The sequence below is a fragment of the Ochotona princeps genome, chromosome 2, assembly GCF_030435755.1.
Source record: "Ochotona princeps isolate mOchPri1 chromosome 2, mOchPri1.hap1, whole genome shotgun sequence".
NCBI classification, from domain to species: domain Eukaryota; kingdom Metazoa; phylum Chordata; class Mammalia; order Lagomorpha; family Ochotonidae; genus Ochotona; species Ochotona princeps.
Window position 1 is genome coordinate 126,143,237 of NC_080833.1, and position 142,304 is coordinate 126,285,540.

General features: G+C 51.0%; 2 protein-coding genes, 1 non-coding gene and 2 pseudogenes across 3 annotated transcripts; 2 read left to right on the plus strand and 3 right to left on the minus strand.

Moving 5' to 3' along the window:
• Positions 1–51,398: 51,398 nt before the first annotated feature.
• On the plus strand, positions 51,399–95,787 carry LOC131478224 (transformation/transcription domain-associated protein-like; annotated as a pseudogene).
• Positions 95,788–97,728: 1,941 nt separating this feature from the next.
• LOC131478225 (E3 ubiquitin-protein ligase SMURF1-like) lies at positions 97,729–109,523 on the minus strand. Its single transcript, XM_058656501.1, is given in 13 exon segments — positions 97,729–97,816; positions 100,213–100,316; positions 101,565–101,763; positions 102,999–103,145; positions 104,261–104,345; positions 104,936–105,015; positions 105,017–105,175; positions 106,378–106,398; positions 106,400–106,433; positions 107,621–107,686; positions 107,832–107,965; positions 108,914–109,022; positions 109,463–109,523. Coding segments are annotated over 13 exon segments (1,287 nt in total).
• A 403-nt stretch (positions 109,524–109,926) lies between these two features.
• LOC131478226 (angio-associated migratory cell protein-like) lies at positions 109,927–112,340 on the plus strand. Its single transcript, XM_058656508.1, is given in 4 exon segments — positions 109,927–109,937; positions 110,657–111,457; positions 111,459–111,890; positions 111,932–112,340. Coding segments are annotated over 4 exon segments (1,320 nt in total). The 3' UTR covers positions 112,008–112,340.
• Positions 112,341–113,617: 1,277 nt separating this feature from the next.
• On the minus strand, positions 113,618–114,084 carry LOC131479531 (U6 snRNA-associated Sm-like protein LSm4; annotated as a pseudogene).
• A 5,230-nt stretch (positions 114,085–119,314) lies between these two features.
• LOC131479735 (small nucleolar RNA ZL1) lies at positions 119,315–119,504 on the minus strand. Its single transcript, XR_009245084.1, has one exon. It is a non-coding gene; the product is annotated as a small nucleolar RNA ZL1 (small nucleolar RNA).
• Between the last annotated feature and the right edge of the window lie 22,800 nt (positions 119,505–142,304).

A 142,304-nucleotide genomic window follows, 5' to 3' on the forward strand; every position in this document is an offset into this window, starting at 1 on the left:
CTGCCTGGTCATAGCAGCCCGGAATCCTGTAGCCTCAGCATTCTAGAAAAGCCATGGTGACAGGCAGCCTCCTCTGTGGGGTGGAGAAAGATGGTGAGTGGTTCAAGCTCTGCTTTCTTTGTTCCTTCTCGCCACAGGCCCTAGCAGAGAAGACATGCAGACTCCATGGAAGCCAGCAGAGCGTGAGTGTGTGGGGTTGGGTTTCCCTTGAGTGTGAGTTTGCTAATCCACTGAAAATGTAGTGAAGCCTAGGGCCTTTTCAACACTGGTACTATGAAAGCACTTGCATTATTCTTCAATGAGAATCCTTGTGTCTGTTCAAGGAGCCAATCGAATCCTAGTTCTCCATTAGAGTAGTGTGTGGACAAACCTATGTAATGTGGAAGAGCCAAATCATCTGAATTCCATAGGCAGATTTTATATCCCATTTCCTGTCATGGCTCTCAGTGAATTTTCCCTAGTGCAGTCGAGTGTCATGTAGCTGGGTCACCATAGTGTAAAAGAGATCACTTCAGGGAGATGGTTGGGATCAATACCATGGTTGGATACAGGGTTGGAATCAGCGTTATAATGCTATCTAGACTTATGGTTGTAGTGATGTCAAAGCCTAGATTTCAGGTTAGTGCGAGTTTGAGTGTGAAGTGTAAGGGTGTAACCGTTACGTGTTACTAGTAGGAATAGAACTGGGATTATGCTGAGGTGGAATTAAGGTGAGGGCTAGGTCTAATGCTAAAGGCCAAGTCTAGTAGTGAGGTTACTGTTAGGTTTTGAGATTTGAGTTCTGGTTATCCCAATGGTTAGGGTTAGAGTTAGGGTTAGGGTTAGGGTTCTGGTTCAACTTACAAATAAGATTAGCTCCAGACTTAGGTTTTGTATGAGGCGTGCAGTAGGATTTGTGTGAGGATTAGTATTAGGTAAAGAATAGTGTTTGGATTACTGCCAGATAGAGAATTTGGGTTCCATTTGTGGTTCAGGCTTGGTTGGAGTTAGTGCTAGATTGAAGGTTATTGTTAGGACAGTGTGGAATCAGAATACAGTTAGGGTTACACTTGAGGTTAGGATGAAAGCTGTGGCTACATTGAGGATGAAGAGGTTGTTTTGTTTGAATTTGAGTATCTTGGTGAGGTTCTAGTCAATGTCCAAATGATTATGCTTAGAGCTAGAGTTCATGGTAGGTTGTGGACTGATGGTACTGCTCAAGTTCTTGTAGGATTAAGGTGAGGTCCAAATCTAGTGTTAGGTCCAAATCTTGTGGTGAAGGTTTTGGCTACAGTTGAAATGGGGTTAGTGTTCTAATGAGGGTGATGATTCAAATTAGCATTGCGGTTTAGGCTTAGAAATGTCACTGGGATTGGGTTCAGTGTTCGGGCTAGGCTTAGTATGACAGTGATGTCTCCATGTGTGTCAGTGTTGGAGTCAGTATTGGGACCATAGATTTGGTTGGGTTTAGGGCTAGGATCACTTTTAGGATTGGGGCTAGAGCTAGAGCTAGAGCTAGTATCAGCATGCGGATTAGGATGATGGCCAGGGTTGGAGATCATCCTGTCTGGCTTTGGGTTTCCTCTAACTTGTAATTAGTATTCGTGCTAGGCTTTGAAATATGGCTTGGGTAAGTGCTGTATATCTTACTTTCCAATGAAACGTCATCATTCTGAATAACAAAAGAGTTATGGCTACTCTAGCTTGAATTTATGACTAGGGCCAACGTCAGGTTTAGAATGAGACCTATAGCCTGTCTGCTGATTATAGCTATCAAAAGTCAAGAGACTGAGTCAGCGTTACAGGCAGGGTTAGTGTGAACTCTTCCTGTAGAAGTAGCCCTAGTTTTAATCTTTCACCTAGCGCTACTCTCATCAACCTCTGCTTTGACTTAACCCTGTCTCAAATATTAACCTTAATCCTTGTCCATCTCTACTACCGCCCAAACCATAGTCCTACACCAATCGTAATCCCAAGATTTTTAAAACAATCTAACTGAAATATGAGCGTTCAAACTCAACATAATGCCAAGCAGAGTCATAGCCCCAAGTGAAACACCAGACCTAAACACAACGCTAAAGATTCCCTTCATCCTGAACCAGCCGGGTTCCTGAAACAAATCTTCCCTGAGGTCAGCCCTTTCTGTAACTCTAAGCCCAGCCCTAGACTTGCCCTGATCATACCCCTAGACCAAATGATGACGCGATTTCTACTACTACTACTAAGTGTATCCCTAGCTCAAACACAAATCAAACTCCTAAAGCTAACCCTAACTCCTTTTGTTTTTGTTTCATTGTATTTTTGACAATCTTGACATAGTTCATTAGGGTAAAAAGGCTCAAGGGCTACAGGACAGTGGGTAAGGCTATTATTCCCACATTCTCTTCTTTTACTGTATCTGGGGTAAATGGGGAGGGAGGTAAAAGGAGAAGCCCCAGCCAGTCTCCACCCAACCCCAGGTCCCTGATGTCGGGCATGCTCCGAGGGTCCTGCTCAAGTGGGTTTTTTGTTTGTTTCTTTTTTCTCAAGTGGTTTTGAGAGTTCAACAGTCATGAATTGCTGCCAATCTTGCAACTGCAAGCACCATGAGGTCTCTGAAGCATACACTGATTGACACAGTCCATCTTCGAGTCTGCGTTTGCCCAGGTTTTCACTGCCAGTCCATGGCTGAGGTGGGTGATTGACTTGTTCTGTCCTCTGTCTTGTCATGGTTAGGGTTCTGAGTGCAGCAGTTTGAATAGGGAGATCCCCAAAGGTGATCTCTGTGTCTGTGGTGTTCCCAGTCCAGATTCTGGTATATACTAGCAAGTGCAGGGCCCGGCACAGCCCATCAGCCCGATCAGCTGGTTGTTGCAGTTGCTGGGTTGGTTGTGTTTCCAGGCCTGTCTTCCACGGGAACCAATGGGTGTTGCAGTGCAGCCTGATTCTGCCCAGCACACACTCGGGCATCACTCTTGCTTCACTCACGTCACTCCCTGTGGCAGTCCTGATGACAGGGAGCATTCTGATTGGCTACAATCTCTAAGACCTCACAGGGCTGTGTGGCCCTACAAGCTGTCCAATCAGCAGCTGCCTGGTCATAGCAGCCCGGAATCCTGTAGTCTCAGCATTCTAGAAAAGCCATGGTGACAGGCAGCCTCCTCTGTGGGGTGGAGAAAGATGGTGAGTGGTTCAAGCTCTGCTTTCTTTGTTCCTTCTCGCCACAGGCCCTAGCAGAGAAGACATGCAGACTCCATGGAAGCCAGCAGAGCGTGAGTGTGTGGGGTTGGGTTTCCCTTGAGTGTGAGTTTGCTAATCCACTGAAAATGTAGTGAAGCCTAGGGCCTTTTCAACACTGGTACTATGAAAGCACTTGCATTATTCTTCAATGAGAATCCTTGTGTCTGTTCAAGGAGCCAATCGAATCCTAGTTCTCCATTAGAGTAGTGTGTGGACAAACCTATGTAATGTGGAAGAGCCAAGTCAGCTGAATTCCATAGGCAGATTTTATATCCCATTTCCTGTCATGGCTCTCAGTGAATTTTCCCTAGTGCAGTCGAGTGTCATGTAGCTGGGTCACCATAGTGTAAAAGAGATCACTTCAGGGAGATGGTTGGGATCAATACCATGGTTGGATACAGGGTTGGGATCAGCGTTATAATGCTATCTAGACTTATGGTTGTAGTGATGTCAAAGCCTAGATTTCAGGTTAGTGCGAGTTTGAGTGTGAAGTGTAAGGGTGTAACCGTTACGTGTTACTAGTAGGAATAGAACTGGGATTATGCTGAGGTGGAATTAAGGTGAGGGCTAGGTCTAATGCTAAAGGCCAAGTCTAGTAGTGAGGTTACTGTTAGGTTTTGAGATTTGAGTTCTGGTTATCCCAATGGTTAGGGTTAGAGTTAGGGTTAGGGTTAGGGTTAGGGTTCTGGTTCAACTTACAAATAAGATTAGCTCCAGACTTAGGTTTTGTATGAGGCGTGCAGTAGGATTTGTGTGAGGATTAGTATTAGGTAAAGAATAGTGTTTGGATTACTGCCAGATAGAGAATTTGGGTTCCATTTGTGGTTCAGGCTTGGTTGGAGTTAGTGCTAGATTGAAGGTTATTGTTAGGACAGTGTGGAATCAGAATACAGTTAGGGTTACACTTGAGGTTAGGATGAAAGCTGTGGCTACATTGAGGATGAAGAGGTTGTTTTGTTTGAATTTGAGTATCTTGGTGAGGTTCTAGTCAATGTCCAAATGATTATGCTTAGAGCTAGAGTTCATGGTAGGTTGTGGACTGATGGTACTGCTCAAGTTCTTGTAGGATTAAGGTGAGGTCCAAATCTAGTGTTAGGTCCAAATCTTGTGGTGAAGGTTTTGGCTACAGTTGAAATGGGGTTAGTGTTCTAATGAGGGTGATGATTCAAATTAGCATTGCGGTTTAGGCTTAGAAATGTCACTGGGATTGGGTTCAGTGTTCGGGCTAGGCTTAGTATGACAGTGATGTCTCCATGTGTGTCAGTGTTGGAGTCAGTATTGGGACCATAGATTTGGTTGGGTTTAGGGCTAGGATCACTTTTAGGATTGGGGCTAGAGCTAGAGCTAGAGCTAGTATCAGCATGCGGATTAGGATGATGGCCAGGGTTGGAGATCATCCTGTCTGGCTTTGGGTTTCCTCTAACTTGTAATTAGTATTCGTGCTAGGCTTTGAAATATGGCTTGGGTAAGTGCTGTATATCTTACTTTCCAATGAAACGTCATCATTCTGAATAACAAAAGAGTTATGGCTACTCTAGCTTGAATTTATGACTAGGGCCAACGTCAGGTTTAGAATGAGACCTATAGCCTGTCTGCTGATTATAGCTATCAAAAGTCAAGAGACTGAGTCAGCGTTACAGGCAGGGTTAGTGTGAACTCTTCCTGTAGAAGTAGCCCTAGTTTTAATCTTTCACCTAGCGCTACTCTCATCAACCTCTGCTTTGACTTAACCCTGTCTCAAATATTAACCTTAATCCTTGTCCATCTCTACTACCGCCCAAACCATAGTCCTACACCAATCGTAATCCCAAGATTTTTAAAACAATCTAACTGAAATATGAGCGTTCAAACTCAACATAATGCCAAGCAGAGTCATAGCCCCAAGTGAAACACCAGACCTAAACACAACGCTAAAGATTCCCTTCATCCTGAACCAGCCGGGTTCCTGAAACAAATCTTCCCTGAGGTCAGCCCTTTCTGTAACTCTAAGCCCAGCCCTTTACTTGCCCTGATCATACCCCTAGACCAAATGATGACGCGATTTCTACTACTACTACTAAGTGTATCCCTAGCTCAAACACAAATCAAACTCCTAAAGCTAACCCTAACTCCTTTTGTTTTTGTTTCATTGTATTTTTGACAATCTTGACATAGTTCATTAGGGTAAAAAGGCTCAAGGGCTACAGGACAGTGGGTAAGGCTATTATTCCCACATTCTCTTCTTTTACTGTATCTGGGGTAAATGGGGAGGGAGGTAAAAGGAGAAGCCCCAGCCAGTCTCCACCCAACCCCAGGTCCCTGATGTCGGGCATGCTCCGAGGGTCCTGCTCAAGTGGGTTTTTTGTTTGTTTCTTTTTTCTCAAGTGGTTTTGAGAGTTCAACAGTCATGAATTGCTGCCAATCTTGCAACTGCAAGCACCATGAGGTCTCTGAAGCATACACTGATTGACACAGTCCATCTTCGAGTCTGCGTTTGCCCAGGTTTTCACTGCCAGTCCATGGCTGAGGTGGGTGATTGACTTGTTCTGTCCTCTGTCTTGTCATGGTTAGGGTTCTGAGTGCAGCAGTTTGAATGGGGAGATCCCCAAAGGTGATCTCTGTGTCTGTGGTGTTCCCAGTCCAGATTCTGGTATATACTAGCAAGTGCAGGGCCCGGCACAGCCCATCAGCCCGATCAGCTGGTTGTTGCAGTTGCTGGGTTGGTTGTGTTTCCAGGCCTGTCTTCCACGGGAACCAATGGGTGTTGCAGTGCAGCCTGATTCTGCCCAGCACACACTCGGGCATCACCTTGCTTCACTCACGTCACTCCCTGTGGCAGTCCTGATGACAGGGAGCATTCTGATTGGCTACAATCTCTAAGACCTCACAGGGCTGTGTGGCCCTACAAGCTGTCCAATCAGCAGCTGCCTGGTCATAGCAGCCCGGAATCCTGTAGCCTCAGCATTCTAGAAAAGCCATGGTGACAGGCAGCCTCCTCTGTGGGGTGGAGAAAGATGGTGAGTGGTTCAAGCTCTGCTTTCTTTGTTCCTTCTCGCCACAGGCCCTAGCAGAGAAGACATGCAGACTCCATGGAAGCCAGCAGAGCGTGAGTGTGTGGGGTTGGGTTTCCCTTGAGTGTGAGTTTGCTAATCCACTGAAAATGTAGTGAAGCCTAGGGCCTTTTCAACACTGGTACTATGAAAGCACTTGCATTATTCTTCAATGAGAATCCTTGTGTCTGTTCAAGGAGCCAATCGAATCCTAGTTCTCCATTAGAGTAGTGTGTGGACAAACCTATGTAATGTGGAAGAGCCAAGTCAGCTGAATTCCATAGGCAGATTTTATATCCCATTTCCTGTCATGGCTCTCAGTGAATTTTCCCTAGTGCAGTCGAGTGTCATGTAGCTGGGTCACCATAGTGTAAAAGAGATCACTTCAGGGAGATGGTTGGGATCAATACCATGGTTGGATACAGGGTTGGGATCAGCGTTATAATGCTATCTAGACTTATGGTTGTAGTGATGTCAAAGCCTAGATTTCAGGTTAGTGCGAGTTTGAGTGTGAAGTGTAAGGGTGTAACCGTTACGTGTTACTAGTAGGAATAGAACTGGGATTATGCTGAGGTGGAATTAAGGTGAGGGCTAGGTCTAATGCTAAAGGCCAAGTCTAGTAGTGAGGTTACTGTTAGGTTTTGAGATTTGAGTTCTGGTTATCCCAATGGTTAGGGTTAGAGTTAGGGTTAGGGTTAGGGTTAGGGTTCTGGTTCAACTTACAAATAAGATTAGCTCCAGACTTAGGTTTTGTATGAGGCGTGCAGTAGGATTTGTGTGAGGATTAGTATTAGGTAAAGAATAGTGTTTGGATTACTGCCAGATAGAGAATTTGGGTTCCATTTGTGGTTCAGGCTTGGTTGGAGTTAGTGCTAGATTGAAGGTTATTGTTAGGACAGTGTGGAATCAGAATACAGTTAGGGTTACACTTGAGGTTAGGATGAAAGCTGTGGCTACATTGAGGATGAAGAGGTTGTTTTGTTTGAATTTGAGTATCTTGGTGAGGTTCTAGTCAATGTCCAAATGATTATGCTTAGAGCTAGAGTTCATGGTAGGTTGTGGACTGATGGTACTGCTCAAGTTCTTGTAGGATTAAGGTGAGGTCCAAATCTAGTGTTAGGTCCAAATCTTGTGGTGAAGGTTTTGGCTACAGTTGAAATGGGGTTAGTGTTCTAATGAGGGTGATGATTCAAATTAGCATTGCGGTTTAGGCTTAGAAATGTCACTGGGATTGGGTTCAGTGTTCGGGCTAGGCTTAGTATGACAGTGATGTCTCCATGTGTGTCAGTGTTGGAGTCAGTATTGGGACCATAGATTTGGTTGGGTTTAGGGCTAGGATCACTTTTAGGATTGGGGCTAGAGCTAGAGCTAGAGCTAGTATCAGCATGCGGATTAGGATGATGGCCAGGGTTGGAGATCATCCTGTCTGGCTTTGGGTTTCCTCTAACTTGTAATTAGTATTCGTGCTAGGCTTTGAAATATGGCTTGGGTAAGTGCTGTATATCTTACTTTCCAATGAAACGTCATCATTCTGAATAACAAAAGAGTTATGGCTACTCTAGCTTGAATTTATGACTAGGGCCAACGTCAGGTTTAGAATGAGACCTATAGCCTGTCTGCTGATTATAGCTATCAAAAGTCAAGAGACTGAGTCAGCGTTACAGGCAGGGTTAGTGTGAACTCTTCCTGTAGAAGTAGCCCTAGTTTTAATCTTTCACCTAGCGCTACTCTCATCAACCTCTGCTTTGACTTAACCCTGTCTCAAATATTAACCTTAATCCTTGTCCATCTCTACTACCGCCCAAACCATAGTCCTACACCAATCGTAATCCCAAGATTTTTAAAACAATCTAACTGAAATATGAGCGTTCAAACTCAACATAATGCCAAGCAGAGTCATAGCCCCAAGTGAAACACCAGACCTAAACACAACGCTAAAGATTCCCTTCATCCTGAACCAGCCGGGTTCCTGAAACAAATCTTCCCTGAGGTCAGCCCTTTCTGTAACTCTAAGCCCAGCCCTAGACTTGCCCTGATCATACCCCTAGACCAAATGATGACCCGATTTCTACTACTACTACTAAGTGTATCCCTAGCTCAAACACAAATCAAACTCCTAAAGCTAACCCTAACTCCTTTTGTTTTTGTTTCATTGTATTTTTGACAATCTTGACATAGTTCATTAGGGTAAAAAGGCTCGAGGGCTACAGGACAGTGGGTAAGGCTATTATTCCCACATTCTCTTCTTTTACTGTATCTGGGGTAAATGGGGAGGGAGGTAAAAGGAGAAGCCCCAGCCAGTCTCCACCCAACCCCAGGTCCCTGATGTCGGGCATGCTCCGAGGGTCCTGCTCAAGTGGGTTTTTTGTTTGTTTCTTTTTTCTCAAGTGGTTTTGAGAGTTCAACAGTCATGAATTGCTGCCAATCTTGCAACTGCAAGCACCATGAGGTCTCTGAAGCATACACTGATTGACACAGTCCATCTTCGAGTCTGCGTTTGCCCAGGTTTTCACTGCCAGTCCATGGCTGAGGTGGGTGATTGACTTGTTCTGTCCTCTGTCTTGTCATGGTTAGGGTTCTGAGTGCAGCAGTTTGAATGGGGAGATCCCCAAAGATGATCTCTGTGTCTGTGGTGTTCCCAGTCCAGATTCTGGTATATACTAGCAAGTGCAGGGCCCGGCACAGCCCATCAGCCCGATCAGCTGGTTGTTGCAGTTGCTGGGTTGGTTGTGTTTCCAGGCCTGTCTTCCACGGGAACCAATGGGTGTTGCAGTGCAGCCTGATTCTGCCCAGCACACACTCGGGCATCACCTTGCTTCACTCACGTCACTCCCTGTGGCAGTCCTGATGACAGGGAGCATTCTGATTGGCTACAATCTCTAAGACCTCACAGGGCTGTGTGGCCCTACAAGCTGTCCAATCAGCAGCTGCCTGGTCATAGCAGCCCGGAATCCTGTAGCCTCAGCATTCTAGAAAAGCCATGGTGACAGGCAGCCTCCTCTGTGGGGTGGAGAAAGATGGTGAGTGGTTCAAGCTCTGCTTTCTTTGTTCCTTCTCGCCACAGGCCCTAGCAGAGAAGACATGCAGACTCCATGGAAGCCAGCAGAGCGTGAGTGTGTGGGGTTGGGTTTCCCTTGAGTGTGAGTTTGCTAATCCACTGAAAATGTAGTGAAGCCTAGGGCCTTTTCAACACTGGTACTATGAAAGCACTTGCATTATTCTTCAATGAGAATCCTTGTGTCTGTTCAAGGAGCCAATCGAATCCTAGTTCTCCATTAGAGTAGTGTGTGGACAAACCTATGTAATGTGGAAGAGCCAAGTCAGCTGAATTCCATAGGCAGATTTTATATCCCATTTCCTGTCATGGCTCTCAGTGAATTTTCCCTAGTGCAGTCGAGTGTCATGTAGCTGGGTCACCATAGTGTAAAAGAGATCACTTCAGGGAGATGGTTGGGATCAATACCATGGTTGGATACAGGGTTGGGATCAGCGTTATAATGCTATCTAGACTTATGGTTGTAGTGATGTCAAAGCCTAGATTTCAGGTTAGTGCGAGTTTGAGTGTGAAGTGTAAGGGTGTAACCGTTACGTGTTACTAGTAGGAATAGAACTGGGATTATGCTGAGGTGGAATTAAGGTGAGGGCTAGGTCTAATGCTAAAGGCCAAGTCTAGTAGTGAGGTTACTGTTAGGTTTTGAGATTTGAGTTCTGGTTATCCCAATGGTTAGGGTTAGAGTTAGGGTTAGGGTTAGGGTTAGGGTTCTGGTTCAACTTACAAATAAGATTAGCTCCAGACTTAGGTTTTGTATGAGGCGTGCAGTAGGATTTGTGTGAGGATTAGTATTAGGTAAAGAATAGTGTTTGGATTACTGCCAGATAGAGAATTTGGGTTCCATTTGTGGTTCAGGCTTGGTTGGAGTTAGTGCTAGATTGAAGGTTATTGTTAGGACAGTGTGGAATCAGAATACAGTTAGGGTTACACTTGAGGTTAGGATGAAAGCTGTGGCTACATTGAGGATGAAGAGGTTGTTTTGTTTGAATTTGAGTATCTTGGTGAGGTTCTAGTCAATGTCCAAATGATTATGCTTAGAGCTAGAGTTCATGGTAGGTTGTGGACTGATGGTACTGCTCAAGTTCTTGTAGGATTAAGGTGAGGTCCAAATCTAGTGTTAGGTCCAAATCTTGTGGTGAAGGTTTTGGCTACAGTTGAAATGGGGTTAGTGTTCTAATGAGGGTGATGATTCAAATTAGCATTGCGGTTTAGGCTTAGAAATGTCACTGGGATTGGGTTCAGTGTTCGGGCTAGGCTTAGTATGACAGTGATGTCTCCATGTGTGTCAGTGTTGGAGTCAGTATTGGGACCATAGATTTGGTTGGGTTTAGGGCTAGGATCACTTTTAGGATTGGGGCTAGAGCTAGAGCTAGAGCTAGTATCAGCATGCGGATTAGGATGATGGCCAGGGTTGGAGATCATCCTGTCTGGCTTTGGGTTTCCTCTAACTTGTAATTAGTATTCGTGCTAGGCTTTGAAATATGGCTTGGGTAAGTGCTGTATATCTTACTTTCCAATGAAACGTCATCATTCTGAATAACAAAAGAGTTATGGCTACTCTAGCTTGAATTTATGACTAGGGCCAACGTCAGGTTTAGAATGAGACCTATAGCCTGTCTGCTGATTATAGCTATCAAAAGTCAAGAGACTGAGTCAGCGTTACAGGCAGGGTTAGTGTGAACTCTTCCTGTAGAAGTAGCCCTAGTTTTAATCTTTCACCTAGCACTACTCTCATCAACCTCTGCTTTGACTTAACCCTGTCTCAAATATTAACCTTAATCCTTGTCCATCTCTACTACCGCCCAAACCATAGTCCTACACCAATCGTAATCCCAAGATTTTTAAAACAATCTAACTGAAATATGAGCGTTCAAACTCAACATAATGCCAAGCAGAGTCATAGCCCCAAGTGAAACACCAGACCTAAACACAACGCTAAAGATTCCCTTCATCCTGAACCAGCCGGGTTCCTGAAACAAATCTTCCCTGAGGTCAGCCCTTTCTGTAACTCTAAGCCCAGCCCTTTACTTGCCCTGATCATACCCCTAGACCAAATGATGACGCGATTTCTACTACTACTACTAAGTGTATCCCTAGCTCAAACACAAATCAAACTCCTAAAGCTAACCCTAACTCCTTTTGTTTTTGTTTCATTGTATTTTTGACAATCTTGACATAGTTCATTAGGGTAAAAAGGCTCAAGGGCTACAGGACAGTGGGTAAGGCTATTATTCCCACATTCTCTTCTTTTACTGTATCTGGGGTAAATGGGGAGGGAGGTAAAAGGAGAAGCCCCAGCCAGTCTCCACCCAACCCCAGGTCCCTGATGTCGGGCATGCTCCGAGGGTCCTGCTCAAGTGGGTTTTTTGTTTGTTTCTTTTTTCTCAAGTGGTTTTGAGAGTTCAACAGTCATGAATTGCTGCCAGTCTTGCAACTGCAAGCACCATGAGGTCTCTGAAGCATACACTGATTGACACAGTCCATCTTCGAGTCTGCGTTTGCCCAGGTTTTCACTGCCAGTCCATGGCTGAGGTGGGTGATTGACTTGTTCTGTCCTCTGTCTTGTCATGGTTAGGGTTCTGAGTGCAGCAGTTTGAATGGGGAGATCCCCAAAGGTGATCTCTGTGTCTGTGGTGTTCCCAGTCCAGATTCTGGTATATACTAGCAAGTGCAGGGCCCGGCACAGCCCATCAGCCCGATCAGCTGGTTGTTGCAGTTGCTGGGTTGGTTGTGTTTCCAGGCCTGTCTTCCACGGGAACCAATGGGTGTTGCAGTGCAGCCTGATTCTGCCCAGCACACACTCGGGCATCACCTTGCTTCACTCACGTCACTCCCTGTGGCAGTCCTGATGACAGGGAGCATTCTGATTGGCTACAATCTCTAAGACCTCACAGGGCTGTGTGGCCCTACAAGCTGTCCAATCAGCAGCTGCCTGGTCATAGCAGCCCGGAATCCTGTAGCCTCAGCATTCTAGAAAAGCCATGGTGACAGGCAGCCTCCTCTGTGGGGTGGAGAAAGATGGTGAGTGGTTCAAGCTCTGCTTTCTTTGTTCCTTCTCGCCACAGGCCCTAGCAGAGAAGACATGCAGACTCCATGGAAGCCAGCAGAGCGTGAGTGTGTGGGGTTGGGTTTCCCTTGAGTGTGAGTTTGCTAATCCACTGAAAATGTAGTGAAGCCTAGGGCCTTTTCAACACTGGTACTATGAAAGCACTTGCATTATTCTTCAATGAGAATCCTTGTGTCTGTTCAAGGAGCCAATCGAATCCTAGTTCTCCATTAGAGTAGTGTGTGGACAAACCTATGTAATGTGGAAGAGCCAAGTCAGCTGAATTCCATAGGCAGATTTTATATCCCATTTCCTGTCATGGCTGTCAGTGAATTTTCCCTAGTGCAGTCGAGTGTCATGTAGCTGGGTCACCATAGTGTAAAAGAGATCACTTCAGGGAGATGGTTGGGATCAATACCATGGTTGGATACAGGGTTGGAATCAGCGTTATAATGCTATCTAGACTTATGGTTGTAGTGATGTCAAAGCCTAGATTTCAGGTTAGTGCGAGTTTGAGTGTGAAGTGTAAGGGTGTAACTGTTACGTGTTACTAGTAGGAATAGAACTGGGATTATGCTGAGGTGGAATTAAGGTGAGGGCTAGGTCTAATGCTAAAGGCCAAGTCTAGTAGTGAGGTTACTGTTAGGTTTTGAGATTTGAGTTCTGGTTATCCCAATGGTTAGGGTTAGAGTTAGGGTTAGGGTTAGGGTTCTGGTTCAACTTACAAATAAGATTAGCTCCAGACTTAGGTTTTGTATGAGGCGTGCAGTAGGATTTGTGTGAGGATTAGTATTAGGTAAAGAATAGTGTTTGGATTACTGCCAGATAGAGAATTTGGGTTCCATTTGTGGTTCAGGCTTGGTTGGAGTTAGTGCTAGATTGAAGGTTATTGTTAGGACAGTGTGGAATCAGAATACAGTTAGGGTTACACTTGAGGTTAGGATGAAAGCTGTGGCTACATTGAGGATGAAGAGGTTGTTTTGTTTGAATTTGAGTATCATGGTGAGGTTCTAGTCAATGTCCAAATGATTATGCTTAGAGCTAGAGTTCATGGTAGGTTGTGGACTGATGGTACTGCTCAAGTTCTTGTAGGATTAAGGTGAGGTCCAAATCTAGTGTTAGGTCCAAATCTTGTGGTGAAGGTTTTGGCTACAGTTGAAATGGGGTTAGTGTTCTAATGAGGGTGATGATTCAAATTAGCATTGCGGTTTAGGCTTAGAAATGTCACTGGGATTGGGTTCAGTGTTCGGGCTAGGCTTAGTATGACAGTGATGTCTCCATGTGTGTCAGTGTTGGAGTCAGTATTGGGACCATAGATTTGGTTGGGTTTAGGGCTAGGATCACTTTTAGGATTGGGGCTAGAGCTAGAGCTAGAGCTAGTATCAGCATGCGGATTAGGATGATGGCCAGGGTTGGAGATCATCCTGTCTGGCTTTGGGTTTCCTCTAACTTGTAATTAGTATTCGTGCTAGGCTTTGAAATATGGCTTGGGTAAGTGCTGTATATCTTACTTTCCAATGAAACGTCATCATTCTGAATAACAAAAGAGTTATGGCTACTCTAGCTTGAATTTATGACTAGGGCCAACGTCAGGTTTAGAATGAGACCTATAGCCTGTCTGCTGATTATAGCTATCAAAAGTCAAGAGACTGAGTCAGCGTTACAGGCAGGGTTAGTGTGAACTCTTCCTGTAGAAGTAGCCCTAGTTTTAATCTTTCACCTAGCGCTACTCTCATCAACCTCTGCTTTGACTTAACCCTGTCTCAAATATTAACCTTAATCCTTGTCCATCTCTACTACCGCCCAAACCATAGTCCTACACCAATCGTAATCCCAAGATTTTTAAAACAATCTAACTGAAATATGAGCGTTCAAACTCAACATAATGCCAAGCAGAGTCATAGCCCCAAGTGAAACACCAGACCTAAACACAACGCTAAAGATTCCCTTCATCCTGAACCAGCCGGGTTCCTGAAACAAATCTTCCCTGAGGTCAGCCCTTTCTGTAACTCTAAGCCCAGCCCTAGACTTGCCCTGATCATACCCCTAGACCAAATGATGACCCGATTTCTACTACTACTACTAAGTGTATCCCTAGCTCAAACACAAATCAAACTCCTAAAGCTAACCCTAACTCCTTTTGTTTTTGTTTCATTGTATTTTTGACAATCTTGACATAGTTCATTAGGGTAAAAAGGCTCGAGGGCTACAGGACAGTGGGTAAGGCTATTATTCCCACATTCTCTTCTTTTACTGTATCTGGGGTAAATGGGGAGGGAGGTAAAAGGAGAAGCCCCAGCCAGTCTCCACCCAACCCCAGGTCCCTGATGTCGGGCATGCTCCGAGGGTCCTGCTCAAGTGGGTTTTTTGTTTGTTTCTTTTTTCTCAAGTGGTTTTGAGAGTTCAACAGTCATGAATTGCTGCCAATCTTGCAACTGCAAGCACCATGAGGTCTCTGAAGCATACACTGATTGACACAGTCCATCTTCGAGTCTGCGTTTGCCCAGGTTTTCACTGCCAGTCCATGGCTGAGGTGGGTGATTGACTTGTTCTGTCCTCTGTCTTGTCATGGTTAGGGTTCTGAGTGCAGCAGTTTGAATGGGGAGATCCCCAAAGATGATCTCTGTGTCTGTGGTGTTCCCAGTCCAGATTCTGGTATATACTAGCAAGTGCAGGGCCCGGCACAGCCCATCAGCCCGATCAGCTGGTTGTTGCAGTTGCTGGGTTGGTTGTGTTTCCAGGCCTGTCTTCCACGGGAACCAATGGGTGTTGCAGTGCAGCCTGATTCTGCCCAGCACACACTCGGGCATCACTCTTGCTTCACTCACGTCACTCCCTGTGGCAGTCCTGATGACAGGGAGCATTCTGATTGGCTACAATCTCTAAGACCTCACAGGGCTGTGTGGCCCTACAAGCTGTCCAATCAGCAGCTGCCTGGTCATAGCAGCCCGGAATCCTGTAGCCTCAGCATTCTAGAAAAGCCATGGTGACAGGCAGCCTCCTCTGTGGGGTGGAGAAAGATGGTGAGTGGTTCAAGCTCTGCTTTCTTTGTTCCTTCTCGCCACAGGCCCTAGCAGAGAAGACATGCAGACTCCATGGAAGCCAGCAGAGTGTGAGTGTGTGGGGTTGGGTTTCCCTTGAGTGTGAGTTTGCTAATCCACTGAAAATGTAGTGAAGCCTAGGGCCTTTTCAACACTGGTACTATGAAAGCACTTGCATTATTCTTCAATGAGAATCCTTGTGTCTGTTCAAGGAGCCAATCGAATCCTAGTTCTCCATTAGAGTAGTGTGTGGACAAACCTATGTAATGTGGAAGAGCCAAGTCAGCTGAATTCCATAGGCAGATTTTATATCCCATTTCCTGTCATGGCTCTCAGTGAATTTTCCCTAGTGCAGTCGAGTGTCATGTAGCTGGGTCACCATAGTGTAAAAGAGATCACTTCAGGGAGATGGTTGGGATCAATACCATGGTTGGATACAGGGTTGGAATCAGCGTTATAATGCTATCTAGACTTATGGTTGTAGTGATGTCAAAGCCTAGATTTCAGGTTAGTGCGAGTTTGAGTGTGAAGTGTAAGGGTGTAACCGTTACGTGTTACTAGTAGGAATAGAACTGGGATTATGCTGAGGTGGAATTAAGGTGAGGGCTAGGTCTAATGCTAAAGGCCAAGTCTAGTAGTGAGGTTACTGTTAGGTTTTGAGATTTGAGTTCTGGTTATCCCAATGGTTAGGGTTAGAGTTAGGGTTAGGGTTAGGGTTAGGGTTCTGGTTCAACTTACAAATAAGATTAGCTCCAGACTTAGGTTTTGTATGAGGCGTGCAGTAGGATTTGTGTGAGGATTAGTATTAGGTAAAGAATAGTGTTTGGATTACTGCCAGATAGAGAATTTGGGTTCCATTTGTGGTTCAGGCTTGGTTGGAGTTAGTGCTAGATTGAAGGTTATTGTTAGGACAGTGTGGAATCAGAATACAGTTAGGGTTACACTTGAGGTTAGGATGAAAGCTGTGGCTACATTGAGGATGAAGAGGTTGTTTTGTTTGAATTTGAGTATCATGGTGAGGTTCTAGTCAATGTCCAAATGATTATGCTTAGAGCTAGAGTTCATGGTAGGTTGTGGACTGATGGTACTGCTCAAGTTCTTGTAGGATTAAGGTGAGGTCCAAATCTAGTGTTAGGTCCAAATCTTGTGGTGAAGGTTTTGGCTACAGTTGAAATGGGGTTAGTGTTCTAATGAGGGTGATGATTCAAATTAGCATTGCGGTTTAGGCTTAGAAATGTCACTGGGATTGGGTTCAGTGTTCGGGCTAGGCTTAGTATGACAGTGATGTCTCCATGTGTGTCAGTGTTGGAGTCAGTATTGGGACCATAGATTTGGTTGGGTTTAGGGCTAGGATCACTTTTAGGATTGGGGCTAGAGCTAGAGCTAGAGCTAGTATCAGCATGCGGATTAGGATGATGGCCAGGGTTGGAGATCATCCTGTCTGGCTTTGGGTTTCCTCTAACTTGTAATTAGTATTCGTGCTAGGCTTTGAAATATGGCTTGGGTAAGTGCTGTATATCTTACTTTCCAATGAAACGTCATCATTCTGAATAACAAAAGAGTTATGGCTACTCTAGCTTGAATTTATGACTAGGGCCAACGTCAGGTTTAGAATGAGACCTATAGCCTGTCTGCTGATTATAGCTATCAAAAGTCAAGAGACTGAGTCAGCGTTACAGGCAGGGTTAGTGTGAACTCTTCCTGTAGAAGTAGCCCTAGTTTTAATCTTTCACCTAGCGCTACTCTCATCAACCTCTGCTTTGACTTAACCCTGTCTCAAATATTAACCTTAATCCTTGTCCATCTCTACTACCGCCCAAACCATAGTCCTACACCAATCGTAATCCCAAGATTTTTAAAACAATCTAACTGAAATATGAGCGTTCAAACTCAACATAATGCCAAGCAGAGTCATAGCCCCAAGTGAAACACCAGACCTAAACACAACGCTAAAGATTCCCTTCATCCTGAACCAGCCGGGTTCCTGAAACAAATCTTCCCTGAGGTCAGCCCTTTCTGTAACTCTAAGCCCAGCCCTTTACTTGCCCTGATCATACCCCTAGACCAAATGATGACCCGATTTCTACTACTACTACTAAGTGTATCCCTAGCTCAAACACAAATCAAACTCCTAAAGCTAACCCTAACTCCTTTTGTTTTTGTTTCATTGTATTTTTGACAATCTTGACATAGTTCATTAGGGTAAAAAGGCTCGAGGGCTACAGGACAGTGGGTAAGGCTATTATTCCCACATTCTCTTCTTTTACTGTATCTGGGGTAAATGGGGAGGGAGGTAAAAGGAGAAGCCCCAGCCAGTCTCCACCCAACCCCAGGTCCCTGATGTCGGGCATGCTCCGAGGGTCCTGCTCAAGTGGGTTTTTTGTTTGTTTCTTTTTTCTCAAGTGGTTTTGAGAGTTCAACAGTCATGAATTGCTGCCAATCTTGCAACTGCAAGCACCATGAGGTCTCTGAAGCATACACTGATTGACACAGTCCATCTTCGAGTCTGCGTTTGCCCAGGTTTTCACTGCCAGTCCATGGCTGAGGTGGGTGATTGACTTGTTCTGTCCTCTGTCTTGTCATGGTTAGGGTTCTGAGTGCAGCAGTTTGAATGGGGAGATCCCCAAAGATGATCTCTGTGTCTGTGGTGTTCCCAGTCCAGATTCTGGTATATACTAGCAAGTGCAGGGCCCGGCACAGCCCATCAGCCCGATCAGCTGGTTGTTGCAGTTGCTGGGTTGGTTGTGTTTCCAGGCCTGTCTTCCACGGGAACCAATGGGTGTTGCAGTGCAGCCTGATTCTGCCCAGCACACACTCGGGCATCACTCTTGCTTCACTCACGTCACTCCCTGTGGCAGTCCTGATGACAGGGAGCATTCTGATTGGCTACAATCTCTAAGACCTCACAGGGCTGTGTGGCCCTACAAGCTGTCCAATCAGCAGCTGCCTGGTCATAGCAGCCCGGAATCCTGTAGCCTCAGCATTCTAGAAAAGCCATGGTGACAGGCAGCCTCCTCTGTGGGGTGGAGAAAGATGGTGAGTGGTTCAAGCTCTGCTTTCTTTGTTCCTTCTCGCCACAGGCCCTAGCAGAGAAGACATGCAGACTCCATGGAAGCCAGCAGAGTGTGAGTGTGTGGGGTTGGGTTTCCCTTGAGTGTGAGTTTGCTAATCCACTGAAAATGTAGTGAAGCCTAGGGCCTTTTCAACACTGGTACTATGAAAGCACTTGCATTATTCTTCAATGAGAATCCTTGTGTCTGTTCAAGGAGCCAATCGAATCCTAGTTCTCCATTAGAGTAGTGTGTGGACAAACCTATGTAATGTGGAAGAGCCAAGTCAGCTGAATTCCATAGGCAGATTTTATATCCCATTTCCTGTCATGGCTCTCAGTGAATTTTCCCTAGTGCAGTCGAGTGTCATGTAGCTGGGTCACCATAGTGTAAAAGAGATCACTTCAGGGAGATGGTTGGGATCAATACCATGGTTGGATACAGGGTTGGAATCAGCGTTATAATGCTATCTAGACTTATGGTTGTAGTGATGTCAAAGCCTAGATTTCAGGTTAGTGCGAGTTTGAGTGTGAAGTGTAAGGGTGTAACCGTTACGTGTTACTAGTAGGAATAGAACTGGGATTATGCTGAGGTGGAATTAAGGTGAGGGCTAGGTCTAATGCTAAAGGCCAAGTCTAGTAGTGAGGTTACTGTTAGGTTTTGAGATTTGAGTTCTGGTTATCCCAATGGTTAGGGTTAGAGTTAGGGTTAGGGTTAGGGTTAGGGTTCTGGTTCAACTTACAAATAAGATTAGCTCCAGACTTAGGTTTTGTATGAGGCGTGCAGTAGGATTTGTGTGAGGATTAGTATTAGGTAAAGAATAGTGTTTGGATTACTGCCAGATAGAGAATTTGGGTTCCATTTGTGGTTCAGGCTTGGTTGGAGTTAGTGCTAGATTGAAGGTTATTGTTAGGACAGTGTGGAATCAGAATACAGTTAGGGTTACACTTGAGGTTAGGATGAAAGCTGTGGCTACATTGAGGATGAAGAGGTTGTTTTGTTTGAATTTGAGTATCATGGTGAGGTTCTAGTCAATGTCCAAATGATTATGCTTAGAGCTAGAGTTCATGGTAGGTTGTGGACTGATGGTACTGCTCAAGTTCTTGTAGGATTAAGGTGAGGTCCAAATCTAGTGTTAGGTCCAAATCTTGTGGTGAAGGTTTTGGCTACAGTTGAAATGGGGTTAGTGTTCTAATGAGGGTGATGATTCAAATTAGCATTGCGGTTTAGGCTTAGAAATGTCACTGGGATTGGGTTCAGTGTTCGGGCTAGGCTTAGTATGACAGTGATGTCTCCATGTGTGTCAGTGTTGGAGTCAGTATTGGGACCATAGATTTGGTTGGGTTTAGGGCTAGGATCACTTTTAGGATTGGGGCTAGAGCTAGAGCTAGAGCTAGTATCAGCATGCGGATTAGGATGATGGCCAGGGTTGGAGATCATCCTGTCTGGCTTTGGGTTTCCTCTAACTTGTAATTAGTATTCGTGCTAGGCTTTGAAATATGGCTTGGGTAAGTGCTGTATATCTTACTTTCCAATGAAACGTCATCATTCTGAATAACAAAAGAGTTATGGCTACTCTAGCTTGAATTTATGACTAGGGCCAACGTCAGGTTTAGAATGAGACCTATAGCCTGTCTGCTGATTATAGCTATCAAAAGTCAAGAGACTGAGTCAGCGTTACAGGCAGGGTTAGTGTGAACTCTTCCTGTAGAAGTAGCCCTAGTTTTAATCTTTCACCTAGCGCTACTCTCATCAACCTCTGCTTTGACTTAACCCTGTCTCAAATATTAACCTTAATCCTTGTCCATCTCTACTACCGCCCAAACCATAGTCCTACACCAATCGTAATCCCAAGATTTTTAAAACAATCTAACTGAAATATGAGCGTTCAAACTCAACATAATGCCAAGCAGAGTCATAGCCCCAAGTGAAACACCAGACCTAAACACAACGCTAAAGATTCCCTTCATCCTGAACCAGCCGGGTTCCTGAAACAAATCTTCCCTGAGGTCAGCCCTTTCTGTAACTCTAAGCCCAGCCCTAGACTTGCCCTGATCATACCCCTAGACCAAATGATGACCCGATTTCTACTACTACTACTAAGTGTATCCCAAGCTCAAACACAAATCAAACTCCTAAAGCTAACCCTAACTCCTTTTGTTTTTGTTTCATTGTATTTTTGACAATCTTGACATAGTTCATTAGGGTAAAAAGGCTCGAGGGCTACAGGACAGTGGGTAAGGCTATTATTCCCACATTCTCTTCTTTTACTGTATCTGGGGTAAATGGGGAGGGAGGTAAAAGGAGAAGCCCCAGCCAGTCTCCACCCAACCCCAGGTCCCTGATGTCGGGCATGCTCCGAGGGTCCTGCTCAAGTGGGTTTTTTGTTTGTTTCTTTTTTCTCAAGTGGTTTTGAGAGTTCAACAGTCATGAATTGCTGCCAATCTTGCAACTGCAAGCACCATGAGGTCTCTGAAGCATACACTGATTGACACAGTCCATCTTCGAGTCTGCGTTTGCCCAGGTTTTCACTGCCAGTCCATGGCTGAGGTGGGTGATTGACTTGTTCTGTCCTCTGTCTTGTCATGGTTAGGGTTCTGAGTGCAGCAGTTTGAATGGGGAGATCCCCAAAGATGATCTCTGTGTCTGTGGTGTTCCCAGTCCAGATTCTGGTATATACTAGCAAGTGCAGGGCCCGGCACAGCCCATCAGCCCGATCAGCTGGTTGTTGCAGTTGCTGGGTTGGTTGTGTTTCCAGGCCTGTCTTCCACGGGAACCAATGGGTGTTGCAGTGCAGCCTGATTCTGCCCAGCACACACTCGGGCATCACTCTTGCTTCACTCACGTCACTCCCTGTGGCAGTCCTGATGACAGGGAGCATTCTGATTGGCTACAATCTCTAAGACCTCACAGGGCTGTGTGGCCCTACAAGCTGTCCAATCAGCAGCTGCCTGGTCATAGCAGCCCGGAATCCTGTAGCCTCAGCATTCTAGAAAAGCCATGGTGACAGGCAGCCTCCTCTGTGGGGTGGAGAAAGATGGTGAGTGGTTCAAGCTCTGCTTTCTTTGTTCCTTCTCGCCACAGGCCCTAGCAGAGAAGACATGCAGACTCCATGGAAGCCAGCAGAGTGTGAGTGTGTGGGGTTGGGTTTCCCTTGAGTGTGAGTTTGCTAATCCACTGAAAATGTAGTGAAGCCTAGGGCCTTTTCAACACTGGTACTATGAAAGCACTTGCATTATTCTTCAATGAGAATCCTTGTGTCTGTTCAAGGAGCCAATCGAATCCTAGTTCTCCATTAGAGTAGTGTGTGGACAAACCTATGTAATGTGGAAGAGCCAAGTCAGCTGAATTCCATAGGCAGATTTTATATCCCATTTCCTGTCATGGCTCTCAGTGAATTTTCCCTAGTGCAGTCGAGTGTCATGTAGCTGGGTCACCATAGTGTAAAAGAGATCACTTCAGGGAGATGGTTGGGATCAATACCATGGTTGGATACAGGGTTGGAATCAGCGTTATAATGCTATCTAGACTTATGGTTGTAGTGATGTCAAAGCCTAGATTTCAGGTTAGTGCGAGTTTGAGTGTGAAGTGTAAGGGTGTAACCGTTACGTGTTACTAGTAGGAATAGAACTGGGATTATGCTGAGGTGGAATTAAGGTGAGGGCTAGGTCTAATGCTAAAGGCCAAGTCTAGTAGTGAGGTTACTGTTAGGTTTTGAGATTTGAGTTCTGGTTATCCCAATGGTTAGGGTTAGAGTTAGGGTTAGGGTTAGGGTTAGGGTTCTGGTTCAACTTACAAATAAGATTAGCTCCAGACTTAGGTTTTGTATGAGGCGTGCAGTAGGATTTGTGTGAGGATTAGTATTAGGTAAAGAATAGTGTTTGGATTACTGCCAGATAGAGAATTTGGGTTCCATTTGTGGTTCAGGCTTGGTTGGAGTTAGTGCTAGATTGAAGGTTATTGTTAGGACAGTGTGGAATCAGAATACAGTTAGGGTTACACTTGAGGTTAGGATGAAAGCTGTGGCTACATTGAGGATGAAGAGGTTGTTTTGTTTGAATTTGAGTATCATGGTGAGGTTCTAGTCAATGTCCAAATGATTATGCTTAGAGCTAGAGTTCATGGTAGGTTGTGGACTGATGGTACTGCTCAAGTTCTTGTAGGATTAAGGTGAGGTCCAAATCTAGTGTTAGGTCCAAATCTTGTGGTGAAGGTTTTGGCTACAGTTGAAATGGGGTTAGTGTTCTAATGAGGGTGATGATTCAAATTAGCATTGCGGTTTAGGCTTAGAAATGTCACTGGGATTGGGTTCAGTGTTCGGGCTAGGCTTAGTATGACAGTGATGTCTCCATGTGTGTCAGTGTTGGAGTCAGTATTGGGACCATAGATTTGGTTGGGTTTAGGGCTAGGATCACTTTTAGGATTGGGGCTAGAGCTAGAGCTAGAGCTAGTATCAGCATGCGGATTAGGATGATGGCCAGGGTTGGAGATCATCCTGTCTGGCTTTGGGTTTCCTCTAACTTGTAATTAGTATTCGTGCTAGGCTTTGAAATATGGCTTGGGTAAGTGCTGTATATCTTACTTTCCAATGAAACGTCATCATTCTGAATAACAAAAGAGTTATGGCTACTCTAGCTTGAATTTATGACTAGGGCCAACGTCAGGTTTAGAATGAGACCTATAGCCTGTCTGCTGATTATAGCTATCAAAAGTCAAGAGACTGAGTCAGCGTTACAGGCAGGGTTAGTGTGAACTCTTCCTGTAGAAGTAGCCCTAGTTTTAATCTTTCACCTAGCGCTACTCTCATCAACCTCTGCTTTGACTTAACCCTGTCTCAAATATTAACCTTAATCCTTGTCCATCTCTACTACCGCCCAAACCATAGTCCTACACCAATCGTAATCCCAAGATTTTTAAAACAATCTAACTGAAATATGAGCGTTCAAACTCAACATAATGCCAAGCAGAGTCATAGCCCCAAGTGAAACACCAGACCTAAACACAACGCTAAAGATTCCCTTCATCCTGAACCAGCCGGGTTCCTGAAACAAATCTTCCCTGAGGTCAGCCCTTTCTGTAACTCTAAGCCCAGCCCTAGACTTGCCCTGATCATACCCCTAGACCAAATGATGACCCGATTTCTACTACTACTACTAAGTGTATCCCTAGCTCAAACACAAATCAAACTCCTAAAGCTAACCCTAACTCCTTTTGTTTTTGTTTCATTGTATTTTTGACAATCTTGACATAGTTCATTAGGGTAAAAAGGCTCGAGGGCTACAGGACAGTGGGTAAGGCTATTATTCCCACATTCTCTTCTTTTACTGTATCTGGGGTAAATGGGGAGGGAGGTAAAAGGAGAAGCCCCAGCCAGTCTCCACCCAACCCCAGGTCCCTGATGTCGGGCATGCTCCGAGGGTCCTGCTCAAGTGGGTTTTTTGTTTGTTTCTTTTTTCTCAAGTGGTTTTGAGAGTTCAACAGTCATGAATTGCTGCCAATCTTGCAACTGCAAGCACCATGAGGTCTCTGAAGCATACACTGATTGACACAGTCCATCTTCGAGTCTGCGTTTGCCCAGGTTTTCACTGCCAGTCCATGGCTGAGGTGGGTGATTGACTTGTTCTGTCCTCTGTCTTGTCATGGTTAGGGTTCTGAGTGCAGCAGTTTGAATGGGGAGATCCCCAAAGGTGATCTCTGCGTCTGTGGTGTTCCCAGTCCAGATTCTGGTATATACTAGCAAGTGCAGGGCCCGGCACAGCCCATCAGCCCGATCAGCTGGTTGTTGCAGTTGCTGGGTTGGTTGTGTTTCCAGGCCTGTCTTCCACGGGAACCAATGGGTGTTGCAGTGCAGCCTGATTCTGCCCAGCACACACTCGGGCATCACCTTGCTTCACTCACGTCACTCCCTGTGGCAGTCCTGATGACAGGGAGCATTCTGATTGGCTACAATCTCTAAGACCTCACAGGGCTGTGTGACCCTACAAGCTGTCCAATCAGCAGCTGCCTGGTCATAGCAGCCCGGAATCCTGTAGCCTCAGCATTCTAGAAAAGCCATGGTGACAGGCAGCCTCCTCTGTGGGGTGGAGAAAGATGGTGAGTGGTTCAAACTCTGCTTTCTTTGTTCCTTCTCGCCACAGGCCCTAGCAGAGAAGACATGCAGACTCCATGGAAGCCAGCAGAGCGTGAGTGTGTGGGGTTGGGTTTCCCTTGAGTGTGAGTTTGCTAATCCACTGAAAATGTAGTGAAGCCTAGGGCCTTTTCAACACTGGTACTATGAAAGCACTTGCATTATTCTTCAATGAGAATCCTTGTGTCTGTTCAAGGAGCCAATCGAATCCTAGTTCTCCATTAGAGTAGTGTGTGGACAAACCTATATAATGTGGAAGAGCCAAGTCAGCTGAATTCCATAGGCAGATTTTATATCCCATTTCCTGTCATGGCTCTCAGTGAATTTTCCCTAGTGCAGTCGAGTGTCATGTAGCTGGGTCACCATAGTGTAAAAGAGATCACTTCAGGGAGATGGTTGGGATCAATACCATGGTTGGATACAGGGTTGGAATCAGCGTTATAATGCTATCTAGACTTATGGTTGTAGTGATGTCAAAGCCTAGATTTCAGGTTAGTGCGAGTTTGAGTGTGAAGTGTAAGGGTGTAACTGTTACGTGTTACTAGTAGGAATAGAACTGGGATTATGCTGAGGTGGAATTAAGGTGAGGGCTAGGTCTAATGCTAAAGGCCAAGTCTAGTAGTGAGGTTACTGTTAGGTTTTGAGATTTGAGTTCTGGTTATCCCAATGGTTAGGGTTAGAGTTAGGGTTAGGGTTAGGGTTCTGGTTCAACTTACAAATAAGATTAGCTCCAGACTTAGGTTTTGTATGAGGCGTGCAGTAGGATTTGTGTGAGGATTAGTATTAGGTAAAGAATAGTGTTTGGATTACTGCCAGATAGAGAATTTGGGTTCCATTTGTGGTTCAGGCTTGGTTGGAGTTAGTGCTAGATTGAAGGTTATTGTTAGGACAGTGTGGAATCAGAATACAGTTAGGGTTACACTTGAGGTTAGGATGAAAGCTGTGGCTACATTGAGGATGAAGAGGTTGTTTTGTTTGAATTTGAGTATCATGGTGAGGTTCTAGTCAATGTCCAAATGATTATGCTTAGAGCTAGAGTTCATGGTAGGTTGTGGACTGATGGTACTGCTCAAGTTCTTGTAGGATTAAGGTGAGGTCCAAATCTAGTGTTAGGTCCAAATCTTGTGGTGAAGGTTTTGGCTACAGTTGAAATGGGGTTAGTGTTCTAATGAGGGTGATGATTCAAATTAGCATTGCGGTTTAGGCTTAGAAATGTCACTGGGATTGGGTTCAGTGTTCGGGCTAGGCTTAGTATGACAGTGATGTCTCCATGTGTGTCAGTGTTGGAGTCAGTATTGGGACCATAGATTTGGTTGGGTTTAGGGCTAGGATCACTTTTAGGATTGGGGCTAGAGCTAGAGCTAGAGCTAGTATCAGCATGCGGATTAGGATGATGGCCAGGGTTGGAGATCATCCTGTCTGGCTTTGGGTTTCCTCTAACTTGTAATTAGTATTCGTGCTAGGCTTTGAAATATGGCTTGGGTAAGTGCTGTATATCTTACTTTCCAATGAAACGTCATCATTCTGAATAACAAAAGAGTTATGGCTACTCTAGCTTGAATTTATGACTAGGGCCAACGTCAGGTTTAGAATGAGACCTATAGCCTGTCTGCTGATTATAGCTATCAAAAGTCAAGAGACTGAGTCAGCGTTACAGGCAGGGTTAGTGTGAACTCTTCCTGTAGAAGTAGCCCTAGTTTTAATCTTTCACCTAGCGCTACTCTCATCAACCTCTGCTTTGACTTAACCCTGTCTCAAATATTAACCTTAATCCTTGTCCATCTCTACTACCGCCCAAACCATAGTCCTACACCAATCGTAATCCCAAGATTTTTAAAACAATCTAACTGAAATATGAGCGTTCAAACTCAACATAATGCCAAGCAGAGTCATAGCCCCAAGTGAAACACCAGACCTAAACACAACGCTAAAGATTCCCTTCATCCTGAACCAGCCGGGTTCCTGAAACAAATCTTCCCTGAGGTCAGCCCTTTCTGTAACTCTAAGCCCAGCCCTAGACTTGCCCTGATCATACCCCTAGACCAAATGATGACCCGATTTCTACTACTACTACTAAGTGTATCCCTAGCTCAAACACAAATCAAACTCCTAAAGCTAACCCTAACTCCTTTTGTTTTTGTTTCATTGTATTTTTGACAATCTTGACATAGTTCATTAGGGTAAAAAGGCTCGAGGGCTACAGGACAGTGGGTAAGGCTATTATTCCCACATTCTCTTCTTTTACTGTATCTGGGGTAAATGGGGAGGGAGGTAAAAGGAGAAGCCCCAGCCAGTCTCCACCCAACCCCAGGTCCCTGATGTCGGGCATGCTCCGAGGGTCCTGCTCAAGTGGGTTTTTTGTTTGTTTCTTTTTTCTCAAGTGGTTTTGAGAGTTCAACAGTCATGAATTGCTGCCAATCTTGCAACTGCAAGCACCATGAGGTCTCTGAAGCATACACTGATTGACACAGTCCATCTTCGAGTCTGCGTTTGCCCAGGTTTTCACTGCCAGTCCATGGCTGAGGTGGGTGATTGACTTGTTCTGTCCTCTGTCTTGTCATGGTTAGGGTTCTGAGTGCAGCAGTTTGAATGGGGAGATCCCCAAAGATGATCTCTGTGTCTGTGGTGTTCCCAGTCCAGATTCTGGTATATACTAGCAAGTGCAGGGCCCGGCACAGCCCATCAGCCCGATCAGCTGGTTGTTGCAGTTGCTGGGTTGGTTGTGTTTCCAGGCCTGTCTTCCACGGGAACCAATGGGTGTTGCAGTGCAGCCTGATTCTGCCCAGCACACACTCGGGCATCACTCTTGCTTCACTCACGTCACTCCCTGTGGCAGTCCTGATGACAGGGAGCATTCTGATTGGCTACAATCTCTAAGACCTCACAGGGCTGTGTGGCCCTACAAGCTGTCCAATCAGCAGCTGCCTGGTCATAGCAGCCCGGAATCCTGTAGCCTCAGCATTCTAGAAAAGCCATGGTGACAGGCAGCCTCCTCTGTGGGGTGGAGAAAGATGGTGAGTGGTTCAAGCTCTGCTTTCTTTGTTCCTTCTCGCCACAGGCCCTAGCAGAGAAGACATGCAGACTCCATGGAAGCCAGCAGAGCGTGAGTGTGTGGGGTTGGGTTTCCCTTGAGTGTGAGTTTGCTAATCCACTGAAAATGTAGTGAAGCCTAGGGCCTTTTCAACACTGGTACTATGAAAGCACTTGCATTATTCTTCAATGAGAATCCTTGTGTCTGTTCAAGGAGCCAATCGAATCCTAGTTCTCCATTAGAGTAGTGTGTGGACAAACCTATGTAATGTGGAAGAGCCAAGTCAGCTGAATTCCATAGGCAGATTTTATATCCCATTTCCTGTCATGGCTCTCAGTGAATTTTCCCTAGTGCAGTCGAGTGTCATGTAGCTGGGTCACCATAGTGTAAAAGAGATCACTTCAGGGAGATGGTTGGGATCAATACCATGGTTGGATACAGGGTTGGAATCAGCGTTATAATGCTATCTAGACTTATGGTTGTAGTGATGTCAAAGCCTAGATTTCAGGTTAGTGCGAGTTTGAGTGTGAAGTGTAAGGGTGTAACCGTTACGTGTTACTAGTAGGAATAGAACTGGGATTATGCTGAGGTGGAATTAAGGTGAGGGCTAGGTCTAATGCTAAAGGCCAAGTCTAGTAGTGAGGTTACTGTTAGGTTTTGAGATTTGAGTTCTGGTTATCCCAATGGTTAGGGTTAGAGTTAGGGTTAGGGTTAGGGTTAGGGTTCTGGTTCAACTTACAAATAAGATTAGCTCCAGACTTAGGTTTTGTATGAGGCGTGCAGTAGGATTTGTGTGAGGATTAGTATTAGGTAAAGAATAGTGTTTGGATTACTGCCAGATAGAGAATTTGGGTTCCATTTGTGGTTCAGGCTTGGTTGGAGTTAGTGCTAGATTGAAGGTTATTGTTAGGACAGTGTGGAATCAGAATACAGTTAGGGTTACACTTGAGGTTAGGATGAAAGCTGTGGCTACATTGAGGATGAAGAGGTTGTTTTGTTTGAATTTGAGTATCATGGTGAGGTTCTAGTCAATGTCCAAATGATTATGCTTAGAGCTAGAGTTCATGGTAGGTTGTGGACTGATGGTACTGCTCAAGTTCTTGTAGGATTAAGGTGAGGTCCAAATCTAGTGTTAGGTCCAAATCTTGTGGTGAAGGTTTTGGCTACAGTTGAAATGGGGTTAGTGTTCTAATGAGGGTGATGATTCAAATTAGCATTGCGGTTTAGGCTTAGAAATGTCACTGGGATTGGGTTCAGTGTTCGGGCTAGGCTTAGTATGACAGTGATGTCTCCATGTGTGTCAGTGTTGGAGTCAGTATTGGGACCATAGATTTGGTTGGGTTTAGGGCTAGGATCACTTTTAGGATTGGGGCTAGAGCTAGAGCTAGAGCTAGTATCAGCATGCGGATTAGGATGATGGCCAGGGTTGGAGATCATCCTGTCTGGCTTTGGGTTTCCTCTAACTTGTAATTAGTATTCGTGCTAGGCTTTGAAATATGGCTTGGGTAAGTGCTGTATATCTTACTTTCCAATGAAACGTCATCATTCTGAATAACAAAAGAGTTATGGCTACTCTAGCTTGAATTTATGACTAGGGCCAACGTCAGGTTTAGAATGAGACCTATAGCCTGTCTGCTGATTATAGCTATCAAAAGTCAAGAGACTGAGTCAGCGTTACAGGCAGGGTTAGTGTGAACTCTTCCTGTAGAAGTAGCCCTAGTTTTAATCTTTCACCTAGCGCTACTCTCATCAACCTCTGCTTTGACTTAACCCTGTCTCAAATATTAACCTTAATCCTTGTCCATCTCTACTACCGCCCAAACCATAGTCCTACACCAATCGTAATCCCAAGATTTTTAAAACAATCTAACTGAAATATGAGCGTTCAAACTCAACATAATGCCAAGCAGAGTCATAGCCCCAAGTGAAACACCAGACCTAAACACAACGCTAAAGATTCCCTTCATCCTGAACCAGCCGGGTTCCTGAAACAAATCTTCCCTGAGGTCAGCCCTTTCTGTAACTCTAAGCCCAGCCCTAGACTTGCCCTGATCATACCCCTAGACCAAATGATGACCCGATTTCTACTACTACTACTAAGTGTATCCCTAGCTCAAACACAAATCAAACTCCTAAAGCTAACCCTAACTCCTTTTGTTTTTGTTTCATTGTATTTTTGACAATCTTGACATAGTTCATTAGGGTAAAAAGGCTCGAGGGCTACAGGACAGTGGGTAAGGCTATTATTCCCACATTCTCTTCTTTTACTGTATCTGGGGTAAATGGGGAGGGAGGTAAAAGGAGAAGCCCCAGCCAGTCTCCACCCAACCCCAGGTCCCTGATGTCGGGCATGCTCCGAGGGTCCTGCTCAAGTGGGTTTTTTGTTTGTTTCTTTTTTCTCAAGTGGTTTTGAGAGTTCAACAGTCATGAATTGCTGCCAATCTTGCAACTGCAAGCACCATGAGGTCTCTGAAGCATACACTGATTGACACAGTCCATCTTCGAGTCTGCGTTTGCCCAGGTTTTCACTGCCAGTCCATGGCTGAGGTGGGTGATTGACTTGTTCTGTCCTCTGTCTTGTCATGGTTAGGGTTCTGAGTGCAGCAGTTTGAATGGGGAGATCCCCAAAGGTGATCTCTGTGTCTGTGGTGTTCCCAGTCCAGATTCTGGTATATACTAGCAAGTGCAGGGCCCGGCACAGCCCATCAGCCCGATCAGCTGGTTGTTGCAGTTGCTGGGTTGGTTGTGTTTCCAGGCCTGTCTTCCACGGGAACCAATGGGTGTTGCAGTGCAGCCTGATTCTGCCCAGCACACACTCGGGCATCACCTTGCTTCACTCACGTCACTCCCTGTGGCAGTCCTGATGACAGGGAGCATTCTGATTGGCTACAATCTCTAAGACCTCACAGGGCTGTGTGGCCCTACAAGCTGTCCAATCAGCAGCTGCCTGGTCATAGCAGCCCGGAATCCTGTAGCCTCAGCATTCTAGAAAAGCCATGGTGACAGGCAGCCTCCTCTGTGGGGTGGAGAAAGATGGTGAGTGGTTCAAGCTCTGCTTTCTTTGTTCCTTCTCGCCACAGGCCCTAGCAGAGAAGACATGCAGACTCCATGGAAGCCAGCAGAGCGTGAGTGTGTGGGGTTGGGTTTCCCTTGAGTGTGAGTTTGCTAATCCACTGAAAATGTAGTGAAGCCTAGGGCCTTTTCAACACTGGTACTATGAAAGCACTTGCATTATTCTTCAATGAGAATCCTTGTGTCTGTTCAAGGAGCCAATCGAATCCTAGTTCTCCATTAGAGTAGTGTGTGGACAAACCTATGTAATGTGGAAGAGCCAAGTCAGCTGAATTCCATAGGCAGATTTTATATCCCATTTCCTGTCATGGCTCTCAGTGAATTTTCCCTAGTGCAGTCGAGTGTCATGTAGCTGGGTCACCATAGTGTAAAAGAGATCACTTCAGGGAGATGGTTGGGATCAATACCATGGTTGGATACAGGGTTGGAATCAGCGTTATAATGCTATCTAGACTTATGGTTGTAGTGATGTCAAAGCCTAGATTTCAGGTTAGTGCGAGTTTGAGTGTGAAGTGTAAGGGTGTAACCGTTACGTGTTACTAGTAGGAATAGAACTGGGATTATGCTGAGGTGGAATTAAGGTGAGGGCTAGGTCTAATGCTAAAGGCCAAGTCTAGTAGTGAGGTTACTGTTAGGTTTTGAGATTTGAGTTCTGGTTATCCCAATGGTTAGGGTTAGAGTTAGGGTTAGGGTTAGGGTTAGGGTTCTGGTTCAACTTACAAATAAGATTAGCTCCAGACTTAGGTTTTGTATGAGGCGTGCAGTAGGATTTGTGTGAGGATTAGTATTAGGTAAAGAATAGTGTTTGGATTACTGCCAGATAGAGAATTTGGGTTCCATTTGTGGTTCAGGCTTGGTTGGAGTTAGTGCTAGATTGAAGGTTATTGTTAGGACAGTGTGGAATCAGAATACAGTTAGGGTTACACTTGAGGTTAGGATGAAAGCTGTGGCTACATTGAGGATGAAGAGGTTGTTTTGTTTGAATTTGAGTATCATGGTGAGGTTCTAGTCAATGTCCAAATGATTATGCTTAGAGCTAGAGTTCATGGTAGGTTGTGGACTGATGGTACTGCTCAAGTTCTTGTAGGATTAAGGTGAGGTCCAAATCTAGTGTTAGGTCCAAATCTTGTGGTGAAGGTTTTGGCTACAGTTGAAATGGGGTTAGTGTTCTAATGAGGGTGATGATTCAAATTAGCATTGCGGTTTAGGCTTAGAAATGTCACTGGGATTGGGTTCAGTGTTCGGGCTAGGCTTAGTATGACAGTGATGTCTCCATGTGTGTCAGTGTTGGAGTCAGTATTGGGACCATAGATTTGGTTGGGTTTAGGGCTAGGATCACTTTTAGGATTGGGGCTAGAGCTAGAGCTAGAGCTAGTATCAGCATGCGGATTAGGATGATGGCCAGGGTTGGAGATCATCCTGTCTGGCTTTGGGTTTCCTCTAACTTGTAATTAGTATTCGTGCTAGGCTTTGAAATATGGCTTGGGTAAGTGCTGTATATCTTACTTTCCAATGAAACGTCATCATTCTGAATAACAAAAGAGTTATGGCTACTCTAGCTTGAATTTATGACTAGGGCCAACGTCAGGTTTAGAATGAGACCTATAGCCTGTCTGCTGATTATAGCTATCAAAAGTCAAGAGACTGAGTCAGCGTTACAGGCAGGGTTAGTGTGAACTCTTCCTGTAGAAGTAGCCCTAGTTTTAATCTTTCACCTAGCGCTACTCTCATCAACCTCTGCTTTGACTTAACCCTGTCTCAAATATTAACCTTAATCCTTGTCCATCTCTACTACCGCCCAAACCATAGTCCTACACCAATCGTAATCCCAAGATTTTTAAAACAATCTAACTGAAATATGAGCGTTCAAACTCAACATAATGCCAAGCAGAGTCATAGCCCCAAGTGAAACACCAGACCTAAACACAACGCTAAAGATTCCCTTCATCCTGAACCAGCCGGGTTCCTGAAACAAATCTTCCCTGAGGTCAGCCCTTTCTGTAACTCTAAGCCCAGCCCTAGACTTGCCCTGATCATACCCCTAGACCAAATGATGACCCGATTTCTACTACTACTACTAAGTGTATCCCTAGCTCAAACACAAATCAAACTCCTAAAGCTAACCCTAACTCCTTTTGTTTTTGTTTCATTGTATTTTGACAATCTTGACATAGTTCATTAGGGTAAAAAGGCTCGAGGGCTACAGGACAGTGGGTAAGGCTATTATTCCCACATTCTCTTCTTTTACTGTATCTGGGGTAAATGGGGAGGGAGGTAAAAGGAGAAGCCCCAGCCAGTCTCCACCCAACCCCAGGTCCCTGATGTCGGGCATGCTCCGAGGGTCCTGCTCAAGTGGGTTTTTTGTTTGTTTCTTTTTTCTCAAGTGGTTTTGAGAGTTCAACAGTCATGAATTGCTGCCAATCTTGCAACTGCAAGCACCATGAGGTCTCTGAAGCATACACTGATTGACACAGTCCATCTTCGAGTCTGCGTTTGCCCAGGTTTTCACTGCCAGTCCATGGCTGAGGTGGGTGATTGACTTGTTCTGTCCTCTGTCTTGTCATGGTTAGGGTTCTGAGTGCAGCAGTTTGAATGGGGAGATCCCCAAAGGTGATCTCTGTGTCTGTGGTGTTCCCAGTCCAGATTCTGGTATATACTAGCAAGTGCAGGGCCCGGCACAGCCCATCAGCCCGATCAGCTGGTTGTTGCAGTTGCTGGGTTGGTTGTGTTTCCAGGCCTGTCTTCCACGGGAACCAATGGGTGTTGCAGTGCAGCCTGATTCTGCCCAGCACACACTCGGGCATCACCTTGCTTCACTCACGTCACTCCCTGTGGCAGTCCTGATGACAGGGAGCATTCTGATTGGCTACAATCTCTAAGACCTCACAGGGCTGTGTGGCCCTACAAGCTGTCCAATCAGCAGCTGCCTGGTCATAGCAGCCCGGAATCCTGTAGCCTCAGCATTCTAGAAAAGCCATGGTGACAGGCAGCCTCCTCTGTGGGGTGGAGAAAGATGGTGAGTGGTTCAAGCTCTGCTTTCTTTGTTCCTTCTCGCCACAGGCCCTAGCAGAGAAGACATGCAGACTCCATGGAAGCCAGCAGAGCGTGAGTGTGTGGGGTTGGGTTTCCCTTGAGTGTGAGTTTGCTAATCCACTGAAAATGTAGTGAAGCCTAGGGCCTTTTCAACACTGGTACTATGAAAGCACTTGCATTATTCTTCAATGAGAATCCTTGTGTCTGTTCAAGGAGCCAATCGAATCCTAGTTCTCCATTAGAGTAGTGTGTGGACAAACCTATGTAATGTGGAAGAGCCAAGTCAGCTGAATTCCATAGGCAGATTTTATATCCCATTTCCTGTCATGGCTCTCAGTGAATTTTCCCTAGTGCAGTCGAGTGTCATGTAGCTGGGTCACCATAGTGTAAAAGAGATCACTTCAGGGAGATGGTTGGGATCAATACCATGGTTGGATACAGGGTTGGAATCAGCGTTATAATGCTATCTAGACTTATGGTTGTAGTGATGTCAAAGCCTAGATTTCAGGTTAGTGCGAGTTTGAGTGTGAAGTGTAAGGGTGTAACCGTTACGTGTTACTAGTAGGAATAGAAGTGGGATTATGCTGAGGTGGAATTAAGGTGAGGGCTAGGTCTAATGCTAAAGGCCAAGTCTAGTAGTGAGGTTACTGTTAGGTTTTGAGATTTGAGTTCTGGTTATCCCAATGGTTAGGGTTAGAGTTAGGGTTAGGGTTAGGGTTCTGGTTCAACTTACAAATAAGATTAGCTCCAGACTTAGGTTTTGTATGAGGCGTGCAGTAGGATTTGTGTGAGGATTAGTATTAGGTAAAGAATAGTGTTTGGATTACTGCCAGATAGAGAATTTGGGTTCCATTTGTGGTTCAGGCTTGGTTGGAGTTAGTGCTAGATTGAAGGTTATTGTTAGGACAGTGTGGAATCAGAATACAGTTAGGGTTACACTTGAGGTTAGGATGAAAGCTGTGGCTACATTGAGGATGAAGAGGTTGTTTTGTTTGAATTTGAGTATCATGGTGAGGTTCTAGTCAATGTCCAAATGATTATGCTTAGAGCTAGAGTTCATGGTAGGTTGTGGACTGATGGTACTGCTCAAGTTCTTGTAGGATTAAGGTGAGGTCCAAATCTAGTGTTAGGTCCAAATCTTGTGGTGAAGGTTTTGGCTACAGTTGAAATGGGGTTAGTGTTCTAATGAGGGTGATGATTCAAATTAGCATTGCGGTTTAGGCTTAGAAATGTCACTGGGATTGGGTTCAGTGTTCGGGCTAGGCTTAGTATGACAGTGATGTCTCCATGTGTGTCAGTGTTGGAGTCAGTATTGGGACCATAGATTTGGTTGGGTTTAGGGCTAGGATCACTTTTAGGATTGGGGCTAGAGCTAGAGCTAGAGCTAGTATCAGCATGCGGATTAGGATGATGGCCAGGGTTGGAGATCATCCTGTCTGGCTTTGGGTTTCCTTTAACTTGTAATTAGTATTCGTGCTAGGCTTTGAAATATGGCTTGGGTAAGTGCTGTATATCTTACTTTCCAATGAAACGTCATCATTCTGAATAACAAAAGAGTTATGGCTACTCTAGCTTGAATTTATGACTAGGGCCAACGTCAGGTTTAGAATGAGACCTATAGCCTGTCTGCTGATTATAGCTATCAAAAGTCAAGAGACTGAGTCAGCGTTACAGGCAGGGTTAGTGTGAACTCTTCCTGTAGAAGTAGCCCTAGTTTTAATCTTTCACCTAGCGCTACTCTCATCAACCTCTGCTTTGACTTAACCCTGTCTCAAATATTAACCTTAATCCTTGTCCATCTCTACTACCGCCCAAACCATAGTCCTACACCAATCGTAATCCCAAGATTTTTAAAACAATCTAACTGAAATATGAGCGTTCAAACTCAACATAATGCCAAGCAGAGTCATAGCCCCAAGTGAAACACCAGACCTAAACACAACGCTAAAGATTCCCTTCATCCTGAACCAGCCGGGTTCCTGAAACAAATCTTCCCTGAGGTCAGCCCTTTCTGTAACTCTAAGCCCAGCCCTTTACTTGCCCTGATCATACCCCTAGACCAAATGATGACGCGATTTCTACTACTACTACTAAGTGTATCCCTAGCTCAAACACAAATCAAACTCCTAAAGCTAACCCTAACTCCTTTTGTTTTTGTTTCATTGTATTTTTGACAATCTTGACATAGTTCATTAGGGTAAAAAGGCTCAAGGGCTACAGGACAGTGGGTAAGGCTATTATTCCCACATTCTCTTCTTTTACTGTATCTGGGGTAAATGGGGAGGGAGGTAAAAGGAGAAGCCCCAGCCAGTCTCCACCCAACCCCAGGTCCCTGATGTCGGGCATGCTCCGAGGGTCCTGCTCAAGTGGGTTTTTTGTTTGTTTCTTTTTTCTCAAGTGGTTTTGAGAGTTCAACAGTCATGAATTGCTGCCAATCTTGCAACTGCAAGCACCATGAGGTCTCTGAAGCATACACTGATTGACACAGTCCATCTTCGAGTCTGCGTTTGCCCAGGTTTTCACTGCCAGTCCATGGCTGAGGTGGGTGATTGACTTGTTCTGTCCTCTGTCTTGTCATGGTTAGGGTTCTGAGTGCAGCAGTTTGAATGGGGAGATCCCCAAAGGTGATCTCTGTGTCTGTGGTGTTCCCAGTCCAGATTCTGGTATATACTAGCAAGTGCAGGGCCCGGCACAGCCCATCAGCCCGATCAGCTGGTTGTTGCAGTTGCTGGGTTGGTTGTGTTTCCAGGCCTGTCTTCCACGGGAACCAATGGGTGTTGCAGTGCAGCCTGATTCTGCCCAGCACACACTCGGGCATCACCTTGCTTCACTCACGTCACTCCCTGTGGCAGTCCTGATGACAGGGAGCATTCTGATTGGCTACAATCTCTAAGACCTCACAGGGCTGTGTGGCCCTACAAGCTGTCCAATCAGCAGCTGCCTGGTCATAGCAGCCCGGAATCCTGTAGCCTCAGCATTCTAGAAAAGCCATGGTGACAGGCAGCCTCCTCTGTGGGGTGGAGAAAGATGGTGAGTGGTTCAAGCTCTGCTTTCTTTGTTCCTTCTCGCCACAGGCCCTAGCAGAGAAGACATGCAGACTCCATGGAAGCCAGCAGAGCGTGAGTGTGTGGGGTTGGGTTTCCCTTGAGTGTGAGTTTGCTAATCCACTGAAAATGTAGTGAAGCCTAGGGCCTTTTCAACACTGGTACTATGAAAGCACTTGCATTATTCTTCAATGAGAATCCTTGTGTCTGTTCAAGGAGCCAATCGAATCCTAGTTCTCCATTAGAGTAGTGTGTGGACAAACCTATGTAATGTGGAAGAGCCAAGTCAGCTGAATTCCATAGGCAGATTTTATATCCCATTTCCTGTCATGGCTCTCAGTGAATTTTCCCTAGTGCAGTCGAGTGTCATGTAGCTGGGTCACCATAGTGTAAAAGAGATCACTTCAGGGAGATGGTTGGGATCAATACCATGGTTGGATACAGGGTTGGAATCAGCGTTATAATGCTATCTAGACTTATGGTTGTAGTGATGTCAAAGCCTAGATTTCAGGTTAGTGCGAGTTTGAGTGTGAAGTGTAAGGGTGTAACTGTTACGTGTTACTAGTAGGAATAGAACTGGGATTATGCTGAGGTGGAATTAAGGTGAGGGCTAGGTCTAATGCTAAAGGCCAAGTCTAGTAGTGAGGTTACTGTTAGGTTTTGAGATTTGAGTTCTGGTTATCCCAATGGTTAGGGTTAGAGTTAGGGTTAGGGTTAGGGTTCTGGTTCAACTTACAAATAAGATTAGCTCCAGACTTAGGTTTTGTATGAGGCGTGCAGTAGGATTTGTGTGAGGATTAGTATTAGGTAAAGAATAGTGTTTGGATTACTGCCAGATAGAGAATTTGGGTTCCATTTGTGGTTCAGGCTTGGTTGGAGTTAGTGCTAGATTGAAGGTTATTGTTAGGACAGTGTGGAATCAGAATACAGTTAGGGTTACACTTGAGGTTAGGATGAAAGCTGTGGCTACATTGAGGATGAAGAGGTTGTTTTGTTTGAATTTGAGTATCATGGTGAGGTTCTAGTCAATGTCCAAATGATTATGCTTAGAGCTAGAGTTCATGGTAGGTTGTGGACTGATGGTACTGCTCAAGTTCTTGTAGGATTAAGGTGAGGTCCAAATCTAGTGTTAGGTCCAAATCTTGTGGTGAAGGTTTTGGCTACAGTTGAAATGGGGTTAGTGTTCTAATGAGGGTGATGATTCAAATTAGCATTGCGGTTTAGGCTTAGAAATGTCACTGGGATTGGGTTCAGTGTTCGGGCTAGGCTTAGTATGACAGTGATGTCTCCATGTGTGTCAGTGTTGGAGTCAGTATTGGGACCATAGATTTGGTTGGGTTTAGGGCTAGGATCACTTTTAGGATTGGGGCTAGAGCTAGAGCTAGAGCTAGTATCAGCATGCGGATTAGGATGATGGCCAGGGTTGGAGATCATCCTGTCTGGCTTTGGGTTTCCTTTAACTTGTAATTAGTATTCGTGCTAGGCTTTGAAATATGGCTTGGGTAAGTGCTGTATATCTTACTTTCCAATGAAACGTCATCATTCTGAATAACAAAAGAGTTATGGCTACTCTAGCTTGAATTTATGACTAGGGCCAACGTCAGGTTTAGAATGAGACCTATAGCCTGTCTGCTGATTATAGCTATCAAAAGTCAAGAGACTGAGTCAGCGTTACAGGCAGGGTTAGTGTGAACTCTTCCTGTAGAAGTAGCCCTAGTTTTAATCTTTCACCTAGCGCTACTCTCATCAACCTCTGCTTTGACTTAACCCTGTCTCAAATATTAACCTTAATCCTTGTCCATCTCTACTACCGCCCAAACCATAGTCCTACACCAATCGTAATCCCAAGATTTTTAAAACAATCTAACTGAAATATGAGCGTTCAAACTCAACATAATGCCAAGCAGAGTCATAGCCCCAAGTGAAACACCAGACCTAAACACAACGCTAAAGATTCCCTTCATCCTGAACCAGCCGGGTTCCTGAAACAAATCTTCCCTGAGGTCAGCCCTTTCTGTAACTCTAAGCCCAGCCCTAGACTTGCCCTGATCATACCCCTAGACCAAATGATGACGCGATTTCTACTACTACTACTAAGTGTATCCCTAGCTCAAACACAAATCAAACTCCTAAAGCTAACCCTAACTCCTTTTGTTTTTGTTTCATTGTATTTTTGACAATCTTGACATAGTTCATTAGGGTAAAAAGGCTCAAGGGCTACAGGACAGTGGGTAAGGCTATTATTCCCACATTCTCTTCTTTTACTGTATCTGGGGTAAATGGGGAGGGAGGTAAAAGGAGAAGCCCCAGCCAGTCTCCACCCAACCCCAGGTCCCTGATGTCGGGCATGCTCCGAGGGTCCTGCTCAAGTGGGTTTTTTGTTTGTTTCTTTTTTCTCAAGTGGTTTTGAGAGTTCAACAGTCATGAATTGCTGCCAATCTTGCAACTGCAAGCACCATGAGGTCTCTGAAGCATACACTGATTGACACAGTCCATCTTCGAGTCTGCGTTTGCCCAGGTTTTCACTGCCAGTCCATGGCTGAGGTGGGTGATTGACTTGTTCTGTCCTCTGTCTTGTCATGGTTAGGGTTCTGAGTGCAGCAGTTTGAATGGGGAGATCCCCAAAGATGATCTCTGTGTCTGTGGTGTTCCCAGTCCAGATTCTGGTATATACTAGCAAGTGCAGGGCCCGGCACAGCCCATCAGCCCGATCAGCTGGTTGTTGCAGTTGCTGGGTTGGTTGTGTTTCCAGGCCTGTCTTCCACGGGAAACAATGGGTGTTGCAGTGCAGCCTGATTCTGCCCAGCACACACTCGGGCATCACCTTGCTTTACTCACGTCACTCCCTGTGGCAGTCCTGATGACAGGGCCCAGCCCGCCATGAGCCATGGGCACATGGCGGACTGGGTTCGGGATCCGAGCTAGACGTCCTCTCCTGCAGCCCTCGGCTCGCCTCTGGCAGCCGGAGGTTTAATCCTGCAGGCCCAAGGTTGCGCCCCTGCCCAATCCCGTTCACCACCCAATGAGGGTGGTGGGTGGGCCCCGGACATGTCCAGTCACGGAGGCCTCCCCCCTCGGCGTACTCACCCCAGAAGGGAGCAGGCCCCGCACAAAGGCATGTTCGGGCCTCGCCCGCCATGAGCCATGGGCACATGGCGGACTGGGTTCGGGATCCGAGCTAGACGTCCTCTCCCGCAGCCCTCGGCTCGCCTCTGGCAGCCGGAGGTTTAATCCTGCAGGCCCAAGGTTGCGCCCCTCCCCAATCCCGTTCACCACCCAATGAGGGTGGTGGGTGGGCCCCGGACATGTCCAGTCACGGAGGCCTCCCCCCTCGGCGTACTCACCCCAGAAGGGAGCAGGCCCCGCACCCAGGCATGTCCGGGCCCCGCCCGCCATGAGCCATGGGCACATGGCGGACTGGGTTCGGGATCCGAGCTAGACGTCCTCTCCCGCAGCCCTCGGCTCGCCTCTGGCAGCCGGAGGTTTAATCCTGCAGGCCCAAGGTTGCGCCCCTCCCCAATCCCGTTCACCACCCAATGAGGGTGGTGGGTGGGCCCCGGACATGTCCAGTCACGGAGGCCTCCCCCCTCGGCGTACTCACCCCAGAAGGGAGCAGGCCCCGCACCCAGGCATGTCCGGGCCCCGCCCGCCATGAGCCATGGGCACATGGCGGGCTGGGTTCGGGATCCGAGCTAGACGTCCTGTCCCGCAGCCCTCGGCCCGCCTCTGGCAGCCGGAGGTTTAATCCTGCAGGCCGAAGGTTGCGCCCCACCCCAATCCCGTTCACCACCCAATGAGGGTGGTGGGTGGGCCCCGGACATGTCCAGTCACGGAGGCCTCCCCCCTCGGCGTACTCACCCCAGAAGGGAGCAGGCCCCGCACCCAGGCATGTCCGGGCCCCGCCCGCCATGAGCCATTGGCACATGGCGGACTGGGTTCGGGATCTGAGCTAGACGTCCTCTCCCGCAGCCCTCGGCTCGCCTCTGGCAGCCGGAGGTTTAATCCTGCAGGCCCAAGGTTGCGCCCCTCCCCAATCCCGTTCACCACCCAATGAGGGTGGTGGGTGGGCCCCGGACATGTCCAGTCATGGAGGCCTCCCCCCTCGGCGTACTCACCCCAGAAGGGAGCAGGCCCCGCACCCAGGCATGTCCGGGCCCCGCCCGCCATGAGCCATGGGCACATGGCGGACTGGGTTCGGGATCCGAGCTAGACGTCCTCTCCCGCAGCCCTCGGCTCGCCTCTGGCAGCCGGAGGTTTAATCCTGCAGGCCCAAGGTTGCGCCCCTCCCCAATCCCGTTCACCACCCAATGAGGGTGGTGGGTGGGCCCCGGACATGTCCAGTCACGGAGGCCTCCCCCCTCGGCGTACTCACCCCAGAAGGGAGCAGGCCCCGCACCCAGGCATGTCCGGGCCCAGCCCGCCATGAGCCATGGGCACATGGCGGACTGGGTTCGGGATCCGAGCTAGACGTCCTCTCCCGCAGCCCTCGGCTCGCCTCTGGCAGCCGGAGGTTTAATCCTGCAGGCCCAAGGTTGCGCCCCTCCCCAATCCCGTTCACCACCCAATGAGGGTGGTGGGTGGGCCCTGGACATGTCCAGTCACGGAGGCCTCCCCCCTCGGCGTACTCACCCCAGAAGGGAGCAGGCCCCGCACCCAGGCATGTCCGGGCCCCGCCCGCCATGAGCCATGGGCACATGGCGGACTGGGTTCGGGATCCGAGCTAGACGTCCTCTCCCGCAGCCCTCGGCTCGCCTCTGGCAGCAGGAGGTTTAATCCTGCAGGCCCAAGGTTGCGCCCCTCCCCAATCCCGTTCACCACCCAATGAGGGTGGTGGGTGGGCCCCGGACATGTCCAGTCACGGAGGCCTCCCCCCTCGGCGTACTCACCCCAGAAGGGAGCAGGCCCCGCACCCAGGCATGTCCGGTCCCAGCCCGCCATGAGCCATGGGCACATGGCGGACTGGGTTCGGGATCCGAGCTAGACGTCCTCTCCCGCAGCCCTGGGCTCGCCTCTGGCAGCCGGAGGTTTAATCCTGCAGGCCCAAGGTTGCGCCCCTCCCCAATCCCGTTCACCACCCAATGAGGGTGGTGGGTGGGCCCCGGACATGTCCAGTCACGGAGGCCTCCCCCCTCGGCGTACTCACCCCAGAAGGGAGCAGGCCCCGCACCCAGGCATGTCCGGGCCCAGCCCGCCATGAGCCATGGGCACATGGCGGACTGGGTTCGGGATCCGAGCTAGACGTCCTCTCCCGCAGCCCTGGGCTCGCCTCTGGCAGCCGGAGGTTTAATCCTGCAGGCCCAAGGTTGCGCCCCTCCCCAATCCCGTTCACCACCCAATGAGGGTGGTGGGTGGGCCCCGGACATGTCCAGTCACGGAGGCCTCCCCCCTCGGCGTACTCACCCCAGAAGGGAGCAGGCCCCGCACCCAGGCATGTCCGGGCCCAGCCCGCCATGAGCCATGGGCACATGGCGGACTGGGTTCGGGATCCGAGCTAGACGTCCTCTCCCGCAGCCCTCGGCTCGCCTCTGGCAGCCGGAGGTTTAATCCTGCAGGCCCAAGGTTGCGCCCCTCCCCAATCCCGTTCACCACCCAATGAGGGTGGTGGGTGGGCCCCGGACATGTCCAGTCATGGAGGCCTCCCCCCTCGGCGTACTCACCCCAGAAGGGAGCAGGCCCCGCACCCAGGCATGTCCGGTCCCAGCCCGCCATGAGCCATGGGCACATGGCGGACTGGGTTCGGGATCCGAGCTACACGTCCTCTCCCGCAGCCCTGGGCTCGCCTCTGGCAGCCGGAGGTTTAATCCTGCAGGCCCAAGGTTGCGCCCCTCCCCAATCCCGTTCACCACCCAATGAGGGTGGTGGGTGGGCCCCGGACATGTCCAGTCACGGAGGCCTCCCCCCTCGGCGTACTCACCCCAGAAGGGAGCAGGCCCCGCACCCAGGCATGTCCGGGCCCAGCCCGCCATGAGCCATGGGCACATGGCGGACTGGGTTCGGGATCCGAGCTAGACGTCCTCTCCCGCAGCCCTCGGCTCGCCTCTGGCAGCCGGAGGTTTAATCCTGCAGGCCCAAGGTTGCGCCCCTCCCCAATCCCGTTCACCACCCAATGAGGGTGGTGGGTGGGCCCCGGACATGTCCAGTCACGGAGGCCTCCCCCCTCGGCGTACTCACCCCAGAAGGGAGCAGGCCCCGCACCCAGGCATGTCCGGGCCCCGCCCGCCATGAGCCATGGGCACATGGCGGACTGGGTTCGGGATCCGAGCTAGACGTCCTCTCCCGCAGCCCTCGGCTCGCCTCTGGCAGCCGGAGGTTTAATCCTGCAGGCCCAAGGTTGCGCCCCTCCCCAATCCCGTTCACCACCCAATGAGGGTGGTGGGTGGGCCCCGGACATGTCCAGTCACGGAGGCCTCCCCCCTCGGCGTACTCACCCCAGAAGGGAGCAGGCCCCGCACCCAGGCATGTCCGGGCCCAGCCCGCCATGAGCCATGGGCACATGGCGGACTGGGTTCGGGATCCGAGCTAGACGTCCTGTCCCGCAGCCCTCGGCTCGCCTCTGGCAGCCGGAGGTTTAATCCTGCAGGCCCAAGGTTGCACCCCTCCCCAATCCCGTTCACCACCCAATGAGGGTGGTGGGTGGGCCCCGGACATGTCCAGTCACGGAGGCCTCCCCCCTCGGCGTACTCACCCCAGAAGGGAGCAGGCCCCGCACCCAGGCATGTCCGGGCCCCGCCCGCCATGAGCCATGGGCACATGGCGGACTGGGTTCGGGATCCGAGCTAGACGTCCTCTCCCGCAGCCCTCGGCTCGCCTCTGGCAGCCAGAGGTTTAATCCTGCAGGCCCAAGGTTGCGCCCCTCCCCAATCCCGTTCACCACCCAATGAGGGTGGTGGGTGGGCCCCGGACATGTCCAGTCACGGAGGCCTCCCCCCTCGGCGTACTCACCCCAGAAGGGAGCAGGCCCCGCACCCAGGCATGTCCGGTCCCCGCCCGCCATGAGCCATGGGCACATGGCGGACTGGGTTCGGGATCCGAGCTAGACGTCCTCTCCCGCAGCCCTGGGCTCGCCTCTGGCAGCCGGAGGTTTAATCCTGCAGGCCCAAGGTTGCGCCCCTCCCCAATCCCGTTCACCACCCAATGAGGGTGGTGGGTGGGCCCCGGACATGTCCAGTCACGGAGGTCTCCCCCCTCGGCGTACTCACCCCAGAAGGGAGCAGGCCCCGCACCCAGGCATGTCCGGGCCCCGCCTGCCATGAGCCATGGGCACATGGCAGACTGGGTTCGGGATCCGAGCTAGACGTCCTGTCCCGCAGCCCTCGGCTCGCCTCTGGCAGCCGGAGGTTTAATCCTGCAGGCCCAAGGTTGCGCCCCTCCCCAATCCCGTTCACCACCCAATGAGGGTGGTGGGTGGGCCCCGGACATGTCCAGTCACGGAGGCCTCCCCCCTCGGCGTACTCACCCCAGAAGGGAGCAGGCCCCGCACCCAGGCATGTCCGGGCCCAGCCCGCCATGAGCCATGGGCACATGGCGGCCTGGGTTCGGGATCCGAGCTAGACGTCCTCTCCCGCAGCCCTCGGCTCGCCTCTGGCAGCCGGAGGTTTAATCCTGCAGGCCCAAGGTTGCGCCCCTCCCCAATCCCGTTCACCACCCAATGAGGGTGGTGGGTGGGCCCCGGACATGTCCAGTCACGGAGGCCTCCCCCCTCGGCGTACTCACCCCAGAAGGGAGCAGGCCCCGCACCCAGGCATGTCCGGGCCCAGCCCGCCATGAGCCATGGGCACATGGCGGACTGGGTTCGGGATCCGAGCTAGACGTCCTCTCCCGCAGCCCTCGGCTCGCCTCTGGCAGCCAGAGGTTTAATCCTGCAGGCCCAAGGTTGCGCCCCTCCCCAATCCCGTTCACCACCCAATGAGGGTGGTGGGTGGGCCCCGGACATGTCCAGTCACGGAGGCCTCCCCCCTCGGCGTACTCACCCCAGAAGGGAGCAGGCCCCGCACCCAGGCATGTCCGGGCCCCGCCCGCCATGAGCCATGGGCACATGGCAGACTGGGTTCGGGATCCGAGCTAGACGTCCTCTCCCGCAGCCCTCGGCTCGCCTCTGGCAGCCAGAGGTTTAATCCTGCAGGCCCAAGGTTGCGCCCCTCCCCAATCCCGTTCACCACCCAATGAGGGTGGTGGGTGGGCCCCGGACATGTCCAGTCACGGAGGCCTCCCCCCTCGGCGTACTCACCCCAGAAGGGAGCAGGCCCCGCACCCAGGCATGTCCGGGCCCAGCCCGCCATGAGCCATGGGCACATGGCGGATTGGGTTCGGGATCCGAGCTAGACGTCCTCTCCCGCAGCCCTCGGCTCGCCTCTGGCAGCCGGAGGTTTAATCCTGCAGGCCCAAGGTTGCGCCCCTCCCCAATCCCGTTCACCACCCAATGAGGGTGGTGGGTGGGCCCCGGACATGTCCAGTCACGGAGGCCTCCCCCCTCGGCGTACTCACCCCAGAAGGGAGCAGGCCCCGCACCCAGGCATGTCCGGGCCCCGCCTGCCATGAGCCATGGGCACATGGCGGACTGGGTTCGGGATCCGAGCTAGACGTCCTCTCCCGCAGCCCTCGGCTCGCCTCTGGTAGCCAGAGGTTTAATCCTGCAGGCCCAAGGTTGCGCCTCTCCCCAATCCCGTTCACCACCCAATGAGGGTGGTGGGTGGGCCCCGGACATGTCCAGTCACGGAGGCCTCCCCCCTCGGCGTACTCACCCCAGAAGGGAGCAGGCCCCGCACCCAGGCATGTCCGGGCCCAGCCCGCCATGAGCCATGGGCACATGGCGGACTGGGTTCGGGATCCGAGCTAGACGTCCTCTCCCGCAGCCCTCGGCTCGCCTCTGGCAGCCAGAGGTTTAATCCTGCAGGCCCAAGGTTGCGCCCCACCCCAATCCCGTTCACCACCCAATGAGGGTGGTGGGTGGGCCCCGGACATGTCCAGTCACGGAGGCCTCCCCCCTCGGCGTACTCACCCCAGAAGGGAGCAGGCCCCGCACCCAGGCATGTCCGGGCCGAGCCCGCCATGAGCCATGGGCACATGGCGGACTGGGTTCGGGATCCGAGCTAGACGTCCTCTCCCGCAGCCCTCGGCTCGCCTCTGGCAGCCGGAGGTTTAATCCTGCAGGCCCAAGGTTGCGCCCCTCCCCAATCCCGTTCACCACCCAATGAGGGTGGTGGGTGGGCCCCGGACATGTCCAGTCACGGAGGCCTCCCCCCTCGGCGTACTCACCCCAGAAGGGAGCAGGCCCCGCACCCAGGCATGTCCGGGCCCAGCCCGCCATGAGCCATGGGCACATGGCGGACTGGGTTCGGTATCCGAGCTAGACGTCCTCTCCCGCAGCCCTCGGCTCGCCTCTGGCAGCCGGAGGTTTAATCCTGCAGGCCCAAGGTTGCGCCCCTCCCCAATCCCGTTCACCACCCAATGAGGGTGGTGGGTGGGCCCCGGACATGTCCAGTCACGGAGGCCTCCCCCCTCGGCGTACTCACCCCAGAAGGGAGCAGGCCCCGCACCCAGGCATGTCCGGGCCCCGCCCGCCATGAGCCATGGGCACATGGCGGGCTGGGTTCGGGATCCGAGCTAGACGTCCTCTCCCGCAGCCCTCGGCTCGCCTCTGGCAGCCGGAGGTTTAATCCTGCAGGCCCAAGGTTGCGCCCCTCCCCAATCCCGTTCACCACCCAATGAGGGTGGTGGGTGGGCCCCGGACATGTCCAGTCACGGAGGCCTCGCCCCTCGGCGTACTCACCCCAGAAGGGAGCAGGCCCCGCACCCAGGCATGTCCGGTCCCAGCCCGCCATGAGCCATGGGCACATGGCGGACTGGGTTCGGGATCCGAGCTAGACGTCCTCTCCCGCAGCCCTGGGCTCGCCTCTGGCAGCCGGAGGTTTAATCCTGCAGGCCCAAGGTTGCGCCCCTCCCCAATCCCGTTCACCACCCAATGAGGGTGGTGGGTGGGCCCCGGACATGTCCAGTCACGGAGGCCTCCCCCCTCGGCGTACTCACCCCAGAAGGGAGCAGGCCCCGCACCCAGGCATGTCCGGTCCCCGCCCGCCATGAGCCATGGGCACATGGCGGACTGGGTTCGGGATCCGAGCTAGACGTCCTCTCCCGCAGCCCTCGGCTCGCCTCTGGCAGCCAGAGGTTTAATCCTGCAGGCCCAAGGTTGCGCCTCTCCCCAATCCCGTTCACCACCCAATGAGGGTGGTGGGTGGGCCCCGGACATGTCCAGTCACGGAGGCCTCCCCCCTCGGCGTACTCACCCCAGAAGGGAGCAGGCCCCGCACCCAGGCATGTCCGGGCCCAACCCGCCATGAGCCATGGGCACATGGCGGACTGGGTTCGTGATCCGAGCTAGACGTCCTCTCCCGCAGCCCTCGGCTCGCCTCTGGCAGCCGGAGGTTTAATCCTGCAGGCCCAAGGTTGCGCCCCTCCCCAATCCCGTTCACCACCCAATGAGGGTGGTGGGTGGGCCCCGGACATGTCCAGTCACGGAGGCCTCCCCCCTCGGCGTACTCACCCCAGAAGGGAGCAGGCCCCGCACCCAGGCATGTCCGGGCCCAGCCCGCCATGAGCCATGGGCACATGGCGGACTGGGTTCGGGATCCGAGCTAGACGTCCTCTCCCGCAGCCCTCGGCTCGCCTCTGGCAGCCGGAGGTTTAATCCTGCAGGCCCAAGGTTGCGCCCCTCCCCAATCCCGTTCACCACCCAATGAGGGTGGTGGGTGGGCCCCGGACATGTCCAGTCACGGAGGCCTCCCCCCTCGGCGTACTCACCCCAGAAGGGAGCAGGCCCCGCACCCAGGCATGTCCGGGCCCAGCCCGCCATGAGCCATGGGCACATGGCGGACTGGGTTCGGGATCCGAGCTAGACGTCCTCTCCCGCAGCCCTCGGCTCGCCTCTGGCAGCCGGAGGTTTAATCCTGCAGGCCCAAGGTTGCGCCCCTCCCCAATCCCGTTCACCACCCAATGAGGGTGGTGGGTGGGCCCCGGACATGTCCAGTCACGGAGGCCTCCCCCCTCGGCGTACTCACCCCAGAAGGGAGCAGGCCCCGCACCCAGGCATGTCCGGGCCCAGCCCGCCATGAGCCATGGGCACATGGCGGCCTGGGTTCGGGATCCGAGCTAGACGTCCTCTCCCGCAGCCCTCGGCTCGCCTCTGGCAGCCGGAGGTTTAATCCTGCAGGCCCAAGGTTGCGCCCCTCCCCAATCCCGTTCACCACCCAATGAGGGTGGTGGGTGGGCCCCGGACATGTCCAGTCACGGAGGCCTCCCCCCTCGGCGTACTCACCCCAGAAGGGAGCAGGCCCCGCACCCAGGCATGTCCGGGCCCAGCCCGCCATGAGCCATGGGCACATGGCGGCCTGGGTTCGGGATCCGAGCTAGACGTCCTCTCCCGCAGCCCTCGGCTCGCCTCTGGCAGCCGGAGGTTTAATCCTGCAGGCCCAAGGTTGCGCCCCTCCCCAATCCCGTTCACCACCCAATGAGGGTGGTGGGTGGGCCCCGGACATGTCCAGTCACGGAGGCCTCCCCCCTCGGCGTACTCACCCCAGAAGGGAGCAGGCCCCGCACCCAGGCATGTCCGGGCCCCGCCCGCCATGAGCCATGGGCACATGGCGGACTGGGTTCGGGATCCGAGCTAGACGTCCTCTCCCGCAGCCCTCGGCTCGCCTCTGGCAGCCGGAGGTTTAATCCTGCAGGCCCAAGGTTGCGCCCCTCCCCAATCCCGTTCACCACCCAATGAGGGTGGTGGGTGGGCCCCGGACATGTCCAGTCACGGAGGCCTCCCCCCTCGGCGTACTCACCCCAGAAGGGAGCAGGCCCCGCACCCAGGCATGTCCTGGCCCAGCCCGCCATGAGCCATGGGCACATGGCGGGCTGGGTTCGGGATCCGAGCTAGACGTCCTCTCCCGCAGCCCTCGGCTCGCCTCTGGCAGCCGGAGGTTTAATCCTGCAGGCCCAAGGTTGCGCCCCTCCCCAATCCCGTTCACCACCCAATGAGGGTGGTGGGTGGGCCCCGGACATGTCCAGTCATGGAGGCCTCCCCCCTCGGCGTACTCACCCCAGAAGGGAGCAGGCCCCGCACCCAGGCATGTCCGGGCCCCGCCTGCCATGAGCCATGGGCACATGGCGGACTGGGTTCGGGATCCGAGCTAGACGTCCTCTCCCGCAGCCCTCGGCTCGCCTCTGGCAGCCGGAGGTTTAATCCTGCAGGCCCAAGGTTGCGCCCCTCCCCAATCCCGTTCACCACCCAATGAGGGTGGTGGGTGGGCCCCGGACATGTCCAGTCACGGAGGCCTCCCCCCTCGGCGTACTCACCCCAGAAGGGAGCAGGCCCCGCACCCAGGCATGTCCGGGCCCAGCCCGCCATGAGCCATGGGCACATGGCGGACTGGGTTCGGGATCCGAGCTAGACGTCCTCTCCCGCAGCCCTCGGCTCGCCTCTGGCAGCCAGAGGTTTAATCCTGCAGGCCCAAGGTTGCGCCCCTCCCCAATCCCGTTCACCACCCAATGAGGGTGGTGGGTGGGCCCCGGACATGTCCAGTCACGGAGGCCTCCCCCCTCGGCGTACTCACCCCAGAAGGGAGCAGGCCCCGCACCCAGGCATGTCCGGGCCCAGCCCGCCATGAGCCATGGGCACATGGCGGACTGGGTTCGGGATCCGAGCTAGACGTCCTCTCCCGCAGCCCTCGGCTCGCCTCTGGCAGCCGGAGGTTTAATCCTGCAGGCCCAAGGTTGCGCCCCTCCCCAATCCCGTTCACCACCCAATGAGGGTGGTGGGTGGGCCCCGGACATGTCCAGTCACGGAGGCCTCCCCTCTCGGCGTACTCACCCCAGAAGGGAGCAGGCCCCGCACCCAGGCATGTCCGGGCCCAGCCCGCCATGAGCCATGGGCACATGGCGGACTGGGTTCGGGATCCGAGCTAGACGTCCTCTCCCGCAGCCCTCGGCTCGCCTCTGGCAGCCGGAGGTTTAATCCTGCAGGCCCAAGGTTGCGCCCCTCCCCAATCCCGTTCACCACCCAATGAGGGTGGTGGGTGGGCCCCGGACATGTCCAGTCACGGAGGCCTCCCCTCTCGGCGTACTCACCCCAGAAGGGAGCAGGCCCCGCACCCAGGCATGTCCGGGCCCAGCCCGCCATGAGCCATGGGCACATGGCGGACTGGGTTCGTGATCCGAGCTAGACGTCCTCTCCCGCAGCCCTCGGCTCGCCTCTGGCAGCCGGAGGTTTAATCCTGCAGGCCCAAGGTTGCGCCCCTCCCCAATCCCGTTCACCACCCAATGAGGGTGGTGGGTGGGCCCCGGACATGTCCAGTCACGGAGGCCTCCCCCCTCGGCGTACTCACCCCAGAAGGGAGCAGGCCCCGCACCCAGGCATGTCCGGGCCCCGCCCGCCATGAGCCATGGGCACATGGCAGACTGGGTTCGGGATCCGAGCTAGACGTCCTCTCCCGCAGCCCTCGGCTCGCCTCTGGCAGCCAGAGGTTTAATCCTGCAGGCCCAAGGTTGCGCCCCTCCCCAATCCCGTTCACCACCCAATGAGGGTGGTGGGTGGGCCCCGGACATGTCCAGTCACGGAGGCCTCCCCTCTCGGCGTACTCACCCCAGAAGGGAGCAGGCCCCGCACCCAGGCATGTCCGGGCCCAGCCCGCCATGAGCCATGGGCACATGGCGGACTGGGTTCGGGATCCGAGCTAGACGTCCTCTCCCGCAGCCCTCGGCTCGCCTCTGGCAGCCGGAGGTTTAATCCTGCAGGCCCAAGGTTGCGCCCCTCCCCAATCCCGTTCACCACCCAATGAGGGTGGTGGGTGGGCCCCGGACATGTCCAGTCACGGAGGCCTCCCCCCTCGGCGTACTCACCCCAGAAGGGAGCAGGCCCCGCACCCAGGCATGTCCGGGCCCAGCCCGCCATGAGCCATGGGCACATGGCGGACTGGGTTCGGGATCCGAGCTAGACGTCCTCTCCCGCAGCCCTCGGCTCGCCTCTGGCAGCCAGAGGTTTAATCCTGCAGGCCCAAGGTTGCGCCCCTCCCCAATCCCGTTCACCACCCAATGAGGGTGGTGGGTGGGCCCCGGACATGTCCAGTCACGGAGGCCTCCCCCCTCGGCGTACTCACCCCAGAAGGGAGCAGGCCCCGCACCCAGGCATGTCCGGGCCCAGCCCGCCATGAGCCATGGGCACATGGCGGCCTGGGTTCGGGATCCGAGCTAGACGTCCTCTCCCGCAGCCCTCGGCTCGCTTCTGGCAGCCGGAGGTTTAATCCTGCAGGCCCAAGGTTGCGCCCCTCCCCAATCCCGTTCATGCCCATCAGAGGTCTGATGCCGTCTTGAAGTGGCGGGCCATGCTGCCTTGATTCCTTCGCCTGGGAACCCAGCACACAGTCTGCCAGCCCTGCTCCCCCTGTTCTGGATTTCTGGTAGTGCCATCGTTTATTAGATTAACACCTTGATGCACAAGTTGAAACATCAAGTTGTGTTTTAACTCAAACCAGAACATAAACAGGAAGGGCTAGGTATTTGGCCCAGCAGTTAACTTGCCACTTGGGACACCTGCATCCCGTATTAGGTTACCTGGCTCTGCTCTTGGGTCCAGCTTCCAGGCTTCAGGCAATGACTCAAGTGCTGGGCACCTGCCACCCACATGGCAGACCCTGATGGAGTTCCAGCTGCCAGCTTTGTCTGGCCTAGTCCTGTCTGTTGTGGGCATTTTATGGGGAATAAAGCAGTGAATAGGAGAGCTCACCTTTTCTTTCTGTTTCTCTCTGTCCTCAAATTGACATGAAAGGAAAACTTAATTTTAAAACAGTGTTGGTTTGCAGTGACTCAATTGGCAAATCCACCCCTTACAAATGTTGGGATCCTGTATGGGCACTCACACCTGGTCCACTCCCCATCCAGCTCCCTGCTTGTGGCCTGGGAAAGCAGCCAAGGACGCACAAAGCCTTGGGACCCTGCACCTGCGTGGGAGACTGGAAGATATTCATAGCTCCTTTTCGAATGACTTGGCACCAGCTGATGTGGCCCTTTAGGGAGTGAACCAGCAGATGTCAGATCTTTCTCTTTGTCTCTCCTTCTCTATGTAAATCTGCCTTTCCAATAAATAAATAAATCTTAAAACTAAAAGGAAATTTGTTACAGTAGCTTCCTTTTTAGTGCAGATCTTAGTGACTTTTAAAATAGTATCATTGAATATCTATAGTTTTAATGAGCTTTTTTAAAGATTTTTTAAAGGTTTATTTTATTTTTATTGGAAGGTCAGATATACAGAGAGGAGGAGAGACAGAGAGCAAGACCTTTTGTCCGATGATTTACTCCCCAAGTGAGCGCAACAGCCGGTGCTATGCTGATCCGATGCCAGGACCCAGGAACTTCTGCCAGGTCTCCCACGCGGGTGCAGGGTCCCAAGGCTTTGGGCCGTCCTCAACTGCTTTCCCAGGCCACAAGCAGAGAGCTGGATGGGAAGTGGAGCTGCTGGGATTAGAACCAGGGCCCATATGGGATCCTGCTGCCTTCAAGATGAGGACTTTAGCCACTAGGCCACGCCACCAGGCCCAAGATTCATTTATTTTTATTTTAAAGTCAGATATATAGAGAGAGGAGGAGATACAAAGAGGAAGATCTCCCATCCGTTGATTATTTCCTAAGTGACCACATCGGCTGGAGCTGAGCCAATTTGAATCCAGGAGCCAGGCGCTCTTCCAGGTCTCCCTGTGGGTGCAGGGTCCCAAGGCTTGGGGCCGTCCTCAACTGCTTTCCCAGGCCACAAGCAGGGAGCTGGATGGGAAGCAGGACTGCCAGGATTAGAACTGGCACCCATATGGGATCCAGGCATGTTCAAGGTGAGGACTTCAGCCACTAGGCCACCATGCTGGGTTCTAATGAGCCTTTTAAAAGGGATTTTGATGTTTAAATGTTTAAAGCAAATTTATAACGGAAGCATTCTTAGGAGATCCTGTGTGGTTTCTACCTGTTTTATGCATATGATGCATTTTTTTTTCCATCTTTATAGTTACCTTCCAAAGACTTGTTATCTAGCTTTCTGTGTTTTCTTCCATTTGCTGCCCTGACTGTTCTGTGTCTCCCATTGTAGGAGCAGCCAAATCAGGTGAACTAGGGGAACGTTTGCATGGGGCTGGAGCTGCTGAGCTTCCTGCTGACAGTATTGCAGTCGTCTGCCATCCTCAGCAGCTTTAAGCCCCTGCAGCGCGGCATTGCTGCCTGCATGGCGTGCCATCTGCGAGCCGTGCACAGCCTCCTCTCACGCCTCATGAGCATCTTCCTGACAGAGCGGAGTACGTGCCCCTCCCGCGGAGGTCCCACTCCTGCACGCCCTCTCAGCCTTTCCCTTAAAGTGCCTTTGACCTAGGACTTTGCTCGGGGCTACAGTCACTGCTTTGTTGTTTTTTTGCTTTGGAAATGCTTTGCTTTTCCCTTAAGATGTTAGAGATAACAGAGGTTACAGTGTCATAGCAGGTGTCTAACACCTGGGTATGTCAGAGCTTGATGTGCTGGAAGGCAGGGGGAGGGCAAGGTTGTGGGAGGCAGGCCAGCGGTGCGACCTGTTCTAGGGTCAGTTGGCACAAACCAGAGCTCGGTCACTAGCGTGAGGAGCCTTTCTTGCAGCACCCGGGTCCCCAACTGGTGTTGTAGGTACTTCCAGCGTGGCCTTCAAGTACGAAGAGCTCGAGTGTCTGTATGCGGCTGTTGGGAAGGTCATCTATGAAGGACTCACCAGCTACGAGAAGGCCGCCAGTGCTAACCCCTCGCAGCTCGTCGGTGAGTGGACGGGCGTCTACTGTGCTCCCTCAGAGAAGTCTGGGACGGGCTTGGTCTCAGGGTGCTGGGAGGAGCTGCTCAGGGTCTGTGTGGTGTTGGTGCCCCCGAGGCCCCCATCTCCTGTATGCTTCTCCCCAGTCTATCCTGTTCTCTCATCTTGGCTTCTGCTGTAGGCTTTGATTGAGAGCTGTCTCAACTCGGTGTCCACTTGTGGGGTGGGACCACTGATGTCACTCCTGCCCATGGGCCACTCACAGGGGACTTGTCCCCATGTGTCTGTGACACTGACTGGTGCAGGTGGAACAGAAGTTGATTTTCTAGGTGTCTGGGGCTGCTGGACACGTTGAACACCAGCTCGCCATAGTCAGCTTTGGCTGCGATCAGACTTTAGATTGCTTTTCTTTAATTTAATATCCATTGTGTAAAGACTAAAAGTCACCAGTATATAGACACTTGCAAAATAGTCCTTCTTTTGCAAATGCTTGCAAATTTGCGGAATTAGTGAGTTAGTTTGAGGTAGATGGTGTGTACTTCAAACTGACCGCTTGCTTTGAGATTCAGGTGCCAGATGAGTTTGCAAACATTGTGCCCCAGAGCTCTCTTCTGCAACCAGGCAGGCCTGGGGGGTAAGGAGTGCTTTTGTGACTGTAAGTGGGGTCCTCTAGATCCTTGCTTCCATCTTTCCTCCTTGTTCGTTCTTCAAAGGACCCAGTTTTTGAAGAGCTGACCTCCACTGGCCCCATCTCCCTCCTTTGTGGAGGAGCAGCTGTGAGGTGAGCTGGGGCTGGGGAGTTGGCCATGGTTCTTCTCCCTGTGTTAGAGCCACAGCTGGCTTGGTGGAGCAGAACACAGCAGCCAGGAGCATCATGATGCAGCATGCTGGTGGCTGTCCTCACAGAGTCAGGCTGGCCGCACGTGGAGTGGTGGGTTCGGATGAGGCCTCATGCAGGCCTGACTGGGCGTGCCTGGGCTGGTGCACCTGTAGATGCAATTGATGGGCTCAGGTACTAAATTTCATCTGCAGGTCAAGGTCAGGATGACTGAAAATTCCAGCTGTGAAATATGCTGCCTGCCTGTTCATGTTCCAGCTTGAGCTTTGTTAATTTTCATTGATCTCATGGAATTAAAAAAATATATTTTTATTAATCAGGTCAGTATTATAATTCAACTGCCTAATCCTCCATCTTGCAGCACCAACAGCCCATACAGGCACCAGTTTGTGTCCTGGCTGCTCCACTTTCTATCCAGCTCTTTGCTTCTGACCTGGGAAAACAGTGGTGTATGGTCCAAGGCCTTGGGATCCTGCACCTACATGGGATTCCCACAGAAGCTTCTGGCTCCTGGCTTCAGATAGGCTCCGCTCTGTCTGTTGTGGTCATTTGGGGGAGTGAACCAGTGGGTGGAAGAGCTTTCTCTGTCTCTCCTATCTGTAAATCTGCCTTTCTGATGGAAATTTAAAGAGAGAGGAAGGAAGGGTTTTTATTGGATGGTTCACTCTCCACATATGTACAAGAGACAGGATTGTTCCAGGCTGCAGTTAGGAGCCTGAACTCCATCCGGGTCCCTCATGTAGGTAGCAGTGGCTGAAGTACTTGAGCCATCACCTACTGCCTCCGAGGATTCACAGCAGCAGAACACTGACTCAGAAACAGAGGAAGGAAGGAACCCAGGCCTTCTGCTGGAGATGGGGGGTCCCAAGTGTTGGCTTAGTGTGCTGTGCCACAGTACCCTCCCTCTCAGAACTTTTGTCATGTTCAGATAGGCTAGATAAGGAAAAACAGGTCTTCTTTCCCTCGCTTCCAACTATGTCCTCAGATAAAAAGCCTCACTCAGGCCGGTTCGCTGTAGCATATAGAAAGCTGAATTTTAAACTGAAGGTAGTGTGAGGCCATTGTTTGGTGTGGCCGTGTTGGAAGAGGTACACATCAGGAATGGGCGTGCCATGCCTTATAGTAGGCAGGCGTGGTGTTGGCGTTTGGGTTTATCCGTACTTTATCCCTGTATGTACTACTGCAATAAGTAGTCCTGGATGCCAACTACATGTTCAGTGCCTTTTCCATCTGGACTAGAAACTGTTGCTATAAGTTTTGCACCTTGAAAAGTGGGACAGAAAAACTAGCATGGACTCTTGGTTCTTTTAGACACTTGTGTAATAGAGGAGCCTTTAATACCATAAATACAGCCTCGGTGTAGGACCATTAGGACCATTTTTTTTCTTTGAAAAATATTCTCTTTTTTTTCTTCTTGAGATTTATTTATTTTTAAAAAGATTTATTTATTTTTATTACAATGTCAGATATACAAATAGGTGGAGAGACAAAGAGGAAAATCTTCTGTTCGATAATTCACTCCCTAAGTGACCGCAACAGTCGGCACTGCGCCAATCTGAAGCCAGGAACCAAAAACCTCCTCCGGGTCTCCCACATGGGTGCAGGGTCCCAAAGCTTTGGGCTGTCCTCAACTGCTTTCCCAGGCCACAAGCAGAGAGCTGGATGGGAAGTGGAGCTGCTGGGATTAGAACCAGCGCCCATATGGCATCCTGGCGCGTTCAAGGCGAGGACTTTAGGCACTAGGCCACAGCTCTGGGCCCTTGAGATTTATTTATTTGGAAGAGCTACAGAGAGAGAAGCAGAGAGAGATGGACCTCTTTGGGTCTCTGGTTTACTCTCCAAAAAACCATCCTGGCCAGGGCTGTGCCAGAGTAAGGCCAGAACCCTGGAATCTCATGTAGGTCTTCCATGTGGGTGAAGAGACGCCAGCCTTCAGGCCATCCTCTGCTGTTTTTCCAGGGAGCTGCATCATAAGTTACATCCAGGGCTTGAACTAGTGCTCATGAATGCCAGTGTCGCAGGAGGTGACTTCACTCTGCCCCACAGTGCTGGCCCCCAAGCGGTTGACCTCTAAAGGGAGCCTTGTACATCTTACTGGCATAGCCCAGTTACCAGTGACGTTCCTCTTGTGCCTTGAGGCCATCAGGAAGGTGACTTGGATAGAGAAGTGTGACACCGTGACATCGCCTTAGCAGTGATCAGTGTAGCTGTGATGGGTGTGGGTACACTGGACGGGGGCAAGGGAGGGGTCACTGTCAGGTGGGCAGCATGGGATTTCATCATGCTCTTGGGATGGCATGTGGTTCAACTGTGGATTGCTTATTTCTGGGATTTTCTACATACTGATCTCAGAACTTAGATAGCTAAAGCCTCCGGAAGGGAGCACAGAGAAGGGGACTGGGGAGTTGTATGTTAGATTGCATCTTCCTGCTGGTCACCTGTTGCTGCTCTTCTGTGAGAGAATTGGCCTTTCCCCACCGCAGGGACTCTCATGATTCTCAAGTCCGCCTGCAGCAACAACCCGAGCTACATAGACAGGCTGATCTCGGTGTTCATGCGCTCCCTGCAGAAGATGGTGTGAGAGCATCTTAGTCCACAGACAGCGGCAGGGAGCATAGATGCAGCCTCAGGTGAGCACAGTGCGGGGCCTTGGTACTCAGCTGCCATGGCGTGAGCACTGGATGTGTCTGCTGTACTGCACTGAAGCACTGAGTCATGGGCTGCAGGCCCAGCTCGGGGCTCCAGGAATCTAGGTGCTGGCTGTTGCACATACTGCAGAACCCAAGCATCCTGAATGTGACCTGGGGAGGCCTGGACTGACCTCATTGGCCTTTGGGAGGCACATGTTAGGGCCAAGTGTGGTGGCAAGAAAGTGCCAGGCTGCTGTGGCTACTGAGGGAGCGTTGGGGAAAATGGGCAGAAGCCAACACGTGCAGTATGGCACTGCGCTGTTTAAAGACGCCTTGGGAACTTGGTCTCTTATCGACACGGGCAGGGATGAGCAAGCTGGTGATGCTGAGCCTGGAGCTGGTGAAGACACGCCTGGCCGTGATGAGCATGGAAATGCGCAAGAACTTCATCCAGGCCATCCTCACGTCGCTCATTGAGAAGTCACCTGACGCCAAGATCCTTCGTGCCGTGGTGAAGACCGTGGAAGAGTGGGTGAAGAGCAGCTCCCCGATGGCAGCCAACCAGGTGAAGGGTGGGCTGGGCATCAGTCTCTTGCTCTTGATTTGGAAACTTGGAAAGAAATCCTGTTGTCCTGTGCTGGCATTCCTGATGCCTTTTCTCCAAATGGATCTTTCTCATTGTGCTTGACAGGTTTTACATAGAAAGCAGAGATTCTGTGGTCACTAATGTGGTTTTACCTGTGTTAAAATGCTTTTATGGTGGTGAAGGCATGCCACAACATGACAGTAACAAGAGGGGGCATAACTTAGTGGAATGCTTGCAGACTTCTGGAACAATTTTGTAGCCTAACTGTTTCTAGGAAAATGCTATTGGCATGTCTTAATTTTCAGCATCCAGTGATAAACCTTAACCATCTTTGATCTTTTTTTTTCTTAAAAATTACCTTGTCTTACTGTACTTAAGTAGCAGAACAAATGCTTTTGTTCACATAGAAGTAACTGGCATTTTCTTTTCAAAATCCAATGTTACATAGACACCAACGCTCCGGGAGAAGTCCATCTTGCTTGTGAAAATGATGACCTACATAGAAGGGACCTGGAGTTAAATGCCCAGTTTTTAGACCTTGTTAATTGTGTGTACAGGTAATTACCGCAGTTGGCCAAGGCTTTTGTGTGTTTTGGGCCATACGTAGACTTTGGCAAGCAGTGTACCGTGGCTTCACCCATGACCTCTGCCTGTATCTGTGGTCCTCTGCTGATGCTACAGAAGCTGACGGATGCATGCCCCGCGTTGTCAGTGGGCGCATCACTGCAGAGCTCCCTGAGCCTGCGGATGCTAACGTGCCACACACAGGACTTTGGTGCCACCCATTTCCTGATGGTTTGCGTGCGGCTTGGGGAGTCCGCTGTCTTGCCCACACTAACCTCTGGCTGTGGCTCTGGGTTTCAGGGACGAGACACTGTCAGGCAGCGAGTTGACTGCCAAGCTCGAGCCTGCTTGTCTTTCCGGGCTGCGATGTGCCCAGCCTCTCATCGGAGCCAAGTTCTTTGAGGTTTTTGACAACTCGATGAAGCGTTGGGTCTATGAGCGTCTGCTCTATGTGACCTGCTCCCAGAACTGGGAGGCCATGGGAAACCACTTTTGGATCAAGCAGTGCATTAAGGTAAGGCAGACTTGGGTCAGCCAGAGGTTTGGAGGGGGCCTGGAGGTGCTCACACTTGCTGAGGAATCTCCCAATGTAACCCTGCTTTATCTCTCTAGGGAGAAATAAAGACCTAGGGTCAGCTGGTTGCCTCAAGGCTTTTTGGCTGATTTAAACCCTTCCTCAGAAGCTGTAATCGCTTCTTAGTTTTTAGGCCAAGCTTCATTTCTCTTAAAACAAAACCTGTTTGAATTCATGTACATACACTGGAAACCCCAGCCAACTCTCCTCAGCCTTGCATCAGGGGAGCACAGCCTGGTGGACCGTCTCGAATGACACTGTCACACGTGAACCCCTGACTGTCACGATATGTGGGATGTGCAGCCCTTGGCAGGGGTGGAGGTCTGGGGGGTGACATTTCAACAGGACGGACAGGCATTCTTCTTGCCTGCTAATTCTTGGCCTCTACCACACTTCATTCTTCAACTCCCTCGTCAACATAAGCCCCAGGAGGCTTAGGTTTGCATGCTGAGCAAGTAATTCTTACCTGTTCTCCTGAGAGAAACCAGGTAACCATACTCCTGGTTTGTTGTGTTTTTTTTTTTTTTTTTTTTTTTTTAAGAGACAGTCTTCCATCCACTGGTTCACTCCCCAAATGGCCGCCACAGCCAGGCTGAAACCAGGAGCCAGGAACTTGATCTGATTTTTCCCATCCGGGTGCAGGGGCTGAAGCGGTGCCACTGCCGTCTGAGGTGTGGCGTCCTTGGCTCTGCATGTACTTGAACAGGCCATTTGGGTCGACATGTGTCACGCACCCGTTCCTTGGCCTCATCATCACAGTGAGCACCTGCCTGTTCTTGTCCTTCAGCTCTGAGAGGGCAGACACAGGTCTGGGGAGCTGAGCACTGGCGCTCCTGAGCCCTCAGCCCCTGGTACCTTGGATTGCACACATGGCTGGTGCCAGACCAGTGCCAGTAGAGGGCTTGTGGAACACTCGGGTAGAAAATGACTGACCAGCAGCACGTGCCGGTTGGGGAGTGGCCTAGATACAGAGGGAGGTATAGTCAGGACACATAACCTCCTGAGGAGCTGCCCTGGGCCCTGAGGCTGTGCGGAGGGAGTCAGGGAAGCCAGCTGTGAGGAAGATGGTGGGTAAGAACTGGAAAGGAGTGTGGGGATGGTGCAGCTGTGATCTGAGCTGTCAGGAGGAAGCTGAAGGGAGTGCAGCAGAGGGGACAGGAAGCTGGGCCCACTGAGTTGGGAGCCTGAGCCAAGGGTAGTCAGAAGGATTGCCCAGATGCCACCCAACCTCTTGGAGAGCTGTAGATGGGAGCTGTGAGCTCCCTTGTCACCTGTGTGTGTATGGACCTGTTAGGATGAGCTGTTTGATAGTAACTGTGTCCACACACCCTGGCATCTGGTGTCTGCCTTAGGCTCACCTTTGTCCCTGCCTCTGCAGCTCCTCCTGGCCGTGTGTGAGAAAAGCACGCCCATTGGTACCAGCTGCCAGGGGGCCATGCTCCCGGCCATCACCAACGTCATCAACCTGGCCGACAGTCATGACCGAGCCACGTTCGCCATGGTCACTCACGTCAAGCAGGAGCCTCGGGAACGGGAGAACAGTGAGTCCAAAGAGGAGGTGAGGCCTGGCCCCGCAGGCAGGGGCAGGTGTCAGGGCCCTCTCTGCCTGGGGGGGAGTGTGTGGCCCGAGCTCAGTGAGGTCTCTGTGCTGCCCTGTGCTGCCCATGTGAGCACAGCACTTCCCAGTGACCCAGGGCTGCTTGGGATAGAAAGCTTTGGTCCTTTTTGAGGGAGGGCCTGGCAGAGTTATGCTGTGCAGGGGCCTCAGCCACAGTCACCCGGGGCAGCAGTCGGGTCCCCGTTGCCCCTCGCTCTGTAAGGGTGTTTATGGTCTCTCCCGTGGGCAGGACACTGGCTTGTGTCAGTGAGAAATGAGAATTTTCTTCTCTGTCACTCAGGACTGGACCGTTGATACATAGATGTTCGTGTGTAGAGTGCACACAGCGCGGCAGCTTTGAGGAGAGTCTTACATGTTTCTACGGGCACACACAGCAGTTGATGGCTGTGTGTGATGACCCAGTTGGCAGTGGCTTCCTGACGCATGCAGCGGAAATGAGGCTCCCAGCTCTCCCCAGCCGTGCTCTGAGCATGGCACAATGGTGTCCTCAGCCTGGTGTGCAAGGCAGCTTCAGGAGTGAGGGACTGTGTAGTTCCTCGTCATCTTTATTGTTTTCACTGTTCAAAGTTGGTGCTCTTTATTTTGCTCCCCATAACCCAAATACGAAATCAGAGTGCAAATGCCTTGATAATAATTTTTTTTGAAAAAGTGCTATATCTGGTCTAGTTAGTCCTACTTTTATTTCAGAATTCAAGATTATGGAAACACTTGACATATTTCCAGGAAACTTGCTGCGAGAAACCTATAGGAGTCGTGTTTTTTGTATTTTCTTGAATTCTTTGGCCTGTTGGCTTTTGTTTTATAGGATGTAGAGATAGATATTGAACTGGCTCCTGGAGATCAGACCAGCATGCCCAAAATCAAAGAACTTTCCAAAAAGGACATTGGGAACCAGCTGCATATGTTGACCTACAGACAACAAGTTTCTAGGTACCCTGCGGGAGGTGAAGGTCTGTGCGCATGACTGCAGGGATGGTGGGGGGGGCCGCCAGTCTCCTCCCACCCTGTTCTGACCGTTAAAGCAGGGAACCCCACAGCAGTGGGAACCTCTCCTTGTTTAGACCTCCAGCCCTCTCCTGTCTGCTCAAACCATTGCAGCCCTTCAGCTCTGAAGTGGATGTGTGCCATGTGGATTTGACACAGTTACTGTGTCTTATGTGGGGAAACAAGAGAAGCAGGTTGATTTGCCCATTACTGTCCTTTAGAGGTCGTTACCAAGAACGTAGTGAGATATGCTTGCGTGATTTGTCATGTGCAGTCAGGGAGAGGAGATTGAATAAATGTGGTCAGTCAGGTGCTGTGTGGGAGCAGACTCTCCCAGTCCATCTGGTTTTGGGGTCTATGCTGCTGCCACATCCATACAGATAGGAACTTAGGGTCTCTGCCATTGCTGCCGTATCCACACAGATAGGAACTTGGGGTCTACACTGCCGTATATACACAGATAGGAATTTGGGGTCTATGCCACTGCCGTATCCACACAGATAGGAACTTAGGGTCTCTGGCGTTGCTGCCAGAGTGTGATTCATTATGGGTGTTGTTGTTTCTGCTTAGAGGTTGAGAAGCCATCAGGCTTCAGATCCTGAGACATGTTTGCAGAGTCTTAGAGAGGCAGCGATGATTCAGTCCATGTCAGAGTTAGGGTTTCTGCTGTGGCCTAGTGGGTAAAGTTGCTGCCTGCAATGCCAGTATTCCATATGGATGTAGGTGCGAGTACTGGTTGTTCTGCTTCCACTCCAGCTCCCTGCTAATGCACCTGGGAAAGCTTGTTCTGCTTCCACTCCAGCTCCCTGCTAATGCACTTGGGAAAGCTTGGACCAACCCCTTCATCCCAGTTCAGCCTTGGCCATTGTGGTCATTCACAAGTGAGCCACCTAGGAGAGATAGATCTCTTTATGTCTCTACTCCTCTCTAGTTGTTACCAAATCAAATAAGCAAATATATATATATATATATATTTCTAATGTAATAAAGAAGTGGATTAGGAAACAAGTTGAGTGCTGTGGAGACAGGCAGCAGGGATGCGGAGTTGGAGAGGTGGGCGTGAAGGGCACTGCTTTGTCATTCCTGAGCCAGAGTTACATCATGCTTTTCCCAGGGTGAGATGGGATTGCGAAGCATCAGGGCTTCTGCCCTGTGGTTGTCATTCCTGGGCTCTTCTACCTTGGGAAGTGGTGGGCGTGTTAGAAAGAATAGTCCCTTCCCCAGGGCGTGGCCTCTGTGTCCTAGTCTCTGAGGCCTGTCCCAGGCTCATGCATGGAGAGACCACAGCACCCACATCCGTGTGCTCTGATCTCTGTGCACCTGTGTGAATCAGACGCGAGTGGAGAGCCGTGGAGTCCCTGCTGGCAGCCTGAGCAGAATGATGCTTTGCCAGTCTCTGTGCCTTAAACAACAAGTCTTGGCCTCTGAACCAGAGGCAGGGTGAATCACAGCCATGTGCAGGAGCCAGGCCCCCTCCGCCACTGTCCCCCTTCGGGGCCAGCCTCGTGCCAGACACTAGAATCTCCTGTGCCTTGTGCTTTCCCTGTTTGAACTGTTTGTGTCCTTGGCTTCTGCATTTTGAGAGAAACAGGAACACAAGAGTGATTTCCCTTCTTGGGTTTGCTGGGCGAGAAATGAGAACATAATTGTGACACGCGTATCCTAGGCACTGGGCAGCCAGGATGCAAACTGTTGCCTGATGCCCTGGAGCCAGGTCAGCTCCAGGCAGCACGGAGGTCTGGCTGTCACTGAGAAACCTTGGCAGGGGCCGCCTGTGGACAGTCACATGTGTGCGTCTCCTATCTGCCTGGATGTTCCATTCCAGTTCATTCCACTTGGTTCTGGCCTTTCCTGTCACTTTGTCCTGTCTTGTCCAGCTCCATTTGCAGACTATACTGGATGTATACTGATGGGCACCTCAGATCGTATGCCTCTGGGTCCCGTGCTCATGTCTGCTTCAGCTCTCACATCTGCAGGGCCCTGCCCTGCTCGTGTCCATGGCCCTCTTACTTGGGCTTTCAGGGTTGTCAGTTCTTCTGTTCTCTGTTGGTGAGATCAGTAGTATCAGGAGAAGGCCTGAAGACTCAAGCCCGTGTTGGGCCTGGCATAGTAACCTAGCAGTTAAAGTCCCCGCCTTGAGCATGCTGGGATTCCGTATGGGCACTGGTACATGTCCTGGCGGCCCCACTTCCCATCCAATTCCCTGCTTGTGGCCTGGGAAAGTAGTCGAGGATGGCCCAAGGCCTTGGAACCCTGCACTCGTGAGGGACACTCTGGAGAAGTCCTGGCTCCTGGCTTCAGATTGGCTCAGCTCCAGCCATTGTGGCCACTTGGGGAGTGAATCAGCCAACAGAAGATCTTCTCTGTCTCTCTCTCTCTCTTTATATATATATATATATATACACATACATATATATATACACATACATATATATATCTGACTTTGCAAAAAAATAAGTAAATCTTCAAAAAAAAAAAAAAAGACTCAGGCATGTGTTAGGGGCCATGAAAGGCCAAGGGGCTCGTCTGTGTTTGGTGCCACATGCACTGTGGGATGGTGTTCACTCAGAAGTATGACTGCTTGAATATGGGGGTGCTTCTCATCAAGAACGGGAGGGGACGAAAGGAATGGGGTGCTCAGCCCGACTTTGCCCACAGACCAGGGCACTGCTCAGTGCCTTTGTGCAGCTGTGTCACATCTCCACCACGCTGGCTGAGAAAACCTGGATCCAGCTGTTCCCCAGACTGTGGAAAATCCTCTCTGACAGACAGCAGCACATGTGTGTGCTCTCAGCCCTGCTCTGGAGTCGAGGTGGAATGTTTGGGAAGGATCCTGGCAGCATGCAGTCCACAGTTTCAAAGGAGGAATCTACGCTCTGTGATCTAGCAGTGAACCCCGAGAGCTGTGAGAGAGGCAGTGCCTGGCAGTGTTTGAGCTGACCCCTAAACCCACGTGTTGTCTGGTTGCAGGCTCTGGCAGGGGAGATCAGCCCGTTCCTGTGCAGCAGCAGCCACCAGGTGCAGCGTGACTGTCAGCCCAGTGCGCTGAACTGCTTTGTGGAGGCCATGTCCCAGTGCGTGCCCCCAATCCCCACCAGGCTCTGCGTCCTAAAGTACCTGGGCAAGACGCACAACCTGTGGCTACGGTCCACACTCATGCTGGAGCACCAGGCCTTCGAGAAGGGCCTGAGCCTGCAGATGAAGCCGAAGCAGACGGGCGAGTTCTATGAGCAGGAGTGCATCACGCCGCCCCAGCAGGTGTGTCAGTTGTTTCTTCCTTGATGGGGGCATTGCACTTGGAACTCAGAACCATGGCGTTGTCCTGTTGGACAGCCATGGTTCTGGGGTCACATGTGCTTAGGCCCATGGTGTGTGCTTTTCAGGAGATCCTGGATTCCCTTGCCAAGCTCTACTCCCTGCTGCAGGAGGACATGTGGGCTGGCCTGTGGCAGAAGCGCTGCAAGTACTCGGAGACGGCCACGGCCATCGCTTATGAGCAGCATGGCTTCTTTGAGCAGGTATCCGCGGTGGGCGCGGCGGCAGCTGGTGCGGTCTCTGATGGCTGCTGAGTCACTTTCTCTACAGAGTGTCCTCGGCTCAGGGCTCACAGCTTGAAGCGTTCAAGTCCTGCCCTTAGGGGATGGCCCGAGATGGAGCTCCAGCCCTGCCAGTTGCGGGCATTTGCAGGGTAGACCAGCAGAAGAAAGATCTGAATCTGTATGCCTCTCCCTTTCATATAAATAAAACCAAATATGCAATAAATCCTGCACATAAAGGATCTTTGGTTAAAGTCTCGGTTTTGGAGAAAGTTATATATGACAGTGAGCTGACCTGGCCAGCTTGCACATACCCTGTTCATGCTACAAGTCCTCACTGCCAGGGGAGAAGCATGCGAACCATCCCAAATTCTGTAGCCCTAGATGTTAGTGTGGCTTTTACCACCTGCGGCTGCTGTTTGGTTGGAACCAGAAGGGAGATTGCATTTGGCCCCTGAATGTGTGAATCCTCAGATCTGTCTGTTCCCTGAGCATGGGCCACTGTTGAAAACGTGGCACTCAGCAGCAGGACACAGCCTTGGACATACAGGCATGGCACTGTGCCCCCACCCTGATGAAACCTGAAGAAGTGGTTCTGTCCCATGCCACATGGGGTCTCATGCAGAAGGGTGCAGGGATCACGTGGTCTGAGAGAGGAGTTACTTCCAGCTCTGTGACCTCACTGGTCCCAAACAGTTGAGCCAAGGCAGTAAAAACAATCAGAAAACAGCTGCAGTTTCTCAGCAGTGGGTTGAGAGCATCTTGTGTTTTTAGGCACAGGAGTCATATGAAAAGGCAATGGATAAAGCCAAGAAGGAACACGAGCGGAGTAACACATCCCCGGCCGTCTTCCCCAAGTACCAGCTCTGGGAGGACCACTGGATCCGGTGAGCTGCGGTCCACTGTGACAGTCGTGGGAGACCTTCTCAGAGGGGACTGCTCTCTGGCCGCACACAAGGAGCAGGATTCAGCCACAGCTATAATGCTGCAGGCTCCTAGGCCCTCACTGGGGGTGGACTGCTTGGGCTGCTGGAAGCAGGTGGGTCCCTGCAGTGGGATCTCTGCCCAGCACCCGTGCTGTGCCTGCTGTCTTCCCTAGGAGGGAAACAGGCTGTGTAACATCCTGTCCTCTCCCCCTTGGACTTGAGCCACCACATCCCCATCCAGGGGCCTGAATTCGCTTCTCACTGCAGCCCCCAGCTTAGGATGACCCTGTGAGGAAACGGGGTGGCTCTAGTGGGTGGGTTTCTGCTTGCCCACATGGAGACCCAGACTGTGTTCCAGTCTCTGGCTTCAGCCCCCCTTGGCATCACATGTGTCTGGGCAGTGAACCTGAGGGTAGAAAGTCCCCTCCGTCCAGTAAATGGAGAACCCCACCCAGCAACATGGCTGCACCTGTGAGTTGAGAACTGAGACCTTCTTTCCCTGACTACTTGAACTCACAGGTGCTCGAAAGAGTTGAACCAGTGGGAGGCCTTGACGGAGTATGGCCAGTCCAAAGGACACATCAACCCCTACCTGGTCCTGGAGTGCGAATGGCGTGTGTCCAACTGGACTGCCATGAAGGAGGCACTGGTGCAGGTGAGACACCCTCTCCCTGCCTCCTGGCGTGGAAGCAACAAGACTGGGGTGGCCTGTGGCCACCTGCATTCCCTTGACTGCAGAGCCAGTGTCTGCTGGGAGTTTCTGTTCCTTCAGAGTAGGCCTAGACTGAGCTCTAGGAAGCAGACACCTGTCCTGAGTCTGACCCCCATAGACACCAAGGTTGGGTCCTCGTTCAGTTATGATGCCCTGTGTTGCTGTGGTGGCCTGTCAGGCGGGGCCATCAGAGGAACAAGGTGGCAGAAACACTACTGGAACCCAGGCACAGGCTGGGCTCCCGGGAGCTGCAGGCAGTCGGCAGAAGCCTCTTGTGCGAGGTGAAGCGCCCTGTGCGTGCGACCCACCTGCTGAGAGGTCAGTGAGAGTGAGGTTCAGCTGTACTTTGCTTTCTTGTCAGTTTTCCCCAGGAATGAATGCATTGTGGGAGGCTGGGGCTCAGCGCATCCTTGTCAGTTACCGAGGCACTGACGCTGTGTGGGGGCGCTGGCATGACGTGACGCTGTTTTCTCTGAGGACCCCCAGCCTGCCTGGCATGCCTGCTCTGTTTTTCCATTCTTCTGCCCCTGGGTCCACCCAGCGTTTCCACATATCCAGGAGCACTCTTGGGCACTTCTGTTTCATCCCTGGGTGGGAGTTCCATCCAAGTTGTCTGAAGAATTCAGAGGAAGTACAGATACTTCTAAGATTGTCTTCTGGGATTTCTCCCAGTGCCTTTGCATCCAGGTGATTTCCCACTGCCTCCTTGTCGGCCCCTTCCTGGTCATCTGTGTGGTGCTGTCATCGTGGAGGTCAAGGGCAGGAAAGGCTGTCACCATCTCCTGCTTCAGTGGAGGGTGTACAAGTGGCTGAAGAGCAGTGACACACTGGGCCGGGGTGGGCTCCCTCACCTCGAGCCTCAGCAGTGACACACTGGGCCGGGGTGGGCTCTCTCACCTCAAGCCTCAGCAGTGACACACTGGGCCGGGGTGGGCTCTCTCACCTCAAGCCTCAGGTGCTGGCTTGTGTTGCAGCGGCCATGCATAGTTCTTATGCAATGTAGAGTGCTGGGCAACAGAGATGTGGGACAGTGTTACCTGCAGGTGCAAAAGGGCCCAAGGCTGGACTTGCACCCAGGGTCTGAGAGGGTGCCTTTGGCCAAAGGCGGGTGGGGAAAGTGTGTGTGTCAGCGCTTCTCACTGTCCCTCAGGCTGACCAGTAAGCTGACCTGGCTGGCTCTGCACATACCCTGGTCACTGCCAGGGGAGAAGCATGCAAACAGTGTGCAGTCAGTGAGCCTCATGCTGCCTTGACTGGCAGTGGCTGTGTGCTGCTGTTGCTGTGTGGCTTGGCATGACTCCTTTGCTAGTGTCTTTCCATGAGGGGAAAGTGCAGGTGCTGCCTCTGTTCCTGGGGTCCTGGCAGGGACGGTGGTGATGAGCAGGATCCTGGGGCTGTTGAATCGCATCGCAGTGCCGCAGGGGACATACAGTTGGTGTGCGGTGATGCTGGCCCAGCCACTGGGGGGGGAGGGGTTGGAATGTCTGAGTTTCCTCACTGTTGCAGTCAGGTAGTGGTTGGGGGGAGAGCGGGGTTGTGCTGTGTCAGAAACTCAACCTGTTCTATAATCTGTGGTTTTGGGGTCCCCTGTGCCCCTGAGGGTGCCACTGGAGGTGCTTTTCTTTTTTTTTTTCTTGAAAATACTCCTTTTATTAGTGAAAAAAACTTAGAAAGAAATGCACACACTGTGTGTTTGTATTGCAAGAACACAATGCAAGGTGCCATTATGAAACTAAAGCACAAAAACTATGAAAACAATGTGCAAAAGATATGAGATGAAAAAGCAACAGCCTGGAAGCAAAGACCAAATCTTAACCAGAATCCCCTCTTTAAAATACAGATTTTTTTTCCCCTATAAATTGTAATTAACAGAATGAATTTTCAGTGAGTGCAATAAAATTGCTTGAGTGTAACAATAACACGTACCAAACACAGCGTTTCTTTTTTTTGGGGGGGGGGAATACATTATTTCTTTGCATTTTATTACATTTGATTATTATTATTATCATTTTATGATACAGTTCCATAGGCTCTAGATATTTCCTTTATCCCAGCCCCAATTCAATCCCCCCCCCCCCCCGCTTAGTTCTTCTATATCATTACTAAAGTATAGTTCTTCATACACAGTCATATGTCCATCATTGTGGGCATGGACAGTGGCAGAGTCCAGCATCCTATTGTCAAGCTATAGTAAACAGTTTCATTGTAAGTCCATCTTTGTCTGGAAGTAGAAATGCATGCTGCATTGTATCCTCACATCTGGATATGTTAGTTTCCATTTCACAGTTACTGTACATTCCCTCAAATGAAAAGTCATAATACAAAATCAACAATACAAAGTTGGGGCCCGGCGGCGTGGCCTAGTGGCTAAAGTCCTCTCCTTGAATGCGCCCCGAGATCCCATATGTGCACCAATTCTAATCCCAGCAGCTCCACTTCCCATCCAGCTCCCTGCTTGTGGCCTGGGAAAGCAGTCGAGGATGGCCCAAAGCCTTGGGACCCTGCACCCACGTGGGAGACCCGGAAGAGGTTCCAGGTTCCGGGCTTCGAATCGCTGCGCACCGGCTGTTGCAGCAGATGGAAGATCTTCCTCTCTGTTTGTCCTCCTCTCTGTATATCTGACTTTGTAATAAAATAAATAAATATTCAAAAAAACAATAGAAAGAAAAATGCAAATTTACAATGCCATGAAGTCAAATAACACGTTACTAGATATGACAAGAACCATTACACAGTTACTACACATCCCCTTAAATGAGGAGCCACAAAACAAAATCAACATCAGGGAGAAAAAAATTAGCAACACCATGAAGTTCAATAATATGCTTCTAAATGACTATCATGTAGTTGAAGAAATGAAAGTCAAGAACCTTCTTGAAGAAAATGATGCTACTCTATGATCTACGACTCATTGAATGATTTAATCAAAAGAAAATGTTTTAAAGAGATGAAACTAACCGAAAACATCAAATCCCATGCGATATAGTTTCCGCTAATTTTTTGTGGTTTAGTGTGTCTCTTCTAGATAACAAATAGATGAGTTTTGTTTATTAACCCAGTGTTTATTAATCTATGACGTTTGAGCTTAAGCCATTTACATTCAGAGTTTAATATACATGGGTGTTACTTTGGTCCTGTCCTTTTAGGAATGGGTGTTCATTGGTTTAGTGTTCTCTTGTCATTCTCCTGGGATGTTCTTCCCATTTGCCTTTGGTTTTGTTGGGTGCTATTCCTCTTCTCTGTCAAGAGAATATCTTGAAGTATCATTTGTATGGCAGGTATAGAAGAGGCAAATTCTTTTAACTTTTCTTCACTGTGGAAGAATTTTATTTCATTTTCCAAGACAAAGAAAGCTTTGCTGAATATGTTATCCTAGGCCGACAATTTTTTCTTTTAGAATCTGGAATATGTGACTCCATTTTCTTCTTGCCTGTAGAGTTTCCTGTGAGAGGTGTCCTGTGAGTTTGATTGGCATTCCTTTATATGTCAGCTGATTTTTTTTCGTGTGCACATATAAGGATCTTTTCCTTATGTTCGATTAAAGAGAGCTTGAAGATCATGAGTCTTGGTGAAGATCTCTTTTGGTCAAGCCTGTCAGGAGTTCTGTGCCTCTCCTAGATGTTGTTTCCAAATTCTTTCTCTAGATTAGGGAAATTTTCCTTTATGATTTCATTAAGTATATTTGTAAAACCAGTTTCTCTTTCTGCACCTTCTGGGACTCCCATAACTTTTTTTTTAAAGATTTATTTATTTTGGGGAGTGGGAGGGTTGTCCTGGGACTCTGAGAAGTGGATCTGGACCTCCTCAGCGTGCCATGCGGCTGGAGTGGGGGAGGAGCTAGGAGGACCTGGGCGGAGGCCTGAGCGTCTCAACCCCTGGGCAGTCATGCTGCCCTGGCTGCTAGGGTTCCCCACCACGATTCCAGCCTAGCACAGCCAGGCTTACCACCATGTACGTACGTACATGGGGTGAGTGGATTGTGGGCGGCTTCCTGATTTGCTGGAATCCTGGTTTGATGTCCCTCTTTTGGGATTGGGGGGGTTGTCCCGGGACTCTGAGAAGCGGATCTGGACCTCCTCAGTGCGCCATGCGGCTGGAGTAGGGGAGGAGCTAGGAGGACCTGGGCGGAGGCCTGAGCATCTCAACACCTGGGCAGCCATGCTGCCCGGGGTGCTCGGGTTCCCTGACACGATTCCAGCCTAGCACAGCCTGGCTTACCACCACATACGTACGTACATTGGGTGAGCTGATTGCAGTCGGCCAGTGCGCCATTTGGTGCCAGGCTGTACCTGCTGGCCGCCCAGCCAGGAAATTCTGGAATTTGATTTCTTTGATATGCTACATGAGTCGCTCCATGCTGAACCCACAGTTCTCTGAGAATTTGTATTAGTCCTTAAGATTCTCAATGGCAGTAAATCTTCCTCTGAAGAACCTGTAGTCACTTTATAGTGCAGATTACCAACACCAGTTCCTTCAAAAGCAAAATTCCGGGCTTGTCCAGCAGGATACCCCATTACCTGATAGGAGGAGGGATCAGCAGAGGGGTCACAGAAGGCAAGACCATGACATTGTCTGGCATTCGAGAACCATACTCGGGGCTAGAATGTGTCAGGTATGTGTGGACCAATCCCTGTGCAAACTCTGACCCCACTGGATGGTTTAGAAGGGCCGGTAGAGTCTATGCAGGAGGCATGACAGTCTATGGGGTGCACTGGGCTGACCCAGAGCAACCTCTGGCATACTTAACACTGGCTGGGAACAGGCCTGCTTGGGGAGCTTGGGGGAGGCCTTGGCTAGGTGGAGGTTACCACTAAGGGGCGCAGGAACTGGAAGGAGACTGAGTTCTGGGCGGGTCACAGTTGTAATCCCTTGGCACAAACAAGGATTCGGACTTGACGCACCATGCCGGGTTTGACCGCAACACAGTTTGGTGCTCTGGAGGACCAGGGTAGATGTAGGACGGACTCGGCTAGGTTTCAACACCAACTGAGCCATATATGAGCTATCTGTGGGTATGGTCGAGCCGTGGCTGGGCTGAAACTCAACAGCAGGAACCAGAATGGGTTGAAGAGCGGTGCTGGCCAAAGGACCTGCTGGTATGCGTGAAGCCTGACACCAGGAAGTGGTCTGATGGAGGAATCTGAACAGTTCCTCTGACAGGACACTGACCCTAGAAATAAACGCAGGAAGTATGGAGGTAAACAACCCAGAAGAGGCTTTGGAAAGTGACCCACTGGCATACATTTGGCTCGGGTTGGGGGCAGACCAGGCTGAGTCGGTTTACGTCATCCACTGGCAAATCTGAGCGCTGGAACTGTGTAGGGGCCTGGCCAGGTTTGTTTGCGATAAAAATAGTACAACACACCAAATGCCAAGGTGAAATGGCCTGTGCCAATAGGGAATGCAGCACCCAACCAGCACACCTCCCACTGGTTTAGGTGAGGGATGAGTGTGTGATGGGCAGAGCCAGGAAGAGCTGCAATACTCATTGGTTCCAATGGAGGTCAGGGCTGAGAATAGAACCAACCCGGGGGTTACAACCACCAGCTGATCGGAGTGATGGACTGTGGCGGGCACTGTGCTTACTAGTAGTGCATGTAGGAGCCTGGACTGGGAACACCTCAAAGTTTCTTTGGGGATTCCCCTGAACAAAATGGAGGAATCAAAACATTAACCGAGAAAAGATAGAAGATGGAGTAGGTCAATCAACCACCTCAGCTATATGTTTTCAGCGAAAAACTGGACAAGGGGAAACTCTATGATGGACTATGTCAATCAGTGGACTCTGCACCAGTCTCATCATACCTGGATTGTTGCTGATGATATGTTGGAGCTTCTAATTGATCGAGGTGACACTCTGCTGGATCTGCCTTTAAGCCTGAGAGGGCCTCCCTAAGAGGCCGTTGAACTTGACTGGACAAGTGGGATGCTGGACTCTGTATGGTGTGAGCTTTTAATTAGGGAATCTCAACAGAACTTGAGCTGTGGTTATGCATCAAGGTGAAGGAACTCACCATGGGGGAAAGATTTGGGGTGAAGAGGGGAGAATCCAAGAACCTATGAAATTGTGTCATGTAATACAATGTAATTAATGAATAAATGAAAAGAAAAAAAAGATTCATTTATTTTTTGTGGAAGGTCAGATATACAGAGAGGAAAACCTTCCATCCGATGATTCATTCCCCAAGTGACCACAATGGCTGCTGCTGCTGTGCCAGTCCGAACCTGGGAACCTGGAACATCTTCCAGGTCTCCCACATGGGTGCAGGGTCCCAAGACTTTGGGCCATCCTCGACTGCTTTCCCAGGCCACAAGCAGGGAGCTGGATGGGAAGTGGAGCTGCCGGGATTAGAACTGGCGCCCATATGGGATCCCGGGGCGCATTCAAGGAGAGGACTTTAGCCATTAGGCCATGGCTCTGGGCCCATCCCATAACTCTTATATTTGACCTCTTAATAGTGTCTTTCATTTCTTGAATACTTTTTTTGGCCTGATTCAGCTCTGCTTCCAGCTTTTTGTTTGCTTCTCCCTGATGACAGGAAAATCTTCCAATTCTGAGATTCATTCTTCTGCTTGCTTCATTCTATTTTGGAGACTCTCCACTTTTCTTTTAATTTGCTCTACTGTGTTCTTAATTTCTGATATGTCAGCCTTGATTTGCTTTATTGCTTCCTTAAATTCTTTGAACTGTTGTATGTGCTTCTCATTGTTGATCAGAAGCTTTGAAATGAATTTTATGAATTCTGTATCCCCCATTTTCTTGATGTCTTCCTTAGTTAACTCTGAGGTTGGCAAAAGGTTTTGCTCCTTTGCAAGGGAGTTTTCAGTACTATTCATTGTGCCTTTGTCTCTTCTTTTGCTCTTAGTCATTGTACTTCTGGTTAGCAGAGTCTTCTCCTTGGAGTAGGTTTGTAAGCTCTGTCACCCACAGGTCTACAGTTCAATTTTACTTATTGCAGTTAGTACACAACTCTTTGCTTGCAGCCAATTGTGCTACTCCCTCCAGCGAGTTCCAGGTCTGGGTTCTTATCTTAGATTTCCACCAAGAACTCCGTAGCCCCAACTTCTGGCTCCCCACTCTCCACCTCCTGTGATACCATAGTGAGGTTGCACCATTGTCTCTGCAACCTTTCTCCTACTTTCAGTTGGAGCAGGTCCCAGGATTAGGGAGACACCAGGTATCCTATTTAGCTAGGTTGTTGGTGGCACTGATCTTGCTGGGACCTGTTGGACGTCAGGTCTGGGTGCCACATGGACCTATTTTGATTCATAGAATGTCAAAGTCAGTATTATTTTCTGCAGGACCAGTGCAGTCCACGGAACTCAGTGAGTTCTTGCGAGCTCAGCACATGCGCAGTTCATTGTTGTCCCTTGCAGTCCTAACGTTTTTGCCACAGTGTACAAAATGGCACCTGACGTGCCCCTACTGGATTTCTTGATCTGCTGGCCATCAGATCTGAGGGCTACCCAGACCTGTCTTGGGTGGAACCTGTAGGATGCCACGTCGTTGCAGTTTACCAAGTCAGAAACAAGTTCACTCCCAGCTCAGCGTATACTCACTCCTTTCCCTTGCTTTTGCCTCTTTAGGCAAAATGGTGCCCAGTTCAGCTCTAGGAGGCTGACTGGGCTATGAAATCCATGCTGTTCTTGCACTTCCCGTCTGTGGTCTGCTGCTCTGTCTCTGCTCCTGGTCAAATCAAACGGACCAGCAGGACGGACAGTTCTTTGTCTGGGTTCACCTCCCGATTTCCCAGTGAAAGTGCCTTCCCACCTGGTTGCTGGTGGAGTTCAGATCACTGTTAGCTGAATGCGGCTGGATTATCAGTGACTGCAACACCACACCCTTGTGTCCACTGCTTTCCTGTGTCTCACAATCTCTAGGTACCCCCCTGTTGCTGTTCTGTCCTTTCCTATCTCCTGGAATGTGTCTTCTCTGCTTCATCCTGATGAACTGTTTCTCCATCTGTTTAAAGGTGTCCTTACCCTGTTCCACCATCTTGATTCTCCCTGGCTAAGTGGCTTGGGGGTCTTCTTTCACCCACACGTCCTGGCATCTCTTCAGTCAGCTCTGTGTTTGAAAGCTTGAGTTTGTCATCACTTACATTTCTAAATGCTTTGAAAGAGAGTGGTAGGATATAGCCGTGTTAAGATGTTTCCTCCAGAAAGGGCTCTCAGAGGGGTCAGTGCTGTGGCACAGCAGACGAAAGCTGCCACCTGTGATGCTGGCAAGCCATATGAGTGCCTGTCCAGGCCTTGGCTGCTGTGCTGCCCACCCACCTCCCTACTAAGGGCTTGGGAAAGCAGCAGAAGATGGCTCAGGTGCTTGGTCCCTGCACCCACGTAGGAGATCCAGCCTAGCCCCAGCCCTTGTGCCCATATATGGATGAATCCAGTGCAAACAAGATCTCTCCCCGCGTCTTTCAAATAAACATTTTTTCAAGTTGAGAGTGAGTGGCTCTCGGGGCAGGAGTGAAGCCTGTGTGTGCACATGGCCCCATGCCCCAGGGACAGCAGCACTGGGGCCAGGCTTGTCACCTTCACAGCAGAGAACCAGCATCCAGGAGCCATCTCCTAGTGGATAACAATGCCTGGCTTTCACGTGACAGTAGTAAGCTCTTTAAACACCTGTGGTTCTTGTAAGCTTTAATTAGTTCCTGAACAAGCTTGATTAATTCCTCAGAGTAACACCGTGAGCTGGAAGCAATTCCGAATTATTCCAGTTCTTTTCATTCTGGAATCGGCGTGTTTCTGGTGCTTTATAAGCACACCAGCTCACTGGAGCAGAGTGGTTCTGTTCACTTGGCCTGTCACTTTTCTTTTTGGGGAAACTACCTAATGGCTGGTGTGCCATTAGCAAGAGAAGGAGGAAGAGAAGGACAGGTAGCCTTACATAAGTCAGTCCACTAAGAAAGTCTGTGTTTAGAGCTTGTTTTGTTGTTGTTGTCATTGTTTTGTTTTTCCTCAATTTTTTTTGTTTTCTTTTTTTCTAATCTTCAATTTTCTTTTTAATATTGTTTACATAGTTGAGAGTGATGCATGCCCCTGTGGGCTTCTGATGAGGGTGTGAAGAGTCAGGTGTGGAGGAAGGTGGGTGGGACACATGTGCGTCTTCGGAGGAGGATGGGGAGAGGGCTGCTCCTTGCTGGTTATCGTACATCAGCCCCTGGGGATGGGAGACAGTCCTTTGCTGATGCCCTGGAGACACTGTTGTGGGGTAGAATATTCCAAGGGTGTTACTTCAGTGGTTATGAGAGTCCTGAGATGTTGTTAGTTTTGTTGCTCCCAAGTTGAGAAAATCTTTCCAAGGTCTGCTGGTTGACAGAGTCCACCTAGTGCACCCACAGACCCAGGAGCATGTCCAACCGTATTTCCCACGAGCTGATGGGTGCAGCCCAGCAAGCCTGCCACAGACCCAGTCTTCACGCATAGCAGTGGGTGCTGTGACCTAGTTGTGGTGACCCCTAAAGAGCCTGGTGTCTCTTTATTGCTTTGTATAATTGATGACAAAAAGAGGTCTCTATATTCTTTGACCCTTGCACCGATGAGTGGCCATCACTTCTTGTGTAACATTTTTTATCTTAGGTAGAAGTAAGCTGCCCGAAAGAAATGGCTTGGAAAGTCAACATGTACCGAGGATACCTGGCCATCTGCCACCCTGAGGAGCAGCAGCTCAGCTTCATCGAGCGCCTGGTCGAGATGGCCAGCAGCCTGGCCATTCGCGAGTGGCGATGGCTGCCCCATGTCATGTCCCACGTACACACACCTCTTCTGCAGGTGAGTGTAGTGCTCCCCACCTGGTCCTTGCTCACATCCAGGCTCATGTCCAGGTTTGTGGCCTGAGCCTTTGTCTTGTCTTTACCTTGTAAGCTCATCCTCAGGAAAAAGAAGGTGGAGCCAAATGCAGAAAGTGCCAAGGCTGAGTCTCCATTGCAGCTTTCAGAAAGACAGTATGAGGCCGCGTGTGTGTAAGGATGTCGTGACCCTGCAGTCCTACTCCTTAGGTTTGGACCTAAGATAAAGTAAAGTGGAGCCACATAAACCTGTACAGGAATGTTTGTAGCACATCGGTCACAGCAGCCAAAATATGGAAGCAAGCTGGAGAAGTCGATGCCTCCACTCGATTTAGCCACAGGAGACCCGAATGCCACATCCACGCTGCAGCATGGTTACCTCAAGAGCATGCTCAGTGAGCCAGTCCTAGAAGGCCACACCTCTCGTGATCTCATTCTTGTGAAATGTCCACAAAAGGACTGGGACAAAGAACAGCAGCCATCGGGGGTCAGGCCTTGAGAATGGAGCATGGCTGCTGGTGGGGGCTCCTTGGGTGGACATGACAACTGTTGTTAGTGGTGATGACTGCAAGGGCTGGGTAGGGAGTTCAGCACTGGGTATCTAGGGTTTAGGGAGAATAAAACAGACACACTCGTAAGTGGTGCCATTCAGATGGTGCTCGTGAGCCCTCAGAGTCTGCCAGAGCCAAGCTTTAGGGTTTGGACTGGATCGTGGGAAAGGAGGATGAGGCTGGTATTACACACTGGCAACCACAGCGCCATGCAGAGGAGGGAGGAAGAGGAGGAGCAATTTGGGGCTTTCCCATTAGCAAGCATTAGTGCCTGCGCTGTTCTCCATGGAGAAGGCTGCAAAATTGAATTCATGGAAGGCATCATGTTGGGGTGGAGAGTGTGTCATGCGCTGTTGTGACTTTGATGGCGCCACGAACTGAAGCGTGGCCTGAGTGGCGCCCGTGTGCATTGAGGGTGTTCACCTTGGTGTTACACTTGACAGTAGTCAGGTTTCTAGTAATGGTTTGCTTTTCTCCCCCAATTTCCTAGTGATGCTTACTGTGCAACCTCTCTTGTTGGCCACTAGGCAGCCCAGCAAATCATTGAACTGCAGGAAGCTGCTCAAATAAATGCTAGTCTGCAGCCGAGCAACCTGGGCAGGAACAACAGCCTGCATGACATGAAGACGGTGGTGAAGACTTGGAGGAACCGGCTGCCCATCGTGTCAGATGACTTGTCGCACTGGAGCAGCATCTTCATGTGGTGGCAGCACCATTACCAGGGTAAACCGACCTGGTCCGGCATGCATCCATCATGTAATTTCCCAGACGTCCCGCCCCACTGCTGTCATGTCTGTTCCCTTTTGTCTCCTTTGCCCAGGGTTTCTTTGGGCGGTGGGAGGTGGTGGGGGGACTGCCGGGTGGCAGTAGTCACGGGGAGGGCAGAGGACAGAGCTTCTCCCCAAGAGGATTTCTTCCAGGCACTGCCTGTGGCGTCGAGGGCATTGGCTCCTGGCGTTGAAGCTCTGGTCCTGGGGGCTCCTTATGGTGGCCCCTGCTTTTCTGTCCTTCTGTCTGCTGGTGAAGCTGCCAGCCGGCCTTGGGTTAAGGGGGGCCTTCGTGATTAGCCCGGTAGGCAGTGTCTTCATGGTTTGCTCCTGAGGTAAAAGCCGAAGAGAAGTCACCGAGGTAGCTGCCGAGCTCTCCCTCCCCTTGAGCTGTGTGTGTTTCATTTGTTATTTAGGCCTCCTCGTGGTGCACTTTGAACGTGTTTGACATGACTCATGCTTCATTTCTTCACCCTCTAGCTATTGTAACTGCTTATGGAAATAGTTCCCAGCATGATCCGTGTTCAAAGAACACCATGCTTGGGGTTCACGCATCAGCTTCAGCCATCATCCAGTATGGAAAGATCGCCCAGAAACAAGGATTGGTCAATGTGGCTCTGGATATACTAAGTCGCATTCATACCATTCCAACCGTTCCCATAGTGGACTGCTTCCAGAAGATTCGACAGCAAGTCAAGTGCTACCTGCAGCTGGCAGGAGTGATGGGCAAAAACGAGTGCATGCAGGTGACAGGACCCTGTCCTGACCCTCACGTGGCGATCAGCCAGGGAGCCCCTGCCTCAGAGGATGGGGGTGGGTGGAGGACGGGAACCCACCTGGTTCAGAGGACAAGGGTGAGGACCGTCATCCTGCCTGGTGACGGCCTCAGCGTGGCAGGACAGTGGAGGGCAGCCGCTCCTGTGTCTCCCACACTTGCAGGCTGTTGTGGTACACACACAGTGATTGGGTCAGGCAAGCAACAACACGGAACTGTCAGGGGATTGGGTGAACTGGGCTGTGCTCAGAGGAATAGTAATAAAAACAGGAAAGCTGGCTTATGTCTCAGCTTCCGTTTGCTTCTCAGTGGTTCAGGGTAAAAACTGTGTCTGCCAACAGATGGGGGAGTTGATGCTGTTATTCATTTACAGTGTACTTACTAAGGCACTGCAGGTGTTCTATGTTATGTCAGTGTCGGGAATTTTTTTTCCTATTCATTTCTTTCTCTTCTGAACAGGGCCTTGAAGTTATTGAGTCTACAAACTTAAAATACTTCACCAAAGAGATGACAGCCGAGTTTTACGCGCTGAAGGGGATGTTTTTGGCCCAGATCAACAAGTATGTGTGTGGCAACGGGGGGGACAATAGTAAAGGCCCTGCCTGGAGGGGGACTTGTCTCATTATGACACAAAGCCCATGTGGGGCCCATGGGGTCAGCTGGAGGTGGGCGGGAGGTGGAGACAGTGCAGGGCATGGCTGCCTAGGTGGTGTCCCTCTGTGGAGGTGGTGGCCTGTCATGGTGTGTGCTGCCTGCTGAGCTGCTGCTGGCCTGCATTCGTGTCCTACGCCCCTGCCCTGGAGCACAGCTGATTGCCGTGTTAGCGCAGGAGCTACGTCTAGCCAGTATCAGGTTGTCGGAATCAGTGCTGTGTTGGCACACAGTTGCCCTCCCTGTGGACTGTTGCTGCTGGCTTGGGGCGGCAGAAGTTTTGTGATCCACAGAGCCCATCACAGAACAAGGTTGCTTATCCTGTTGGAGAGAAGTTGGCACCTTGTGGGGAGCAGCTGGAAATCAGATGTTCTTAGCAGGTGCTGCTGGCACACAGCACAGGTGCTGGAGCTCGCGTCACGTGTTCCCCAATACAGGAGGTGTTTTTTGTTTTGTGTGTGTTTGTTTTGTTTTCTAATTATTTATTTTTATTAGAAAGTCAGATTTACAGAGAAAAGGAGGTAGAAGCTCAAAGCTCCCGGCTGGGCCAATCCAGTCAGGAGCCAGGAGCTTCCAGCTTCTTCTAGGTCCTCCATATGGGTGTAGGGTCCCAAGGCCTTGGGTTGTCTGCCATTGCTTTTCCAGGCCATAACCAGGGAACTTGTTGGAGTGGAGTGGCTGGGATATGAACTGGTGCCCATACGGGGTGCTGGCATATGCGAGGCAAGGACTTGAGCCACTAGGCTGCCACTAGCCACCAGGCCCCAGGGATTGTGTGTTTACTTTGCCTTTAAATAAGGGGGCCATATTGTCAAGGTGAGGGTGTTGTGGTATTTTAAGACACTCCCTTTGGAAGTGCGCACTTAGGTGGGTTTGACTTGCTATGTTGTGTGGCCATCTCCACTGACAGGATCCAGAACATTTCCATCATCCTCGAAAGGCAGCTGTGTCTCAGCATTGTTCTGCAGAACTACTAGCCTGCTGGCGATTTGCTTGCTTAGGGCATTTCCTGTAGATAGCATCACCCAAGTGAACATCTCAGCCTGGCAGCTTCCAGTCGGGATGTTTGCGGGGCTTGTCCAAGTTGTGTCACACACAGGAACTGCTCCTTCCTGGAGCTGGGTGACTCTGCGTCACTCATCTGTGTGTCCAACTACTGCATTAGCTGCACTTGGCATCTGCTAGGAACAGTGCTGCCAGGAGCATTTGTGTCATTGGCTGGTGAGAGCATTTCCTGTTCTCTCTTGGACGGGACTACTGGGTCACGGGAGGTATTGGAGGAGCGGCCAGAGCCTCCCATGGTGGTTGCACCAGCTTACGTTCTGGCCAGTGATGCTGGAGCTTTGCAGTTTTAACATTTCCTCACCAGTGCTTGCTTTCTTGCTGTTTGATTTGTAGCCCGTTCTAGTCTCCTTGCAATACATGCTATGCAAATATTTTCTTTGTGTCTTCTTTTCACCTTCTTGATAGTGTCCTCTAGTACAACAGGTTTTAAATGTTGCTAATGTCCAATTTATATAATTTTTTGGCATCCACTTCTGGTGCCATCTAAGAATTTATGATCAGGACCAGAATCGAGGCATAGCTGGTTTGACTGCCTCCTGCGATGCCAGCATCCCAGGTGGGTGCCGCTTTTGTCCCGACTGCTCCGTTTTGGTCCAGCCCCCTGCGGATGCAGGGAGGCAGCAGAAGATGACGCCAGTGTTTGGGCCGCTGTGTTCATGTGGGATATCCGGTTGAAGCTCCTGGCTTCTGCTTGGGTCAGCTTGGCCATTATTGCCATTTAGGGAGTGAATCAGTGGATAAAAGATCGATCTTTCTCTGTCTCTGCCTCTCCATCTCCTCTTTCTGTAACTACCTTTAAATAAATAAATATTTTAAAAATTGTGGTTTAAACTGACGTACCTATTTTGTCAATTTTACGGGTTGAGCTCTTACACTTAGGTCTTTGATCCTTTCTGAGCAGTTTGCATATGGTGTGGGATGCATTTCCCTGTGCGTTGAGTTGTCCTAGCATTTGATGAGTTCATTCGCCCTCCCTCGAGTGGCATCCTTGGTGAAGATCAGTTGACCAGGAGCAGTGGTTGCCTTGCAGTTAGGATGCCCCGTCCCGTACCCGAGTGCCTGGTTTAGTCAGTACCCAGCTCTGCTCCGGACGCTAGCTTGCTCCTGCTGTAGGACTTTGGAAGGCAGTGGCCGATGGTTCTAGTCATTGGGCCTCTGCCATCCACGTCAGAGACGTAGACTGAGTTCTGGTTTTCCAGCTTTAGCTCTCATATTGTGGCCATTTTGAGATGAATTAGTAGATAGGAGCTCTTTTTACCAATACATTTCCAAAAAGTTTTTAAAAAGCCCATTGACTGTATATGGATCTATTTCTGGACTCTACCCATTGATCTGCTGTTGGAGTCTTTCGAGTCCCTTACGTTGTTAATTTTTATTTATTTGAGATCTTCTATCTACTGACTTACTTCCAAAATGACTGCCTCGGCCAAGGCTGGGCAAAGCTAAAGCCAGGGACCTGGATCTCAAACCTGGCCTCTCACACTGGCAGTGTAGGCTCTGGGCTCTCACACTGGCAGTGGAGGCTCTGGGCTCTCACGTTGGCGATGGAGGCTCTGGGCTTTCACATTGGTGGTGGAGGCTCTGGGCTCTCATGTTGGTGGTAGAGGCTCTGGCCTCTCATTGGTGGAGGCTCTGGCCTCTCATTGGTGGTGGAGGCTCTGGCCTCCCATTTGATGGTGGAGGCACAAGTACTTGTGCTATTATTTGCTGCCTCCCAGGGTGCATGTTAGCAAGAAGCTGGAATGTGAACCAGCCAGGACTCAAACCTAGGCTTCCCCAGCAGTTCTGAACTGCTGTGCCTTACACCCATGCCTTATTTCCATACAGGTTTTCCATTTCTGCGTAAAGAGGAGGCGGCCAGTTATAATTGTATTAGGAATTACATTCAATGTATATGTTAACCTAGGGGGTGTCTAGCCATTCGGTGATGCATCTTTCCATTAATTTAATTTCCACTGCTTTCAATATGTTTTAGAGTTGTAACTTCAAGTTCTGCACTTCATGATAAAGTTGTTCCTAAATGGTTTTGTTCCTTTTGATGATCCTGCAAATGGAATTATTTTGGTTTCATTTGCAGACAGCTCATTGATTTTTGTATAAAGATCTTAACAGGTTGCAATCTTATGGCTCCCTTTGTGGATTCTTGAGGGCTTTCTGCATGAAGACTCATGTCATCTACAAGCAGCATTTGACGTCATCTTTTCCAGTTAGGTGTTCTTTGTTTGTATTTCTGGCCCAGCTGTCCTGGGCACTGTGTTCGAGTGCTGTTGAATTGTATGATGAGCTTCTTGCCTTTCCTGCGTCTTGGTGCAGAGCATTCAGTCCTCGCTGGTGAGTGTGCTGTCAGCTGGGAGCTGTGCTTTCTCTGGTGTTCAGTTTTGCCGGGCGGCTCTGTGTGTGTCAGGTCTCTGTGGACTTTTTTCCTTTGTCTTGTTAATGTGGTGTGTCACATGTCTTTTCTCCTGTAGGATGGACTCCCGGGTGGCACGGACACCCTTGGAGTTGGCCTGCTGCTGGCTGTGGCCGAGGGCCAGCTTCTATTGTTACATCATGTTTTTTGATGTCCTGGCCTTAGCTTGTCACATTGTTGGTGGGATAATAAAATGCTGTAACTGCTGTGGAAAACAGGCTGGCAGTTCCATATCAAAGCCAACGCAGCCAAAAGGCCAGGAGCGGCCACTTGAGCAGGCAGCGTTGAATTTACAGTGGGCAGCCTGTGCAAGCACATATGAGTTATGTACACAGTGGAAACATTGCAAAGGTGTGTTCAGTCCCTGCACTGACCTGGCTTGTTGGACGTGCAGTCCAGCTTCATGCAGAATGTGTCTCCCGGCAGGTCTGAGGAAGCCAACAAGGCCTTCTCAGCAGCCGTGCAGATGCTTGACATGCTGGTGAAGGCGTGGGCCATGTGGGGCGACTACCTAGAGAACATCTTCGTGAAGGAGCGCCAGCCGCATCTCGGGGTGTCTGTCATCACCTGTTACCTGCATGCCTGTCGCCATCAGAACGAGAGCAAGTCAAGGCAATACCTGGCCAAGGTGAGGCCACGGGTGTGCAGCCACCGATTCATGCTGGGCATGAGGCTCGGTTCCAGCCTCATCCTGTCACTCTTGAGGTACCTTTCCAGCTGCTTGTAAGGCTGAGGTGCCAAAGGTCGCATTTCTCGGGGCTCCTGGGCTGAGCCATGGGTCACTGTGGGTAGACCAGCACCCCAGAGGGCAGCTGGCGACCTGCAGTGAGCTGCTGTCCTTGCTGCTCATGGGGGGGTCTCTGCCCTGAGCCTTGGGCATACATAAAACTTAGAAGAATTCTTGCAGAACACATAAGAATAAGTTGTTATTTTCTATTTTCCTCACAAAAGGCTTGGCTTTTTAGGATTCCTTGATTTAACATGAAAATTTGCAACATGCCTCAGCACCTGGTGGTTACAACCAGCCATAGACAAACCAGCTGACATGGAAATGCTATCTAAACACTGCCACTGTTTCTGACATCAGTGGACCCCGGGGTACCAGCATGTGGCCTGCCTGGTGGTAGGGACCCCATCCTCTCAGATTCTTAGCAGAAACCTGTCTTGCTGGTTGAGGGCACACATATGGAAGATGTGCATGCTGGCAGTCCTGGTCCCCTGTCCCTTGCTTCCTGGTTGCCAAGGCCTGCCGCTCACTGGCAGACTGACTCCATCACTAACTCTCGTCAAAGCCAAACCAAGGAGTTGTGGGAGCCCAGTGCAGTAGCTCAGTCCTTCCCCTTCAAGCACTGGGATCCCATGTGCTTGAAGGGGATCCGGCATGGCTGTAGCTGGGGGCCTGGGCACTCGGGCCATCTTCCACTGCTTTCCCAAGTGTTCCAGCAGGGAGTAGAAATGGAGTTGGAGCAGTCAGGACTAGAACACTGCAATGTGGGGTGGCGGCATCAGTAGCAGGGGCTTAACCCACTGTGCTGCAGGGCCAGCATTGTGCTGACCAGTGGCGCCACCTCGCTGGAGTTCCCGTGTCGGAACACAGGCCCCTGGATTGAAGTTCTCAGAACAGCCATTCAGCTCCAAGCCTTTCCTCCATTCTTCCTTTCCTAGGTGCTGTGGCTTTTGAGTTTTGATGATGACAAAAACACCCTGGCAGACGCCGTGGACAAGCACTGCATTGGGGTGCCTCCCATCCAGTGGCTGGCCTGGATCCCCCAGCTGCTCACCTGCCTGGTGGGCTCTGAGGGCAAGCTGCTTCTGAACCTCATCAGCCAGGTCTGTGGAGCAGCTCCAAGCTGTGTCTTTGCTTTGAGCTCTTTTTTTTTTTTTTTTCCAGAAAGCAGATTTGAATACTCAAAGTGTTAAAAAATAAATCTAAAAGATGGGAAGATTGAAGGTATTTAGAGCTCTGTTAATAGAGACCATACAGAAAAGTAACTACAGAATGTGTCAGCGTTGACGGGAAATACAAAGTATTGAAGGTGTGATTTGTCTCTTGCATGTGCTGCACGAGCTCTTGCCAGAGGAGGGTAGGACTGGCAGTGCTGTGTGGCCGAGCAGGATTCCACGGCTGACTGCTGCCCCATGCCGGGTGCACGTCCGAGTCAGCCTGCAGTCAGCAGCTTTTGTACCCGGCATGCAGCTCAGCCCTGGCATGGGACTGAGGGATCTGGCAGGCCTGGCTCCCGAAGAGAGACTGTCCCATCTTCCTTGGAGAGCAGTTCCAGAGTGTGTGTGCCTGTGTAAAGGCCGAGGGACACCGCAGCGGGAACTGCGATGCCGTCCAGATGGGTCCTGCCAGTGTGTCGGCCTCGGAGTCGCCAAGCAGTGCCTGACTGCCCCGCAGCACCACACACGCACCCAGAGTACAGCCAATGCCTGTGCTGGTAGCTTGCTGTGGTTCAGCTGTCAGGATGTGGAGTCCATCTGTTTCCTGTGCTCACTTCTCTCATGTCTCCTGGTGCACGTTCACTGGCTGCCCGGTAGTGGTGGCGAAGGATTGGGGATGTGTGGCCGTCTTCTCAGGCCCCACGTGGTCTCTCTTTACCCTCCTGTACAGGGCCGTCACTGCTGATGGAACTACCAGTCAGCATAGCTCACGCCTGCAGGGAACTGTTTCTCATAGAAAGATGAGCTTGTCTGTGGCTTTTGTTTGCCTGAGGAATATCCAGGTACCTTCCTCAGGCATTTCTATCTCCAGTGAGGAGATGGAAAATTCTGCTGGGTTGATGAGATAGAAATGGTAGCCTGGCATGGGTCTCCAGGCTGTGTGTTGGGTTGTTGCTGCAGCACCTGCTTCCTTGTACAGGCAGACCTGGCAGCCGTTGGGGGGAGCAGTGCTGTTGACAGCCTGTGTCTCTGTGCAGATTGGACGTGTGTACCCCCAAGCCGTCTACTTCCCCATCCGGACCCTGTACCTGACCCTGAAAATAGAGCAGCGGGAGCGCTATAAGAGCGGTAAGTCCTGGGAGCGGGCCTCCTGCACGGGGGCTGCTGGGGACACCCTGGCCCACGAGGGACACGGGGGTCGTGAGGGAGCCTCTGCCCTAACGTGTCAGGCTGCTCCTCTTCCACCCAAGCTACTGAGCCATGCCTAGAGAGCTGGATGGAGTCCGCCTTGCTCCGGCGCTCTCAGTGCATCCCTGTGGGCGCAGTGCAGTGCCTGTCGCTGTGTGTGCTGCTCAGGGTTAGAAGCATCTTCAGCTGTCTGGTCAGTCAGCATTACCAGTTGTTTGTGAACAGTGACTTGAGACGCAGGCTTGGAGTCTATGGAATGGCCCTAGAGTGTGTGCAGAACGACTTGTTTGGTATCGTCTACACGTTGAACGCAGTGCCTGCCTGCTTCACAGGGCGTAGATGCCCACAAGCATGGCCTGCAGGTGCCTGTAGAGTGGGGTGAACTAGGGATGCATGGCCCATTTCAGACTCAGCCTAGGCTCTGCCTGGCCAGAGCCGTGAGCTAACGCCAGACTGACGGGCACTAAGGGTCTTATAGTGTGTTTCTCATGAAGAAAGTGACTTTTTCTCAAAGTATCTTTACTGTATGATTTGGCTCTTCTGGATGGGAAAAAATGTAGCCTTACTTATCTGCGCTGATCTTCAGCAGTCAAGAATTTTCCCAACATTTCATTTTTAAAATGACTTGAGGAGACTTGTAGGAGGCTAAGAAGGTGCTCAGAGTGACCCCCTGCCCCTCCCTGGACTTGTCACTGTCCTCTGTGTCACATCTGCTTTCTTTCCATGAACTTAATCCTCTGGAGGCAGGTAGCAGACAGCTGCGCCCTCCATCCCTGAGTCCCTCTGCACACCTGTCCTTAGAACACAGCCCCTGGGGCCAGGGCTGGTGATGACTCCCACACCGGCAGGAACCGGCGTTCCTTGGCCAGAGGCATCTGTGTAGCCCTGAGCTGCGGCGTGGGTCGGCCCTGTGCTGACATTGGCGTTGTGTGTGTTGCAGATTCTGGACAGCAGCAGCTAAGTTCAGTGGGTAACCAGTCCCATTCTGCATCAGATCCAGGGCCCATAAGAGCGACAGCACCAATGTGGCGCTGCAGCTGAATCATGCACATGCAGTGAGAGCTCCACCCCACCCTTCTGTCTCCCTGGAAGGCATTGTCGATCAGATGGTCTGGTTCCGAGAAAACTGGCACGAGGAGGTACGCTCTTGCCCGAGAAGTGCGTGTATCCTTCTGTGTGCTCGTGTGGCCCTGTGCTCTTTGCATGATGCCTTGTTGAATTTAGCCTTAGACTAGGCAAGTCGTGTCTGCTAGAAGCAGGAGACAGAAGAAGGGGGCAAAACTGAGAAAGCCGGGTCTTGCTGTTAAACACTGACTCGGGTCACCGCTGTGGTCACAGTTACCTGAGCGGGCATGTGAACGCACTTTCCAATGGTGGGACTTGGTGTCCTGCGGGTCTTTGCAGCAGCTGGGCCACCTCCTTGCTGGCATTGTCTGGCTGCTGATAGAAAGCTGTATGCCGAGGCCCAGCTGTTTATGTCCTTGGTTTGCCTGGCAGCCCCACGTACTAGTGGGCTGTGCGGTAATGTGAACCTCCAGGGTGTGCAGCACCCAACAATGAGACTTGGCCTCTTCTGGGTTCCGAGTGGGTCTAGAAAGAGCCCAGGTGGGGAGGGGCCGGCTACTGTCTGGGACAGAGGCTCCGCCTCAATGTGACTCCACCCCTTGTACCCCAGGTCCTCCAGCAGCTACAGCAGGGCCTGGCCAAGTGCTACTCGGTGGCATTTGAGAAGAGCCGAGCTGTGTCTGATGCCAAAATCACCCCCTACACACTCAACTTCGTCAAGAAGCTGGTGAGTATGTTTGGGGTGGGCCTGGAGAACGTGTCCAACATGTCCACTATGTTCTCCAGTGCCGCCTCTGAGTCTCTGGCCAGGCGGGCACAGGCCACTGCCCAGGACCCCGTCTTCCAGAAGCTCAAGGGCTAGTTCATGACCAGTGGGTCCTGCTGCCTGTTTCCTGGGATGGGGAGCATTTGTGTAGTTAGCAACTCGGTGGGTCATAACGGCTCTGTGTCCTGTGAGCCTCTGTGGGAAGGACCAGCTTCAGAACCCAGGCCACAAGCGTGCCTGAGCCCGCCTGCTGCTGCGTCTGCCACAGGAGGTGCCAGCTGGAAATGGGGCTCAGGAGCCAGCAGGGGCTCAGGCCCAGCTGCCCTCCCCTTCCTGGGACCCTGCCTTCGGTTGATTTGGAAGGGAGCATCAGAAGGTGAGGTGATGGGATTTAATGCTACAGGACCCGGAGCGGCCATGCATCCTGGTAGCAAACTGAGACGGTGTTTGTTTTCCTGCCTTGGTCCTTGGTCGAGGCAGCGTGTTCCCCAGACCCCATGCGAGCTGAGTGCTGCGTCTGCCTGGTATTGCATGGCCCAAGTGTCTTGATATGTCACATTGGGGGATTCCTCCCCACCCAGGGCATGCACGTCTACACACACACACACACACACACACGAGTTATTACCGTGTGAAAACATTTGTGCAGCACAGTTTCCCAGGGTTAAAACATTTCAGTTTAATTACTGCTTTTGTAACCTTGTTTAAACATCTTTAAAACTCGTTCCTCGCTGATGGGTTATTCCTTGGAATAGGGGTGGTTCCCATCTGCAGAAAACATGTTGTTTTAAGATTTAGTATTTGTTTTGAAAGTCAGAGTTAGGGAGAGACAGAGATCCTCCACCTGTTGCTTCACCCCTCAGATAGCCACCATGGCCACGTTGGCCAGGGCCAGACCAGGCACTTCATCTAAGTCTCCTGTGTGGGTGAACGGGCCCAGGGACTTGCTACCTTCTGCTGCTTTACACAGGCCTTTAGCAGGGAAGTGGATCAGTGGTGGAACAGCTGAGACTCAAACTGGAACCCGTACGAGATGCCAACCTCAGAGGCAGCAGATTTACCCCGTATACCACAACATTGACCCAGATAGTGTATCTTTTAAAAAGACTCACTGTGTTTTCTTAACACAGTTAAGAACATCTGCTAAATAGGTTGAAGTAATACAAAGTGGAAATCCCCCTTAGCCACAAGAGACTCCAGTGTCAAGGAGGCTCCACCTGCCAGCCTCATGTTCCCCAGAACTGGGCTCCAGAGTGGACATTGACCACAGTCACCCCAAGAGCTTCAGCCTAGGTGGGGAGCTGGGGGCATGCAAGCACACAGGGCTGTATGTGCCCTGTGGCTTCTCTTGATAAGCCCAGTAGCCTGCAGGAGGGAGGAGGGCCTGGGCCTGTGGGCGTCGCCTCTGAAACAAACACTGAGCAAATGAGGGTGCAGGAGGTGAGGGCACTGGATGGGGCGCTGGAGGGACACGGGAACCCCCATGGTGGTCTCATGGCTGCCGCATTTCCTGAATGTCACACACCTGTCCCTCCGGGGTCCCTACAGTGGTCAGGAGCATCCCGACTCTTGACCCCTTACTGTGCATTGGGGAGAGAGTCGACTGAGGTTTTTAATTGAAGACGCATTTTAATATTGACTTCTCTCTTACAGATTTTGACTTCAGTGTTCCGGGTTCCATGAAACTTCATAATCTGATCTCTAAGTTGAAAAAGTAGATCAAGATCCTGGAGGCCAAAACCAAGCAGCTTCCCAAATTCGTCCTCATAGAAGAAAAGGGCCGCTTCCTGAGCAATTTCTCAGCACAGACAGACAGCTGAGGTGGAAATTCCAGGGGAGTTCTTGATGCCCAAGCCAACGCATTATTACATCAAAATCGTGCGGTGAGTGAGCTGGTGGGTTGGGCAAGGCTGTGGGGGCAGAGCTCGAGTAAGCCACGTGCACGTGTCAGACATCGGATGCCTAAGGCGGAGGTGGTTGGGGAGCTGCAGTGTCTCCAAGGGTCTGCTCTCACCACTGGCTCAGCTATCTTGAGTGAAGCTTGAGTGTGCATTCCACGGCACCCCTGCTGAATCGCCTTAGGCTGGGGTAAGAAAGTTCTTCCGTCTGGAACAGAAGGTACTGCTGGGGAGCCACTAGGCGCGCATGCTGCTTGCGTGTTGTGCCCCACAGTCTGGGACGGTTGTCTTGGTGTTCTCTCTGGGTCAGGTGCAGCCCCACCTTGCTCTCCTTGCTCTATATTCAGAGCTTAGGACCTTCTGCCCCTGACATGGCTGGTTCTGCCAAGTTATAAAACGTGGTCCTGCTGTGGCTGCCTTGTCTGGGAGACCAGCTGACCCAACAGGCTGAACGCTGCAGCGGCTGCCCAGAGAAAGGGAGGCTTTTGTTGTCTGCCTTCCCCCGGAGGTTTATGCCCAGGGTGGAAATCGTGCAGAAGCACAACCCGGCAGCCAGGAGGCTGTACATCCGTGGGCACAATGGCAAGATCTCCCCATACCTGGTCATGCACGACGCCTGCCTCACAGAGTCGAGGCGAGAGGAGTGTGTGCTGCAGCTGCTGCGCCGGCTGAACCCCTGCCTGGAGAAGAGGAAAGAGACCACCAAGAGGCACCTGTTTTTCACAGGTACGTGAGCCATGTGCTGGCTGCAGCTGCACCTGCGTTAGTGTTGGGGTGTGAGACAGGCCTCTGGTAGTCCTTGCTCAGGAGCAGGCTGCTCGACAGGGGACTGCGGTTCCCAGCTGCCCACTGTGCACTGGGGGCCATACCATGTGCCTGTCACCCTGCTCCTCTGGCCCCTATCTGGGCACTGCACCTCCTGGACTGCACATCCACAGTCCTGAGTGCCTGGGGGGCCAGGTGCGGGGCTTAGGAACGTGGGAGGCAGACAACACTGTCATATGGCACAAGTAGCTGATGAGTGACAACCCTGAGTGGAGTTGCCAGGAACCAGGCTGGCAGTGACCAACTGCTGTTTGTAACGGGCATGGGTCACACTTGAGGTGCACCCGGAGATGGGTTATTGCTGGGACGTGTCAGCCTATGTGACCTAAGAGCTCTGACCTTTAAATTGACATACTGATAAAACAGCCCTGGTTTAGCTGATGCCACCTTTGTTCATGGTAGTCAGGTTTGCCTGTGTGGGCTACACTGACACCATCCTCCGGTGCAGGGGTCGCCATGGCTGGAGGCCCACAAGGGCAGGTGGCAGTGGGGCCCCGCCTCACAGGCAAGAAAATTCCTGCTTTCTCCAGGTTTTCTTTGGCAGACGGCATAATACCTTCACCTGATGACTCAGTGTCATTTACCCCGCAAATAGCCCTGGGGGTAGGTGCTGTCACCCCATTTATAAATGAAGAACTGAAGTTCACCCAAGTCTAGGAACATTGGCTAAGGGATGTCCCTGGGAAGGCAGGCTCAGGAGGTGGGGGCAGGTGCCTCACTCCAAGGCTGGACTGTGCCAGGTGTGCTTGCCATTGTGAGTGAAGTAGAATGGGAATGGGCTGTGAGTCCCGTGCGGGGATGCTGGGTAGTTCTCGGGGCCACCCTGGTTCTCCTTACCTGTGCCATAGAACCCGAGTAAAATGTACCCTGCTTTCCAAAGCTGGAGAGCATCACGGTGGACGTTGCTGTAGGGGAGACCAATCACAGCTCCGAGCAGGAGGCAGGGACTGTGGCCCATGGTGGGAGGGCATTGACAGCTCTTTGTGCCTTGAGCCGGCCTTGTCTGAACACAGGCGATGCAGCTGTCTGCTGAGGGTGCGGGGCTGTGACTAGGGGACCCCGCGAGCTGTACCCCTCGACACATGCAGGTGCCTGGCAGTCGGAGGCGGTACTGACCTGTGGCTTCTCTCCTCAGTACCCTGGGTCGTGGCTGTGTCCCAGCAGATGCGCCTCGTCGAGGACGACCCCTCCTCGCTGTCACTCGTGGAGATCTACAAGCAGTGCTGTGCCAAGAAGGGCATCGAGCATGACAAGCCCATCTCCCGCTACTACGACCGGCTGGCCACTGTGCAGGCACGGGGCACCCAGGCCAGCCATCAGGTACCACTGGGCCTGAAGGCAGCAGGTGTGGCTGTGGGCACCCACTGCTTTAGTCACTGCTCCCCTGCGAGCTGGCAGGTGTTACAATGGCTGAATGCTTGGGTTGCCTGGAAGTGCTCCAGCTGGGGCACATCTGTCCTGTGCTCTGGAATAGAGTGGGAGAGTGTATGATGGGCTCACTGCAGCCAGGCACGTCTGGACAGAGGGGCCTTGGCCTCCAGGCTCTGCAGACCGGCTGAGTCGCTGCCACGTGGTCCTCGGTATACCCCGAGAGGAAGCAACCACAGAGAATGAGCCCCACATTACCTGGGGTCCACGTCCTTTCATCTGGGTCCCGGGGGCTGTCTCCCTGCCACAGCACTGCCTGGGCATGCTGTGCTCCCCATGTTCTGATTAGGACTTGGGGCAGGCTCCTTTGTGGCTCGGGCCATGACCTGGTCGTGGCGACCCAAGGGTTGGGGAGTCCTCGGGAGGCTGCAGTGCACACTGCCTGCACAGCCCTCTCTGGTTCCGCTGACAGAGCGCAGGGCTCCCTAGTGTGAGGCGTGCCAGGGGCAGCGAGGCCAGTCAGGGTGTCCCGGCAACGTTGGCACCTCGGGCCTCCGCCTGCTCTTCATTAGGCTGTCATTCCCTGGTGTTGCTACGTCCTCGACCCGCAGAGAGCTTCCGCATCACGTCAGGAAGACATGGCCTGAGGCCGGCCACTCCCTGATGCTCTCTCCTGAGCCAGACGTGGAAGCGCTCCTGGTAGTGCCGGGGCTGCCAGGGCTGCCTCTCCTCAGAGGAGGGAGGAGTGCATCAGGATCCATTTCTTCTTCCTTTGAAATGACCTGGTGCATGGATATGCACACTGGGTCAGTCACCTAGGCAACTAGAGATGAGTCATGGCTGATGCTGCTGGTGTGGGAGTCTGTGTTTTCATTTCCCTTGGACATGGGTCCAGGAGTGGAGTTCATGGTGACTCTGAGCATCTTCTGAGGACGGCGTGCTAGGTGGGAGGAGCTGGCCTGCCATTCATGTGGGAGCAGTCGTGAGAGGCATGGCCTGTGCTTCCTGCCTGGCTGTGTGTTTCCTTTGGAAAATGTTCACGCAAACCTTCTACTCATCTTTAATTTGGATGGTTTGTCTTGTCAGTTCCAAGAATTCTTGATAGACCTGACTGCCAGGAATTGTGTACTGGCCATGTTTTCCTGATTTGTTAGTGTGACTAACAGAGCCAGGCATGTCTGCGCGTCAGAGTGCTCTCTGAATCTGCCGCTTTGTTCTTTGGCTTTCCTGGGTGTGTGCTGTGAAGGCCCAGCATGATCCGTTTAGCGGCAGAGTTAGCCTGCACCTGTTGTGTGTGGGAGATGGGGCTTCTGCCTGGGTGGGCAGTGTGCAGCTGGAGAGTAAATTCAGGGTCTTAGCAGGTGTCCATGGGCACACGTGTGGCTGCTGTAGGAGTGGATGGGGTGTTCTCTGCAGTCTTGAAGTGCTTTGCTCCGTGTGTGGGAGAGGAAGGCAGCGGGGAAGTGAGTTACTGATGGCCACAATCCCGTGGTGGTGTGCAGCCAGCTGGTGGTGTAGACCTTGAGCCCTTTCTGATTGGCTGACTGGGGGCCTAGCTAACTGCGTGAGCTCCTGTGAGGCTTGCTAAGCCTGTGGTGGTGGCCAGCCACACAGGTCCCTGGGTGGAGCTCAGCTTTGGGTCTGTCTGCCTCTGCACAGCTCAGGCAGCGTTTGTGTCTCACGGCTTGGCTTGGAGACAGAGCTGTTGGTGTTGGTCAAGTGGCTTTCCTGGGTGCTCCTGTCAGACGAGCCCCCCCCATGCAGCCCAGGCTTGGGTTGCCCTGAGAGAGGCTGGGGAGCTCTCGTGTGCTCCTGTGGGCTCAGGCAGCGGCAGCATGCCACCGGCACTTGCAGGGGCTGCAAGGCTGTGCGTGTTGCAGGTCCTCCGAGACATTCTCAAGGAGGTGCAGAGCAACATGGTGCCGCACAGCATGCTCAAGGAGTGGGCGCTGCACACCTTCCCCAACGCCACCAACTACTGGACCTTCCGCAAGATGTTCACCATCCAGCTCGCGCTCATCGGCTTTGCCAAGTTCGTCCTGCACCTCAACAGACTCAACCCCGAGATGTTACAGATCGCTCAGGTGAGTGGCCCGTGCAGTCGGCTGTGCCCCTGCCACAGCTGCATCCTGTGGCCGGCACCTCTGAGACATCTCTCTGGCATGTTAGGAAAGCTCAACATTGCCTACTTCCAATTTGACATCAACGACGTGACCGGGGACCTAGATGCCAACCGCCCTGTCCCTTTCCGCCTCACCCCCAACGTCTCTTGAGTTCCTGACCACCATCAGGGTGTCTGGCCCGCTGACTGCCTCCATGATCACCGTGGCACGGTGCTTTGCCCAACTTCAAGGTGGGTCATGGCAGCACCGTTACAGAGCGGGCATGGGCTGCGGGGCCGACGGTGCCAGTGGGAGGCAGGCGCAGGCTGGGGCTGGACTCTGGGCATCTGCTCCTTAGGCAGATTGAAATGCTCACAGAGTAAAGAGATCTAGAAGTTTCTGCCAGGTTGTTGTCCCCAGTGCTTGCTTCTGCACGTCTGTGGGCCCTGGCATGCCACACAGGGACCTGAGGTATACAGTGCAAGGCCAGGTGCCCTGGATGCCCCGGTTAGCATGGGGCTGCCCACACGCTCTTTGCCTGGCACTGCCCTGGCTGCTCTCATCACACTCCCTGACTCGCAGAGGCAGTGCTGAGGCTGGGGGTGGGATGCCTCTTTATGTGTGGCAGGACACAGGCTGGGGTTCGAGTCTCATTCCTCATGGTCGGAGGCCCGTACTCTGGAGACAGTTATCTGTGTATTCCCATGACCCACTTCCAGGGAGGCATCGACATCCAGAAAAGGCATCAGAAACCAGTGGTTCTCCAGACAGTTTCTTGACAGTCTTCAAACCAACACTCCTTTAAAAAAAAAAAAAAAAAAGATTTATTTATTTTTATTTGAAAGGCAGATTTACAAAGAGAGGGAGAGAGAGAGACCCTTCACCACTGGTTCACTCCTCAAGTGGCCACAACAGCCAGAGCTAAGCCAATCCAAAGCCAGGAGCCAAGAGCCTCTTCCAGGTCTCCCACACAAATACAGGGTCCCAAGGCTTGGCGCTGTCATCTGCTGCTTTCCCAGGCCACAGACAGGGGAGGATTGCAATTGAAGCAGCCAGGGCAGGAGCAGATGCCAGGATGAGATGCCAGCACTGCCAGCAGGGCATTAGCAGGCTATATCACCATGCCAGCCCGCTTTAAATCCTTTTAAAGTTTTATTTATTTTTATTGGGAAAGGCAAACGGTGACAGGCAGAGAGAGAGAGAGAGATTCTCCCATCCACCAGTGTATGCTTCAGATGTCACTGGGGTCTGGTACTGGCCTGGCACAAGCCAGGAGCCCGGAGCTCAGACTGGGCTGCCTTGACAGACACCCAGCCAGCAGCTGCTGCCCAGGGCTCCTGAGCAAGCAGTCCAGTGCAGGCCGTGGGCATCCCGCACAGTGCCCTGCCATGCCGAGCATCCCCCTCAGAGCCCTTGGCTTCGTGGCAGGCTCCGTGTTACATGCGGCCTGGCTCTGCAGTGACAGGCCTGCCGGAGCGGGTCAGGTACCTGCACCATCGTGCACAAAGCACACGTAGCCTCGAATTGCGTTTTCCGTGAGCGTCGTCACGTGATACTGTGCTTGTGGAAATGGCTGTTGCACAGTGCACAGGAGGTCCCACGGTGAGGAGCTGGTGCTGTTGGGGCCACCTGCTGCCCGTCCTGCCCCGGCAGTGGGGAGCCCCTCTGGATGCTCCCTGGCTCCGCCTGGGCCATGGCGTGTCTCCCTCCCCCAGGTGGACGGCATTCTCAAGACGGTGCTCTGTGATGAGATCATCGCGTGGCACAAGAAGACGCAGGAGGACACCTCGTCGCCGCTGTCAGCCGCAGGGCAGCCCGAGAACATGGACAGCCAGCAGCTGGTCTCCCTGGTGCAGAAGGCCGTCACGGCAGTCATGACCCGCCTGCACAACCTGGCCCAGTTCGAGGGCGGGGAGAGCAAGGTGAACACCCTGGTGGCCGCTGCCAACAGCCTGGACAACCTGTGTCGCACCTGCCTGGCACCCGTGGCTGTGACCACCCCGGCTCCCAGGCTGCTGTGGCTGACTGATGGTCGGGAGCCCTCGCCTGCTCACTCGCTCCCCTGAAGCCACAAGGGGTGGAGCTGCAGGGTCACAGCACCATGTCCTGAGGAGTGTCGGGGCCGTGGCCGCCCCGAGGGGTGGGGCTTCCCCGTCTGGAGCCGCTTTGTGGCTCTTTTTATGGTGTTCCTCCCCATGTGGGATTGCAGGTTGCACATATGTGTGTTTTAAAATCCCCTTGAGAAATAACGGCCGCAGTGGTCCTGCAGCAGCCCCAGGAAACCACCATGGCATCCGGCAGCAGGGTGTGGGGAGGACAGCCTGCTGGCCACCGGGCGGAGCTGGCCTTGGGCTCGCGTGTGTCAGCATGGGCCAGCGGCGCTGTGCTGTCTGTGGGCAGCACTTCCTTCCCTGTTGTGGACTTATTCAACCCAGTGGAGCCCATGCCAGCCCCGGCCACGGGTCACTGGCCGCCTGCGCGGCTCTTGGCTGTTTCGTAGGCGCTGTCAGTGTGCCTCATGGACCACTTTCCTCCCTAATTAAAAAAAAAAAAAAAAAGAGAAGTTTGTCAACTTTAGTCCTTCTGATAACTTCACATTTTTATAAATCTTGAGCATCAAGAATGTTCTATCTAAATTTGTACAGTGTGATTTTTTTAGAATAAATATTTTATAAAAGGGTCTGCCATGTCTTATTTGGGAGGGTCCCCTCTGCTGCAGCTTGCTCAGCTCTGCAGCTGCAGTGGTGTCCCCCAGGGCTCCCCCGAGGGACACTGGGTGATGCAAGGAAGAGCGGTGCAGAGCAGCTGGCAGGCAGGGCACCTCGTGCATGTCTGGTCCTGACGTGGAGACGTGGGGACAGTCCCCAAGCACTCTTGAGTGGCAGCAGGTAGATGGACTGGAGTTTGAGAGGTCTGGCCTGGTGGGCCGTGCTGGGCTTCTATGAGGAGGCCAGCCCTGTGCTTGGCTGTAGGGCGCTCAGCTGGGCCACCACACCCAGAGCAGCAGTCCCTGCCTTCCCCTGAACCCTGGCTGTCTCAGGCTGCAGGGTTCACAGGCCGCAAGCAGGAAATTGGAGCTGGATAGGAACCAAGGTGCCGGGATTAGAACCGGTGCCCATATGGGATCACAGCACATTCAAGGTGAGGACTTTTGCCACTAGGCTACTGTACCTGGACCATAGAATACATTTATTTATTTATTTATTTACTTACTTACTTATTTTTATTGCAAAGTCAGATATACAGAGAGGTGGAGAGAGAGAGGAAGATTTTCTGTCTGATGATTCACTCCCCAAGTGACTGTATGATGACTTGATGACTCTGAGGTTGACACAGACGTCGCCTTGCAGGGAGGCAGCAGTGGTATTCACCGTGTCTCTCTCTGTGGCTCTTGGTCGTCGCTGTTCTGCTTAGCAGCTTCCTCTCCTTAGGGCAGGTTTCCAAGCTGTGTTGCCCACTGGCAAACAGGTTGATTTTACAGATTGCACCTGCCCCAGGTTTGAGGGTATCTATAATCAGTTTCCACATCTGTAGACTGTCCAGTTTTCCTTTAGTTTGTTAATTGGTTTCTAGTTCTTGCATTGCAAATGGAAAAAGCATTGTATGAGCTCAGCATTTAAAAATATATTATTAGTACTTGTTTTCTAGCTTTAATGTAGGCTACACAGGTTCTGGAGAATATTTCATGGGCTTTTTAAAAAAGATTTATGTATTTTTATTGGAAAGTCAGATATACAGAAGAGAGACAGAGAGGAAGATCTTCCGTCCGATGATTCACTTCCCAAGAGACCGTAATGGCCGGTGCTGTGCCGATCCGAAGCCAGGAGCCCGGAACCTCCTCCAGCTCTCCCACACGGGTGCAGAGAACCAAGGCTTTGGGCTGTCCTCGACTGCTTTCTCAGGCAGGGAGCTGGATGGGAAGTGGGACTGCTGAGATTAGAACTGGTACGTATGGGATCCCAGCTTGTTTAAGGTGAGGACTTTAGCCACTAGGCCACGGCGCTGGGCCCTCCATAGGCTCTTGAGAGAAATGGTTCCAATTGGCCCTCACTCACAGTGGTTTAATTTGTGGCTGACGGTATGACGGGTTGGAAGCCACAGGTGTGCAGTACTGAGGACTCCCCTTTCCCTGCTGCAGGCAGTCAGTGTAATACTCGCTTGAGACACTGGGGGGCAGCAGCAAGGCGCAGCTCCCGATCAGCCCTGGAGCGAGCGTCCATGACTGGTGCCCTGCAAGGATTATAGCCTGGGTGTAGTTATTGCTCCCTGCAGTTCTGTCCTGTAGACTCTGTAGTTTTTTAAATTTTAAAGTATTTAAAATTTTAAAGTATTTAAAAGTATTCAAAAGTATTCAAAAGTCAGATATGCAGAGATGAGAAGAGACAAACAGGAAGATCTTCCATCCACTGATTGACTCCAAGTGCAGCTAGAGCTGAGCCGATCTGAAGCCAGGAGCCCGGAGCCTCTTCCAGGTCTCCCACGTGGGTGCAGGGTGCCAAGGCTTTGGGCCGTCCTCCACTGCTTTCCCAGGCCACAAGCAGGGAGCTGGATGGGAAGTGGAGCAGCCAGAACTCGAACCAGTGCCCATAAGGGATGCCAATGCAGGATTAGTGTGCTGTGCCATCATGCCAGCATCCCTCCCAGTTGTAAATGTTGTCAGCAGTGACTTTTTATGTTGTATATTAATATGTGGGTAACTGGGGCCCGGTGCGTTGACCTAGTGGCTAAAGTCCTCACCTTTAGAGTGCTGGAATCCCATATGGACGCTGGTTCTAATCCCAGCGGCCCCACTTCCCATCCAGCTCCCTGCTTGTATCCTGGGAAAGCAGCGGAGGACGGCCCAAAGAGAGAGCTCCCTTCTCTCCTCCTCTCTGTATATCTGACTTTCCAATAAAAACAAACCTTTAAAACATATGTGGGTAGCTATTTTTGTGCGTTTGTCTTTTAAGCCACATAGAATATCACTGGTGGACTTAGAAGCCAAAGCTGCGCTGACTTGAGAGTCTGCGCTGCTGCTGAACCTTCGCCAGGAAAGGGCACTTTTGTGCATGTTGGGGTCACCAACCACGTGCCCTCACCTCCCCGCGGCTCGCTGCCCTCACCTCCCTGCGGCTCGCTCTGCGGAGCAGCTCCAGCGGAAGTGAACTGCCCCGGGTTTTACTTCCCTGGGAATGTCTTCATTGTTCCCTCACCTTGGCAGACAGTGTTTCCAGGTGCAGGATTCTCAGCCAGGCTTTCTGAGCACTGCCGCAGCCCTAGGGCTTCTGGTGGGACACCCGTGTGGGCGCTCCTGGCGGGACACCCGCGTGGACACTCACTGCAGCTCCTCCTGTGTGCTGCTCTGGGCGCTCTCTGCCCCAGCACTTTGACTATAATGCCTCCTGCTGGGGCCTCTGCCTTCCCCTGGGCTTCTGCCTCCCTCCTGCAGCTGGGGATCTGTGCTCGCTCCCACTGGCACGCTGGTGTCTTCATACCCTCCTGCCCCTTGCTCTCTCGCTTCGCCCGCCTTCGACAGCACACGCATTGGTCACATTGGCATCCCGGGAGTCCTGCCCGACCCTGGCCATTCTTCCCTCACTGTGCTTCTTGCTCTGAATTCTGGATGAACTGTCTTTAGGCTCAGCGATTCCTTTCTGCAGCCCTCCACGGAATGTTTCAGCCCCAGGATTTCTGGTTGACTATTGTCACCTATTCACCGTGTTTTCCCATTTCCTCTAGTTGGTTTTCATATTTCCCTTTGGTTCTTTTCACAGTTTTAAGATGTACAAAAATAAAAATGGCAGATAAAATTACATATCATGTACAACATTGTTGTTCATTACAGAATAACTGGTTCTTATGGGATAACTGAACCTAGGTAACCTAAGGCTTATTCACAGGTCTTCCAGCCACTGGTGCACTCCCTAAATGGCTCCAATGGTCGGCTCTGGGCCAGGTTGAAGCCAGGAGCTTCATCTGGGTCTGTCACGTGGGTAAAGGGGCCCAAGCGCTTGAGCCCCCCTCCACTGCTTTCCCAGGCCCATCAGCAGGGAGCTGGATTGGAAGTGGAACAGCCAGGATTTGAAGCAGCGCTGTCGTGGCATTTTGGTTCTGGCAGTGAGTGGACTTTGCTTTCTTATTCCCTTGTGTGTCCTGTGACCTTCTGTGGAGGAGCTGCTGCATCTTCTAGTCAGCCCAGTGTGAAGACTTGAGCTCCGGGCCCAGAAGCCAGGGCTGAGGCAGAGCTGGGCAAGCACCGCGCCTGGGATGCCAGCCCTCCTGAGTGCTGTTCCTGCAACCTGCAGGAGCGCTCACTCCCTCCTCCCCAGGTCATCTTTGTAAACAAATACAAAGACCTTGTTTCCAGTTCTCTCAGATATGCTACAGCTCTGGAAAGGGCCTTGGCTTTATTTTTTTTGTCTTTAAGATTTATTTATTACAAAGTTAGATATACAGAGAGGAGGAGAGACAGAGAGGAAGATCTTCCGTCGGATGGTTCACTCCGCAAGTGAGCTGCAACAGCTGGTGCGCGATCCGAAGCCAGAACCTGGAACCTCTTCCGGGTCTACCATGTGGGTGCAAAGTCCCAAGGCTTTGGGCCGTCCTCGACTGCTTTCCCAGGCCACAAGGCAGGACGAAGGACTCACCTTGCCACCCCGCCGTAGTCCAGGCCTTCCTCCCCAAGGAATTTCACCATCAGGAGCTTTTTCAAGTCTTTTGGTCGCATCTTCATTATCTGGCGATAAGACTCCTGTGTAAAGAAGACAAAGTCTCAAAGGACAATAATCCTTCCAGAAGCTCTGGATAATGGGGCCCCATTATGAAAGAGAAGCATCTGATACAAGGTGAGCCTTGTCAGGCTCCTGGGCTTATCTGCCATCTAGCACATTCCCGCACCCTTGCCTCGAGACAACAGAACAGTTCCAGCAGCACCAGGCCTGAAGGACCCGGAGCTGCCTTCGGCACAACAACCAAGGCCCAAGGACAGCCGTGCCCTGCTTGCTAGCACTGTCTCCCCGTCGGTTCATCGCGCTGTGCATGACAGACAGCTCAAGTCTCGTAACCAAACTGAGGATGCCAGTCAAGAATAAATGTTAACAGAATCCTGGGGCCTGTTTTGGTGTGGAACCTGGGACGCCCAGCACATTTCCAGTGAATCAAAAAGGGAGGCAAGGTTTCAGGGGCACAGAGAGCAGCATGCCTGGGACTGGCACAGCTCCTGCCAGCCCACACTGCCACAGACACAGCGTCCCAAGGGCAAGCTGCTCAAGTGTCTGCAGGTGTTTCCAGTGGCCAGGCAGGTAAGATTCCAAGTTTCACATTTACCAGAGGCCACATTCTACCCACATGGGATGAGGAGAAAGGATTTGCCAGCAAACTCCCAATTATTCAGCTCCTATCAGAGTCTGCTCAATGGGCCACACTACATTTGGCTGGCTTCTCCCACACCGCTGTGGCAGCACCTGCAGAGCCCAGGCCACCTCCTGAGCACCCATCTGCAGACTCCACCCACGTCTCCACCAAGGAGGGCAGGTCATGGCCCAACACAGCAGGGGTTTGATTTTCTGGTCTTCTTTTCTTGAGGGAATTCCTGGGGGGTCCCCGTTGCCACAGGGATGCTGTGTAAGGGTCTGAGGCCTTACTGGGAACCACCTGCTTGTTGATGGCTCCTGGGCAGGAAGTGTCCTGACTGGAGGACACATGGGCAGATTGTCAGAACGCACACCCCACACAGCGCAGAGCAGGCGGTTCCCGCTGTGAGCTGGTGCCTGTTTCCACAACCCCTGGCATTGTGTCCCTTCCAGGTGACCGCAGGAGGAGCTGCACAGGCCCTGGCCAAGACTCACACTATTTCATTGTGTCATAAAACCAACACCTCAACTGCCAAACGGAAAGGGGTTCAGAGGACAACACCATGCATAATGGAGTCCACGCCCATCGGCCCAGGCCTCTCTGCAGGGCTGAGCCCATGTCCACGTTCCCACACTCCACTCCATACCTCAAATATTTCTTCTCTGGAAACTTCGATGCGGCAATGACCAGCTTGGGGCTGCTGAAGCGAGAGCTCGTGTCTGAGGACTTTGAGCTTCTGGACGAGGTCACGCTCATATCTCTGGGCTGGAAGCTCCTCATCTTCTCCTGAGCCTTCGCTGGGCAAGGGCAGCGGCTGGCTGGGCTCCTTGAGTTGGCACTGGTGACTAGAGAAGGGGCATGGCAAGGTCACCTCACAAGCAGTGGCCCAGGAGCGGCCAGCAGCACCCTGGGCCACAGCGGCCAGGAAGCGAGCTCATTACCCAAGCGGGGTGTTCCCTCTGAGGACAGAATCACCAGGCCTGATGGACCAAAATGGCTGACGGCCCCGTGAGCACAGACCTGGAGCTGGGACACATTCACAGAGATGCTCTGTGTCTACCTAACACTTTGCACAGTCATTATTGCTACACATCAAGGTGGAAATGGCCGTCACCTGTCCTGCACCTGTTAGGTCAGGCAAGATGGGCCAAAGCACTGGGAAACGTACCTTGGCTATGGAGATGAAGTGCAGTCGATGGGAGGCAGGGAGAAGGATCAAGAGCAGAGGGAGGCAGCAGGATGCTGGCGGCCACCCTCGTCCTGCTCACCAGGAGCCTCCCGAGCCCGCTCCCTGGGCACCAACCCACTGTAAAGCAAAAGGACGGAGCGGAGTGACAGAGGGCGGGGCGTCTGTTCTGCTCACATCAGCCCAGTTAGAGGAGCTGCATGAGATGTTTCCTTCAGAGGTCAAGCTCATTCCCAGCCCCGAGTTACCTGGGATTGGCAGGAGCAGCGTTGACTATGGCCAGGCCTTCTAGAAGGTGCTCTACAGACACTAAGGAGAACCCTCCCTCTCAGTCTACAGCCATGCCTCTCTTCACATGCTGCTGGGGAAGCTGCCTAACACCATCACCTAACGTTGTGAATTTCAGATGGCTGCATCATCTGGCCTCAGCACTACTAAGTTTAACACAGCATTTTGAATTGTTGAGCCAGGGTCGTGTCGTTTTGTAACATGCTAAGCCACTTCGAGTCCTGGCTGCTCCACTTCTGATCCAGCCCCCTGTTTACGGCCTAGGATAGCAGCAGAGGGTGGACTAAGTGCTGGATCCCTGCACCCACTTGGAAGATCTCAAGGAAGCTTCTGGCTCCTATCCTCAGATCAGCCCAGCTCCAGCTGCTGTGGTCACCTGGAGAGTGAACCATGGATAGATCTCTCTGTGTCTCCCTCTCTCTAATTGCCTTCCAAATGGAAATAAATACATCTTTTAAAAAGGCTGAAATATACAACTGAGCTTCAAATAAGAGGCTTCTTTTTTTTTGGCTCATGTTTCTTGTCCAACTTCAATATGGGGAAGAAAGAAAAACATTAGCACAGAAAACCACTGAACTGTAAGGGAAAAAATTTAAAAAGTCTTACTTCATGATGTGGTGAAACCTTGGGTCTGTAAACTGAGTTTTTCGGTTATTATGGTCTACAAAATATATTCTTCCTGAAACCATACTTCTCACTTCCCACCCTGGAGGCAGTGGTCCGAGTTCATCATAATTCACACTGTTAAGGTCTCTAACAAAACAAAACACAAGACACAGAGAGGGTTGTCCAAGCGAGCACGTAGGAAGAACATCTCGATGAGGTGCCTGGGGCCCCAGAGGTCCCCAGCGAGGCTGCAGGGCCCAGGCCTGCGTGACACAGAGAGGAACAGCCTACAGACCACAACAGGACTTTCCAAGCTGGTGACCGAGGGCAGGGAACAGGGTCTCTCCAGCAACACACACTATAGGAAAGAGTCCGAATCGTGGCAAGTGTCTGCATGCTATGAGAAACTGCCTGGAGGCAGACAGCAGCTGAACATGCAGTCTTCCCATTTCTGGAGAGCACAAGGCCCAGGAGGGAAGGATTAGCAGGCACTCAAACATTCCTGGTGCTTGGCAGCCGCACCAGCACAAGGTGATCTCATTTTGGAGCTGGCTTTTTGTTGAGTATTTTCATCCTGGTCAGATGGCCACGCTGTGCTTCTGATCAAGAAACTTCCCACTGACACAGAGGCCCACCCTTTCCAGGCCCAGTGGGTCCTGCCAACACCTCATTTATTCACTCGTTTGCTTTCATTCATTTATTCATCCATCTGCAGGTAATATGTCCACTCTAATCATAGATGCTGAATTATAATTACAGCATACACTAGGAAGTCCACACAGACACGAGGCCAATTCTCAAATGAAACCAATTACAACTAAAAATAAAATGAGCCTTACTAAATGCTAGCCTGGGGGAGTGGGACAAGCAAAATAAAAGGCAACTTCTCTTTGTTATGGAGTGGGGCAGGAGTCTGTCTGAGCTGAGCTCAGCTACAGGCCTTGGAGAGAAAGCTGTGTCTCCCCCGGCAAGGGCCTCCAAGGCACTAGGCAACAGGTACCTTGAAGTGGAAGAGAGAATGGAATTTCCACGTTGCTTCTTCAGCTCAGTAGTATGGAAAACTTCAAGCATTTACAGTAATGAGACCAGGTGATCACCGTCAACAACTACCATCTCATGGTCAACCTTGCTACAGACGTCCCTCCAAGCCCACCCCGGCCCCAATTTAGCAGAAGCAAATCCCAGACATCCATGTATTTTGTTCACCCGTGTTTTTAGTTTCACATGTGAGCGTTCACGCCAGTGCCTTTCAGAAACCCCACCTTGGTATCCGGGAGTAGTGCCACGTGCTGACTCCAGTCTGTGTGTGCAAAAAGTAAACCTGCCCTTGCACTGTGGTCCTTTGTTCTGCACAAGAAATTAGGGGAGACAATGAAACAAAATCAATGTCATGATCCTCTGATGACCATCACACAGATACTAGGCACCTTTCAATGTTCTTTAAAGCCATAAAGATGAGCAGGAAAAAGCTGCGGCTCACCTCAGCCCGTCTCTATGGGGTCTGAGCCCCATCTCAGGAACCAAGCACGTCTCAGCTGCCCGTGCCCTAGCCCCACCAGCCACCACCTTGGTAGGGATGCCTCAGGCACAGCCGCCAGCTGGGATGAAGCTCGTCCTTGGCTCTCCCTGCTGTGACCATCAGCCCTGCCTAGGCTGTCATAGTTCACTCTGTGGCTCACCCCAAGCCCCATGCTGCACCCCCTGACAGACGCCTGCCGCGGTGCCCACCACTGCAATTTTCTTTGATGTTCACTTCTTTTGGAATATAGGAGATCTCATGAAATCCTGGCAAGTGCTGAGCACTCAAGGGTGGGTCATTGGTCACCATCTGCTGCCTGCCGCCACCGCACCAACCTCGGCAGTAGAGGTGTGTGCGCTACCACCATGGCTTAGTCAGACACACGTGCTCTGAGAGCAAGCAGAGGGCATTCGCTCACCATAGCCTTCGGGCAGCTCTGGGGACTGGTGGCCGTGCGGCCGGTTCTGGGGCGTCTGGAGCCATCCTCGCACCTCAGGTTCGCAGTTGCTGTGCCTGAAGTCTTTGATCTTGTCCTGGGGACTCCACGAACCTGCAGTTTCTTCCACCAGCAGCAGCCGCGGGGCCATCTGTGTACGGGGCTGGCTCCTCCATGAAGCAGCTGAGTGGCCTCCCAGGCCCCGAGTCTTCATACACGGTTCTGGGAGGGAGAAGCCCAGTAGGCAATGCAGCACTGTGTGAGGACCGAGGTTGCCAGCTTGCGCCTACATCTTCCATCCCCAAGGACGCCCCAGTTAGACACGTGTGGCCACAGGGCACCAGACACAAGGGCCAGCGGTCTCACTCTTGGCCAGGGATCAGGGATGACAGGAAACCCACCCTGCCCCAATAGAAGCCTGGGAGATGACACTGCATTGTTCTTGATTTAAACCCAAAAACTCCATTTCCCTTTGTATTTTACTCTCTAATACGACTCCTGGTTATTTAAAATACTACTGTGACTTCAGGTGCTTTCAAAATGTGAAGGCAATTGCCTCTAAAAGGCTATTTTCACTTGTAAGCAAATATTTTATTAAAAAATAAAATCTCTTACATTAAAAAATGCTAAATCCACACCCAGGATGAGGGGCTAACATGTGCACCTCTGTGCCCATGACACAGTGACCACGACCATCACCACTGTTCCAGCTCCTCCGATCCGCCAGCTTATCTGGAGGGCAATCCCAACGTCTAATCATCTCAGTGTAATATTTGGGAATAAGCATCTAAAGTAGAAGGACTTTCGCTATGTCTTCACTAAAACAACGCATGATCATCTTTCAAAGTCCCCGAGTCAGTGTTTGAGCCAGTCCGAGAGTCTCATCAGCCAGGCCCCACTTGTGAAGCCTGCACGCTGCTCTTGGCAGCCATGTCTCTCATGCCACCTAGAGCAACTCCAGGTCCTGCAGAGGATCTGAGGTCAGTGGGCCATGTGTTCTAAGGGTGCCCCATTCCGGGTGTTGTTTACGGAATCTGCTAGCAGTTGTGGGACTTATTCCTCATCCCTGAATTCCCAGGATACCTAGGAAGGTGAGCTCATCTCTTTTGGGAGTGGCGCCTCTGCCGGAAATCCACAGGGACTAACACCTGTGACCGACTCAGTAAGGGGTGGCCTATGGGCTGTCCCCAAAGTGTCACTGTGAACTCCCGGATTTTTAACCAATTTGGGATGCTACAAGTCACTGGAGTTATAATCCATATGGCTATGTAAATGATCCCATTCTTGGCCTCCTCTGGGTTCCCTCCCAGTGGCCTTCACAGCTCCTGCTGCAGGCCAGCAGCACATGTGCAGGCCCACGGAGTGACCCAGGCTGGCCCTAAGGCAGCAGAGCCCGGCCCTCCCACCGCCATGGTCATACCTACCCTTCATTCTCCAACAGTCCCGCCGGGGCCTATCCTGTCTCGAGTCTGTAAACTGACTAAAACAGAAAAGAATAGCTTGTGTTAAAATCCAGTGGTGTTTCTGCAACTGTAATACAGTGAGCTGTTGTACATTCACAATTGATGGGCAGAATCAAATAAGAAGGAACATGTTCTCAAGCATACACACCCCCCCCTACCCTTCTCTCCCCCTCCTTCCCTCCCTTCCCCCGAGGCTTTTAAAGGACACCACCACGGATGGGTAAATCGGGACATGCTCTTCAAATGTATAAGGGGTGAGGTGGGGGGAATCCCTGAGCCTGTGGAACTGTATCATTAAAAAAAAAGTGTGGAGGACAGGGTGTTGTGTTTCTTACACTCTCCATAAATAAAAGTCTCAGTGGCCTTGTCTCTTAAGTAGCCTTTGACTTATAGCTTAACAAAGACATGGGAAATACTTTTTCTTTAGGGGGGGCACTTTTAAGATCTGCAAAGCCTAGATGAGAATCAAAATATTAATTCTCTATCATAAGCAACAATAGATATAAGGTTGAATTCCATTGCCCACTCTCCTGCCCAAACGCTCCTGCACAAAAGCAAAAAGAAACCACACTGGCTTCGGGGACGCAACCTTGCTGCTCCTTTAGCGTGGGTCCAGTCTAGTTAAGAGAAGGCCTAGAGGTCATGGAGCCTGTCATTCCAGTGGCTGCTGAGACGCTGCTGCCTTTGACTCCTCGCAAAGCTACAGTTAACACTGAGTACCCTCAAACACTAACGAAAGGGGTCTAAGCCACTGAGCAGGCAGTTCCTCTCCGCAGCTGCCTCTAGTCCGCTGGCAAGGGCAACAGGTTTTAGGTTTTCATTCTAAGCAATGCAGCCCTCTGACTGCAGATGGCGCTACGTGCAATTCTCCACAAATGGTCTGTGCTTTTTATCTGTGAGACAGATCTCCCAGAAGAAACTGCGCCCAACTCCTGCATATGTGGCCACCATCCTGAGATGAACTACCCTACAATAAGCGTTTATGGTGACACTGGAAACAACCCCCTATCTTTCTGCGTCGGTGTCACATTAACTCCACTTTCAATGACAGGAGGAAGGGAGAGAAAATAAGGACCGCCCAGAGGGCAGAGATGGCCCACACATGCGCCGTCACCATCGTCAGGACTTGGGGCCTCTCGGTGACCAAGAACCCAACGTTAAGTTCTCTGAAAGCATCTTTGTATACAGATGGGAAAGTTCTTACCCACTATTTGGCCACGGACTGCATCAGTATCTGAGGGATTTAGTTTGCATAGATCCAAACGCTGGTCTGCAAACAAATAATTCAAAACTTAACCCAAGGAAAGGTAGCTAAGGAGGGAGGCAGGAATTCTGTATTCGGCATTCAACAACAACCAATGCCGCAGAAGCTTCCTTCGGTTGCTCTGAGAGGCAGACAAGCAACACGCCCTGACATCCGGTGTCTTTCAACCTGCTGATGGCGTTGGAGAGCAGCCACACACAGCCCAGGAAGCCAGCTCCCTGCTTCTGGTGGATTTTCTTGTGGTTCCACACGCTGATGGTTATAGAATCTGTCTTCCCAACGTACCTGCAAAGAACAGATTCCGCTGACTCATGGGACTTCTCAACGAGGATTTCTCACAGACATCTTAGCTGACATGACTTTGGGAGCCTTACAAAATAACACTGGCCCCAAGTGTCACGTGAGGAGACAGTCCATAAGTACATATCCACCAGCTCCAGTGGGCTGGCGGTGAGGATGACATGCAGTATGTAGCAGCAAGTGTACACAACCATGTAATAGTCACAATCCCATAAAGCAGATTTACTATACATTAACAGCTCCATAGGATGGTGACACAGTCAGGAATCTCGGCCAGTCAGGCTTAATAAACACTACTGGTTGGGGCTAGCACAGTGGAATAGCAAACTGATTTCCTTCCTCCAGTGCCAGCATTCCATGAGTGCCACTTTGTGTCTCCCAGCTGTTCCACTTCCGATCCAGTTGCCTGCTTATGGCCTAGGAAAGCAGCAGAGGCTGGCCCAAGTCCTTGGGGTCCCAGCAGTCACATGGGAGACTCAGAAGAAGCTGCTGGTTTCAGACTGGCTCAGCTCTGACCACTGCAACCCTATGGGAAGTGAACCAGCAGATGAAAGAACTCTCTGTCTGTCCCTTTTTTTCTCTCCCTAAATCTGCCTTTCAAATAAAAATTAATAAAAACTACAAGGTTCAAGAGTTCATCGAAATGTAACAGCATGTAGGGGACCTGAGCTACAGTGCTTTTTTTTGCCCCTCAGATAAAATGACCAAAAGCTTGAAAAGTATGAAAATTACAGCTAAAAAACCAAACCTTAGCAATCTATGAAAACGCCGCATGCAAAACCACCCGCTGGCAACAGAAACATTGCTTTGGCAATTCATTTTTGTAACCAATAAAGCTAGCAACTTCGTCTTTTCTTTTAGTGCTTCTCTTGCAAAAGTAAGAGGCTCCCTTCCCCACCTCGGCCCAAATGACTCGGAGAACATTCAACTCACAGATCACAATGCTGGTTCCACTTGGGGTCCAACGTGTTCTTCACAGTGTCGGTTGAGTGGCACTGGCCAGACCCGTCCACGACGACCTTTGCAAAGGGGTCGGGGAGCCCTGGAGGAGACAGGATGATGCTGTGGATCCTTCAGGCAAAGATGACCCATGTGCCTTCTATCCTCTCAGTGAAGGGTTAGTCAACTGGCAAAGTAAGCAATTTCCACTTTACTTTCTATGTGTGACTAGCCAGGATGCCTTCACATTCAGCTATTGAGAGAACAGCAAACTATGAAATAGGGTTAACTTCAAACTTCCGTTCTGGATGATGACTAAGTGGAGGCTAACTGCACGAGGGAGAGAAGTCTGGAACTGTTCTTAGGTAGAAGCTATGCTAGTGCCCTAGATTCCTGCTACAGGTGGTCTCACTGCTGCAAGGAGGTGTTCCCTGAGTCTAACAGGAAACACTCCTCAGTGCTAGAGTAGGGATCAGACAGGTTTATGGGATCTGACAGGAGGCAAGGTGCAGAGCCTGTGAGACAGATCTGGAGGGGAGCCACCACTCTGGGGCTTCCCAGCTACCCAGCCGGAGCCTCGGAACCCAAGCTTCCGGCTGTGCATGTGTGAATCCCACCACACCGGAGCTGAGCAGCCTTCCTGGGAGACCAGAGGTGGGCGCAGACTCAAGGCTGCAGGCGCCACCTTGTTTCTTAAGCAACAATTCCTTCCTTCAAAAAGGGATTCTGTCTGACAGGGCTTTCACACCGTGGCTTGCTTTCTAAAATGTGATCAACACCTTCAGTCAAATGCAGCAATTTGATACAAAACTATCCCCATTTGTATTTGAATTAAGAACACTTCACCCAGCAAAATGCAACATCCCATGCTGGAGGGGAGCCAGAGAAAACTGTGTGTGGCTGGCCACGGAGTGACACAAGCTGTTGGCATGATTTATCACTTCTGTGTGTGGAGGAGGCAGCCCTGAGGCTGCATGCCCCAGGAGAGGACATTGGTCAAACCAGGGATGGCCACTCGGTAACGAGCAAGACTTGGAGAATACACACAGCTTTACAAAAAAGTACAGGGGACACTGCCCATAGGAACCAAGTGGGAGGATACTGAAAACTCGGCCCACGGCAGCAGACCGTACACGTCAGTCTGGGAGGAACAAATGATCCTGTTTGTGCCCTAACTGAAGAGGAATGAGGTGTACCAACAATCAATAGGGTAGACCTCCCAACTGGCCCAGCTCACTGGGGCACTGGAGTGCAACAGGCGCCCTGCTGATGGGTCCCCAACTGCTGCACAAGGAGCAGCTGGTTTCAACAGGCGGATCACCCCCCACAAGCTCCAAGACAAACAAGAAGTAATGTTGTGGCCCAGTAAGGAGCAAGGTCACAGCCCGTTTTCTGGGCTCCCCAGGGCATTGTGCGGACCTCCTGCAGGGCCAGAGTACAGCCTCGGCTCATTAGTGGAGGTTTTGAAAAAGCCAAAGCTTTAGCAGGAGAATACTCAGCTTCCCCCTTCTCCTGTCAGGGCTGCTCCAGCCCACCCTCCCTCAACACCAGTTTGGGGAGAGAGAGTTCTGATGGACAATCACCAGGCATCAAATGCACAGGCCTCATTTGGCATCTTCTGATTTGTTTCCTAATGGTAGAAAAAAAAAAAAAAAGCTAAAGAGCTCCTGTTTTTCTTTAGCTAACAATGTAAAAAAACCCAGCAAAGACAAGGCTAGATACCCAGACTCCCTCCAGGGAGGTTAATAAACTGTCCGAATTGGAAAGCGGGGCCGCCGCTGACACCCCTCCGCTGGAGACCCTGAGCTTTCATGGCGATGAAGAGATTATCGAGGTGGTAGAACTGGAGCCTGGTCCACCGGATGATCTGGCCCAGGAGATGGAAGATGTGGATTTTGAGGAGGAGGAAGAGGAAGAAGAGGGCAACGAGGAGGGCTGGGTTCTGGAACCCCAGGAGGGGGTGGTCGGCAGCATGGAGGGCCCTGACGACAGTGAGGTCACTTTTGCCTTGCACTCAGCCTCAGTATTTTGTGTAAGCCTGGACCCCAAGACTAACACCTTGGCAGTGACGGGCGGTGAAGACGACAAGGCCTTTGTGTGGCGGCTCAGTGATGGCGAGCTGCTCTTTGAGTGTGCAGGCCATAAAGACTCTGTAACTCGTGCGGGATTCAGCCATGACTCTACCTTAGTGGCCACGGGGGACATGAGTGGCCTCTTGAAAGTGTGGCAGGTGGACACCAAGGAAGAGGTGTGGTCCTTCGAGGCGGGAGACCTGGAGTGGATGGAGTGGCACCCTCGGGCACCTATCCTCCTAGCGGGCACGGCTGATGGAAACACCTGGATGTGGAAGGTCCCAAATGGTGACTGTAAGACGTTCCAGGGTCCCACCTGCCCCGCCACCTGTGGCCACGTCCTCCCTGATGGGAAGAGAGCTGTGGTTGGCTACGAAGATGGCACCATCAGGATTTAGGACCTGAAGCAGGGCAACCCCATTCATGTGCTAAAAGGGCCTGAGGGTCACCAGGGTCCTCTGACCTGTGGCCACCAATCAGGATGGCAGCCTGATCCTGACTTGCTCTGTGGACTGCCAGGCCAAGCTGGTCAGTGCCACCACTGGCAAGGTTGTGGGTGTCTTCAGACCTGAGACCGTGGCCTCCCAGCCCAGCCCAGGTGAAGGCAAGGAGAGCGAGTCTAACTCAGTGGAGTTGCTGGGCTTCTGCAGTGTGATGCCCCTGGCTGCTGTCGGCTACCTGGACGGGACCTTGGCCATCTATGACCTGTCTACACAGACCCTCAGGCACCAGTGTCAGCACCAGTCAGGGATCGTGCAGCTGCTGTGGGAGGCAGGTACCGCCGTGTTCTACACCTGCAGCCTGGATGGTGTGGTGCGCCTCTGGGATGCCCGGACTGGCCGCTTGCTCACAGATTACCAGGGTCACATGGCTGAGATCCTGGACTTTGCCCTCAGCAAGTGAGTGATGGGGCCACGGGCCACATGGCTCTGTCTAGAAGAGATGCCTCCCTGGTGGTGACCACGTCAGGAGACCACAAAGCGAAAGTCTTTTGTGTCCAGAGGCCTGACCGCTAATGGCTACAGCTTCTGGCCTTGTGTCACCAGCAGAGGCGGAGGGGTACAGAGGGGTATGGTGGGGGCCTGGCCCCACTTTCCAGCCCCTCCATCTGGCCTGCCCCTCTCTATCCTCTCCTCCTCCTTAGACCCCACCCCTACCCCAGGGTGCTCCCTCCCCTGGTGCAGACCCAGTGACCCTGGGTATATGTGTGTTGGGGGGCGGGGGACAGGTCTCTTTCTCTCTCTCTCTCATTTGCTGGTGTGAGCATTGCAAGGCTGTGTGTTTGCAAGTGGGGAATAGATGGCGGGGGTTCCCGTTCCTTCCCTCCCTGAGACCCCGGGGGTGGAAAGGAGGACCCCGGTGCCTTATGTCCAACCCGCTGGGTTCTTGGGCACAGCAGCTTAAATGGGCAAAAGGAGAGTTGACTCCTTGCCCTTTCTCGTAAACCCCTTACCAACCGGGCGGGCTCAGGCCCACCCCAGTCTCCTGCCTTATCTAATCAAGGACGTTGAATACACTGCCGCACTAGGGGTTTCAGGCTCCTGTTAGACTCCAAATGGAAGCCAGGAAACTGGTGCTGTAAGGAGAGCACCCCTATACCAGGGCTGCACCTCAACTTGCCTTTTGTCAGTGCTGTGATCTGTGGCTTGCCTGTGCTGTCAGACCCCATAGGGCCGGTCAGCAGTGGCTTCCAGGAGGCAGGTGTGTGCCGTTTTGCAGTGTGGTGCTCACAGCAGTGCCAGCTACCTTCCCTGGGGGAGGGTTTGCAGTGCCCCTTTTAATGAACACTCTACTCCACCGGGGCAGCCTCTTCTGGAATATTCTAGCGGTTGGGGAGGCTGCCATCCCTCCTACAGATCCCATGGACCATAAACCAGAGCTAACATGTGGAAGGAGGGGGGGCAGCATTCCACATTTGTCTTAACACAGAAAGCTCCTCTGAGCTCGTGTCAGACCCAGTACATTCCATCCTTCCAGCCAGAAGCCGAGCGTCTGGCAAACACTTGCTCCAAACCAGGGCTTTCCACTCTCAGTAGCCTGCCTCTCACACCAGGCACAGCGAACCCGACAGATACGGAAGTCGCTCCCCCTCCCTCTTCCGCTGCCCTCTTAGGAATGTGCTGTCCAGGTTTCCCAGGGCAGCTCCAGCACATCCTGACAAAGCCCCCTTTTCCCCTTTTTTTTTGGGGGGGGGGAGGGCTACAGATTTATTCTCGTAACAGGAGGAGGAGGAGGTGGGCAGTGTGTGGGCGCTGACCAGGCCTGGTGGCACTGGGCTCATGCTGCCGCCGCCTCAGTCATCACAGGGAGGGGGTTGGGGGATGGGTTTAACGACCCTGACACCGACAACGAGGCTGTCTCTGCAGGCTTGGCCGTGTGAGGGGCCTCACGCACCCCAAGTGCAGACCCCCACTGTGCGTGCGGCAAGGCCAGCAGAGGGCGGAGGGCAGGGAGCCGTGTCAGCTTTGGCCTTGGCCCTGGAAGACCCAGGCCTTCACAGAACCGTAAACACCCAACAGGCTTCTGGCGTCCAGTGGTGGTGACGGGGTGGGTTCCGCAGCACCCCTCCTTCCCCTCCCAGCAGTCCCGGGGGGCCACCAGGAGGACGGGGGCTGGGGGAACGCTCAGTCTCTGGGGGTACCCAGGGGGGTTCTCACTGCTTGCCCACCTGCCGGCCCGGCTTCTTCTCAGGCTGCTCTTGGCCTGTGCCAGGGATGCCACCTCGGCCCCCGGCCGCCAAACACACCTCGGCCCGCGCCGCCCATGCCGTGGCCCTATTGCTGCTTCTGCTGCTTCTGCTGCTGCAGGCCGCCATGCCCACGGCCCTTGGCCAGCACCTCCTCCTTGACCATGTCAATGATCTCATCCGGGATGCGCAGGTACTTGATGGTGCTGCCGTGGATGTAGCACTCGGGCATCCGCCAGAACTTGTCCCCGTCCCTGGACGTGCAGATGACTTCCGCAGGTTGATGTTCATCCAATTATCACAGCTCACCAGGTGCCCGTTGTACGTCTCCCCGTTCTTCAGCTCCACCAGCTTGGGGTGGTTCTGTGCCGTCTTCAGCAATGACAGGGGAAGCATGGTGTGGACGGGGACCCAATGGTGTTGACGGGGACTCAATGAAGCTGATGTTGAGTTTTTCATTGGATTCTTTTCAACAATCTTTCAAAAGCCCCCTGTATAACTAAGTATCAATCAACTAAGCTTATTTTCCCTTTAAACAGTATTTCCGGAAGGATTCCTGTGGGAAAAATAGGGAGTGAAGATGAAAAAAAAAAAATCAAACAGGAACTAAACTTACTTCACTGGCATTATGGAACTCTGTTAAAGTTCCTTTTAAGAGATGTATGTTTAGGTAATACCCAAAAACAGAACCGGAGGAAGGGCAGGCACTGTGGCACAGTGCACTCGGCACCTGCTTGGGATGCTGGCAAACCGGAGAGCTTGGCTTCAGTATCAGCTACTCCACACTGCCAACCCAGCTTCCTGTCGGCACCAACAGCCCAAGGACTTGGGTGCTGGCCACCCACGGGAGACCTAGATGGGGTTCCTGGCTTTGGTCTGACACGGACCTTGCTGCTGCAGCCATCTGGCCAATGAATCAGCAAACACGAGGCATCTTTTTACTGTCTGTCCCTACCTCTGTCATTCTTTCAAACAAACAAATATTTTTTTAAAGTACTAAAACAAAGTATGTGGGAGAGTGTAACAGATAAAATGTAACTGGTCATAACGTGTAACAACTGAAATGAGTAACACCGGGCAAGAGGTCTAGGGCTGCCATTAAACCACTCTTCTTTCTTTTGTTAGATGTGTGAATTTGTCTACAATATGCAGTGGACATATACACATGTTCAACTGCAAATGTACACAACATCAAGTGTCAAAAAGACAGCCGAGACAAAAGAAAACCATGACAGTTAAGTGAGGAGCTCATGGTCTTGGACAAAAACCAATGGCAGCTCATTTCTCCGGTGGCACCCAGGTGAGTGACCCCAGGCCCGCAGCCCCCCAGCAGCATCACACACTCTCGTACCGCTGGCTGAGCACATTACCTGGGCCGGCTTCTCCTGAAGAAACTGGACTTCTCCGTCCTGAAGAAAGGTAAGAAACCGCGGGATGATATGTTCCAGGAATGTAGAGTACTGAGGCGACAATGTCACATTCTAACAGCAGAGAGGAAACAAAAACCTTTTAAGTGTTTGTGTACTTATTTTTACTTCAAATTCACGGATGACCTCAAAACAGTGTAGAAATAATTCTGTGAAGGCCACAGTGATCCCCACATTCTGTGCCGATATAGCTTCAGCTCCATCAGGATGACTGCAGCTTCGGAAATCCAGTTTAACAGCCCAGGGAAGGCAATCAAATGCAGAGGAGAAGATGAAAGATTTGAGGTGGCCTCATCACAGAAGGTCATCTTCCAAGAGGAGTCTCTGGAAAGTACCCGAGAGCAGTGAGGTGCCCCAGACATGCAGGGAAATGCACACCACACCAGGGCTCTGTGCAGAGAGCAGGGCCAGGATGCAGCCGCACACCCACCAGCTCTACACTGCAACACACCTTCTCCCCACACAGACTGTGGGTCACAGCAGAGCATGACCAAGGTACTTGGCCCCTGCCACCCACGTGAGACCCCCCCAGGAGTCCCAGCCCAGCTCTGGCCACTGCTGTTATGTAGGGAAGCAACTTAGAGATGGAAAACTCTGTCCTTCCCTCTATCTGCTTATCAAATCAGTACCTGACTCAATCTCACTAGCATTTACCCAATAATTCAAAGGCCCATACAGAGGCTAGGAAACATTTTATCTGTTGAACCTAATCTTATTCTCTGGGTAAGGCCTTATTATTCCCATAACAAAAGCAAGAAATACAACTTTCTCATCTCTTTAGGACACTAACCAGCACCCCAATAAACCTTAAAGCTGTGCAGAATATGAGAATGCATTTTCTCAGTTGTGGAACAAGGAACGGAGCCAGACAGTGACTTCCTACGGAAGATGTACCCACTGTGGAGCCCACACTCACCAGGCTCTCTGCCTGGGTGTACTTCCTGACGGGCAAGCTGCATCCAGGTAGGGCCAAAGCTGCAAGCTGAGATAACAAACCACACAACCAAGGTAGCCCAAGCGGCCAGAGTGGGCAGGGCAGAGGGCAACAGGCTGCTTCCCTGTAAGGCCCCTTGGAGTGGCAGGGGTCTGGACTGCATGAAGGGCATCAGGGTAACACTTGCCAGAGTCTGACTTCAGGAAGGAGAGACCACCCAAGACACTAGAAGTGGAGCACGGTTACCATAATGGAGTTCAAGTCCAGGCAGAGGGCAAAGACCTACCTCACACCCTGACAACATGCCAGCCACCACTCCCATGTAGCTAGGAGGACCATCACGCCAGCCCCCACAAAGCCACAGTTGGGCATCTGCTGAGCATGGAAGTTGAATTCCCCCAACAAGTTACAGGGACGCCGGAAACCTTGTGCTTTCCAGAGATTCTAGCCAAAACGAGCTCTACCCAAGCTCAAGGAGCTCACTGAACGACCTACTACAACAGCTGTTATCAACACTGTTAAAGAGAACAGAACAGAGAGTCCTGTGGCTGGTACTGGAATGCAGGGAGTTAAGCTGCCACCTGCGATCCCAGCATCTCATATGGGCGCCAGCTAGTGTCCTCGCTGTTCCCCTTCTGATCCAGCCCCTTGCTATGGCACCTGGGAGAACAGCAGAAACTGGCCTAAATGATCGGACCCTTGCTACTTACATGGGAGACCTGGAAGCAGATCCTGGCTTCGGCCTGGCCCGGCCTTGGCGACTGAGGCCTTTAGGGGAATGGACCAGGGGATATATCACCCACTGTGTCTAACTCTACCTTTCAAATAAGCACATAAATCTTAAAATGCGGGCCCGGCGCAAGAGCATGGTGCTTCAAGACCTTGCCTTGCATGCACTGGGATCCCATATGGATGCCGGTTTGTGTCCCAGCAGCCCTGCTTCCCATGCAGCTCCCTGCTTGTGATCTGATAGAACAGTCAAGGACAGCCCAGAGCCTTGGAACCCTGAACCCATGTGGGAGACCCGGAAGGGCTCCTGGTTCCTGGCTTCAGATTGGCTCAACTCCAGTTGTTGCGGCCGCTTGGGGAGTGAACCATCGGACGGAAGATCTTCCTCTCTGTTTCCCCTCCTCTCTGTATATCTGTCTTTCCAATAAAAATAAATAAATCTTGAAAAAAAAATTCTTAAAATGCATTTATGGACATAGAGTCCCTATCACATTCATTCAGAATGTCCTCAGCATAAACCAAACTTAACCGACATGCAGACAAACAGGCACCATGACCTACAGCCAACAGAAAACTACAGACAGCCAAAATGCTGAAACCACCACGAACACCATCAACAGGGCAGGACCTGAATTATGAACAGACAAGGAATTTACAGAGAAGTAAAATTCACGTGGAATCAAATAGAAATTTGTTTTTTTAAAAGATTTATTTATTTTTATTACAAAGTCAGATATACAGAGATGAGGAGAGACAGAGAGGAAGATCTTCCGTCCGATGATGCACTCCCCAAGTGAGCGCAACGGCTGGTGCTGCTTGGATCCGAAGTCAGGAGCCTCCTCCAGGTCTCCCACACAGGTGCAGGGTCCCAGGGCTCTGGGCCATCCTCGACTGCCTTCCCAGACCACAAGCAGGGAGCTGGATGGGAAGTGGGGCTTCAGGGATTACAACCAGCGCCCATAAAGGACCCTGATGCGTTCAAGGCGAGGACTTTGGCCACCAAGCCATCGCACCAGACCCAAATAGAAATTTGATCACTAAAAATCAAAAATAAACTAAGAAAAAAAGGGGCGGGAACAGTAGCCTAGTGGCTAAGTCTTCACCTTATGTGTTTTGGTATCCCATATGAACTCCAGTACTAGTCCCGGTGGCCCCGCTTCCCAGCCAGCTCCCTGCTTGTGGCGTGAGAAAGCAGGCGAGGATGGCCCAAAGCCTAAGAACCCTGCACCCACATGGAAGACCTTGGAAGAGGCTCCTGGCTCTGGATCAGCTCAGCTCCAGCTACTGCGGCCACTTGGGGAGTGAATCATCAGATGGAGGATCTTCCTATCTCTCCTCCTCTCTGTATATCTGATTTTCCAATAAAAATAAATAAATAAATCTTAAAAAAATCAAGCCCCAGCAGATAAGTAGCCAGTACAACAGAGAAGCAGCCAGTGGGGCCAGTGCTGTGGCATAGTGTGCTAAGCTACAGCCTGCAGCACCGGGATCCTATAAGAGTAGCAGTTCAGGGCTTGGCAGCATGGCCTAGTGGCTAAGGTTCTCGCCTTGATCCCATATGGCCGCTGGTTCTAATCCCAGCAGCTCCACTTCCTCTCTATCTCTCCTCCTCTCAGTATATCTGACTTTGTAATAAAAATAAAATAAATCTTAACAAAAAAAAAAAAAAAAAAAGAGTAGCAGTTCAATCCACTCCCAATCCAGCTCTTTACTGATGCATTTGGGAAAGCAACAGAAGACGCCCTGAATACTTGGGGTCCTGCACCCACGTGAGAGACAACTAAGACACCCTTGGTTTTGGTCTGACACAGCTCGAGCTGGTGCAGCCATTTAGGGAGTGAAGCAGCAGATGGAAGATGTCCTCTGTCTCTGCTTTTTCCATGTAAGTCTCTTTCTCACATAAATAAATCTTAACAACAACAACAACAAACAGCAGCTGGTGTGACTGCCTACTGATCCAGAGGATGACCCAGTCTAAAAGAGCAAGCAGGAAAAGAATGAAGCAAGCCCAGTTTTGAGGGACCTGGGAGAGAACAGAACACCACACAATGTGAGGCCCCAAAAGAAGGCACTGTGCCCGAGGAAGGTCACCCAAGGCCTGAGCAGCGCAGCCGCACTCGGCCTGACGCAGGATCCACAACCCGCCTGCTGAGCGCGCCTGGCAAGGCCACCACTTGGCCAGCAGGGTGTTAAGACAACCACTAGAGTCGGGATTCCCTAACACTAGTGTGGAGAGGACAGATAAGCCTATGTACTAACTTGCAAATTTCAATTTTGAATACAACAGGAAATAAAATGCAAAAATGTGTAACTCTGGAGTTGTTACGTAAAAAACAGACCCACACGGCAGCTGCAGGAACACACAGCAATATGTGCTGGCTTCAACATGAGAAACATAAAGTACGAAGCTCATACGTCAAAATTCTCGCTAACTTCTTGCATCATTTTTAACTGTGTTTCATCAGCTGTAAAAGACAAAACAAACCATCAGGCAATGGAAACCAATTAAGGATGTTCATGAAGTGACTAGATTCAAGCGGCTTGGGAGAAGCAATCAGATCTTAAAGTTTTGCTGTCACAGCCCAACAGAAGGCACTTAGATAGTTCCCTACACCCGGTCACACACCCACACGCAAACACACAGTAAACACACTGACACAGACGGACACACACACACACATACGTTCACATGCCTCTTTGGGGATCCAGCCTATTTTGCTCCTCATTTTGCTTCTCCGTGAAGTAGGACAAACAAGGATCACACCCATGCAAGCAGCTCCAGCCCCACGGCCGCTGACTGTGGTGAAGGAGCCACGGCAGCGCACTGCTCCAGGCAGGGAGGACCCACTCACGTGTGTTCACATCCGTGAGAGCTGCCACGAACTGGAGGTATTTCTTCATCAGTGTGGTTTGGCCAACCACAGTGGCCCCTTGTGTCGCGACAAACGCCATCTTGCTTTTGGGCTGGTTTACACCTCACGAGACAGGTCTTGGGTCCATCAAGTTCAAAGTCACCCAGCCTACGAAAAGGAGCAGAGGGTTAACCAACTGATCAAGGACGCCAACTCACAATCACGGGGAAAATCCTCCCTGAACGTTTCTATCCATAAACCCAGAATATAACACGATCCCATCTGCTTCTCCGAGCATCCAGCTCATGTGAACCCTCCTCATCTACTACTTTCTTGGCTTGACCCTTAGAAAAGCAAACGCTGTCCTTTCCTAGTTTTCCCTTCCTACCCCTAAGCCAGGGGTAGGCACACACTTGCTTGTAGAAAGCCAGATGGTAAGTAAGCATTTTGGTCTCTGTGGCCAGGGGTCTGACACCACTCAGCTTTCTCATCAGTTACAAAGCAGAAGCAGCCAATTAGCGATCAGGCAAAGGTGATTGCGATGAAGCTTTCCCCAGCGACGCTTCATGAACCTCGCGTCATTCTCATCCATCACATAACACAATTTTTCTTTTGACTTTTGCCCAACCATTAAAATTGTCAAAACCATTTCCAGTTCACGAGGTTGTTTGAAAACAGGCATCAAGTGGGGGGTTGGTCCCAGAGTAATCCAGCAATCTCTGCCCCAGGTGGTCTGGGATTCTCAAACTTCACTGTGCATTAAAACTCCCAGGTGTCAGGGTTAGCTGGTGGTGTAGACGGTGGGTTAAGCTATCGCTGGCAACACAGGCACTCCCTATGAGTACTGGTCTGAGTCCTGGCTGTTGCACTACTGACCCAGCTCCTGGCTGGTGATCAGGGAAAACAGTGGACAATGGTGTGTTTGGGTCCGTGCACTGGCACGGGAGACCGGGTCAGAATTCTAACCCCTGGCATGGGCCTGGCACAGCCCTAGCCACTGTGGCCATCTGGGGAGTGACCCAAGCTACAGAAGGAAGACCTGTCTCTTCCCCTCTTTCTATACCTTTCAAATTAATAAGTAAATCTTTAAGATCTATTTCTTTTTGCTTGAAAGACAGATTCACACGGAGAAGGAGAGAAGGCAAGATCTTCCATCCACTGGTTTACTCCCCAAATGGCCACAAACCACTGGAGCTGAGCTGATCCAAAGCCAGGAGCCAGGGGCTTCCTACAGGTCTCCCACATGAGGGTGGGGTCCCAGGTACTTGGGCTGTCCTCCACTGCTTCCTCACAACATACACAGAGCTGGATGGGAAGTGGGGCAGCCAGAGCATGAACTGGCATCCATATGAGATGCTGGCACTTGAAGGTGGAAGATTAGCCTGTTGAACCATGGCACCAGCCCCAGAACAGATAAATCTTTTATTTTAAAAGAAAAATTACCAGGTGCCAAAGGTGAACTGGCAACCATCACTTGGGAAACAGGCTATTTACAGCTTGCACAGAACTGCATTCTCAGAAAACACCCCTTGAAATGAGCCAAGGTTTCCAAAGGCATCTCAGCCACCACACGGAGGGCTGCTGCAGCAAGCTCACACACAGCTGGGGAGCTGGTTTCTGCCCTGTAAGCTGGTGGGCAGGGCGAAAGCTGCCACCCAAGATGCGGGCACCCTAGATGGGTGTCCACGCTGCTCCACTTCCCATCCGGCTCCAGTGCAGGTGCCCTCAAGGGCTGGGCCGTTAACCCACAGGAGACAGGGATGAAGCTTCTGCCTTCAGCCTGGCCCAGTGCTGGCTCTTGCAGTCATCTGGAGGTGAGACAGGTGTGAACCAGCAGATGGAAGATCTCAATCTCTCTCTCTTAGACTTTCAAATAAATACATTTCTTAAAAAAAAAAAAAATAGCTGTGCACATAGTGTATCCCCCCGCAAGCCATTTTCCTTATACAATTCACTCTGCATTAAACAGGCTTGGTTCTCCATCTTCAATACAATCCGCCATCACCACAGATCTCACACTACGGGGTCCACACCTTCACAGCTGACCGGACACACAAGGCAAGAGGGACACGGGGACACCTGCCAGCTCCTTCAGGCCGCCCTAGGCACGCTCGCGGGGTGCGAGGTGGGGCGGAGGAGGCTCACTTTTTGGCGAATCACACAGAGGATCCCGTCAGGCAGCAACGGAACTGGCATTAGGGCCAATGCACCCAAGGACTCGGCCAGCCCTGCTGAGGCGGGAGGGACTGAACCCCAACACCCCAGGCCCACACCCCCCAGCCGGAGGGGGCCCAAGATCCAGGGCGGGACCCCAAGGAAACGGGATCCAAGAAAACCCAGGACCTAAGAAAAACCCCTTTCGTCCAGCCTTTAAAAAATAAATCCTTGGTGAGGGCTCACAAACCCTCCTTCACGGAAGTCCTCCATTTCCCAGGGACCCCCGTCAGGCAAGCTCCGCTTCCCGCGGGGATCCTGACAAACCCACGCGCCCTTCGAGAAGCGGCTCCCAGGGCCCCGGAGGCCGAGGGCCCACGTCCGGCTGCCCACGGGCCCGGGAGGAAAAGGCCGGAGCCCGGCGCCCCAGCGCCCTGGGTCCCCCGGCCGCCCAGCTGAAGCTAACCTGAGGCGGCGCCGCCGGGCCGCAAGGGGCGCTGTGCTCGCCGCTGCCCCGCCTCAGTGCGCGCCGGGGCCCGTGAGCCCGGAGCCGGGCCGGGCCCGGGAAGGCGTCACCGGCCCCGACCAGTGGTCGTCCTGGAGCTGTCCAGGCGCAAAAGCCTCCTCCTCCAGGTCGCCTTCTTTTGTGGCCTTGCCCACCCGGAGCTCTTCCGCGAACTGCCTCCCTCCTTAGGCTGTGCTATGGCGGGCGCCAAGGGACAATCGCGACACCCGCTAGCCCTGCACGTGCTTGCCCCGGTCGCCCTGGTTAACCCCGCTTGTCTCCGGGCTTCCTCTCAGCTCGATCCCCTGCAGCAGATGGGTATCAACAGGCACCTTAACCATGAGGGGTTGAAGTGAGCTGCTCCTGGTTGTAGGGGATTGGGGGCCTGATCTCCATGCTTCGCCTCCTTGCACCTGCCTGGACTCCCCTTAGGCCCATGCCATCGCCCCTAACCCACCAGAATTCTCCCACTCCCTTCCCCCAAAGATGGCATTTCACACTGGACAGTTAGGAGAGATGCCTACAGATACCTCCTAGCACCAGCCCCGTCCAGGGTGAACCATGGCTTCTAGCCTGGGTTCCTGGCCTGAGAGGAATCAAGCAAGTCCTTGTAGGTTCTTATGCTACCTAGAAGAAGCTACCTGGAAATAGAATTCTCACTCTCCCTTCCTCCCCGACCCCCCCCCCCAAAAAAGCAGGAAGTTCAGATTTGGAAACACATAAAAAAATCCAAGGGTCGGTGGTTTGTAGCCTCCATTAGGGCTAGAGAGAAAGGCAAGGCAACATTTGAAGTTTCAGTGAATTGCACATGAGAAAGGGCGGCCATGGAGCCTAGCCGCAAGGCAGGGAAACTGCTGCCTCAGCAGCCTTCTAGCCCAACACCCACCCAACGGGTGATGATCTTGACCTGCTTGTGTCTCCTGGTTTAGAGATTGGGGACAGTGTCAATCTCACTCCTATTAGATGGAGCAGATCAGAGCAGGGATTGAGTACAGCAGTTAACAGGTGCTGCTTGGGGCACCTGCCTCCCACATCACAGCTCCCGGTTCTTGTCCCCACTACTCCACTTGCAAGCCAGCTTCCTGGGAGGAAGCAGATGATGGCTCAAGGATGTGGGTCCCTGCCACCTATCGACTTGGGGGACCTGATGATGGAGTTCCAGGCTCCTGGCTTCCCCTGGAGCATCTGGAGCATGAACCAGTGAGTGGAAGTTCTAGATCTCTCCACACCTCCCCATTTCCAGTAAAAGCAAAATACATAGATAAAAACAAAACCCTGCAAGGACAGTTGGACTCACTTTCATCACCCGGCCTTTCTAGCCTGCTCACATTCCTTCTCGTCTTGTTCAAGCCACCATGGAGGCTTGCTGTGACCCCCTACCCACCTACACAAAGCTGGCTCCTTGGCCTCCTCATTCAGCCCAAGTGTCACCTCCTCTGAAAAGCCTTCCACAGGTCAGCAGATTGAAACTTCTCCTACCCACTGTCAAGTATGACTCATGTACCCCATAACATCACAATCTAAAACTGCAACTTAGGTACCAAAGGTATCCCCTTGGGGGGCGGAGGCGGAGTAGTGAAGGTGAAACAGTTTACTGCTCCCAGAGCCTTTGTCCCTTAATGTGCCTAGAGGGCTATCTTGCAACATTGTATGCAGAGGTCCCCAGCAGAGTCAGGGTTTTGCAGCATAGAATGTGTGAAGAGGTGGAATGTCTGGGCTTGAAAGGCCAGTCCCCTCTCCTCACTCCTTGCCTGCATGCGCTTTACAGACTAGCTGGGCCTTTCTGGCTTATCCCTCCTCAGCTGATGTCCTGGACACGCCCCCAAACCTTGCTTTAAAAGCCCCAGCAGGGCCCGGTGCAAAAACGTATTGGCTAAAGTTCTCCCCTTGCACACACCAGGATCCCATATGGTCACCGGTTCTAATCCCGGTGACCCTGTTTCCCATCCAGCTCCCTGCTTGTGGCCTAGAAAAGCAGTCGCAGACGGCCCAAAGCCTTGGGATCCTGTACCTGTGTGGGAGACCCGGAAGAGACGTCAGGCTCCTGGCTTTAGGTTGGCACAGCACTAGCCGTTGCTCATTTGGGGAGTGAACCATCAGACAGAAGATCTTCCTCTCTGTCTCTCCTCCTCCCTGTATATCCTATAAGTCTTAAAATAATATAAAATAAAATAAAAGACCCAGAAAACTGCTACTCAGGTTGCTGCTTTGGGAAAGCTTTCCTCGGGCAGTGCCCACTAGTGGCTGATAAGCTGCTGGTGCCCTAAGTCAGGACCCTATTGTGTGCCCTCTGTGGCTTGCAGGTGGCCATCTGACTGGATGTTGCCCTGACCTGTGGGTGGTGGGTGCAAAGAGGAAGTTTGGTATCTTTCCCTCTTTTTTTTTTTCCAATTGGAAAGTCAGATATACAGAGAGGAGGAGAGTCAGAGAGGAAGATCTTCCATCCATTGATTCACTCCCCAAGTGGCCTCAATGGACAGAGCTGAACCAATCCGAAGATTGGAGCCTGGAGCCTCTACTGGGCCTCCCATGCGGGTGCAGGGTCCCAAGGCTGTGGACCATCCTTGACTGCTTTCCCAGGCTATAAGCAGGGAACTGGATGGGAAATTGGGCCACCAGGACACAAACTGGAATGCATATGGGAAACTCACATGTGCAAAGTGAGAACTTTATCCACTAGGCTAACATGCTGGGCCCTCTCTTCCTCTTTTTAATTAGGAAAGAAATTCTATAGGTTTCGGGCCTGTCCTTATAGCCTCACTTAGAAATTTTCTCTCTTGGAGGGATGCCATCATCATCGTGGTGGGACGGGCCAAGGAAAGTTCAACCTGTGGGCTTGGGTGGAGGGAGTTCCCAGCTGCATAGGGGCTGCAGAGGGTACCTGTACCAGGTCCAAGTAAATGCTTGGGGCTCTAGACCCAGCCACTGCTGACAAGTGGTGAGCAAGCCCTAGGCTTGCCTAGGACTGAGAATTTTCTCCCTTCATGCTGGCAAGCATGAAGGGATTTCTTGGGAGCTCAGGTCGTTCCCTGCCTCCGCCCACCACCACCATCTTGGGCTTGTGCCAGAAAGCCAATTGGCGCCAGGTTCCACCTATTGCTGCCCTGCAGCAAGCTCTGGGGTCTTGAGGGTGTGGAATTATTGCCTAGACACATCCATGGATACTACTTCTTGGCCTTTTGGCTAAGATCAAGCATAGACATTCAGGGATAAAGCCACTGTGCATGTAGGTGAGGAATGAATCTTGAGGGACTCCTAACTGCAACACCTCTGTACTTGCAGGTAAGGGAGGGGACTGAGACCTGGTAGTTTGGAGGGGAGAGAGTGGAAGCTCTCTATGGGTCAGACTAATACATCAGCCTACATTGGAGTCCTGAGCAAGGTTTGTTAGCATGGAACATTACTGACGACCACATACCATTCCTTGAGACAGCTAGGGCTGGTGCCTGTCTGGCAGGGCTAGATCCCCCAGTACCCGACTGAATGTCAGAACAGGGCACAGATCACATTAGGCAGGGCCATGATAATAACCAGCATGCGTGAAAACCAGGTCGGGGGTAGATTCTGTGGGACATGTGTGATCCCAACTCTGTGGAAATGTAAGTCCCACTGGTTAGCTCCAAAGTTGGAGTGATAGTGGGCTGAGCTAGGTGTGACAATGGAGCCTGCCATTACTCACGGGTACAGAGACCAACAACAGTCTGGGCAGATCCAGACTGCAGGACCCGCATGTGCATCCTAAAACAGGGTGTAGCGCAGGCTGGGCCACAACATTCACCAGCTCATGCAAGGCCAAAATGGAAGGACAGGCTATGTTAGGCAAGGGCCTAACACCTGCTGGCATGCATAAGATCTGAGTCTGGGAGTAGGTTGAGTGGGGAAACTGGGAAACTCCCCTAGTGGGTCATAGCTCCTGCTGATAAGCACATGGTCCAAGCCTGGGGCTTGAGTAAGCTGGGCTAGGTAACTCTAACTGTTGGCTAATGTATGGGTTGGTTTTGGAAGTGGGCAGACCAAGCAGGGGTGAGCAAACCTTAGCTCACTGGCAAGTACAGAAACCAGGCTGGAGCACAGGTAGTGCCAGGCTAGGTTCTCACACCTACCAATTTTCATGGGATGGGAGCAGAATGATCAGGGCCAGGTTCCAGCATGTTCCAGTGAGAATTGGGACTGGGAGCAGGCCAGGCTACAGCATCCCAGGACAAAGGCCATGACAGGTGAGGAACTGTGCCAAGCTGGGTCAGAACAACCACTGGGCCTCACAAAATCTAGGGTTGGTGATGGCTACCCAGGGCATTGGAGACGAGGGGCTGAGTCTGCTCCAGACCTGGCATGTCGCCCAGGCTTCAGCCCAGAACAGGAGGGGCCACAGGAGCCAGTTATGTCACCCGCCTGGTGGGATTCCAGCCAACCAATGACACACCTGAATGGACATTCCTTACCTAATTGGGGTAATAGACAGCCCATTCGCCAGCCCACGTGTCTAAGAGGGGTATAAAACTCCTCAATATGGTATCTCAACCACACCCCCTTTTAAAAAAAATTATTTATTTTTATTGGAAAGGCAGCTATACAGAGAGAAGGAGACAGAGAGGAATATCTTCCGTCTGATGGTTCACTCCCTAAGCTGCCACATGGCTGGGGCTGAGCTGATCTGAAGCCAGGAACCAGAAGCCTCCTCCAGGTCTCCCACCCAGGTGCAGGAACACAAGGCCCTGTGCTGTCCTTGACCACCTTCCTAGGCCACAAGCAGGGAGCTGGAAGGGAAGCGGGGCCTCCGGGTTTAAAACTGGTGCTTATATGGGATCCTTGTGCATCCAAGGTGAGGACTTTAACCACTATTCTTTCATGCTGGGCCTAAGCTGCCCTTTTTGCTTCCTCCTTCTTCCCTCCGCTCTGCACGAAGGGGGCCCAGGAGCAGATATTTTCCAATAAAGTTTCTGTTACAACTATGGGCAACTTGCTGATATTATTCCACCAGCGGGTGGTTGGCAGTCATCATCTAACAGTTGGGGCCCAGCATGATAGCCTAGTGGCTAAAGTCCTTTCCTCACACAGGCCATGAACCCCTATGGGTGCCGGTTCTAATCCCAGCTGCTCCACTTCCCATCAGCTTCCTGCTTGTGGCCTGCCTGGGAAAGCAGTTGAGGATGGCCCAAAAGCTTTGTGACCCAGCACCGGTGTGGGAGACCCAGAAGAGGCTCTGGGCTCCTGGCTTTGGACTGGCTCAACTCCAGCTGTTGCTGTCACTTGGGGAGTAAATCATTGGACAGAAGATTTTCCTCTGTCTCTCCTCCCTTCTGTATATCTGACTGTCTAATAAAAATAAATCTTACAATCAAGATGGTGGAAGAGGGCAAGAACACCTTTAAACAGACAGAGAAATATTAGCCAGTGTGAAGCAAAGAGGACACATTCCAGGAAAGAGGAGAGGACGAATAGCAGAGGGGCACCTGGAGACTGTGAGACACAGGAAAGCAGCGGACACAATGGTGTGGTGTTGCAGTGATTAATACCCCAGAGGCATTCAGCAAGTGCAGATCCGAACTGCACCCGCAGCCAGAACTGCATGCACCACTGCATGCTGGGAGTGAACTCATTTCTGGCTCAGAGAATTGCAACAACGTGGCATTCTACAGGTTCCACCCAGGACAGGTCTGGGTAGCCCTCAATCTGATGGCCAACAGATCAAGAACTCTGGTAGTTGCACATCAGGCATCATTTTGTAAAGTGTGGAAAAGAATTTAAGACTGCAGGGACAACAGTGAGCTGCACATATGCTGAGCTCGGCAAGAACTCACTGAGTTCAGTGCTTTGCACTGGTCCCACAGGAAAATAATACCAAGTATGGTATTGTACTGGTCAAAATGTATGTGTGGCACTCAGACCTAACAGTCAACAGGTTCCAGCAAGATCAGCACCAGCAACAACCTAGCTATTTAGGACACCAGGTGTCACCCTAATCCTAGCACTGGCTCTAACAGGAAGTGGGACAAGGTTGTACAGACAATAGTGCAGCCTCAGCAAGGTATCACAGGAGATGGAGATTGGGGAGCCAGGATTTATGGCTTTGGAGATCATGGTGGAAATCTGACATAAGAACCCAGATCTATAACTTGCTAGATGGAGTTGCATAACTGGTACAAACAAAGAGACATGTGCCGGGTTCGGCAGTGTGGCCTAGCAGCTAAAGTTCTCACCTTGAAGGCCCCAGGATCCCATATGGGCGCTGGTCCTAATCCCGGCAGCTCTATTTCCCATCAGCTCCCTGCTTGTGGTCTAGAAAAACAGTCGAGGACGGCCCAAAGCCTTGGGACACTGTACCTGTGTGGGAGACCCGTAAGAGGTTCCTGGTTCCTGGATTTGGATTGGCATAGCAACGACGGTTGCGGTCACTTGGGGAGTGAATCATCTGATGGAAAATCTTCCTCTCTGTCTCTCCTCCTCTCTGTACATCTGACTTTGTAATAAAAATAAATAAATCTTAAAAAAAAAAACAAAACAAAGAGCCGTGTGCCAACTGTAATAAGTAAAATTGAACTGTAGACCTGTGGAGAAAACATGCCCCAAGGAGAAGAATCTAGTAACCAGAAGTACACTGACCAAGAGCAAAAGAAGAGACAGAGGCACAACGAATATTACTGAAGACTACCTTGCAAAGAAGCAAAAGCCTTGGCCAACCTCAGAGTTAACTGACAAAAACATCAATAAAATGGAGGACGCAGAATTCAAAACACTTGTTATAAAGCTGCTTATCAACAATGAGAAGTACATAAAGCAGGAGTGCAAAGAATTCAAGGAATATGTCAACTGGAAATGAATCAAATGAAAGCTGATATATCAGAAATTTAAAATACAGTGGAGCAAATTAAAAGTACAGTGGAGAGTCTCCAAAATAGAGTGAAGAAGGCAGAAGAAAAAAATCTCAAAATTAGAGGATATTTTCTGTCACCAGGAGGAAACAAACAAATAGCTGGTAGAGAGCAGGGTCAGGCTTAAAAAAGTATTCAAGAATTGAAAGACAATATTAAAAGGTAACACATAAGAGTAATGGGAGTCCCAGAAGGTACAGAAAGAGAAACTGGGTAAACAACTGTATTCAATGAAACAATAAGGAAAAATTTTCCGAATATAAAAAAATAATTGGGAAACAATATCCAGGACGGGAAAACAACTCCCAACAGGGTTGACCAAAAGCGATCTTCACCAAGACACATGACCAACAAACTCTCTTCAATCGAACATAAGGAAAAGATCATTATATGTGCATATAAAAAAAAACCTCAACTGACACATAAAGGAATGCCAATTAAATTCACAGGACACCTCTCATAGGAAACTACTGGCATGAAGAGAATGGAGCGACATATTCCAGATTCTAAAAGAAAAAACTTGTCAGCCCAGAATAATGTGCCCAGCAAAGCTTTCCTTTGTCCTTGAAAATGAAATAAAACTCTTCCACAGTAAAGAAAAGTTAAAAGAATTTGTCTCTTCAAAATCTGCTCTACAAATGATACTTCAAGATGTTCTCTTGACAGCGAAGAGGAATAGTACCCACCAAAGCCAAACGCAAATGGGAAGAACATCCCAGGAAAAGAACAACAGAAGACTAAATCAATGCAACAACCCATTCCTAAAATGGAAGGCCCTGTCTTCCCTGAGCACAGGTGAATGTCCCCACTGCCCTGTGCTGCCCACAGAGGTGTCAGCCTCCAGCATGTGCCTCTGGCCCAGCCCTGGTATTTTGGAGTTTTGGGGACTAAACCAGGAGCTGAATTTCCTTGTCCCTATCTTCTAACCCACAGGCACCTGCCAGGTTTGCACCCTTGGTATCTCTGCACTTCAGTGCAGGCCATGCCCCATGCTCCAAGGCCCTTTGCAGGTGAAGACTCAGTCACCATTAGTGCTCAGGGTCCAGCAAGGGAGTCAAGGGACAACCACCCCATGGCACACCAAGACCACGTGACAGCACACCAGATGGGACAGAAAGGCCAGCATGCATGGTGGAGGTAAGAAGACTGTTTTATTACACGTCCCCAAGAGGTATAGTTAACATTCTCCCTTCACAGACAGACCATGGTCCTCATGCAAGTTCAAGGTTCAAGGCCAGATGAAACTGACAATGGAATCTTGGCAAAAGTCACTAAAACACCCATATCTCCACAAACACTCAATCAGAAATTTGCAGGATTTGCTCTCTAGTACATTGTATAAGCATAAGCGGTAAAAAAAAATCTAAAAATTGTACAAAGTTACAAACATATACATATAAGCTAACAGTCAAAATGCCAACAAACGTATACAAGCAACGTTTCCACAACAGTGCCTATGTCAAAACTATGAGCAATAAATGTAATACTTTATGTCTAAAGATAGCATTTAAAAAGCTTTCCAAAACGCTTAAAAATAATCATTATGTACTTCCAGATGAACCTTTGGATCATTGTTTCCAGTTCCATGAAGAATGTTTTGGGCAATTTGATTGGGATTGCTTTTGGCAGTATAGACATTTTAATGATATTGATTTTACCTATCCAGGAGCATGGGATGTTACTCCATCTTTTGAGGTCTTGTTCAATTTCTTTTTTAAGTAGTTTGTAGTTTTCTTCGAATAAGTCTCCTACCTTTTTGGTTAGATTTATTCCCAGATATTTCATACTTTTCTCTGTTATTTTGAATGGTATCTTGCTGGTTAAGTCTTTTTCCATCTTGGGGCTGTTAGCATACACTATGGCTGTTGATTTTTGTTCATTAATTTTGTACCCTGCCACTCTACCAAACTCTCGTACAAGTTCTAGCAGTCTCTTTATTGAGTCTCTTGGCTCTTCTACATAAAGAATCATATCATCTGCATATAGTGAGAGTTTGACTTCTTCGTTTCCCATTTGGATTCCTCTGATTTCTTTTTCTTGTCTTATGGCCTCAGCGAGTACCTCTAGGACTATGTTGAATAGTAGTGGAGAAAGTGGACATCCCTGTCTTGTTCCAGATCTCAGTAGGAAGGGTTCCAGCTTTTCTCCATTCAGTATGATGCTGGCGTTGGGTTTTTCATATATGGCTTTAATTATGTTGTGGATTTTTCCATCTATGCCTACCTTGGTTAGGGTTTTTAGTAGGAAGTGGTGTTGGATTTTCTCGAAAGCTTTTTCTGTATCTATTGATACTATCATGTGATTCTTGTTTTTCAGTTTTTGGATGTAGTGTATCACATTTATGGATTTGCGAATGTTGAACCATCCCAGCATTCCAGGGATGAATCCTACTTGATCTGGATGAACGATCTGTCTGATGTGTTTTTGAATTCTGTTGGCTAGGATTTTGTTGAGAATCTTAGCATCAATGTTCATCAAAGAGATAGGTCTGTAGTTTTCCTTCTCTGTTAGTTCTCTGTCTGGTTTTGGGATTAAGGTAATGTTGGCTTCATAGAATGAGTTTGGAAGGGTTGCCTCTTTTTCTATTGTTTTGAAGAGTTTGTAGAGGATTGGGGTCAGTTCTGTTCGGAATGTTTTGTAGAATTCTGTAGTGAAGCCGTCTAGCTAGAACCATCCTGAAGAACAGGAAGTTAGCAGGGGGAATCACAGTTCCGGACCTCTGGACATACTATAGGGCAGTGGTTATCAAAACAGCGTGGTACTGGCACAAAGATAGAGAGGAAGATCAATGGAGCAGAATAGAAACACCAGAAGGAAACCCACACAGATACAGCCAAATAATCTTTGACAAAAAGACAAACGACAATCCAGGCAAATGGGAAGGTCTGTTCAATAAATGCTGTTGGGACAACTGGTTGATAGCCTGCAGAAACAAAAAAATAGATCCACATCTCTCACCATACACTAAGATCAGATCTAAATGGATAACAGATCTAAACCTACATCCAGAAACCTTCAAACTTCTGGAAGAAAATGTTGGAAACACACTGGAACACTTAGGGGTAGGCCCTCACTTCCTAAAAAAGACTCCAGATGCAGTAGAAACCGAGACCAAAATAAACAATTGGGACCTCATCAAACTAAGAAGCTTCTGTACAGCTAGAGAAACAATCAACAAAGTAAAAAGGCAACCCACAGAATGGGAGAAGATCTTTGCACACGACATAGGTGATAGAGGGCTGATCTCCAGAATATACAAAGAGCTACAAAACAACCAAAAGGTCAAAACAAACAAGCCACTCAAGAAATGGGCACGGGAAATGGGCAAACACTTCACAAAGGAACAAACCCAAATGGCAAATAAACATATGAAAAATGCGCAAGTTCCCTGGCAATAAGGGAAATCCAAATTAAAACATCAATGAGGGTTGCCTTTTTACTTTGTTGATTGTTTCTCTAGCTGTACAGAAGCTTCTTAGTTTGATGAGGTCCCAATTGTTTATTTTGGTCTTGATTTCTACTGCATCTGGAGTCTTTTTTAGGAAGTGAGGGCCTACCCCTAAGTGTTCCAGTGTGTTTCCAACATTTTCTTCCAAAAGTTTGAAGGTTTCTGGATGTAGGTTTAGATCTGTTATCCATTTAGATCTGATCTTAGTGTATGGTGAGAGATGTGGATCTATTTTTTTGTTTCTGCAGGCTATCAACCAGTTGTCCCAACAGCATTTATTGAACAGACCTTCCCATTTGCCTGGGTTGTCGTTTGTCTTTTTGTCAAAGATTATTTGGCTGTATCTGTGTGGGTTTCCTTCTGGCATTTCTATTCTGCTCCATTGGTCTTCCTCTCTATCTTTGTGCCAGTACCACGCTGTTTTGATAACCACTGCCCTATAGTATGTCCAGAGGTCCGGAACTGTGATTCCCCCTGCTAACTTCCTGTTCTTCAGGATAGTTCTAGCTATCCGTGGTTTTTTGTGCTTCCAGATGAACCTTTGGATCATTGTTTCCAGTTCCATGAAGAATGTTTTGGGCAATTTGATTGGGATTGCGTTGAATGTATATATTGCTTTTGGCAGTATAGACATTTTAATGATATTGATTTTACCTATCCAGGAGCATGGGATGTTACTCCATCTTTTGAGGTCTTGTTCAATTTCTTTTTTAAGTAGTTTGTAGTTTTCTTCAAATAAGTCTTCTACATTTTTGGTTAGATTTATTCCCAGATATTTCATACTTTTCTCTGTTATTTTGAATGGTATCTTGCTGAATGTTATATGTTGTGTATAAACTAAATTGAAGTATAGGTGAGGTGGTCACAGAAGGTGGCTGGGAACCCGCATTTACTTTTAACATATTGGTTACTCATTACTATGTCAATTAATTCCATAATGATGTAAATTTTTGCTGATGGTATGTTGGAGCTTTCAATTGACTGGGATGATGCTCTGCTGGCTCTGTCATCAGACCAGAGAGGGTATACCTAAGAAGCTGTTGAACTTGACGGGACAATAAGATGCTGGACTCTATGTTTGGTATACGCTTGCAATGGGGAAATCTCAACTGAACTTGAGCTGTGGTTATGCAACAAGGTGGAGGAATCCACCATGGTGGGAGGTTTTGGGGAGGGGTGGGGAGAACCCAAGTATCTATGTAATTGTGTCACATAATACAATGTAATTACTGAAGTTAAACAATAAATAATTAAAAAAAAAAAAAAACATCAATGAGGTACCACCTAACGCCAGTAAGACTGGCCCACATGAATAAAAGCAGGGCGAGGTTGCGGGGAAAAGGGATCCCTACTCCACTGCTGGTGGGGCTGCAGGCTGGTACAGTCTCTATGGAAATCAGTATGGAGAATATTCAAACAACTCAAATTCAACATACCGTATGATCCAGCAATAGCACTCCTAGGAATATATCCAGAACAATTGTTTTATGAGAAACCAACATGCACTCCTATGCTCATAGCAGCACAATCAGTAATTGCAAAAACATGGAAGCAACCAAAATGCCCATCAACAGAGGATTGGATAAGAAAGCTATGGTTCATCTACTCCATGGAATACTACTCAGCTATTAAAAAAAACAAAATGCAGTTCTTTGTGGCCAAATGGGCCAAACTCGAAACCATAATGCTAAGGGAAATGAGCCAATCCCAAAAGGTTAAATACCACATGTTTGCCTTAATTTAAGATGATATGATGTTATGTATAACATGTTATGTTTTGAATGTTATATGTTGTGTATAAACTAAAATTGAAATGTCAATGAGGTGGTCACAGAAGGTGGCTGGGAACTCGCATTTACTTTTAACATATTGGTTACTCATTACTATGTCAATTAATTCCATAATGATGTAAATTTTTGCTGATGGTATGTTGGAGCTTTCAATTGACTGGGATAATACTCTGCTAGCTCTGTCTTCAGACCAGAGAGGGTATACCTAAGAAGCCGTTGAACTTGACTGGACAATAAGATGCTGGACTCTAGGTTTGGTATATGCTTGCAATGGGGGAATCTCAACTGAACTTGAGCTGTGGTTATGCAACAAGGTGGAGGAATCCACCATGGTGGGAGGTTTTGGGGAGGGGTGGGAGTACCCAAGTATCTATGTAACTGTGTCACATAATACAATGTAATTAATGAAGTTAAATAATAAAAAAAAATAGCTACAAAAAAATAATCATTATGTAAGAGCTACATATAGAATATACAATCCATTAGAAATATGGCTAAAATTGTAGTGCAATTCATCCCTATGATGAGTCCAAATGCTGGTCCCTTCTGATGGTTTTCGACCGTGGGGACCAGATAGATGAAAACAAATTAATTAAATAAATAAATGATCATAGGAACACTTGGAAAGTAGATAGAGATGTTTAGCTGGTGCCCTCCCCACCCAAAAGGAGAGTCATGCATGCATGTCCCACATGTGCACTTGCCACAAAACTGTGCAGATCCAGTGCCCATGCTGGAGGTGTTCCTGGGTGGAACCTTGCAGGAGGGGCCAAGGCGGCAGAGGTGGGAGTCAGGGGGCAGTGTTGATGCTGGTGTAGCCAACCTGGTGAGGGGTGTTGGAAAGTGACTGGGTGACTACAGAGCACGGCAGAATTGAGTGGCAGGTTTAGACGTGCACACAATCCCATGTAATGATCTCCCAATGTGGATCTGGACAAGGTTTTAGAAAGGTGGGGATGACAAAAGGGAGTGCAGCTCAAGGGGCCCCCAGATCTCCCAGCCTGGAGACAGCCCTCTCCCAGCCCACCCTGAGGACCTGCACACACCTGCCCTCTGGCCGGTGACCACTGGTCTCAGTGCAGCAGCTTAGCAAAGGAGGGCCCGGTCTAGCCCCCACACCCAGAGCTCTGGGTCATAGGCTTGGATCTGGAAAGACAAACACTCCCTCAGAGACTCCTCCCTGGCCCTTCTGATTTGTCCCCACATCCCATCCCTGGGCCCTGCAGCCCGGCTCCTGGGCCCTGCTCAAGTTGCCACAGCCTCAGCCACCTACCTCTTCACGCTCCTCCAGGGTGACCCTGGCATTCCAGCCCATGCAGCGCATGACCTGCAGGCACAGTTTGTGGAAGAAGGGCCGCTGGGCATCATCCTTGCCATAGAGGAAGGAGAGGATGGCCTGTTTGGGGACCTCATTGTCCTCTTCCATGTCATTGGCCAGGTAGCTGGGGAAGAAAGCCCATCTCTCGGCATGGGATGCATGGACAGTGGTAACATGTGGACAGTGGTAACGTGTGGACAGTGAAGGTGCATGGACCATGAGAACACATGGACAGTGGGGCTATGCAGATGGTGAGAATGTGTGGACAGTGACCTTTCACAGCAACAACAGTCAGAAACCAAAAATACACCACGGCACAGCAAGCTAAGCCTCCCAAGCTTCCCATATGGATACTGGTTCGAGTCCAGGATATTCCACTTGTGACTCAGATCCTGGCTAAGGCACCTGGGAAAGCAGTAGAGGATGGCCCAGGTGCTTGGAACCCTGCCACCCACTGGGAGACTCAGAAGCAGCTCCTGGCTTCTGGCTTTGGAATGCCCTGCTCCAGCTTATGGGCAGTGAATTAGCACATGGAACTCTCTCTGTTTTTCCTTCTCTCTGTAAATCCACCTTTCAAATAAAGCAAGTCTTAAACAAATTAAGGAGGAGGAGATTGGTGGCTCAAGTCCTTGGGCACTGTGGGGAGCACAGAGCAGCACAGGCCCTGGCGCTGCCATGCTGCCAGGGGGGGTCACCCAGGAGACAGTTCAGGTGCTGGGTCCACGTGGCCGTCAGTGCTACTGGTCATCTGTTGGCCGGGGGCAGGTGTTCATCCTGGCCAGCACAGGCCATGACTGAGCACTGAATGGGGAAGTGGAGTCAGTGGGGAACAGGAGAGAGGGCGGAGCTGCCAACAACCAGGGAGGAAATGCAAGACAGGAGGGGGGACACAAAAGTCTCATGGTGATTTTCCTGTAAGACTTTTGGGTGTCTGCAAACAAAGGTCTTTGCCAGTACCAGGTGGAGGACCAAGAGGGGCCTCAGGGCTGTGAGAGCAAACTCCCTGGCAAGGTGCACCACATCTTGAGCTGGAGCCGGAGCCAATGCCAGCAGAGGGCAGAGACCTTGGGGCCATGTGCACATGGGTCCAGCTGTCACCTTGGCTGGGACAGTAAACACTCTTGTTGCTCACCTAGAGGATCTAGACAGGGAAGTTAGCTGTCCACCAGCCATGGCTCCTCTCCCAGCTCCAACTTCACGATCACGTGTGGCTTGGAGACGCCATCGCCTGTTGGTGAGAAGCAGGGCCCTCAGATCAGGGCTGGGCTGCCAGGTTGCCCAGCACTTATCTGTACCCTATGCACCACCCAGTGGGCATGAAGTGGCCTGACGGCGCCACCCAGAGGGCATTCAGGAGGGCACTCCTCACCCATGGCAACCAGGTAGCTGTAGTTCTCCAGCATCACCTCCCAGTAAGTCCTCCTCTGCACCGGCTCCAGCTGCTGCCACTCCTCCTGTGTGAAGACCGCAGCCACGTGCTTGACCCACATGGGCCCCTGCAACAGCAGTGAGACGCCAAGTGGGACATGTGCGCAGAGTACCCTGGTGCCCGCTCTGCCTCGGGGCTCTGTCCTATGCCACGCACGACAGCCACAGCCAGCTCAGCCCACAGGACCCAAGGGCGACAAACACCCACCATGATCCCCCACCAGACTCCTTGACCTCCACCCTTGTGCTCTTCACGGTCGGGGGCCACAGTGCACATGGCCAGCCCACCAGCTGCTGGACTGCCCCTGTCACCTCATTTTTCTAGATTTCTTCAAATAAAAGTGGAAAGGCAGAGTCACAGGGACGACACACAACTAGATACAGAGATAGATATAGAGAATCACCTGTTGATTCTCTCCCTGAATGGCCACAACGGCCAGAGCTGGGCGTGTTCTGCTGCTCTCCCAGACCATAAGCAGGGAGCTGGATCAAATGCCGAACAGCTGGGACTTGAACCAGCACACTTCTGGGATTCCGGCCAACAACAGGAATCTACTCCAGCAAAGGGGATCACAGAAGCGGTCATTTAAAACAGAACCGTGGGGGCCTGGCAGTGTGGCCTAGTGGATAAAGTCCTCGCCTTGAAGGCACCAGGATCCCATAGGGCGCCAGTTCTAATCCCGGCAGCTAAACTTCCCATCCACTCCCTGCTTATGGCCTGGGAAAGCAGTTGAGGATGGCCCAACGCTTTGGGAACCTGAACCCATGTGGGAGGTCCGGAGGAGGTTCCAGGTTCTTGGCTTTGGATCGGCGCAGCACCAGCTGTTGTGATCACTTGGGGAGTGACCCGTTGGATGGACGATCTTCCTCTCTGTCTCTCCTCTCTGTATATCTGACTTTGTATTAAACAAAAAAAATTTAAAACAGAACCGTGGACTGCTCTGTGCACTCTGCGCATGGAAATCAAAGAAACAAGAGGGACCCAGGAAAGCAGCTCCTGCTGAGCTGGGACACACTGCAGCAGCACACCAGCAACCCCACAGCCACCACCTCCCACAGCCAGGTTCCCACTGACAACCCCACAGGGACAAACCGGAAGCAGCACACTGGAGCCCAACCTCTCCCTCAGCACAGTGCAAGTGAATGGCCGAAAAAGCTCAAGTAACATGCAGAACTGCCAGACTGACTTAGGGGGAAAAAAGGCAAGATGTAACAATGTGCTACCTACAAAAGCACACTTTTCAAAAGGAAGGTGCAGGGGTCAGTAGTGCAACAAGCTAACCCTCTGCCTACACACGGGCATCCCATATGGACACTGGTGGGAGTCCTGGCTGCCCCACTGCAGACCCATCTCCTTGCTGCTGACCTGGGAAGGTGGTGGGGAATGGCCCAAGTGCTTGGCCCATGCACACACGTGGGAGACCTGGAAGAAACGCCTGGCTTGGCTTAGGAGCAGCTCAGCTGTAGCAGCTGCAGCCATTTGTGGGGTTTAACCAGCAGATGGAAGAGCTCCCTGTCTTGGGTCAGCTCTGGCATGTGGGAGTGAATCTGAACACAGAAGGTATTCTCCTCCCTCTGTCAGTCCACCTTCCAAATAGATGCAAAGAAATAATGAAGAAAGAAGTGAGGGCCCGGCACGGTAGCCTGGCGGTTGAAGTCCTCACCTTGCACACACTGGGATCCCATATGGGCACTGGTTCATGCCTCAGCCGACCTGCTTCCCATCCAGCTCCCTGCCTGTGGCCTGGGAAAGCAGTCGAGGATGGCCCAAACCCTGGGGACCCTGAACCTGTACGGGAGACCCGGAAGAAGCGCCTAGCTCCTGGCTTCAGATTGGCTCAGCTCTGGCCATTGTGGCCACTTGGAGAGTGAATCATTGGATGGAACTCCTCCTCTCTTTAAAGCTAACTTTCCAATAAAAAATAAATAATTCGTAAAATTACAAAGACGTGAAGATGCAAAGAGGTAACAAGTGAAAGGTGAACAGGCTGTGCCAGTCAGCCCGGATGTTCCATGAAGATTGCAGTCCTGGCCGGCCCAGGGCCCAGCCTGGAGAGGTCACCAACTACAGTGGTGGGTGAGCCAGTCAGGAGGACATTACTGAGAGGCAGCGATGGAGAGATCTTCCACCGTCCAGTTCACTCCACAAATGCCAGCAATGGCTGCAGTTGGACCAGGCTCAAGCCAGGAGTTTCTTCTGGATTTTCCATGTGGGCAACAGGGGCCAAGTACTTGAGCCATCTTCTGCTGCTTTCCCAGGCCACTCGCAGAAAGCTGGGTCAGGGAGAGAATCAAGATGGCAGAATAGGGTAAGGACACGTTTAAACGGACGGAGAAACACTTCATCAGGATGAAGCAGAGAGGACACATTCCAGGAAATAGGAGAGGGCAGAACAGCAGCATGGGGGTAACTAGACACTGTAAGAAACAGGAAAGCAGCAGACACAACGGTGTGGTGTTGCAGTGACTGATACTCCAGCTGCATTCAGCAAACCGTGATCTGAATTCCACCAGCAGCTGGAACTCCACCAGCAACCAGGTGGGAAGGGGCTTTGACTGGGAGCTTGGGAGGTGAGCCCATACTAAGAACTGTCCATCCTGCCGGTCTGTTTGATTTGAGCAGAAGCAGAGACAGAGCAGCAGATCCCAGATGGGCAGTGCGAGAACAGGGTGGATTTCGCAGCCCAGTCAGCCTCCTAGAGCTGAACTGGGCACCATTTGGCTAAGCAGGCAAAGGGGAAGGACTGAGCATAAACTGAGATGGGAGTGAACTCTTTTTTGCTCAGATAATTGCAGCAACACAGCATTCCACAGGTTCCACATAAACACGTCTGGGTAGCCCTCAGACTTGACGGCCAGCAGATCAAGAACTCTAGTAGGGGCATGTCAGGCACCATTTTGCACACTGTGGCAAAAGCTTTAGGACTGCAGGGACAACAATGAACTGCACATGTGCTGAGCTCACGAGAACACATCGAGTTCAGTAGACTGCCCAGGTCCCACAGGAAAATAACACCGTCTATGGCATCATACGGGTCCAAATAAGTCCGTGTGGCACCCAGACCTAATATCCAACAGGTCTGGCAAGATCACCAACACCAACAACCTAGCTATATAGGATACCTGGTGTCTCCCTAATCCTGGGACCTGCTCCAACCGAAAGTGGGAGTAGATTGTACACATAACGGTGCAGCCTCAGCACGATATCACAGGAGGAGGAGAGTGGGGAGCCAGGAGTTGGGGCTACAGAGACCATGGTGGAAATCTAAGATAGGAACCCAGACCTGGAACCTGCTGGAGGGAGTGGCACAATTGGCTATAAGCAAAGAGCTGTGTACCAACAGAAACAAGTAAAATCGAACTGTAGACTTGTGGGTGACACAGCTTAGAAACCTGTCCCAAGCAGAAGAATCTGATAACTAGAAGCACAGTGTCCAAGAGCAAAAGAAGAGACAAAGGCACAATAAATATTACTGAACTCCCTGCAAAGGAGCAAAACCCTATGCCAAGCTCTGATTTAACTGAGGAAGACATCGAGAAAATAGGGGAGACACAGAATTGAGAAAAATCATTTTAAAGCTTCTGAAAAACAATGAGAAGCACATGCAAGAGTTTAAAGAATTGGGCCCGGCGGCATGGCCTAGCGGCTAAAGTCCTCGCCTTGAAGGCACCAGGATCCCATAGGGGCGCTGGTTCTAATCCCAGCAGCTCCACTTCCCATCCAGCTCCCTGCTTGTGGTCTGGGGAAGCAGTCGAGGATGGCCCAATGCATTGGGTTCCTGCACCCACATGGGAGACCTGGAAGAGTTTCCTGGTTCCCGGCTTTGGATTAGCGTGCACCGGCCCGTTGCAGCTCACTTGGGGAGTAAATCATCAGATGGAAGATCTTCCCCTCTGTCTTTCCTCCTCTCTGTATATCTGACTTTGTAATAAAAATAAATCTTTAAAAAAAAAGAAAGAAATAGATCCTTAATATGTGCATACGTATGCATATGTGTGTGTATATATTGCATATTAGAATATATATAGATGAAAACAAGCTTATTATGTCCTCAATCTGCCTGACTACAATAGCTAAATACTTCTGAAAATAAAACTACCACTGATTGTCACAGTCCAAAATAGAGTCTTCATTTGCCCAGTATTTCGCTGCCCAACATATAGCTGAGGTGGTTAATTGATTTGTTCTGTCCTCAGTCTTTTCTTGGCTAGAGTTCTGAGTCCAGCAGTTTGATTGGGGAGATCTCAAAATAAACTTTGAGGTATTACCAGATCAGATTCTTGTATGTTCTAGTAAGCACCGGATGACAATCAGTGGATTCTTCAAAGACCTCATCGAGCTGGGAGTGGCGAGATTGGCAGTGATCCATAACTGGAGAACTATTGAAATCACTTGAGCAAGTATCTCAGAGCATGCCCCACATCCGGGACTTTGGGCGTGTGGGAAACTGGGTGGGGCTTCTCCCTCAATATCCCCCTTTGCCTCAGATACATGAAGGAAACAATATGGACATAAAAGTCTTACCCACTTCCCTAAGCCCCTCAACCTTTATGCCGTAATTAACTATGTGAAGATTTTCAACAATATAAAAAAAAAATAAAACTACCAAACCCAATATGGAATGAGAACATACAGACTTCTATTTCTTGGATGAAAGTGTTAATTGCAAAGGTGACGGGACTCCTATAAATCTGGAATCTCCAAAGAGACACCTACACCCTCTTATGAGAAAAAGGTCCTGCTTCCTGAAACACCAGGAAGCAGCTAGGAAATATAAAGGATCTTGGAGTTTTAGGATTTATGCAAAAGACAGCTACCTTTAAGGCATGCTGTTTTACTACTCTCCACATTGAAGTAGGATCAGGATTTCAAGCCTATGCATTGTAAATTTCTAGTATCTGCTTTCTGCTTTGTGTCACCAAAAGCCCCTAATCATGTATTTGCACAATGTCATGTAGATTTTGATTTTTCCACAGATACTTTCTATAAAAACTCCACTTATTTTGTTAAATGTGCTTCTTGTCCATGGCAGGATGTGGCTCTCAACTAGAAGTTAAATAAAACTCCTTTCACTAACATTGGAGTCTCACAAACATATTTTTGAAGTCTTACACTTGGAGCATTTATTTTTTAAAAATTAAAAAGATTGACTTACTTTCATTATATTTC